Here is a 143,831-nt window from a genome sequence, read left to right on the forward strand (position 1 = left end):
TCTGTGGGGGGAGAGCAGGCACTCTGAGGTGAGCCACAGAGAATCATAGAATCAACCAGGTTGGAAGAGACCTCCAAGATCATCCAGCCCAACCTAGCACCCAGCCCTAGCCAGTCAACTAGACCATGGCACTAAGTGCCTCAGCCAGGCTTTGCTTCAACACCTCCAGGGACATCAACTCCACCACCTCCCTGGGCAGCCCATTCCAATGCCAATCACTCTCTCTGCCAACAACTTCCTCCTAACATCCAGCCTAGACTTCCCCCAGCACAACTTGAGACTGTGTCCCCTTGTTCTCTTGCTGGTTGCCTGGGAGAAGAGGCCAACCCCACTTGGCTACAGCCTCCCTTCAGGTAGTTGTAGACAGCAATGAGGTCACCCCTGAGCCTCCTCTTCTCCAGGCTAAACAACCCCAGCTCCCTCAGCCTCTCCTCATAGGGTTTGTATTCCAGGCCCCTCACCAGCTTCATTGCCCTTCTCTGGACACGTTCCAGCACCTCAACATCTCTCTTGAATTGAGGGGCCCAGAACTGGACACAGCACTCAAGGTGTGCCCTGACCAGTGTTGAGTACAGGGCAAGAATAACCTCCCTTGTCCTAGTGGCCACACTGTTCCTGATCCAGGCCAGGATGCCATTAGCTCTCTTGGCCACCTGGGCACACAGAGCGGTTGGGTCTTGGAGTCCCTCGAAAGGCAGTAATGTTCAGATGTAGGAACTTCATTCAGTCTCCAGTGAAGACAGAGCCTTGTTTGCAAATCTGGATTTCAGCAGGGCTCAAAAAGTCCCAAAGTAAAGACATCCTGTGATATAAATAGGGCATGTCTTACTTAAATGTTCATTTGAGAAAGGGTTTAGTTTTTAATCCTTCCTTCTTGAGCTAGAAGGGAAGGATAAGTCCCCTCTGTTTTCCTCCTATTGTACAGCACCCTCTGAAAGATCATTAGACCCTTACTGATGTTTAGATATAACGGTGACGGGCACATCACCAGCTCCTCAGAAAAATACATTTGCTTTGACTGCTGGAAGTTAATTGGGGATTTATTTCCTTTGAAGCATGCAGCCCCACCACTTCATGTCTGGGTTGTTTTGAATAGAACCTGGAGGCCCAATATTCAACCTGAGCTTTGAATAGGATCCCACAAAGCATTTGCTTCGTTCGGACCCCAAATGCAATGGCAAGAGCCCAAAGAGTGAGTCAGTGAGGTTCTGTGAATCTGTTTATCAGACAGCAACAATCATTTGTGGAAATGTCTTTTGTAGCAACAGAAGAGTCTATTTGATGGTAGCACTGACTAATGTAAATGAGGACTAATTAATGTTTTCCTGCAGTGATGTTGGCACTGATAGTGCCTTATTCATGTAATTTAATTTCTATTGACAGGCTGCTAATGGAAATGGATAGCAATGGGTGTCTCTTCCATCAGGCACACTCTGCCACAGAAATAATTCTCTGAACTCGCAGTTGCACTCATTTGTGGCTGAAAACGTGAGGCAGTAAAAGAGGATGAGTCAGAAATGGAAAACAAAGGGACTTACTGTTAATCCGTAGCAGTCGTCTCCCAGGTATTTGAACCAGGATAAATCTGGTCTGGTTTGGGCTCAGCTTCCCCTGAAGTCCAGTTTAAATTCAGCCCTCGTTCATGGATGTGCAGCTTCACAGTGGGAAGGGACATATTTAAAGTCAGCTGGGGGATGTGCAGGCAGTGCCATAACTCAGGGCTTGTGAGTGGAGAGGCTCAGCTCCCAAATTCTGCCTCTTTCAGAGCCCAGTACGGTGACTGAGGCAGGAAGGGAAATTGTGATGGTTTGGGTGTTCCCTGCCCCCCCACACTTTAGAAATCACCCAGACTAGACTCAGCCAGCTCTGGGAATATAAATGAAGCTATTTATTTACAGCTAGCACAATATACAAGCAGATATTTACAGTATATACAGCTATAGACAGAAATAGACAAGGTAAAAGGTAATACAGAAACACAACTCCCCTCCCAGAAACCTGAGTCCCCAGGAGGGGCTCTCAACCACCCCTGCACCTTCTCCCTGCCCCTCTCAACCTTACCCCAGTCCCAAGGAAGAATAGAGGTTCAGCCAAGAGATTAAGAAGCAAAGGTGAGTGGAAGGTGAGGTTAGGGAGTGAGATGTTGCTCAGCCAGCAGCCCAAGGCAGAGTGTGACAAAATGTTGAGAGTGTTATCTAATGTTTTCATTTCTTCTTCAGCAAGACTCTGAGGGGAGTAGACATCACCACTGTTTTCCTTTCACAGCCTATGATCTAGTTCTTCTCACCAAAACATTCTACCCTGCTTCGAACTAGCACAGAGGTGCAGCACAGATGTGCACCAAGTTGCATCCTTCCCTCCCCACAGGGAAATCCCGAAAGCACAAATGCAGAGCAGTCTCTACAGTGAATAAGTCCCCAGGAAAGCCACTGTTGTTCAGGGATGATTTGAGTCCAGCAAAAGACTCAGGTTGGGAGTCCTTTATGAGACGGGTGAAATGGGATAGTTTTCTTCTGGTGTTCAACTCCATACTGTCCAGAGCTGCTCTCAGAGTTTTGAAGTGCTTCTGGAGAATTGCAGTTCCTCAGAAATCATGGAAGTAGGAAAGCAGAAAGAAGTACTCAGATGAAAAAAAAAATCTTTTTTTTTTTAATTTTACCTAGATAATTCATGTAGAAATAAAAATTTGCTGTTTAATGAAATTATTTTTGCACATTGCTTCCTTCTTAAACTAATATACACTTTCTAAGTGTTCTTTTGACAATGGGAACTCGTGGTGAACTTCTAAGGCACCAAAATTTTACCCTGTACCAAGGAAGTACCACATAAGGCTCAGTGAAAGGTCTCCTGGGTTAGCGGTAATCACCACCACACCAGAGCCTTCTCCTTGAAGACAATGGGCAAGAAATGATCTCTCAACATCTCTGTATCTTTAAGCCTACCCAATGTCTGACACTGAAAAAGTTTTGGCTGTTGAAAGTCTTTCATATGATCATCCTGAAATACTAAAGGCTATGTCCCAGGAAATCAGCAACAGAACAAGGGGACACAGTCTCAAGTTGTGCCCGGGGAGGTCTAGGCTGGATGTTGGGAGGAAGTTCTTCACAGAGAGAGTGATTGGCATTGGAATGGGCTGCCCAGGGAGGTGGTGGAGTCACCATCCCTGAAGGTGTTCAAGCAAAGCCTGGCTGAGGCACTTGGTGCCATGGTCTAGTTGCTTGTCTAGGGCTGGGTGCTAGATTGGCCTGGATGATCTTGGAGTTCTCTTTCAACCTGGTTGATTCTCTGATTCTTTGATTCTCTGTTTTGGGTCATACACCTGCTTGTATGACAGCAGGAAAAAAAAGAACTTTGAAATGTGAAATATGACTGATTGTAAGTAGTACAATCAGCAACCTCTCAGCAACCAAAGCAAGAATCCTGTGGCCACGAGCTGCCCCACAATTCTGCTTGTCCCTACACGCAAGAGCCTGCAGATCTCCCTCTAATCTGACCAGCCATTTACATGCTCACCATCAGCATTTGCTTAATCCTCATACCTTCACTGAAGTCCATCCTTCTCCTTTCAAAGGGAGATCAGTAATCTTTCCCCTCTGGGTATGCTGCTTCTGCTGTCCCCATTCTTTAACCCAACTGGATGCTCTAATTTGATGCTTCAGCTGTGCTCTGCCCTGATTGCAGCAGAAACCAGGGGAGCTTACTACCTTGGAAAATGAAATATTCATTATCTAAAGTCATGCACTCAGAACTGGAGGACACTGAAGTCATGAAGTGAATTGCAATGCTACTCCATACCTTATAGCATGGGTTTGAGTGAGATCTGCTGTACTCAGAGCTGTGCCCTAGGTGATGGCAGCAAAACTGTGGTGGCCCAGCCTGCACAAGCCATTCAAGATCGTGGTATCTCGAAGCATTGCTGCAGTAGAATTTATTCTCTGCTGCCTTCTGAAGTATCTCCTTGCTGCTATGAGCAGGCAACGGCCCAGCTGTGAGGACCAGACCCCGTGGTTCCACCATAGGCACATTCATATGAGGAGCCAAGCCCACTGAAAGGGGCTTGGAGCCAAGAGGGCACCTGCTCTTGGCTGGGATTCAGTGGTGTTCTCCATCCCTCCTCTTGCTGATGCAGAAACAAAAATAAGTGAGGCTTTCATTAGCCAAGAGATGAGAAGCGGAAGCAGCTCCAAAGCCTCATGCTCAGGGCACCCCTAAGGAAAGCAGTCTGCATTTAAAATTAAAGAGAGGCTGAAAGAGTTGGGGGAACAAGGACAGAGCCTTCTTCTCCCTGCTATTAAGGAGATATAATACCTCTCATCAGATTAGTTCATGTGGTTAGAGAACAAAATTAGGTTTCCAGGCCTAAGAGCCCTTCTTCAGGTTTGAAAGTGAAGCAGCATTTGCAGTCTAGGGATAAGTGAGCAGAGTTTGCTGAGTTAAATTTTGTTAATTGCTTAATGTAAGTGAAAAGAAGGGTTAGCACCTGCACAGAACTACTAGCAAAGTAATAAGGGGAGGGGAAAAAATAGCAAGGATTCCTGCCTAAGGAAGGGAGGTTACTTCAAGGTAAGACCTAAGGAAAAGTGATAATAAAAGCTTGTGAAGTCTTTGGCTTTTTGTAGTCAGCAGAGCACTGGAGGCTGGTTTCCAGGCTGACTTTTGTCACAGAGGTATTTCTCCCTCTTGCCCTCTCTTCCTACAAGCACCTACCTGCACAAAGTCCTAAGAGTCTCATGTGTGGTTAGAGAGTTATTGTGTTTCCCTAAAAGGTGAGAAGGATGGGACTTGACCATGTCCCTCTTACAGAAATGATCTAATTAGATGATGGTATAGAAAGTGACCCCAGCCCACCTCCCTACCCATCCCAGCCCTAGGGACTTGAGCAGCAGCCTTAGCCCCTTTTTATGGGCATGCCAGAAAGGAGTTATGCAGCATGGCTTCTCTTTCCTTTTTCAGTGTCTTACAGTCATGAGCTTCACCTCCTGTCTGGATTGGGCCTCTCACTGCTGACAACATCCTAAACCTCAGAGAAACACAGGCCACAGGTAGGCAGAGGCAGGCAGAAATTCCCACCCAGTTCATAGGCTTGTAGGTGACACGAGCAAGAGTGGGCAATGCATTCAAGTGCTAGACAGAAACTGCAGCTCTGTGCCACAGGATGTTTGATGCTCAATGTGCAATGCTCCCAGTTTGTGCTCTGGCCATGCCTGCACATGCCCCTACTCCAGGGATCTGGCTATGGAACTTATTAACTGACTCTACAGAGCTGCTCCAAGGCATGAGGCATGCATTGGCAGTTTACACCCAGTGCACTTCGCCCATGGGACACCATGGTTCAAAGAACTTCTGCCAAGGCTGAGCATTGACCTGCTCCTGTCTGAGTAGTGGTGAGGGCCCAGCAGCAGCCCTGTGTCAGACCATTGCCCAGACAGAGGCACTGCAAAGGAGACTGGGCAATTCTAAGTTGGACACAGAATGTTCAACCTTGGGTGATTCTTCCTATTTTTATCACCTCTATCCTTTGCTGAACATAGTTTACAGCAGCCCCGCACCAGGTTGTGGCCCATGGAAGCATGGGTTGCAGAGAGGTAGGCAGATGTGGAACTGAAAGGGTTGCAGAGATGACAGGAGGTGTTTTGTGAAAATCACTTTTGCACTGTTATGGCATTCTGCATTTTGGTCACCGACAAACATCTTACAAACCAATTCCAGATGTTTGATCCCAGAAAGGCTGAGCACAAAGCTTTTATCTGCAAGCTTGCTTATTTTCTGCTGGGCTACCATTGAATCATAGAATCATAGAATCAGTCAGGGTTGGAAGGGACCACAAGAATCATCTAGTTCCAACTCCCTTGACATGGGCACAGACACCCTACCCTAGATCAGGCTGGCCACAGCCTCAGCCAGCCTGGCCTTAAACATCTTCAGGCATGGGGCCCCAACTACCTCCCTGGGCAACCCATTCCAGGCTCTCACCACTCTCATGCTGAACAACTTCCTCCTCACGTCCAGGATGAACCTACCCACCTGCAGCTTAGCTCCATTCCCCCTAGTCCTGTCACTCCCTGAGAGCCTAAAAAGTCCCTCCACAGCTTTTTTTGTAGGCCTCCTTCAGACACTGAAAGGCCACAAGAAGGTCACCAAGAGAGAGAATAGTTTCTCTTTTATTTCCTTCATGCACGTGGTGCTTGCTAAACCTGTGAGCTGACCTCTGTGAATAGTCACTTAGATTGTCTATGAAGGAGATGTGACCAGCACTTTCTGTTGGATCCCTCAAGACAGCCTAGCAGCATCTGATGAGCATGCTTGCTGCTCTTCTGACAATACCATGTCACCCTACATCTTCAACACTCCTACCCCACGGAGCCTTTCTGTATCTGTCTCATTTACAGAACACAGTAATTATCCGTTTTGCACACGAAGATCCTAGAGACAGCCCAGCATTGTTCAGCTCACAGTGTTTCACTGCAGGTTGTAGTCTACTCTCACAGCCTGAGAAGTAAACAAACAGCCTATTTAATAAGTACCAAATTCTGCCAATGCCAGTAGTTGCTATGGTGAGCGTTCCCAGCGTGACGCTGCAGCCCTTGGTCACTCCAGGCAGACAAACGTGGGCGTTTCACATCACAACACTCTGTTTACCAAGGTAGGACTGAAAATGCTTTGGAGGGCAGGGGCAGAGGTTGCTGGAATGGGGAGCCCGCTAAGGAAACTGCCAGAAACAAACACTCCCAGATGGGGAGATTTAGGAGTAATCAGAAAACCAGCTCAGGTCAGCAGCATTCGATTTGGCACTGGCTGAGAGCTGTTCGGTTTCTGTTACATTAGTGTTTTTCAGGGCGACCCAGAGCTTGCAGGGATGCAGAGCACAAAATCCCTCAGCAGAGCAGGCAGCAAAGGCACCAATAAGCAGCTGCAGATGGAGACATATCTGCTCTTTCAGCCCTCAGGGAAAGCTGTGCAGGAGAGATGAGAAGGCTGATAGCACATTGCTTGATCTGTCTGCTGCATCCTTGCCGTGCGAGGAAGACTGCAGGCTCCAGGGCTGTCAAACCGTCAACTTTCACTTGGTTTGACAACAAACTCTCTTGGCATATATGGTTACATTTAAAGAAAATGGGGGGGGGGGAAGAAAGCTGTCGGAGAAAGTAATGTCCACAGATGCTTCCTAGAAGTAGAATGTTATTTTGTGATCTGGCACCAACATTTTAGCAGCCTATAAAAGGTAAAGTTGGTACTACAGCCAGCCATTTCTGCTGTACAAATAAGAGCTGTGAATATATTCTGGAAGTAATGTCAGAGAGGACCAGATGGGAAATGAGCAGCACTCATTCTAATTTAACAAAGACAGCTAACTCAGAATATGCATTAACATGTAGCATTTTCATCTGCCTCCATTCAGAACAGATTCTTGGTATCATTTCCAAGCAAAGGAAATTGAAGGAATACTTACCCCTTGGTGAATTGCTGTTCTCTCATAATTGGAAAAGTTTGGCATCCAAAGCTAGGTGTAATATGTTTTGCCTGGAAATGTATGCAAGGACACAATACACCCACAAAACCCTGCATTTGGGCGTGCAGCCAGCTCTCTGTGTTTTGGTCCACACTGGATGGATCCAGGGTTTCAGAGGCCCTAGGCATGTTGCTGGTCTGCAAAGGGAGATACCATACAGCATGGCAGTGAGGGGAGGCTGTGCCAGCCATTAAGAGGGTCTGACACAGGAGCTGGGGTGTCTCTCTCCAGACAGGGGTCAGTTTGAACAGTAAAGTAACAGCAGGTCTGATTCCCTGTCCCCTTGCATGCACACACAGTGGCTTGTGTGCAACATAATCTTTGGATACACACACACACTTTGAGGGCTAAGCCCAAATTTGGAGGCTACTAAATCCTAGATGCACATTTTCAGAACACAAACTCACATTTGGCTCTTCCAGAACTTCATTGAGTAAAGGGAGCCTGCTTGAGGGGAGAGATCTTAGGGTACAATCAACTGTGAGATTTCTTCACGTGTTTAGTAGAACTTCTGATAGTATTTGTAAACAAAACACCATTTCCATTCCAGCTTTTTTTTTTCTTCTTAGATATTTAGAAGGGATAAACTACGAGGGGGGGAAAAAAGGCACACCCTGATTTTCTTTTTCTCTCAGCAAGAATTCCATCTTTTTATTCAAAATTGTTACTGGAACCTGTTTCAACTTCCAAGCTCCTTCATGTAATATTTCCTTTTTAGAAGTCCAAAGCAGTGGCAGTTCCCCCAAACCCTCCATCTTGCCACATTACAAAGCCAAAGGTTTATAACATTCTGCTCAGCAGAACTCTGCTTTTAAAACATACCATTAATTTACGACAGCAGAGCAACTTTGACACATGATTAACAAGTAGGCATCAGCTCCATTCTAGAGCACTCTTCTCCTTTTTGCTGAAGAAATGCACAGACACAACTTGCGTCAGGTCCTGGAGCAGTTTCTCTGCTGCTCAGCAGGTTTTCTTCACTAACTATTTTGTTAGGCAGCCCCCGGGGCCAAATTCTGTCCGGCAAGTGGCCCTTCTCTCAACCAAACCTGGGGAACTCTGCTGCAGAGCCTCTCTTTTAGAACAGCAAATGGAGTCAAAGCCTGGAAACCGGTTGAGGTCAGACTGGATCACCACCAACTTTCTGTCTGACCTTGAAAATCTGATCAAAATGCACAGCTCTGGCTGTGAGTTGACACTGTACACAAAATGATTTTTATACAACTGGCTTAATGGATCCCAGGCAACCAGCAATAGAACAAGGGGACACAGTCTCAAGTTGTGCCAGGGTAGGTACAGGCTGGATATTAGGAAGAAGTTCTTCACAGAGAGAGTGATTTCCCATTGGAATGGGCTGCCCAGGGAGGTGGTGGAGGCACCGTCCCTGGGGGTCTTCAAGAAAAGACTGGATGAGGCACTTAGTGCCATGGTCTAGTTGATTGGATAGGGCTGGGTGATAGGTTGGACTTGATGATCTTGGAGGTCTCTTCCAACCTGGTTGATTCTATGATTCTATGATTCTTTGGTCCCTTAGCTTTTTCTAGGCAGCACTACATTTGAAGCAGCTTTGCATAGCTCCTGGCCAGTGATCTGTGTCTGCAGGGAACAGTTCCTCTTTTCTCTCTCTCAAGAACATCTCCATTGCACTCGGCTGGCACGTGAAGAAGCCACTTTCAGAAGCAGAGTGGAATCTCTGACTCTCCAGGCAAAGGCTTGCTCTCGATCCCAGGGACAGCTGTGCTGGCCTGGCTCCACAGAGACCTGGCACGCTGGGAGGAGAGCAAAGCGGGCAGCAGTCCCCAGCAGTCTGCAGCCAGTCATAGACCTCTCCAGGCAGACTCCCTCAAGTCCAGCTCTGGGATTCTGCCTCCTAGATGCCCGCTCCGCTTCCTGCGGAGCCACTGCTCCAACGTGTGCTTGCTGCGCAATTCATCACGAGTAAGAGGCGGCGGAGCCTGGCGCAAGCGGCGGCGCTACCTGCTTCATCGCCGCTTGGTGTGCTGAGCAGGTGCCAAGGGGGCTGTCGGTGAGTGAGGAGGAGAGGCACATGCCTTGAGACTGGCCCGTTCGTGGCTTTAGGAGTTTGTAAAGAAATCTTCAACAATGTGAGACTGCTGCTGTCTGAGCTTGCTAGGGATCATCACAGCCAGGAGCAAAAGCAAAGACTGGGGGAAAATCTTAACCTGCAATTATATGCAGTGCAGTGCAGCAAGCCCTCTACACCCCCCAACTTCTTTCTTTGCTGTGCTTTCAGCCTCTGCAAAGTGAAGGTGCAGGTTACATCCTATTCATTAGGGCTGGAGAAACGACTTGCAACAGCTTCTGAAGTGACTACCCTTGCTGGCTAGGGCAAAGCATGAGCATGAATCTTTAGAGGCAAGAAAGACTAATCATCTCCCCACTCTCTCCCTTCCTCTAAAATCTTTCCCCACCCCTCCTCTCCCGGAACAAACACACTTTTAAAAAGGCTTTTAAATAATCTCATGTTCCTTAACAAAATTACAGCAGCAGTTTCCTCCTTTAATAGCACTCTTCTTCTTAGTAATCTTGTTTTAGCTTCAGTTTCTGATGGAGAGTGCTGGTAGATGAATCATCTGCCACCCTTCTTGGTTATTTTGCCTGGCTCCAGGAAGGAGGAATTCTGTTTTGGAGCAACATCTCTTGCTCAGAAGCGGAAGCTCTCGTTTATGTCTGCTTTTAACTAGGAGTGATAAAATTTTCATTTGAATGGGTAATCAGGGCATAAACAGATTAATTGTGAACGTGACTCTGATCCAGCACAATGAATGGTGTGGTCCTGGCTCTGAGTCACTTATCTAAAATGAATTGAGCTACTTTCTGCAAGATATAGAGGCCTGCTCCTGCACACAGATTTTCTGTAGAAAGTGCTGGAAGGCACTGGCTGAATAAAGGGTCAAAGATTGACCAAAATCCAAGTGTTAAGGGAAACAGGGCATGAAAGCATTTTGGTTCAAGAGCTGTCATGTGGTGACATGGATGATCACTTCTCTGACAACCTCAGCTATACAGCAGCCTAGAGCTGTTAGTTTTTAAAGGAATACCATTTTATCAAAATGGGTAGAGATGTCAAAGGGTGATAAAACTGCATGAACATGCACAAGAGACAAAATAATGCATCAGGCAGTGAAAAAGGGAATTGGGGTTGTTTAGCCTGGAGAAGAGGAGGCTCAGGGGTGACCTTATTGCTGTCTACAACTACCTGAAGGGTGGGGGTTGGTCTCTTCTCCCAGGCAACCAGCAACAGAACAAGGGGACACAGTCTCAGGTTGTGCTAGGTGAGGTCTAGGCTGGATGTTAGGAGGAAGTTATTCCCAAAGAGAGAGTGATTGGCATTGGAATGGGCTGCCCAGGGAGGTGGTGGAGTTGCTGTCCCTGGAGATGTTGAAGAAAAGCCTGTCTGAGGCACTTAGTATCATGGTCTAGTTGATTGTGTAGGGCTGGGTGCTAGGTTGGGGTGGATGATCTCTTCCAACCTGGTTGATTCTATGATTCAGTAGCTATTTGATTTTTGTTGCTGTTGTTGTTATTCTTTTTGTTTGGTGTTGGGTTTTTTTGTGTGCGTGGTTTGTTTCTGGGGGGGTAGATCTTGGTATGAGGATTTTTTTTTTGGTTGGTTGGTTGTGTGGGGATTTGGTGTTTGAGTTTTTGTTTGTTTTACATGACATCATTGCATTTCCATAGGTCTGACTGATTTAAGCACATTATATTACAGTGGTCTTTGTGACAGAGGATCCTGACAATAAGCAATTCTTCCCCCTCCTATGTTAGATAGGTTCTTCAAGTGACCAGAATTAGTGAGCAGTATCAGCTGCTGCTGCTGCTGCTGCTGCTGCTGCTGCTGCTGCTGCTGCATGAGCACCTAATGTCAGTGAGAAATGCATAACTCCTACTCCACTAATGATGAATAGCAAATAAAGGATGGAATAACAGCATTAAACACCTCATATTGTTATCTTCTGTCACCTACCATACTATCCAGCTTATATTTAACAATCTGTGAGCTAGTCAAGGCAAACCACGTGGCTGACATTGTGAAAGGAGTGTCAGTATGAAGAGAACTGCACCATTCATGGGGACAGACTTTATAGCAGGGCCTGACTACAGAAAGGTAGATTAAGACTAGGTATAAGGAAGAAATTCTTTACCATGATGGTGGTGAAATGAAACACTGGAATAGGTTGCCCAGAGTGGTGGCAGATGCCTCATCACTCCAAATATTCACAGTCATGTTGGACAGGGCTCTCTGAACAACCTGATCTGTTTAAAGACATCCCTGCTCACTACAGGGGAGTTGGACACAATGACCTTTAAGGGTGCCTTCCAACTCAAACTATTCTATGATTCTATAATTTCATCTGTGTACATGCATCTGATGCCTCTGTCTGTTACACCTTTGAGTTCATTGCATAGATGCGTGTCTCTTTTCCTCTCTACTCACTGAATATCTCCATTCCATAGTTGTGGATATTTTGTTCCATTTTCCTGAACTCTACCACCTCCTTTGGGCAGGACAACAGTGCTTCCTGGTCAATAACAGCTCCTGCTCTGCCAAATGGTCCAAACACGGGAGGCAAATGTCAGGCCTCCATCCTCTGCAGAAGATTATCCAAGATATCAGTGGGTTTTAGCTAAATAAACTTTTGTGCTTTGTATAATGTTGCTATGAATCCCCATGCAACACTACAGGCTGGAGGATGAGTGGCTGGAGAGCAGCCTGGCAGAGAAGGACCTGGGAGTACTTCTTGACAGCCAGTTGAACATGACACAGCAGTGTGCCCAGGTGGCATGGAAGGCCAATGGCATCTTGGCCTGTATCAGGAATGGTGTGGCCAGCAGGACTAGGGATGTAATTCTGCCTCTGTACTCAGCACTGGTGAGGCCTCACTTCGAGTGATGTGTTCTGGGCCACTTACATCAAGAGGGATATTGAGGTGTTGGAGCGGGTCCAAAGGAGAGTAATGTGGCTGGTGAGGGAAGCTGGAAGGAAAGTCATATGAGGAAATGCTGAGGGAGCTGGGGTTGTTCAGCCTAGAAAAGAGAAGATTGAGAGAGGACTTTATCACTCTCTACAACTACCTAAAAGGAAGTGGTAGTCAGGTGAGGGTCAGGCTCTTCTCCCAAGCAACAGGACAAGAGGGCATGGTCTGAATCTGAACCAGGGGAGGTGTAGGTTGGATATTAGGAAGCACCTCCTCACAGAAAGGCAGAAAGGGTGATTAGGCACTGGAACAGACTGCCAGGGAGGTGGCAGAGTCACCATCCCTGGAGGTCTTTAAGAAAAGTATGAATGTGACACTTGGTTTAGCTGACATTGTGGTGTTAGGTCATAGGCTGGACTTGATGACCTCAGAGCTTTTCCAGCCTCAATGATTCTGTGATTCTGAATTTTCCATGGGAATTAGAGATCTGTCATGTTGGCAGTTGGCTGGAAACAACATATGCAGAGAGGGTTTTCTTTGAATTTTTCAGGTAAGTTCATTTATGAACAGAAGAAAGGAAGAAGGGAAAATTCCTTCCATGAGTAATAACACACTAGCTATTTTGTCATGAGCAGCATTGACTACTTACAACTTTTCCTAACTGTATAGGTGATATCACCAAGAAGTTTTTTATTTGCTTGAACCTAGATGAATGTTTCAAGAGAAACAACTGGTGATGAGAGCTAATATTCGACTCTCAAAGCAGAGAGAGCACCTCTGTGCACTGACTTGACAAATTAATGCAACTAGGATCTTCAAGGACTGGTTTTAAAAGTGAATAGGTAAATACAAGCATTAAGTACTTGTGCAGAGGTGTGTGACCTAGGACAAACACCATTACTCAGACAAAAAATCATTGAAAAGATGCTGAAGAGGAGAATGGATCATCTGATGAAATACTGCAAACAGCATAAGGAGTAAATAATAATAGACTTAAACCTTGATACATAATAAAAATGAGAATTGAATTTGACCCTAACCAAAGAGAAGGAACTGCTTATAACATGCAAGAGGAAGGCAGCCTGGGTGAGAATGACCATGAAAAAAACAGGGTTCAGAGGAAGGAAGGAGAGCAGCAAAATAAATACAATGGACTTCCAGAAACCATATTTCAAAAACCTCATAGAACTGATAATCATGAGAAACAAGTCTCAGAAAAGTTGGCAGCACCTTAAAGAAACAATGGTAAGGACACCAATTCAAACAATCCCAGCACAGAAGGGAAAGCAACTGCTGTAGGAGATGGATGATTTGCTTAAATCACCACCACTTCATTGACCTGTAATTAAGAAAGAGTGCATTCAGATGGGAAAGACAGGCACTTGCATATGAATGCAAACACAAAAGCTGAAGATGTAGGAATAAAACCAGAAAAGTCAAGGTATAAAAAAGAAATACAACCAATGGGATCAACAGCAAATACAGAAAACAAAATACATTAGCCAGAACATGAAGGCCATACTGCATGATGGGGAAGGAAAGATAGCAATGCATGATGTGAAGACAGTGGAAGTACTGGCATTTTTCACTTCAGCTTTCAGTAAATAGGCCACTCTTGCCCAAAAAGTCAACACAATTAGTGCCACAGATGACAGAATGATCTCAGTCTAGAGAGAAGAAAGAATAACTAAATATTCAGCTGGATTAAATATTCTGTGTTTAGACTGCTTATTGAAGCAACCTCACGGCTGTTAGCAGCTCTCTGGGATGCCACAGAGAACCAGCAAGGTGTCAGAAGACTAGAGAGTGGAGGTATAATAATGCCATTTGGAAAACAGAGGGGCTGAAGATGAATCATAGAATCACCAGGCTGGAAGAGACATCCAACATCATCCACTCCAATTGTGGTGGAGGGGATTTCTCTATTCCTCCTCTATTAGAAGGAGGTGAGAAATTAATTTGAGGTGGTATTAATTTTTTATAAAATTATTTATTACAATTAATATTTACAAATTTGTACCACCCCCAACCACCATGAAATCACAGTATCACAGTATCATCACGTTCATTATGCAAGTTTATGAAAACAGCTTGGGATATATTTACAGGGATTGATTATTAAATGGGAATATCAAATTATCAACAACTATAGACAGAGAGAAAGATTCCTTTAGGCTTAATGCCTCTTAACAACTCTAGTGTCTGCCCAGCAAGGGCTGAAACTGTGTCTGCTCTTAAGACAGAGGTAACTTATATTACAAAGGAATTAAAGCTTGCTTAGATGTGTTGCTCTTGAGTATTAATCATTAATCACCCTCCCGGGATTGTGTAGCAGTGTGTGCCCAGTATTCGGGTCTTGGTGAAGCTGGAGTCTGTCCCAGCTTGCAGGAGAATGATAGAGGTTCCCAGTCTCTGGGGTAAACAGGATTTCTCTGACCTTCTCTCCTGGTGTGAAGTGTTCTCTGCCTTGGTGCTGCTGCTTCTTCTGGATGCCGGTGTCCAGGGATGATCAGCTGGCAGGATTTTCAGGTGCAGGAGAAGTATTTGTCCATGTAGCTTCTGACACAGTCAGTCTCACAGCTAGCAGGCTGTGTTTGTAGGTTAGCAGACAGTCTGAAGGTCTGCTGGGCCTGGATCTTTCCAGACTTACAGAACAACTGATAAGCAGTATATGCTGGGCAAGCAGGGTCTATGCTGGGCTGCAGGGAGACTTGAGCTCTGTAGATAAATGCAAGGCAGCAAGCCAGTGTGTACAGCTGCTCTAGGCTAAAGCAGGGGGCTCTCAGCTCCCCATATATGTATGGAGTGCAGGCGTGCATGTGCTCTGCTTCTCAAAGGGCTCACAGACAGCTTAACTGCACCTTGAGATCAGTGCAAGAGGTCTGAGCCTCAGTAATGCTTGCAAGTGAGTAAGGCCTGATCCTGTGTCTAGGCCATGCAAGCAGGTCTGTGCTGCTATGTGGATCAGAGCTGAGCTTGATCCTCTGATCGCTCTGAACTTCTGACCACGTGGTGCTGTTATGCACCTCTCTTTATAGACTCTGAGCCGAGATTCGTGGCTCATTTGGACATCTAAAGTGACCAATCAGGCTGGCAGTAAGCCAAACCTTACCTTAATAGGCAGTAGATGTTTGCCTGGACCCTCCCAATAGGGGATTACCTGGGCAGACCCCAGGGGTACCCAGACTGTGTGTGTGTGTTACACAACCTGTTTACTGCCATAGGTCCTTGGCAGAAAAACATGTCCAGGCATGTAGAGGCATAGAGAAGCCTCAGTTTTGGGGCTGCTGCCCCTCCACCACACCAACCTATCACCCAGCCCTAGACAGTCAACTAGACTAAGTGCCTCAGCCAGGCTTTCCTTGAACACCTTTAGGGACAGTGACTCCACCACCTCCCTGGGCAGCCCATTCCAATGCCAATTACTCTCTTTGTCAAGAACTTCCTCCTAACATCCAGCCTGTACCTCTTCTCCCAACACAACTTCAGACTGTCCCCCCTTGTTCTATTGCTGGTTGCCTGGGAGAAGAGACCAACCCCCACCTGGCTATAGCCTCCCTTCAGGTAGTTGTAGACAGCAATGAGGTCACCTCTGCTCCTCCTCTTCTCCAGGCTAAACAACCAGGCAACCCCATTTGAGTTCCAGGAAAGAACTGGAATGAATGAAAAATGTGTTCTATAAACATCTGGAAAACAACAAGAAAGTGAGTAATGGTTAATGCCAATTCATTAAAACACCCAGACATTTTTCCTATCATTAAGGCAGTAGGATGTGCAAAAACTAGTAGACAACACAAAACTATTCTTTATTAAGGGATTTGACACTAGCATCCCATTCTTATAAGAAGAAAACATGGTCTAAAGCTCTAAGGGTAAAAAAGCTGCTCAATGGAGGGAAACCTAGACTTAAGGCAATAACAGTATGCTGGTGCAAGAAAGAAAGAAACAAGGGCAGTGTTTCTTCCACACATCACATCCATATGCATAGTCAATAGTGACTTCTGCTTGATCAGTGATTGATTCCTTCCACTTCATCTAGGAGTGCTAAGATCTCACTGGATCCAGTTTGGGATATTGGACTTTAAGAAAAATGAGGGACAAGGAGAGAGAGACTACAGGAGGACCACAAGAATGATCAAGGCCATAGAAGAGATGTCAGAGGGAGGCATAACTGTAGTCTTCAAATACATCAAGGGTAGCAGCAGAGAGGAAGGGAATATGCTGTTCTCTGCCTTTTTGCTGTTGGAAATAGGACACAAAGTGGGATCAAAGCACATCAACATACTAGAACAGGTTATCACAGCTATGAAATTTCTGTCTGGAGATGTTTTTAGGAGGTCAGATACCCATCTGTTATGCAAGAAGCTGGCACTGTTTGTCCTTCCTTGTGGAATGGGATAAACTAGGTCATCTCTGGATATTCCTTCTGACCTTACTTTCTGTGATTCACATACCAGGAAAGTCATAGGTAGAGGTTTCTTGGAAGAGGACTGCAATGAACCTTAAGCATAAAGGCTACCTATGGAGAGTGGATAGAAGAGGGTTCAGTCAGTTTCGAGAAGGCTTCTGAGATGGGCTGTTTTCTAAAAATCCACCCAGAAGATAAGGCAATAGGAGAGCAAGAACTTCCCTGTGACGGGAGTGGATTGAATCTCAGAAGTCAGATTACCAGAGCTGGTTCTCTACAATTTCTTTTCCCCGAATGAACAGTTAACACCTCTGCCATCACCCCAAGTGTGAACATCTTAGGCAGGGCTTTGAAATGTGGGAGGTGATTAGTTGGGAGGAGCTCTCAAAGCCTGTGTTCAGTAGACCTCCCTCATTTTATTAATATTGTTGGTCTTTAGTACTAAGCTGTACAAACTGAGACCAATTGACTTCTTGGGCCAGACTGAACATATGCTTCTGCTGGCAGCAGACCAGGTCCCAGAAAGCATGCCAGGCAGTGAAGTTGAAACGATAGGAAATCACCTTCTTTCTGCTCTGGGGCCCACAGAGACCAGTGCCAGCTCAGAGCTGGGCAACCACTGAAATAGGAAAAGGTGGTGCCAAGATCTCAGCTCCTTTCTTGGCACAACTTCCATCAAGCACAATTTTACTTCCCTATTAGTAGTTGGGAAGGAAGACAAATAAGCACTACCTTATGCTTTTTCCACTTCATCTTCTCTTGGGCTATACTAACAGCTTGGTCCTAACTAAGAGAAACCACTCCCAGGTCTTATACTGGAAGATAATTTGAAACAACATCTTTGTGGTTCAGGTCCGCTTTGCATCCGTGAAGAGCAAGCACATGCAAGTACACACTTGTTAAAGACATTACATGAGATATACAAATCTAACAGGACTCTTCAGTCAAAGTCAAGGGAGAAGACATATCTTTAACCTGCCAAGTCCACAGGAAAGCTCAAAATGCGTTGCTCCAGCCAAGTTCCAGAAAAAAGAGAGAAGGAAAAATCCTTCTCTGGTTACCCTCTAGCTCTCTTCCTGAGCAGTCTTCTCCGTTCATATTGTTAGCCCTGCCCCACAAGGCATCTCATGGAGGAGGAAGGAGGGAAATTAATTCTTCACAGCTGGTTCTGTCCTGCAATGCCTTGCTCTCAGGACAGGCAGCTGTAGCCTTTCTGGCCAAAAAAGGAGGGTTAACTCCTACTCTGCCAAGTTTCAGATGGACAACATCCAAAGTGATCTTCTTGCCTTTAATTTTCCCAAGCAGACACATTCTGGCCTAAGTGAGATACATGTCCACATCCATATCCATTCACATGCTAACAAACGACATGCCTATCCCTCTGCCATCTCTAAGACAAATGGGTAAACCCTGCCCCTTCCTAACTGCTATGATTCTTCAGGGATATTTGATGCAAATGATTTAATGAGCACACTTGCAAGGGATTTGCATATAGGCATAACTCAGCACTAGCGCACAGGCAGAGAACTGAAGTAAAAATCCTGGCCCAGAGGGCTGGGAACGAGGTGATGTAGGATGCCGGCACTCCACCCTGCCTGAGACTGGCCATGAGCACGTCCCTCCCCTGCCAGGGGGACCAATGTTCTCCAGTTGTGTCCCTTGTGCAAGATGAGTAACTGCTGACTGCAACAGCAAAACCTGGTTATAGTCAAGCATGAGTTTTCTCAGCCCTATTCCTAGCCCTCTTTCATACACAACCCTCAATTTCCACTTGCTACCCTCAGAAAGGCTTTCTGGAGGAAGGAGAAGGGCAGTGGATGGGGGACTTGAGAAAGCAGCAATGAGAGGGTATTTGCATTTCTTTTTTTAATCTCTTGTTTTGGCAGAGAGGGAATGAAAGAAGAGCACCTCAAAGCTTATACTCAGTGTAGGAAAATTGATACCAACTCTGCATGAACAGTAGAGAGGAGCCTGCCTGCACAGGACTGCAAGGGACGTGCGACTCAACATAAAGGCTTAGGGACCTAATGAGAAGATGAGAGGAGTAGGACCATGCAGTTGGGAAGGAAAGGTCCTGGCCTGATGCACTGGAGAAAGGATGGCTGCTGGCATAGTGTGCAGCCAGATGCACGATGGCTGGGAAAGGCAGTGGCTTGGGCAACAGTAGGTTAGGCTGCAGGTGTGGGTGTAAGAGGTGACACTTTACACTTGGCAGCTGGGACCTCGAGCAGGCCTTGGACAGTGCAGATGATTGGGAATGAGTTATGGAGCCAGCATACTTCCTCAGAGCAGGATAAGCCCAGTCCTACAAGTCATTCTGCAGAGTCTGGAAAACAGTAGAGCAATAGGGGCACAAATCCTGCCTCTGCATCCTTGGAGCAGAAGAATTCAGTGGCCTGCTGGAAATGACCTAGGCACCACAAGGACTGTGCAGGACCTTTTGCCTTTCATCTTATCTTACTACATCTCACCCCGAATGCTATCAGGAGGCAGCCCCCATGGGAAAGCAGGAGCTGTGGTAGAGGCTAGACCCTTCAGGCTGCTCCTGCAGGAACACGTCTGATGTAGGTTGTCTGAGATACAAGGAATGGCTTCTCTTGGCCTTGGTCAGTATTCACCTCTAGATCTGGCTTCCAGGCTTTTGTATAAGTTCAAACCTTCTGTGTTAAGAAATATTTCTGCTGTGTTTCCTGAAAACGGTCCCTCTCTGTTCCTAACTAATGAAACAACTTTCTGTACCTGAAGAAGAATAGAATGAAAGTCCAGGGTACTTGAGAAGTAATGACCACAGTGAGAGAACAGAGTTCAGGCTGAAAATGGGGCTGCAACACCAAGAAGAATAAAACGACAATTTCCCTGAGCAGAGCGAATGCCTAGAAATAGCTGCACCTCCCCACTCCGGTCCAGTGAAGTCAGGTTACAGCGAGAGAAGTCATTTTAAAATGGCACCAGAATTCTGGAGTCCTGTAGAATATTTTAAAAGACAAACCCAAAGCACAAAAAGAGCATGCGGTGTGCTCAAGAAAGAAACAAAGAAATTCTGTGATACGGCAGGTAACCGAGCTTGGCTCTGTAGAGACTGAGCATATGCTGCAACTACTGGATCATCTTTCTTCTGTATTACCTATGCTCAGCTTGGTGATAAAAATGTATGTCTTCCTCCACAGGTACATTGACTGCATAATACAGAAGGCAGATTATGAGGTTTTATGTTTGTTTATGATGATACCTGCAAACAAAATACCGGTCTTGCAAAATATTTCGGATGCCATGCACTGCAAAATAATTGTTAGGCAGAAAGCTCATCTAAGGAACTCACTCTCTTCAGCCACTAGAAAGGTAATTAAAAATTAAAGAGCACTTGTCTGTACATTTGGAAGCCAACAAGCAGCACATCTGGGCAAGGGTACAGGCCTAGCGGAGTTTCTGGTTAGTGAAATGCGGCAACTTTGAAACAATACCTCAAGCCAATGTCCTGCCCCCCTTTCAGCTCACTCTGCTTTCACTTTGGTCATGTCTAAAGGTGGTTACACCAGAGGTTATCTTAACCAAAAAAAGAAAAAAAAAAGAGAAAAGAGAAAAAGCTTGAAGGCAGTTATGTTGGGAGGCAACGTTTCAAAGGGAGGACACAAAATAATTAAGAGCAATATTCACTGCTCCACTTCAGAGAGCTCATGTTTGAGCTCAGAAGGGATGAGAGGGAAAGCAGAGGGATGCTTCCTGGAGAGCAACTAAGGTGAACCGGGACAGCAAAGGGGTAGGCTCAGGACAGTGAGTAGATAGGAAACAGGAGCAGACTGTGGCAAGTGGGAGACGTGGGTGGGGAAGGAGAAGCAGGTCTGTAGGTGGTAAAGCAGGAAAGCAAGGGGAGCAGGGCGGACAAGAGGATTTTGGAGAGCGGCTAGCCAGCTGGCACACATATAGCAGCTGCTGCTGTGTCAGCCTAGGAGAGTAGCTGCAGCTGCAGGCTGGCCATGAATAGCAGAGCAGCAGCATGCCGGCTGGCTGCTGGAGGAACGGGAGGCAGCCGAGACGCTGAAAAGGCTGGGGGAGGTTCTCTGAAACGTTTTAAGCACAGGGGAACATGACAGCCCTTTGATTTCCGAGCTGTTTGTTCTCCAATTGTCCACTCTGGTGGATGATCAGCACCAGAGAGTTAAATGGAGGGGGGAGGGGGCGGGAAGGGAAGGGGGAGAAGGAGAGAAACAGAGGGAAAACTTAGGTCCAAAATGCAGATCTAGGCTTTGATAGCATATCCATAGCGTGCAGTTGTCTGGATGTATAGCTTTCATAGTTGTCAGCAGGGATCAGAATCACAGGGTGCTTAAACTAAAGGAGAAATCTCTGCTCAGTTACTCTCATACTTGCTTGAGCCACCATTGGAGAAGGACATGATCCCACCACTTGGCCATCTGCTGTGTGTACCACACTTGCTACTGAGAGCACTCTACAAGCAATCCCGTGTCAAATCCTATGTGACTGTGGGTGTGTGCACCCTTTGTGCTTCTATATGACTGTATGTGCATGCATCCCGTGCACTCACAGCCACGGGTGCACACATCATGTGTGTTCCTCCTTCACAGCTGCGGGTGCATAAAGCCCACACAGCCCTCTGGGGCTGTGGGTGCTCCCACTCTGCAGCCACGGGTGTATCCAACCCATGCAATCCACATCCGTGGGTGCACAGGCGGTGGGGGAGCTACAGATGATCCTACATAGTGTTTTTTCCACAGCTACATTTACACACCCTGTACTCCTTCATGGCAATGGGCACTCTCAACCAGCACAATCCTCCATGACTGTGACTGCATCCTACTCCTCCACAATTCTAAGTGGTCCTACCTTGTACCCACATAAACCCACAGCTGTGGGTTGATGAAGCATGCATATTCCTCCATTGCTACGTTGTTCCTCCCCAGCATCACTTCTTGCCTGCATGTGCTTGCACCACATGTGCTCTTCTATTCCTGTAGGTGCATACAACCTGTGCAGTCTTGTGTGAGTGTGGATGCAGGCATCTCATGTGCCCCACCAAGGCCAGGACTGCACCCACTCCATGCACTTCGCCATAGCCCTGGTGAGCAGTCACTCCTCTGACACCGTGGGTGCATGCGCCCCCATCCACTTACATGCAAAGGGTAGGTGCACACACCTTGAATACCCCTTTGTGGCTGCAGGGAGCGTAGGTACCCCACTCGTGCTCGCCTGCGACTGGTAGACCACCCCTCCCCTTCCCCACCCTCTACCAAAAGGACAAGGCAAAACGAGCAAGGCAAGGCCGGACAAGGGCTGTTGCTGCTGCCCGCCGCCCTTTAAGAGCCGCGGCGGGAGCGGCGCTGGCCCCACCCGCCGGCCGCGGGGCCGGGCCGTCCCACTCATTAATATGAAGGCGGCGGCAGCGGCGGCGAATGGGTAATGAAGCTGTCACTCCGGCACCTACTTGTTGGGTGTCCGCGGAGCCGAGGCGCACAGAGGGCGAGCGGAGCCCGCGGGAGGGGAGCGGCGGTGGAGCGCTCCGGGCGGCCCCGCTGGCAGCCCATGCCTTGCGCCCTCCGGCGCGCTGCGGGCGGCTCCCCCGCCGCCCATGCCGCGAGCAGCCGCTGGTCCGTGGCTGGTGGGCTCGCCGGGCTCCTCTGAGGCGGCCGCGCGGAGCAGCAGCAGGCATGCGGGGCGCCGGGCGGTGGAGCCGGGTCCCCCGCGCCGCCGCGCTCGGCCTGGCGCTGCTCCTCGCCTCCTGCGTGCAGGTAGGGGAGCGCGGGGGACTCTGCTCCCGGCTGCGGGCTACGCGTCTCTCTCTCTCTCTCTCCCTCCCTTCCTCCCCTCCAGTCCCACTATGCGCGTTATCTTCTGCACATATATTTATAATATTTATATATGTGCGTGTGCTGCCGTGGCAGGGTTTAAACCCTCAGCCGGCGAAAGTTGGAGGCGGGGAGGCGGCGAGCGCTCGGCGACAGCCCTGCACTCCCCGCGCTGCCGTCCGCTCGCGGTAGTAACGAAGCTGTCTCCCCTTTGATTTTTATTTTTAGGTGTCCCGGTCCACGGGCTATTTCGAGCTGCAGCTTAACTCGGTGCGGAATGTAAACGGCGAGTTGTTCAATGGGGAATGCTGCGATGGCATGAAAAGCCCCCAGAACCTGGACTGTACCCGGGACGAGTGCGACACTTACGTGAAAGTCTGTCTCAAGGAATACCAGGCCAAGATCACTCCGGTCGGACCCTGCAACTACGGATTCGGATCTACCCCCGTTCTCGGTGGAAATATTTTCTATTTGAACAGCAACAAATACTCCCATCAAGGCAGAACTCCCGAGACGGGCAGGATTGTTATTCCTTTTCAGTTTGCGTGGCCGGTAGGTTGATGATCGTGTTGTTACAGTCCTCTTTTACATTCGTCTTCCCACCCTCGAACCCGCGCTAGTTCTGCAGCGGCTGCCCACTCCCCCGTTAGAAAGCTGGGCGAGCTGCCGGTGCGCTGCCCGGGCGGGGCCCGTCGCCTCCCGAGTCTGCGGGGTACAGCCGACGGAGAAAGGTGTGGGGGGATGTACTCGGATATCCCCCCACGTAGGGCCATGGGAACGCCGACAGCATTGCAAAGGGCTGTCGGCGGCAGGGGCGTGCTGGCGGGGGTCGGGCCGGGAGTGCCGGCGCAGGGAATAGGTTGCAGAACGGTGTCTGGCTGCGGACTAATGGTGTGACGGGTTCCCGGACCAGTTGTAGGTGCGGCTTACGGGCGAAGAAGATTAAAATAATGAAAGTAATTGCGGACATAACGCACACGAAAGACGAAGCCCGACGGCAGCAGCGCAGCCCGGGCTGCCGACTCCGGGCTGCTCCGCGCACCGCGGGGTTGTCCCCAGTAGGGGGCGCTGCCGGGCGGCATGCTGCGCAGGTGGGGGCGCGGCGCGGGGCGCGTGCCGCGGCTCGCGAAGGGCGCGAGCTGCCGCCCCTCCTGGGGCGCGGGCGGGGCCGCTCGGCGGCGGCGGCGCGCGCGGCGGCCGTTGGTGCTGGGGCTGTGGTGGGCGGGAGCTGCCGGCGCCGCAGGCGGGCGTGAGGAGCGGGGCCGCCCGCGTCCCGAAATAAGCCGGCCCTCGTACCTGCGCAGAGCTGAGCGGAGGGGGGCCGGAGTAACTTTGCTATAGGCGCGGGAATCGGTAGAGAGATCACGAAGCGTAGTCGTGCCCTGATCCTGTGGGAAACCGGATCCATGCCTTGGAGGCGGCGGGAGATGTGGGCGTGTGTGCACGAGACCCTGGCACTGCCCCCTTCCCGCCCTGCCCTGCCCTTAGGGTCTCGGGGGTTTTCAGTGGCTCACTCTTTGTAATCTGTCGCCTCCTCTCCCACCTTCCTCATGCGCCGCTTGGCTGAAGAGGTACATCGACAGACGCTGATAGCTAATGGCCGTCTGCGTCCTTGTCGGACGGGGGCACTGACTTGAGCTTTTCGAGTGTGCTAGGTGCGAAGCAGGGCCCTGTGCTGGGGCGGGCTGGGGAATGGTGTGCGGGAGGAGGAAAGGACGGGCTTCCTGCCCAGCTGCAGGCAGGTAGGATCCTGCAGGTAGTTTCACAGCTGTTGCTCTCGGCCCTTCCAACTGGGCCACGGGGTGGGAGCTGGCAAGTTGAGAGGCGCTGAGGAATGAGGATGGTGCAGTGCTCTAGCTCAAGAGGAAAGATGAGTATCGGAAGCCCCAGTACCTGCGTGTTGCTCGGCACCTGGTGACTAACAGCTGAAATGGCCCTTGCCGACCTCTCAACATAGGTAGCTCGCAGGATGTTAACCACAAAACTCGTACCAGGAATGAGCAGGGGAAAAAAGGCTTGGTTTTATTTCATGCTAAAGGAATCGAATCCCTATGAATCTCTTAACTTTCTGTGGTTTCGAGGCCTTTCCAAACTGAAGCTTGTATATCTGAAAGTAAGAACTGGTTTCTGTTTGAAGGTAGGGATTTTACTGGAGTTAGGTAGTTAAAGAAATGGTACAACAAATGAATTTCTTTTTAGGGAGGCATTTACATTCTTGTTTCCAAGTTGTAGTGCTTTGCCTTTTCTTGATCCTGTGGTCTGTTGAATGTAGAAAGGTTCCTCTTAACAGGTAGCCAATACAATCAAATTGAGGGTGTTTGGAATGCTGTTCTTAAGCTACCAGATCAGAGGGAGTATCTAAATTTTTTTTCTCTTTATCCACCATTTAATGCAGGCTTCATGAAATCATAAACTCATCATAGGAGGTTTTAATAATATTAACACCTCAAACTTTATCTGCATGAGGAGGTAAAAGAAGCTTGGCTTCCACTTCTGCCAATTTCCAGTGTTGCTACTTGAAACAAGAGGAGAGTTTTAATAAGCCTTTCAATGCAGGTCTCTAAGACCAGCCTTCTTTGGATTTTCTCTGTTGGAATAAGCACATTCCTACCTTGCAGCTGCCGGATATTGTTCTATGCTCATCAAATCCTAAGAAAGCCCTGTTTGACCTACCTCTTGCAGGTAAATTACTGCAGCGTTTCAATGTCTGCTGCTGTTTCTTGTTTCATTGCCTCTGGCAGTTTAAAGGACTCAGGAGTCTTTGGTCTGTCTTTTCATTGCAGTTTTTGCAGCAAAGCACCCTGTAATATATTTAAACAGCGTCGCTCAGTTCAGTGGGTGGCTGGCTGATTTTTTTGAAAGGTTTACTGAATGCTCTTCCTGCCCACTCTCAATTCTAAAAATAAGTTGTAGAGTAGTTGTGCTTTTAAAAGCAGTCCCTGTATTGCAGTCTGTGATGCACTTATGGAAAAGAAGTCCCTCTTGTATCTTGTAGCTGCATCTTGATCTGTGAATGGCCAGTCCAGAATGCATAGCATCTTTGTCACAACTGTACATGAGCTGTACTAACTCTGCAAGGAGAGATTTATTTGTAATGCCTGTTTAACATGAGAGGTTTTTGAAGTAGATGGAGTCCCTGGCTTAGGTTTCAAAATTTTTATTGAATAGTATTCTCTCTACTCAAGTTTACAAACAAGACCCAACAATGTAGGAGATCGTCTTCATGTGACATTTGTTTTTTTTCCCAAGCAACAGCGATGAAATTAGCATTCCTTTACTGAATAAATGACTAAAGAGAAGCAGAAATTTTGTCCTTGCTTAGGAAACAAATTTGTCTTGGTACTGGCAGTGAGTAAAGGACTTATTTCAGTTGTTCTAGATTGCGGTTTTAAAAATGAGAAATCCAGCCCTAGTGAAAGCCAGTACTGCTATATTTTGAGTTCTTAGTGAACCTTCTTTGAATGACAGCTTATTCACTTAATGAGACTGTGTAAATTGCTCAAGGGAGTTTTTTTGATGTCTGATATTGCAGTGTCCTTAGCTAGCAGTAGCTCTAAGGCAAATAGTCTCTTGAAAAGCATTTTTTGGTCTTGATTTTATTGTAATGATTTGTTTTTTATTTGTTTTACATGGTCAAGTTTCACTCTAAAATTTGAACACGTGGTTCTGCTGTACAGTTGCAGTACTAGAGTTCAGTGGCTTCCACTGTTTGATGCAGTGTCAGTTACCCAGCTTATTCCTATTTCCTGTCTTTTTAAATATCATTGGTCTGATCTCTGATTTGCAAGAGGAGCTTGGGATAGTGCCAAAAAGTTCTTAAAATTGCTACCTTGGGATACATCATCCATAGAAATTTGGCAGTGGGAGAGGCTGAGGAACAGCTAGAACAATACAGCTGTCTCCTTCACCCACCTACCTTACATTTTTTTTCTTTGACTCCTGATGTGAAACTTGAAGTTTAATACTCATTTGAGATTAACAAACAACTGATACAAATAAAATTGCAAAGAAGATGGAAGAATTAAAGTAGCTTTGAAGAATCAATTCTGATGGTTTAGACAATTTTGGTTTATTAGTCTTGAGTGTTTTCCTTGCACAAGCCTGTCTATTTAGACATTGGAAATTCTAGAAATACCTTGCAGTGTAGTATTTATCAATATGAATTACGTTATTGGCAGAATTGTAGATTCAGATTTAGATTAGATTTAGATTAACTGAATGCTGCTTCTGAATATGATGTTTGAAAGTTACAAGCATCCTTCTGGATGAGTTATATGGAACTATTTTTCATACTTCTTTGCAAGGTGACATGAAATGGAGTTATGCCTTTGTGGTTTTTCTTTACACCCTGTTCCTTCCCTCAGGGAATTCACAACTTTTCCTGCACCGTAAATATTGATATGTCATCCATTATTTCAGTTTAATTAGTCATACAGAGGAATTGTTCTGACTAGTTGTGAATGTTGAAATAATGTACTAGAGGATGCATTGTTCTCTTCCCTTTGCTCCTCTGCTTTTTGAGACTGCAGTGTGACTGACAGTGTGGTGTATGCATAAGTGTAGTGTACTTGGAGCTCCACAGATGAACTTCAGTGTTCAGGCCCGTGGTGATAAGTATCAGAAACAAGCAATTTCACTGCTCTTTTGTCTTGGTATTTATCTCGGCTCTGTATACCTATCTGAATAAAGGGTATTGAACGTTCAGACAGCCCTCACAATTTGCATAGGTAAAGAGTACTTCCTTTACTAGAATGTGGGGAACTATTTTTGTAAGCACTGATCTTTTCCTATTTGAAGTGTGATTGTAGCACCTCTCTAGACTTGTGAAGCAGTGTTAACGTTCAGGTAAAGTGTGAAAGTATATCAGTTTAATATTCAGGCTCTGTGTTGAGTTTCGTCTATGTGCAGTCTGCATGTGAGCCTTGTCCAGATGCCTGTAAGGATTCAGTCTAAAACATACACAGGAGCATGAACCATCAAATACATAAAGCTGTTGAGAGTGTAGCTTGGCTGCAGCAATGCATGATGAATTTCTTAGAAAGCAGCCTCTCTTCTCTGAAAACTTGAGCGGAAATGCTCAGCCTTACAGCTTTACTTACTGAACGGGTACAGTGTTTTAGCGCTGTCATCTTCAGTATAGAATTCGACATCAAACTCTCTCAATCCTTCTAACTTGAAAAACAAAGGTGATTGGGCTGTGGAAGGCCTTGGGGTGTGTTATCTGGGATCCTTGGTACCTGTAGGGAACTAGATAGCTTGACTGTAGGAAATCTTCTTGCCTATTCTCATTTAGCCCATAGTCTACAGTTGGTTTGCCTTCTGTCTTAACACAGCTATCCCTACTCTGTGGTCATGATCTTGAGGATTTATAAGGAAAACATCCTGGATAAGATTATGCTGTGCTCTCTGATAGAGTAAGCATGCAACCTGTCAGCTTGAAGGACAGCCCATCATGATGGATATGCTTAAATTAAGAAAGCTAAAGTTAGGCCATTTAGCAGTAGGAAAAGTGCTTGTTCGCAGTCATACTTGAGGAACAGTATGTACATTTTTTTCATGAAAAAGATCAGAATTTCACAAATGAACCATCCTCAAGTAATACAAAGCAACCTTTATCTGTAAGTTCTCTGCTTCTCTAAATCTCTCTTTAAAAGAAGTATGTGCAATAGCTGAGGACAGGGAATAAGAAGTGAGAGCAAGACCTTATGGCAAAATGTAAAACTAATCTGGTGTAGTAGAGACTTATAATTCACATCTGTCACACCTCCTTATCAGATGAAGGCAGCATTGAAAAAACAACGTGGTTGGTAGCCATACATTGTTTAACTACATAAATGCTTAAGTCTCATTTGCCAGCAGCCTAACTCTTTTTGCCCAGGTAGAAGGTTCTGCTGATAGAATAAATCTTTCTTTTTAATTCTTGCCTACTTTCCCCCTTCTATCCTCTGCTGCTGTGGAAACCAGCAACAAATCTGCATCTTAGTTTGACAAAATGCCTGTAGTCCTTGTGCTTGTAAAGCCTTCCCCCGTCTGTTGCAATTCATGGACAGATGCATTGTGGATCAGAACATGGGTCCATATTTCCTCAGTCTTAGGAAGTAGATCAGGAGATTACATGCTTTCACCTGATGACTACTGTATTTGCCTTCAAGGTTTTTTTTTATACGAAAGGTTGAAGGACTGATATGTTATATAAATGATACCCCTTCAGTTTCAAGTTACACAAATGCGAGAAGGAGCTTGCAGGTTTTGTTACACGCTTTTCTAAAAGAAGGTGATGTTTTAGAGATTGCCTAGCAGTGCTGGATAGTGACAACTCCAGCTGATTTCAATAGCAGCTGCAGGTGTCACCTCTAAAAAAGAATCAAGGCCTTAATGGGGAGCACTTCGGAACCACTATTTGAAAAAAGGATTTATTATTGGTATGCAGTGTGTGCCAGCAACTATTTGCAGCTTGCCCAGAATAGAAAGCCTAAAGACTTAAGTTTCATGTAACTATAGAAAATCTGTCTTCTAATTTTAAGCAGAAATCTTCTTTGCATTCTTAATCTTTCACAGATTGTCACTAAATCTAGAATTTAATTTCTTTGAAATAAGTATGCCTTAGAGGACAATATTCTGTAACTATTTAAGCTCATAGACCTTAAAGTTCTGGGGGAAGTCTGAATGATCAGATAATAAAGGACATCTCTATTCATATTCCTTGAAAGATTCCTTAAATGCATGCTTATTTAGTCAAAACACTCAGACTGAACTCAAAACTTAAAAATGACCTTCCCAGGCAATCGTGCAATTAGACACTACTTGTCAACTTCTGAATCTTTATTCTGCAAGGTGCTCCAGCTAGCCTGTTGGGTGAAAAGCTGCACTCTGAGCCAGGCAGCTGGTGTGGGCATTAATATCTACTCCATTTTCAGTCAAAGCTTTAAAGTAGTCAGGATTACTCTTACACAATAGGATGTGAGCTGAAGAAGAGGTCAAGGTAGGAACAAAGCACATTCAATACACCACAGTGTGATGAAGTCTTTGTAGCAGTGTCTTTGGGCTCTTTGAAGATGCTTTAAATGCTGTTTTGTCAAAAAAAAAAATCTGCATATGAAAGATAAGCTACTTATAGCTTTAATCTAAACAATATGATTTATCTTTTACATAGGTGGTTGGGGTAAAACCATAATTGAATGTGTTTATATTAAACTTGATGTTTGGCTTGATTGGGCTGTGTTCCCACTGCATTGCTGAGTTTGAGCAATCTTGTGAAGTTCAAGGAAGTCTGCTGATGTAGATGTTGAGAAGCTTTGTGTTTGATGCTACTGCTTGTAACTTGCTTGTGCAAGTTCAGTTTGCTTTAAGTTACTGTTAGAGTTCATTGTTTGTCAGCAGAAAAGCTGCAAATAATTCTGTGAAACAATAAATGCGAACCAGTTACATTTTCTGGATGTCAGAAATGATTTAGTGCTGTTTAAATTTGTTTGTCGTAAATCAGTTGCCATAAAGTTTATCTTGTATGAGAAGAATTGTACTTGAGACAGATGTGTGAGGTAAATGATGATGGTTACTTTCTTTTTATTATTTTCAATTGTGCTGTCCCTATGGGCTGGTGGCTGTTAGGCTCCGCTTTCAAGTGATATACCATCCAGTCATTACATGTAGGTCAGAATTGAGTAGAATTCATCCTTTCTGTGTAGTCTGGCTCAACTTATTTTTTCTATAGGTGTTGCTTTGGCTGAGTGTTGGCTCTGAAATACATGATATGAACATACCTTAGAAGTTATGAACTTCATAAGGCATCCGCGATCGTATCATATACTTAGTTTCTGCAGATGGCTTACTGTGTGCCTGAAAGTTTCCCTCCCTCCTCTTCTGAAAACAAGGCCAATGTTTTGTCAACTCTATAGCCTTGCCTGCTCTGGTTAGAGCTGTATAGCTTCCTGGAGAGACTAAAAAGGTAGGATTGCTTTTCCTGATAGCTCATCAACTTGCTTTCCCTTGATGCTCCCCAATTTTAGATGCTAGTAGTCCTCTGATCTGGAAGAAGCCTGGGAGTATTAATGTGGAAGGTGAGGGTCTACCTCAAGGAGTGAGGAATAAGGGTATACTGGCATTCCTTTGGATCCTCCATGCCTAGCCCGATGCCTATGCAAAGGATCGTTGTCATTGATCCTTGGCAGTAACTTTCTCATTCTCTTTATCACTCTGATAGGCCTTGGATGGGCTTCTTGCCAAAAAAAAAAAAACCAAAACACTCTGACTTCTGGTTAGTGGCTGTAGAAAATTGATTGCTCTTTGGCTAGAGGTGACCCGTCTACAGTATGGTTTGTGGCTTTTGAGATGCATCTTCAGCTATCATGTGAGACAGGAGGTATAGGTTTAGCTTGATCACTTCCCCATATCTCCAGGGTTGGGGAATGAACCACTATAGAACCTCAGAGCTCCTGCCTTCCTGTTGGGAGGAAGACAGCTGAAGGGATCTGTGTGATATCTCTTGTGTAGGTCTTCTTGACTTGGCAAGGACTGTCCCTCCCTGATTGAACCATAGACTTTTGGTGCTTTTCCTTTCTGCATAAGGAAAAATACTGTATATAGGACATCATTCTTAAAGATTAAGTGAAGAGTGTCATGTATCTCTTGATAACATAGTTGAGCAATGAAGCTGGACTAGGGCTGAAGAGATTATTTTTCAATTACACAGGTTCCTTTGGAATCTTTTCCTGATCTGATAGCCAGACTTTTGCTGAAAGATACTTGATTTTAGAAGTTCAGTGTGTGCAACATAAATTTTCAGAATCACCAGAGATTTGAATATTATCCAGCTCTCAGATAAGTGTTTTGCTGAAATGTCCACTGCTACTTTTGATATTGTTTTTTCTTGCAATTACATTTGGAGAGTGTTTGAGTCCTATAAAATATTGTTGTTTAAGAGTTGGGCTATAGGTTTATCTTCATTAACCTTTATTACTAGCTTCATTTTTTTAGAGTTGTACTTTAATTTTGATTAAAAAGGAGGACATTAAAAAAAATTCTTATATTAATTGCTGTTTCAGATACTACATAAATTGTAAAAAGCATATTTGACATGAAGATCTTCTGACAGCAAGTGCTAAGAGGAGCTCTCAGTTGAAATACATAGTAAGCACAGCTTTTTAACTGACTTTGAAATGACCGTTTGTTCCTCAGTAGCAGTTACAATGCTGTATTAAATGTAAGGGGCAAGGCATTTCAAGGCTAAATGACAATCCTAGTCTTACTTGATTAGAGCTTGCAGAGGTTGCTAAGAAACAGCCTAATAGTCCTTGAGTAACCAATTATATGTCCCTTGGACAGATGCACAGGTGCTCATTCTCTGAAATTGTTAACTTTTTTTTAATCTGAGATAAGACTGGAGTATTAGAACATAAACTGCAATCTGTTTACCTCCTGCTTTGGGCTTGAAAGACCTGACCACATATATATCTTCTTTTCTAGCAGGATGTATTCTGGTGGGGTTTGTTCAGTACATTACTATTTATTACACTTAAATTGTTCTTGCAATGCCTCTTCTATTTCCAGATAGCCTGCTAGATCTCTTATCACTCCTATACTTTCTAGTGCTCTGAACATACCAGCTTAAGTAACTATAAGTGCCCATCATATGAATGCTAAGCTTTACATTTCTGGACTCCAGGAAGAAGGCAATATTAATGTTGCTGCAGGATCCTGCAGTTGGATACAAATGCTTCTTTTAGGTAGAGCATCTTTCCTCGCCTCTTCTGAAGCAGTTTGTATGTACAGATTGGAGTTACATACTTTATGATAGGATTCTTTCAGTCTCTTTTTGTCCCTTGAATGTATAATTCTGTTTATAATTCATGTAAAGTTGAAATATCTACCTTAAAGCATAGTCAGTGCTTCTGATGTGGAAGGTCTGCGATTCCAGCTGGAGAACTTAAATTCTAACAATGGATCTTGTTCATACTTAGAAGGCTTGACTGGCATGTCCTTCTAAGCAGTAAGTCAAGAAACATGTAAATGTCTTAATTAATGATCTGCTTGAATCAAGACTTTTTTGATTCTGTTTAATGTTCTCCCTATTAATGGAGAACAGTTTTATTAGTGCTCCTTTGGTAGTCTCTGCTGATGCTTAATATATTTTAGAAACCCTTCTTTTCATAACACACCATGTAAAACAATTGTTTTGGGGTGCTTTTGATAGTTCTAATCCTCTATTGTGTTACAATAACATGATTTTCCTTATTTTTACTGTAACTGTCCACATATAATCAGCAAAGTCTAAAAGTGAACAATTAAGAGCAAGTATAAACTGTGGTGTTCCTCTTTAGTGACTGTTTTTTGTACACATCAGTAAGATACCACCACCTCCTGTGCTGGTCAGAAACTGTTCTTTAAACTACATGTTTATGTATAGACCCAAAATGTTGTAGTGTTGTCTGTTGGAGAAGTTTGTAAAACAGTATTGTTTCCGTGATTCATTCACACAAATGTTGCCCTGCTTCCTTCCCTTCCTCCCTTTCTGATAGAAGGAAACTGAAGTGTTTAGACTATGTTCTTCAAATGCTGGTTGCCAAATACTTAGTGCTGCTGCAGTGCCTTCTTAACATTTGCTGTTAAGCTGTGGTAACTTAAGGGCTGTGTGATTTATAGCTTATATTCACTTCTGTTGGTGGCAGTTTTTCAGAGGGTCATTTCCAAAATTCCTATCTCTGTTCCTAGGACTGCGTGTCCTGGACTTAACCTGTGGACTATCAGAATGTAGTTGTTTTAGGGCTTAGATTGAGGAGCAAACTGTTTCCCATCAACAGATCTTCTAAAGCTGTTCATATTTACTCCCAGATCAGGGAAATTGTGTGGTAAATAAAATAAGCTTTAGCTAGCAAGGAAAAGATAGTCTTTACTTGTGGCATCTTAGTGATAATGTGTTTGTCCCTAAGCCCTTAGGAAGCATTTGTGAGAGTTGTTACTCTGTGAAACTTGAACTTGACAAGGACTTTGGGGAAGACAGAAGAGTCAATGGCAAATGGAGTACTAAAGAAGCTGGAAAATTATTCATTACTACGTGTTAGTGAGTTATGAGTCAAGCTTTGGACTAGAAAAAAATGTTAACGTTGGCTTGCTTTAGGTAGCTTCTTTCTGTTCTCTATTGATACTCATGAGGAAAGCTGTAATGTTGGTACCCACCAAAGAAATAAGCAAGGGTCAACAATGAAATGAAGTTGAAGACTTGATTTGATAATTAATCTCACTTTAACTTCCAGATCCATGTTGGTGGGAGAATGATTAAAAATAGGGAGGCACTCTGAATTCACTTGCTTAGAGCAAATTTGCAGGGCATGTGCCTGCTTTCAAAGGTTGTTCCATGTACTTTGCAACACTTGTTAAAAGTCTTTCCTTCCAAAGGTGTGACAGATTGTGGATTTTGTTTAATTTGTGATAATACAGAGGGAGATCCTCTCCAGTTTGCAGTAATCTGAATAATATGATGAGGCTGATCAAATCTTAGTTGTCATGTATTTAGATAGCTTGCAATTGTACATTCCATTCACTGTTGTATGCTGTTCATTTCCACCTGTAAGCAGTTGATTTTTAATAGTAATTAAATACAGCATAATGGTTGCTGCTGCAAACAGAGTTTTACTTTAGCCACAAAACACTGAGAATATTCAATTCTGTTGCTGGAATATGAGACAAGCATTTGTTACAACAGTGCATATTTATAAACTTTTTTTCACAACAGTATGCATGCCTCCATGTATATTTAACTAAATGTATGTATCTGTGTGCAGAATCGCTGTTCAATCCTTTTAATCAAGTTTCTTGCATGTGTTGATCCACATGGAAGAGCTTGTACTATATATTACAGTGGTGACTCTTGTCCAGTCTTTCCCCTGTAAATTTATGGAGGACAGCAGGATACAGATACAGCTTTGGTTTTGTCTGCAGTGTTGTGATACAGACAGCTGAAGAGGTTGTAAGTAAAGATGAGCAACTCTCATCTTTACTTACATCTCATTTCTCTTTCTCTGCCACCCTCTGGCACATGCAGTAATTCAAAACTGAGTTGATGTTAAGTTTGGGGCTGAAATAAAGGACAGCTTAAATGTGTTATGCCCTTTTTGTGGACTGATGATGCTTTTGATACTGTGAAGAAACATAACAATCTTGTGCCAATGTGAAGTTAAAATTGACTGAAACCATAGTGCAACTTGCATAGGAGTAGAACCTAGACATTTGTATTCTTTATGGCCTATGATGATACCTGTGCTCAGAGCAAACACCACTGGGGAGAAATGGTGCATCTTGTTTGGAACTATAAAAGTGCTTGCTCAGACAGCTGTTGCCATCATTGTGGACCAGCAAAGACTTTGTTTTCTGTGTTCTCTTTAAAATGCGACTGATGCTGTCCAGATAGCTCTAGAGTTGATGTGGTTGAGTAGGACTGACAGGGAAAGTTGAAGAGGACTTAGAAAAACAGCACCCTAATGTCTGTGCTCCCTTAGGAACAGAAGTTGAGTATGTGCCTCTTCTCTTCCTAGGGCAAGGCATCTAGTCTCATTAGCTTGAATTGGTTTTGTGGGCATTTGCTTATTTAAAAACTAGGGGAAAGACTGCAGTGTTATCAACAGCAAACATAAATTAAAATGGTTAAAACTAAAACACTGTTCTCTATTCCTGGGAACTTTGCATGCATAGAAATTAGGGTTATATCTACTTTTTTCCTAGTTTTGCCTGCCTTAGTATGCATATTTCCAATACAAAGTAGAGTGCGTGCAGGTGTTCTGTGTTTGGAACAATAATTAAAGTATGTTATTACATAGTTTGTTTAACTCCCTCTTGACTTCAAGTTGAAATTATAATGATGCATGGCTTGAGGTGCCCTGAGGACACTAATATTCATGCTGCATGGAGGGGAGGAGGAGTACAGTATTAATTACGAGTTAATCTTTGAATTCTAAATATTATCATAAACCAAGTCTTGCACTAACCATTAATGGGTCTCATTGTTGTTACATACACTTCAAAAGAGAAAAATCTAGCTACACTTTCATTAATGCAACAAGAAAGTGTATGTATAATGAACTTAATTTATCTTGGACTTCTTCCAAAACTTTAGGAAAAGAGTAGGACGTGGTTACTTGGTTAGCATCAGGTTTGTCTGAAATGGTTTGAAGATGGTAGCAAGGCTGAAAGCTTCCACTAAAATCTAATAAAACAATGTTAAGATGGCATGCATGGCATTGTACTTATTCATGTCTCCTTCTAAAAGGCTTTTCCCTCTCATTTCATCAATATGTTGTTCTGTTCTTTGCTGTTGCATTAACTCAGTGGATTTCTAGAAACCACTAGGGATAGCTTCAGCTTTGGTGGAGAGAACTGTATGTTAAATAGCTGTAAAGTCATGTAGGTATCTTAATATGTAAATAGTTTGTTTCTTTTTGTGTAATGATCAGGCAAAATGTCTGTTGAACCTTAATCTTGTGACTGTTCATCTAAAATGGGAAATTTTTGTCTTCTGTTTGGTTTTTTGTCCGCTAAATTTGATACTAGCAGAGAAATATATGCTGGAATTGCTAGAGTTTTCTTTTGTTTATAGCTTCTGGTTTAATCTCATTTTCTAATCTCAATTAAAAATAAACACCTTGTACTCTCCCTGAAGAGAATGGAGGGGAGGTCTACTATCTGAGGTTCATTCAGGTCTGCAGGGTTGGCACATGTAGGGCTAATTTCGTTTTCCTTGCTTCTGCTCTGTCAAAAAGAGAAATGAAACCTGGGGAGGATATGCTAGGCTCTCCTGTTTGAGTGAGATGGGCACAATACAAACTGTAGCACTTATTTGGCTACTCTTACATAAAAACTAGGAAGACTTTATTCTTCTTGTATGGTTGTCATATAGCATACCAGGTAGCGTTGGTTTGGTAGCTCTTGTATTTTAAAATACTTCTGTTGTGGGAGCTGGTTGGCTTTTTCTTTACTATCTAATTTCTTCTACATTGCAGAAAGAACAGCTTGCTGATACTGTGCTCTATTCCAGTTTACTTTCCAGAAAACCTCCCTGAAACAGGTGTTAACACCTATATCAAAGGACATTTAAAGATCAGTTAATCACTCTTAGATAAATTATAGCAGAGGGGAGCTGTGCTATTAGTAAGCATGACTGATGCTTCTTTGGGAACAGGTATTTGCTGGTTGCATTGGTTCTTCTATGTTCTGTGGTCATCATTAGCTCTGATCAGCTATTTGAAATAAAGCTAAGTGATGAATAACATGGTTTAAGAGCTATTTTGAAGTGGATTTTACTTTGTATATCATCCTTCTTTATAGTGTTGTTTCTTCTTCCATAGTAGTTGTATTGCAATGCTTTGTTCAGACTTGGGCAATTATGGAAGAGATGGCATTTGGGAGAACCTGTCCTTTTGAGGCTCATTTTCTAAATGCCCAAACTTTTTTATGGGATGCTTGGCCTCTATCGAGCAAATAGAAGGATCATTGGAGATGCCTCCAAGATGGAGACAGACTCTGATACACTGTCTGAGGCACGTCAGAATGTGTGTGGTGGGAAGGGATTGCTTTATGGAGTTTACAGAGTTACTGAATGACTTGTTAGAGACCTGAAGAGAGGTCTTCTAACTGGTGGTACTGACCAAAAAGTTTACAGATTTTTTTCACTATTGAACAGTGTGGAAAAAGTTCAAATAAACCCTAACATAGGTTTACCTCTATAGGTATGGCTCCAGAAGGCCTGTGGTGCCTTCATTCTTGCCTCCCCACCCTTTTCCTTTTGGGCTAAAATGTGTTTCCTGGCATCACTAAAGGATTCTGTTTTTTGACTGAAGCTCTGAATCTATCCTGGGCTGAGCCTGTAGCTGCAGGGACAGATCCAGTGGGCTAAGCAGATACATCTACTGTTTCCCTTTATCAGGAGCACTCTAGGTCTCCATATACAATTTCTAGGAGCATCTTTTAGAAATCTAGACAATTTATCTACCTTATTCTGAAAAGAGTAGATCTACTTCCAGTAGTTTTTGTCTGTGACCTTGAGTAATGACAAGGATTCCTTAAAATATTTTGAAGATGGGTTTATGGTTAGCAGTGCTGCATTTGACATGGTTCAGTTGAGTTAGGGAAACTAATGCATTGTCTATGTTTTTTTTCCTGATTTCTTTTTTAACTCTTCCAGATTTAAAGTTCTAACACTACTTGTTCCTTGTTGCTTAGTACTTCCAAACTGTCACAGATGCTCTTGCCTTCACAGCTTTTGTGCCTGTCATACTAACCTAACCATCCCCCTTCTGTTCCTCTGCTAATTCCCCCAGGAGAATATAGGTGATGTTTTGAAAGCTGCTTTATTCCTTCTTAGAGAGACTGGTTCCCAAGTAACTGAGTGGTCTAGGTTTTAATGGAGGAGGCATTTCTTGCTTGCTTTTCAGTCTAGGGTAGTGGAACTATGATATGTGGCTTAGAGATGTATACAGACTGCAGAATCACTTTCATAGTGGAGTAAGAGTAAATAAGAATAGCACCAGCCTTCATGTATATAACATAGAAGCCATCAGGGACTGGTTTTTGATGATTGTAAATAGAATAGCTGAAGTATGGAGATTAACTGCCTAATTATTTTGATTACATTTCTGTTGTACATTCCAGCATAGTCTTTCCCAAGTCAAAGACTAGTTTTCTTACAGTTGACCAGGATTTTATTGTAAATGTGCTGACAAATTTGTGTGAAAAATTACTATAAAATAGTAAGCTAAGTATTTCACTTGACACATGTCAATCTTGAGATAGTTAATAAATGCTAAATGCTTTCTATATTAGTGCATTTCTCTTATCTTCCCTTGAATGACAATATGTTCTGCTTTGTGTCACCTGACTTAATCACTCTTAAAAGACTGTCTAGGTTGCCTTTTCCTCAGGGGAAGTCTCATAAGCCTACAGCCCTCTAAGCCTTTATTCCAAATAGTAAGCTCTCGGAGTTAATAGCACTGGCTCAGTTTGCCTTTTTTCTGAATAGCATTTGTCAGATCTACTGCTATTGTGGTGTGATTTGGTAATTTTTTTCCAGTATTGAAGAAAGGAGAGTCTTGATGAGATTTTTTCATTTATGACTACTTTTTTCACAGATTTAAATAAGTTCTGAAGTAGAACTATAACTAATTTAGAACTGTGGTTTTGTTTCTCTGGGTTTTCCTGTTTTTTCCTTCAAACATTTCTTGGTCATAATTTTGATTACCCTGGTGTAGATACTAATGGCTGAGGCAGATGTGAAGGATTCTACAGTGTAATTTATTTCTCCCCGCTCACCTCCAATGCTCTTAGTGCCAGCCATAAGGAAAGTCGTAATATTTGCTGAAAACTGAGTTCAGGGAACATAAGCAAATGTTTGTGGAAGGCTAAGAGCAAAAATACAGAAAACTTCACTCTCCCAAACTTTGTTTTCAACCTGGGGACTTCCTGAATTAGTTATGTGGCTTCTGACTATGGCCCTTTAGCCCTTGTCAAGAAGAGAACTGCGGAGCTATTCCTGACCAATACCAGGGCCCTTTGTGTGTCGCAGACTTCCATCCCTTTCTCACCTTGTGTCTGAGGAATTCTGACCAACTCTTTTATTTTTCTTGTGGAAATAATTTTATTCTTTGTTTTATTTTGCTGTTTTTTTCCTCTGGGCCTTTGATTTCTAACATTACCCTTTTGGGAGGATGCTGTTCATTCTGTCTCTTGGGAGAGCAGGAACAGGAGAAGCACACTCCTTCATTCTAAATTCAGTTACAGAATCACAGTGCTGTACACAGAGCGTCCTTTTCCACAGTTGTTTTTTTGCCTCAGTTTTCTAGCCACTCTTTCTAGTCAGAGTGCACTTTCTTACTGACTTCTGAGTATTGAGTAGTCAAGAGGTGGGATGCAAGTGGGAAACAGACCTCTTGATCAAAGAAATTGTGTTGAGCTTCCTTAGCTAGAAACAAGCTGCCTTTGGATTGAAGAGAGTCTCTGGTTATGGAATTGAGACATCACTAGGTGTACATTGTGTGAAACCTTCCTTATCAGTACAAATTTACACTAAGCAACAAAATCACAGTTGTATGTAACTTAGAGTTATATGAGTGTCTCTGAAAACTGGTTTAAAGATGTCCTAAAATGTAACTATTCTGGTCATTAGAATAAAATTAAAATAAAACTTAAGTTTAAATTGATTATTTTTTTCCATGCCCATTATGTTTGCTCAGAAGGTTGGCAAAAACAATAAAACTGTCACTTCTGATGTATTTATAAATCAATTTCTGTTGAGAAATTAACTTGTGGAATGCAAAAGGTGCCTAGAGGTGGCATAGGAAGAAGACTTTTACGTTAGTTTGGAAGTATTTTTACAAAGTTGGTAAATATGGAAGCTGAGTGATGTTTTTCTTTCTTTTTTTCCTGGAAAATCTCAGGAAAGGCAAGTTATCACAGAAAGCCCTTGTACCTATGTAACTAATTTTTTTCACTGGTGTGTTTTTTTGTTGTCTATTTCTGTAAGGAAAATAAATTATTTGAAAGGCAGTCCTATGGTGTTGGTTCAAATTTAAGTGACAGTGGTTGAAAACTTGGACTTCAGAGATGGAACTTAATCTCCTGAGTAGAGCAGAGATGTGTATATGCTGGAATTGGGGTGGGGATGGGTGTGTGGAGTAGGGTGAGGACGAATAGCAGATAGCTATAAAAAGCAGAGTCAGGAATTACTTCTGTTCCATTAGACTAGTATTGCTGCTATCCATGTAATGGTGAAGAGCAGTGCTTTGAAATAGGGGTGAGCTTTTCTAGAACCTTTAACATCTTGTGATCTGAAAGTAGCTAGATCTACTTTTTTCAGATCAAGTTCTGACATGACTACTGATTGGTTACATCTCCTGCAGATTTTCTAAATAAGAAGCTAGGACTTGCTTCTGACACTCTGAAAATTGTTACTGAGTTATTTTCTTCCCATTTAATTAAGGACGATGCTGCACTGTCTACAGCAGTTGTCTGGTAGAGGCCACTGTCAACAGTCAGGGCCAGTACCTGAGGTATTGTGAACAAATACTCTTGGCTCAAAAACATCATTTTTGACAAGATTGAATTGAGGTTTGCTTTGAGTTGTTTCTAGGGTGATAAGAGAACCCTGTGGGGTTTGTCTTCTGCCAATTTAGCTTCTCCTGCACAGATGGAGCCCCAGGGAGCTTTTTCTTTTTTCTGTGTGTGGTCTGAGGTGACTGCATTACTGTCCTCTCTGCTTGAGGAGCTCTAGTCAGAGACATGATATTTTGCAAGCTACCTGAAAATGGGCCACTGACTACAGGCATTAGCTAAAGCTAATATGGGATTTCAGATGTTTTTTAGAACTTCACAGCTTAAATGCTTGCTGTACCATTGTATATATCAAGGTCCCCTCATATCAGGAAACTCCTGTTGCTTTTTGACATTACAGCAGAATCAGGGTATGTTCAAATCTTAATATGAAGGTCTTCCTACAGATACGTTATCTGGTAAGATATGTTATGATCCAGTAGTTTTATCACCTTGGACAGAATGCCACACTTCTGTTTCTTAGAACACTGGGCACTTCTAAATAGATGTAGTACCCCTTTGAGTTCCTCCTTGATGCTTCTGTGTTTAGATGTTTGCAGATGATTGTTGGTAGGTTTGTTCCACCTAGTTGCTGGGTAATTTTCCTTCACTGGAGGTGAGTCTCTACCTGGGTGTTAGATTTAATAGGTTAACTCCAAGACTGACTCTTAACTTCTTACTCACCTGTTGTTTTTATTTGTGTTCCTTTTGCAATGAAATGAGTCTTAATAGTCTAGACATCTAGATTTCTCCCTGCCACCCCCATATACATACACACCCCTCCAGTTTTGACTTTGCTTAGTTTGAAAGAGGAGTGGTCTTAAGTACTCAAACTCATGTAGGTGGAGATAACAGCCTGTTGTCTGTTAACCACGGAAAAAATACCCCCTTCTCCCCCACTGGTTTTGCAGACTTCCTAAGGACTGTCAGGTGGGGCTGATTCTTTCCCCTCAACAGTTAGGGCTCCAGTTTGTAAACATCATCCTGCTGTTGTGGCTGGGCCAAATGGAGTATAACTGCAGTAATTGCTTTCAAATAGAAGGCTTCAACTTGCTCATCTGCTTTTTGCTGCTGATGTTTGCAGTACAGTAAGCTGGCCTTCCACAGCACTCCTAGCAAGTTGTATTGTTTGCCTCTTGTTTCCAGAGGGAAGGCTTTTGTTTAGGACTTGCTATGCTACTGTGTTTGCTTCTCAGATGAAAAATGAGGGGTTATGTTTTTATGGGTTTTGTATGATGGAATGGCCTCTGCATTCAGCACACAAGTTCTTGCATGTGAGTGTGACTGAAAAGCCCTTCAATTTAAAAAGCCCTCTTTCTCTTCCCTCCATATCCTCCCCTCCAAAATGGGAAACTTTTTCCTTCAGTAAAGGTCTCCATTATGGCTTTGTAATATCTGCTTCTAAAATATCAGCCTGCAGACTTGTTCTGTCTCCTGTGCCCTTAAAACTGCGTTGAAGATGAGTTCTGGATCTTCTCAAAATCTGTCATCTTTTTTCTTATGAGCTTCTGGGTTATTCATGAGGGACTTGTAACAACTTGCTGCAGAGCTCCTGGGTAAGGAAATGGAATATGCTTGCCTTGAAGTCAGCTTTTTTTCCGTGACAAGCAGCCTGCTTGGAGGGGGAGAGGTGCTGCAAAAGGAAAGAGAAGGAAGGAGAGGCTGAGACCCGCGGGCCTGTGCTTGCGTCACTTGTGTAGAAGCTTAAAGTTAAGTATGGAGAGTTAACTGTGCTGATTAAGGCAGTGAATTTAGATGCAATAAATACTGCTGATGTCTTGTTACAAAAAATAGGTTAGTAATAGGAGCAGTTGTATGCCACAGTTGTTAGAACTACTTTTTACAGCTAAAATAGAATCATAGAGTTCAAATACAACTGTAGTCTATCCTTGATTGAGGTTTGAATGGAATTAGTACCTACTGATTATGAAACCTGGCATTTACTGTGTTTGTGGAAGAGGATGATAAGGTGGCCTCTAGTTTTGTTCAGGAGTCACACTTCACTTCTACTTTATAGCCAAATCTTTATTTTCTTGCAAGGTTTTTCCTTGCAGAATTGCCAGTCAGTCATGAAACTAATAATGCTTTGTCTGTTAGGATAAAAGTTATTTTAATACACAATAGCATGTTACTGATGCAGAAAATATCACATTAATTTCACCCGAGTCTTCAGTTCCTTTCTTTTTAAGAATTTGAGCTGGAGAATAGGAATTCTATACCTGACTGAAAGTGCTGTCAGCAGATTTATCATGCTTCTTGGGAAGAAGAGTTTGACATGTCTGGCTTGCAAAAAAAAAAAAAGCCACCCAACCTTTTTAATGTAGATTTGCCAATATCAAGGTAATAGTTCATGAAAAAACAATGCCAAACCAATGTTACAAGTCTTATTCCCCCCCCCCCCCCAGAAAGGAGGTCGTGGGGATTGCATGAGGAGTGTTTTGTTTAGTGTAAACAGTGGAATAATGCTTTGAAGTTGCTTTTGTCAACACCAGTCCTGAGGAAAAAAAACAAAACACAACTGAAGCAGCATCACCAGGATAAGCAGGTTTAATTTGTATCTTTCCAAACTACTTGGTACATACATATATTTAACTCCTACAAAATGGTTCTTTCATAGAGCCATACCCTTCTACAGTGTGCTGATGCTCTCCTGCTGATTTGTAACCTTTACCATCTGTTTTTTGATTTGATAAGTACAAATGCTGTCTTATGCTTCATTCTCTCAAAGACAGTAGAATCATACTTACTTTCAGTGCTGTATGTTTACCTTCATCCCCTCCATGTCCAATCAGTGCTGTGGACACTTAGAAAATATTTTTTAAACATTGTGCTAGTATAAGCTGAAACACACAAAAGTTATAATTTCACACAGAGCAAACTGAAATGTGCATGTCATACCTTTGTGGGATGCTTTCCTATGGCCAGGCTTCTGTGCAACTTGGTAAAGAGGCATGTGTGGGGGAGTGTGTGTATTATGCATAAGACTTGTCAATTTGCTATATTCATAGAATCAACCAGGTTGGAAGAGGCCTTCAAGATCATCCAGTCCAACCTATCACTAAGCCCTAGCCAGTCAACTAGACCATGGCACTAAGTGCCTCAGACAGGCTTTTCTTCAACACCTCCAGGGATGGTGACTCCATCACCTCCCTGGGCAGCCCATTCCAATGCCAGTCACTCTCTCTGGGAAAAATTTTCTCCTAACATCCAGCCTATACCTCCCCTGGCACAGCTTGAGATATTCTTAAGATACTTGTTTAAAAAATGTAGACTTTTTTAGCTTTTAAACTACTCTTATTAAAGATACATCAAAGAGCCAGTACAGAACTGGGTGGTGTGAGGGGTTTTAAGGATTTGTGGTGTGGGTAGATCATAGATTCTGGACAAGAGTTAAATTAATGCAAGGTGTTAGATTGTGCTTATGAAACACAATTAAAGAAAGACATTGTCTGGTGTGTCTGTGTTACAGAAGAGATACTTGCAGCTGGTGCTAGCAGGTGGTGTGCTGGGGAGTCTGTGTTGGACTTTGTCTTGAAGAGTGAAGACATGACTAATGTAAGAAGACACTAGTAGAATATGTCCATTATGTCAGCTAAAAATATTCTTTTAAAATTGTGTCTGTTAGTGTTATTCAGACTATAGCTCTCCTCTGGTTACTGGGCAGTATGGCTGGGTATATAGATATTGACATTTTCATATTTCTGATATTCAGATGTTTCTGATAGTTGAGCAATAACTGGAAAGCTCTCAGTGTAGCATAACATGAACATGTTTAGCAACATGGGTGCTTTAAAACAACAGCTGGAAACTTGAAGTGCAAAATCCAAAGGAATTATAGTAGTACTAGCAGAAAACTTGATATTTGTGGTGGAGATGGGGTTTTTTGAATCAGTAGATTGAGGATCTGATTCCTGGTTTGAGACATAGTATTTCCAACTCCTTTACACTACTGCAGAGAGGAATTCCTCCTTAAGGTTATTGATTAACTGGAGGTGAGGAAAGGATGAAAAGTAAGGTTGGTAATCTTAACCGTCACTTCTCTAGAGGTAGAACAATCACAAAAATCAGTTTCTCTTCTGGTTATTCTCATAGTGTCTGTTAAGGGGTTTTGGAGGGTGACGTGTTAACTGTCAGCAGAAAGCAGGAGGTTGTGCAACTGAGAGCTGTTCTAGCTGAAACTGATCTTCCTGTAAATATGCATTTGTCTGTCAGTACTGTTTACTGCTATTTGAATAACATCTCTAATCTCTTGCAAACGTGACTGCAAGCCTTCCTAAACTGTTACACTTGGTGTGCTCCTTCATGTGTAAATGGCCAAATTCTAGCCTGTTAGCCCATAAGTAGATGATAGGGAAACTGGGTCTATGGAATGCCAGTAAGTGAAAAGATTTTGTAGTATGGATCTTGTATTTGTTGTGTGTGCCCTTTTTATGGAAGGGCTTACAGTACTTTTATGGTCACCAGTGGGAGTTCAGTGAAAGCAAATGCTTGAGGCTAGGCATGTGGGGTCTAGAGTTCGCAGAGTCACAACCTTGTTCTGCGTGCCACCAGGAGGCAAGATGAGCTATGTGGACTGCAGGGGTCAGTTATTGGCCAGAAATTCAGTTCTTCCACCCCTTGGAAGAACTATACACCAGTCATACTTGCTTGTAATGTGCTATTAAATTTCTGTAAGGCAGTAAAGGAATATTTTCAAGTTCAGTCTGTGCCACCAGCCCTATGGAACCCTATTTTAAGCTTCTCAAAATTGGTACAATGCTGCATTAATCCTCAACCTTTCAGCATAAGCATGCTGGAGCAGTGTGTTGTGTGGAACTCTCTTTACCCACAAAAATTCCTCAACATTCTAGGCAAAGATGCAAATCTGCTTTTGGTTGGAATGTTGGGCAGATAGCATTTGACCGATCTGTTTCCTAAGACAGCAAGCCCAGCTTAAATTTTTCTGTTCTATAGCCTGTGTGGTCAGTCTGATGCAGCAGCCAATTTGCAGTAGGAAAGACCTACACATACAAGCTGAATAAGTGGACATCTGGAAGCACTCGAATACTGCTTTGTACTTCTAATAGAACACAGGAAAACTAAGAGATGTGTTAGATCAGTTGTTAAAGGCAAGACAGGTGGATACCCTCCTCCACTGAGTATAAGTATTTATCACTAAGCTTTTATCTGTTTCAGTGACAGAAAATCATCTTCCATAGTATATGTCTAAAGGTGAAAGTGTGGAAGAAATGCATTTTTCAAAGGCATACTTTGTGGCTTATGTGTTACTGTAACTAAGCAATATAAAAAATGGGCAATGAAGTGCATTTCTGAATAGACTGATCCCTTGCGGTAATTAGGAAGGACCTCAGGCAAAGAGCCCATCTGTGTAGGGTGCTGCATGGTCTTGTAGTTCCTTCTGCTGCTGTTCTAAAGTGGGGAGATTTCAGTGTTAAGATCAATTCTCTCTGGTGTGAGGTGAGCAGAATACAAAGCACTTCAGAGCTATCTCAAATTGGAAAAACTGATGTTTCTTGTTGTAGCAGTAAAATAGCACTAAGCACCCCATGAAAGATAGCCAGATTCTTACATTATCCTCTTTCTAAGATGATGCTGTTAATATCTTGGCTGAGTGTCTCCCAGTCCATATGAATTTGTAGTTCATTAACCTGTGAATTTTGTGCACAGTAAAGCTTGGTTCTGTTGTATTTAATGAGCTTCAGATTTTGATGTGACTTAACTTCTAAACACAAAGATTTATACATGAGGATTTTAAGATAGTGGATGTTTTTTCCTTGGTTTTAAATGTTTATGAGAGTTTCAGTGGTACCTTGGACAAGTTAGAAATTATCAAAGCTGAAGAATTTGACTTGCTGAACTTGAGAACAAGCAAACATATGTATGTATAAGGTGACCATTTCTTGAATAAGTTCAGATTGGAATATTAACATCTATCCAATATAACAGGTCACAAACCCAAGAAAAATGCCTGAAGCTTTGCTTTAGTGGAGTAAAACCTTCCTGATTTTTCCAAATAATTTTAAGACTGTCTGAAATAATGTGCTGCTTATTTCCTCAGGGCCAAGTGTGCTGCTAAGTGTGCTTCCCTTAACAGCTACGTTTCTGCTGTGTCTCTTGCAGGTCCATTTTTTATGATACCACTTCCATGAGAAAGAAGTGCTGGGTGAATTTTTCTGTGTTTCTTTAGATAAGTTTCTCTAGAAAATGGCAAACAGATCTATTACATAGACTGATCTTTCATGAGCTTCCTAAAGAGTGACTCCTTTTTTTCTTTGGTCTTAAGTTGCTTAAGACTTAAATGTCTTAGCTGTTTCCCAGTGTTCAGAATGCCTTACTTCATTCCAGCTTCTTAGGGCTGCTTGTGAAAAGGATTTCTGTGGCTAAGAATTAGGTGCAGTGGGAGCAGAATATTATAATAATAATTCAGTCCTTGGTGCCTGTAGGGAGGGGATTGTTTTTGTTTTGCTGTTAGCCTGCTCTCCCCCACAATTTCTAATGCTATTATATTTCATGCTTTTGAGAAGATGCCTTTGAGGGCTTTCACATAACAGTAGAGAAGTTTTTTAACTAATTTCAGTTGGCTTTTTTAATAGAAGCAATATTTGCTTATTCAAAATCACTGTTTGGTGTGTAAAAGTAGTTTCTTATTGTTGTCTAACTTGTGTCTTGTTTCTTTTCAGAGATCATTCACGTTAATAATAGAAGCATGGGATTGGGATAATGATACAAAAGCTGGTGAGTATTTATGTAAAATTTGCAGTTTCCACTTACCTGTGCTGTATGTACACAGCCTAGGGAGGGAAGAAATGGTGTGCTGCTGACATTAGCCATCCCACCAAATCCGTCTGAATGCAAGAAAACCTGCTATGGAAGCAAAGGACGTGTATAAATCCATCAATTAGAGCAGTCAGGAACTGTGAAAAATTACTACTGATGGGAAAAAGAATACAGTAGTAAGGGAAGGTTGCAATATTTGAGTCCTAATTAGTCTTAAACCAGATTCAAAAATCATGGTGGGCCTGTCTTTGAAAAATAACTAACCAAACTCTGCTGTAGAGTTGCACTTGAAATTCTCTTCAGTTTACTGATAACCATGGTCTTCAATACTTGTCATGCTTGGGTAAACAAATAATGGTTCTGGTTCCCCATAAAGAAACCATGCTTGATGTTTTTGATTTGTGTTCTCAGTCATGGTATGATTCCTTTTCCATTTGTTTCTTCTCTGGTACTGAAAAGCTAACTTGTGTTTCTGGACTGTAAATGCTAATGCTTACTATCAGAACAGGGCAGTTGATCTGAATGGAAAGGAGATTACTGTGTAAATACTTCAGTATTATATGTAGGTGCTTGTTGCTGTATAGTTGCTAATGTAGAACTCTTTGGTAATGGTTTACAAACATGGTAATTGATGCTTTTGGCTACAAGTGTTAAGTGAACTTCAAACTTTCTTTGTAGTTAATGAGATATTTAATCTTGTCTGGAATCAATATAGAGGTTAGTTGTTTGGACATTAAGATAGAAAACATTTAGTCTCAAATCATCATTGCTTTCCAATTATAGGTTCTGTTTTCTGCTGCCTTGCTGGCCATCCTTATAGAGATGTGTCAAGCAAAAAAGTTGACAAAACTCAATTGATTAGTTTCAAGGTCCTTAAAGGTTGAGGTCAGTCCCACTTGTATTTCCCTGACAAACTTTTTTGTCTTACATTTTTCCTAAGGTATTCCATCTCCAATGATAGACAAAGTAATGATGAGTGTATTCCTGAGTCCTCCCTCTGTTAGAATTGATCTTCTTTTGTGTTATTGTTTAACAACTCCAACCTTTTCTAATAGGTATGTTTTCTTTAGATCTCTGGTAATTCATGTTGCTGCAACTCTTCAGTTGGTCCACAGCCTTCTTGAATGACATTTCCCAAATCTGGACATGGTATTCAAAATGAGATCTTGTGTGCTGAGCAGAGTAAGCCTCAATCTTGAATAAGTTTAGATATCCTACATAGCAAGAGGTTGGAGGTGTCCTTGAAAGTTTTATTCAAAAAGTAGTATGTGAAATTAATTCCTTTAAGTAGTTTCCAGTTTGGGAATAATTTGCCTAAGAACAGCTAGTATAGCAGATACTCAAATATTCATGCCCTAGTTCTAGATAGCAGAGCAACTCATGAGATGGTGTAGATGAGGATGGACAGTAAGAGCCTGTCTTGCAAAGAAGATCTGTATGCATTTAAGTGATTAATTTTTGCTTTTTAACAAGCTACTTAATTGTCTTATAACTTCCTCTGTTTGTTTCAGAATCTGCAGAATCCTCTTGCAAACCTGTAGCTTTAAAGCCCAGGTTTCTTTTTCAAATGTGCTTGGTAAAGAGGCAGTCACCTTTGGCTTATGTTAAGTCTTCCTATTGCTTTTTAGTTTTTTTTACCATGCTGTAACAAATCTGTTCATTTGCATTTGTGTCCTCTTCTGTTGTTTTTTTCAATACTGAGATTCAGGCAAGCAGGCTATATAGTGTCTTTTGGAGGTTCACTGAGCCATCTCCTTAAATTAACAATTTCCATGAGCTACAGGAGTCTGTCAGTATTAGATTACAGCTTAACTCTCACGAGAAACTGTTACGGAAGGTGAACTTACATTTAATGTAGGCTGCCAGAGAGGTGCTGGTAAGGTGTATTCTATCTGAAAGCTGGGTTCGTCATGTGAAGTTAGGAAGGCTTTGTTGGCCTATAATTTGGCAGAAGACTGTCTTGGCAGGCAGTCCTCCAGCATGTTTTTTGCCTGTCAAGATGCAAAGGCACATCCCTTGTATTTCTGCAAGGGCTACTAAACTGCCAAACAGAGACAATTCATATGTAAGAGAATAGGAAAACAAATATGCCAACTTCTCTAGAAAAAAGTGAAGCAATATTTGTGTCCTAGAGGAGTGAATAGAATATCTGTGGAAAGCTGAGCTCCCTGTCACATCCTGAACACTGAGCTGATCTCTGGATCAGGTTACATGCATCTTCTGTTGCCACTACTGTAAGAAAGATTAATCAAAGTAATTGCCAGTCTGTCTATAAGCTGATTAATTAGATCCAAAGTCAGGGTTTGCTTTCTTTTAATGGAAATGAGTAAGACTGAAAGCTGAATGCAGGTCCTGTGTTCCAGCTTGGACTATTAAGTGTGTATTTTAAAAAATAAAAAAGCCCATGAAAATTCAAAAAGCCTTCACAACAATGGCAAAAAAGAAGGCTTACCAAAACTGTTGAAGGACTAAAAGACTCCAAATAAAACAAGAAACAAAGCCCTGAAAACCTTGGAAGGAGAGGCTTCCAGCAAGCAGCTTAAAAATTTTATCACAGTTGTCATTCTTTCCTCCCTGTATGTCCTAGTGTACTCTATTCCTTGCACTCATCAAAAGAAAGGCCGTGCTCAGAGAAGATCTGTGAAGTACCTTCTCAAGAGCAAGTATGCCAGAGCAAATTCATCCCCATTACTTGCATCAAACTCCAAACTCTAAGAGGGACTTTCAAACCCTGATTCCTGAGCTACTGTGGCTCTTGTCTCCTCTGTGTGGCAGGGCTGGCTAGGAGGGAAACATGGCAGTGTAGTGTTAACCACTTGTTTGCTTTGGGAGGGTGGAGGAGAGGGAGAGGAAACTGCCTTAGATACAGAGTCACTGTGAAGGGCCTGTTCTGTCTCATCTGTCACACGAGTTTATGCTACTTTGCAGGTAAGTCATTTGACTGGGCAAACTTACTGTATAGCAGCTGACTTAGAATCAACCAGGTTGGGAGAAACCTCCAAGATCATCCAGTCCAACCTAGCACCCAGCCCTGACCAATCAACTGGACCATGACATTAAGTGCCTCATCTGTTCTTTTCTTGAACACTCCAGGAATGGTGACTCCATCTGACTTGGTGCTGCCATTGGGAAGCAAACTGGCAGCTTCATGTGTAAAGTAACTTTCTCTGTGACTGTCTCCTGCAGGAATGCAGTGGTTGCCACCTTTTTTCATGTTAGTTCATAGGAGACTAATCTATCCATGTGACTTTTTGAAATATTGCTTGAAATAGACTGAAGAGAATATGCTTCCTGAGATGGATATCTCCTGTTCCTTTGGCATGAAGTTCATGTGCTGCTGTGTATGTCTCCTTGCGTAACAGGTGCCAACATCACCTTTTTGTATTGTTCTGTGCGTTGATTCTTGTTTGTCTGCTGCTAAAAGTTACCAATGATGAGCAGTGTACTAAGTAAGCATAGTCATAGCTTCTGTTTGCAGTTACATTTAGCTACTCTTCAGATAGAGCTTCCCTTTCCAAAAACTAGATGCTTTGGGTACAGTAAAGCAAACGCTTTTAGCTGCCATCTCCTCTTATACCTCTTACATCTGTGCCATTATCTGCTTTTCTAAAGAAGCTTGTAGAGAATTTGAAAGAGCCAAGAGGAAAAAACCCTTATTGCTTCTGAGGGATGTGTGGACGTTCAAGTAGTTAATATGCTTTTTTGACCAATAACCAAACAAATTCAGTTATGCATCTCATTGTTTTTACTGAGGGCAAAAAGCAGCCTGTAAGTTCTAAGGTGAATTTTAATGCTAAACCAGCTGCAGGGAGAAAACATGTCTCATCGAAACAGTTAAATGCAAGAGTCTGACTATCTTCAGAAGCACATTTGCATTGTGGGGGAGGAAGGAGTAGCCTTGATAAATACTTTCCTCCCTCTGATTATGGATCCCTTTGGAAAATGCACTTTCTATTTGGAATGATTTTTATATTGGAGCTGGCTTCCTGATGCCTTTTTGTGGTTCAGGGCACATTATTTCCCTGCCTTTAGGCTGTTGAGCCTTACTTTCAGTGATTATAAGCTACAGACAAATCTCTGAATTCAATCCATTCTTTTTCAGAGAAGCTTGTGAACATAATTTGAGTATCTAAGAAAAGGGAGGGGGCAAAGCACTGTCAGGTTATTTCCTTTGGTTTTGATTCCAAGTATTGAGAGGATTGTTGTGCATAGATTTATTTGCAATAGCTGTAATGCTTGTTCCAATTGGTTATCTGGATTTGGTGAATCTGCATTAGCTTTGAAGCTGCTTGATAGAATTTTTATCATATTAGCCACTCCTTTAATGTCTGGACCTGTTCTTCAGTCTATCTGATGCACTTTGAGGAAACACCTTTATAGCTGTGACTATTGCAGCTGTTTTTAATAAGCTTGTTTGTTTCAGCTAGAAAACAGCTCTACAATACATATTTGGTGTTTGTTTAAGTTCCAGTGATTCAGCTTTTTTCCCTTATAGTTTTTTGGATCAATAGTCATTAGAGATGAATAAGATTATAAAGGGATATTGAATCTAATCATGAAGCTTTTAATGGTGTCTGGTGAAATTATAGATACTCTGTTGAGTCAGGCAGCCTTTTCTAGCTTACAGGTTTCTTGTCCACTCTGCTATTGACCGTGTGCTGATGGATTACAGAGCAGTTCATGTATGTGAATTAGAAAGTTAACAAACAATGGTAGACTTCAGTGTGTCTTGTCTAGCTGTAAAATGTTTGGTTTATGCAGACTAGTCCAGGTAAGCCTAAATGTAGTCTTTACATGGCAATACCACTTTTAATGGTAAAGCAGGGAGATATTTTGTGCTCTTATTAATTGGAGAACCTTGCATTGCTTAATTAAAGCAGAGCTTTGTTTAATAAACTCAGTAGTCTCTAATATTAAGAGGAAAGATTTTTATGGTAGAAGCAACCTTAAAAAAAGCTGTTAGAATAACAAAATACATTGCAGAGCCCATTACTTCTCTATCTTTCCTTTCCCTTTAATACTGGAGCAACTGATGATTGTTGCTGGAGTCCTTTTATATGCTGAGGGGGCAGTGCAGCTTTGGTAACAGATGCACAGGATACTTCTATGCTGTCGGTAACTTCCTAGCTGACAAACAGTCACTCCTTTTGTTTATTTGGTTCTGGACAGATGAGGTTAATGAGTTCTAGAAAGTAAGTAGGCGAAATGCGTTTGCTGAAAATGATAGTTGAGTATTGCTTCCTACAAGCTTGGTGTGTGTTGTATTCCAGTAATCTGAGATTTAGACTTTTTCTCCCTATCGTTACAGTTTCTTTCCATGTGCAAGTTTTTGGTGGTTCCTGTTTCTTTTCTGCAGTAGGATGTTACAAGATTTGAATAGTGAAGACATTTGAAAACTCTTATCGCTGTCAACCCCTAGCCTTATTGTGCTTTGATAATTCTTAACATTTACTGAAGCAATTCTATCATTTCATTGTGCTGACAGTAAATAAATCTCACCTCTTAGTACTAAAGGACACCAAGAAAAAATGGATAAAAATACAAAATACATATTGATGAAAATACTTCATTTTGGTAGTTCCAGAATCTTGCATCCTAGAATCTTCTTGCCTCATGTGGTACATAAGTGGTGCACATTTGTGTTAAACCTGGCAGTTCCAGTGCTGGTGTTTGTGAGGGCAAGGCAGGGTGCTTACAGAATGTATTGCAGCAGTGATGGTAGTTATTGGTAGTTACAATGAGAGTAAAGATAAGCAGGATACAGAGGTGAGAATGGCTTTTTATGATCCTGGATTCACTTCTATATTTCAAAATGTTAAATACCAAATACACAGAAAATACTTGTGAAATACCTGTTAAGGATCTTTTGCCTTAAATGTTAAGAGAATGATAAAATGGAAACATGGTAGTTTATGTACACAGTGTAAGCATACCAGAGCATTTTGTAGCAAATTGAGTTACTATATGTTTTGATTTGTTTGTAAAATTAAGCTTACACCAAAAAGCTTTAATATCTCAGCTTCTAGTTTATGCAGATGTTGCAATTTTATAATAAATAAAGGAGGCAAAAAGAGCCTCAGATCAAGATAAAGCTGCTAGTTGTCAGCTTGTGGGTGTGGTATGTTGAGCTGCCTTGAAAAATAAGCTATTTCCTATGGATTATGTTCCAGGGTTTTTTAATACTTCCTTTGGGATACTTTTTTAAATTGGCCTTCCTGTAATGAACTTTGCAAGGCAAAGAAAAATGCAGTTATACAGTAGATCTTTATCATCTTAACATTTTCTTTACTAGATTTTCCCTTAACCAGTTGAGTACTTTTGAGTTTACATTCTCCTCTGTGCTGTCAAACTTATTGCCTGTTGAATTTACCTCTTTCTTTAAAAGGTGAAGACTTGTTAATAGAGCGAGTGGCACATGCTGGCATGATCAATCCAGAAGACCGATGGAAGACACTACAATTTAATGGTCCTGTTGCCCATTTTGAAGTACAAATAAGAGTCAAGTGCGATGAAAATTACTACAGTTCCTTGTGCAATAAGTTTTGTGGCCCTCGAGATGACTTTGTGGGTCATTACACGTGTGATCAAAATGGAAACAAAGCCTGCATGGAAGGTTGGATGGGAGAAGAATGTAAACAAGGTAGTATTGTTTACTTCATTTTAGATTAGCTCTAGAGCTTATATAACAGGTACAAACTGCAGGAGATATTTCTATAGTGTCTGTGCTGTAGCATACTAATTTTAACACAGGATGCAAATCTTCGTGGAAAAAAAAAAACAACATTTTCTGTGAACAGCACAGGATAAAATTTTGCTTACAGTCTTTGCTGTGGGAGTTACACAACAAGTAGAGGATTTGAAATAGTGACACATCTTTTTACTTGTTTATTAAATAGTGGTGCTACTTTAATTACATCTGTTAATGCAATATTTTATTGAATGATGCTCTCAGTAATGTACTAGATCTTAATCCTGTAAAAATGTTCTCATCTTGCAGATGAAAAAGTTTTAAGTGTAATGCATGCAAAACTGAAACAGTTTTGATAGCTCTTAATTTGAACAAATTCAAGGGCAGCCATTTTTTTCATCTCTTTGTGTTTTGTCTTCAGTCTCAGTGAGTAATTAGTGCTAAAATTACTTGACACACTCCTTTTTCTGTTTGGGGATTCCTGGTTTTGTTGTTTTTTTACTCCTTTTCAGTAAAAAAAAAAATCTAATGACAGAGGTGACCATGTTTAAGGCTTATTCAAAGTTATGTTTGTCCATTGAAGCTTGAGATCTCCAGCATAACAGTATTCTAATGCTGAGTTTGAAAAATGACTGATAAATGTTTCAGTGATGACACTTTGGCTGCAAACCTTCAGTAGCAACTTTAAATGATTAACCTCAGGTTATTTTTTCCCCTGTAATTGCTCTGATGGAGTTGTGTTTTGTGAAATAGCTGGCTGGAAGCAACAGCTATTGGAACGTGGCTAAAAGACATTCTGCTTTGCACAAACAACAGATAAGCTGACTGACAGAAGTCCTAGCTAAACAGTTCCAGATTCTGCTGTACCAGTGGGTACCTAACTGCCCAGGCTGATGTCTGAATCTTTCTGTTTACAGCTGTGTGTAAACAAGGATGTAATTTGCTCCATGGGGGTTGCAGTGTGCCTGGGGAATGCAAGTAAGTCTGCATGCTTGAATATAATTTTTGAGTACTGATCTTCCCAGCATTTTTCATGTATATTACTACTTTCTAAAAATCTCCTTTAAAATGGGAAAAAAAATCTATACAGGAACATGGATGGAAATAGAGCTGAAGTAGATTTCACACATATAAGAACTACGTATACTTGTACTGTTTTGAAATCCTATTTTTGGTATATATATGACTGAACTGATTTCTGTCATGTAATCTTAAACAGTGGCTTTATCAAATGAGAATAATCTTGGGTTTGTTTCTTCCCCTCTTTACCAAAATCCTTAGGAGCTTTGATCTCTGTATTATTTGTATTATAAAAAAGGGAAACTTGCTCTTTGGACTATCACAGCTGGGGAATGGTCACAGTCCTGGAGCACTCAATGTACACATACATTTGATTACAAAAATGAGTAAACCTAACTTTTCCACAAAAAAGCAGGGTGGGGATGGTAGTGATGGTGATACAGTAGCAACTCCAATCTAAGATTTCTGCCCCAGAGGAAAAGTTTTGGTCTCTATATATGAGAGAACATGGTGTGGTGATGAAGCCAAAGGAGACTGTGATAGCAAGAGTTGTTTCATTGTAAAAGTTCAGGTATCTATCGCAGTAGGTCAAGAGGAAATGGTTGCTATTTTTACACTGCTTGTGGAAGAAATGGGAAAGGTCTACTTGCAAGACTGGGATCCTGTGTAAACTCTTAAGTTTATTTCTGGTCAGAGTTGTATGCATAATTGAAACAGTAGATTTGTGCAGTTGTTCCTTTGTGAACTATTGAATCTTCTTGCTTGGAATGATATGAAACTGAATTGGCTGTTGGAGCCCCTGAGATTTGGCAAATACCATTTGTGGCAAGCTTTGTCCTACTACTGGCAATTGCTACAGCCATCATAGAAGTGGGAGAGATAGTATGTAGGTCACTTAACTTTGTACTTAGAGCTGAGCTGGGGTTCAAGTGTCAGTTCTTGAACTGTTGTAGCTGATGTACAAGCAAGTCCCATCCTGCCGGATAGCTTGAAGTGTCTGACAGTGGTGTATGGTAGATATAATAAAGTCAATCATTACACCACAGAATGGTTTCTTACTGCTTTGAAATGTCCATCAGATGCTGCTGACTTGTAGATGATTTAATGTGTTGTATCACTCAAATCTAACTGCAGCACTTCAGTGCATGTGCATTTTGCATTTTCACATCTGAAGAGCTATAAAGTCTCCTGTAAAAATGTTTGATGGCTTTTTTTTTGAGAGGCAATACTTCTAGTTAATGTTATTTGTCATCTTTTCTCATCATTAAATATTTTCAATGGGATTTCAAGTATTGTGGACCCTACTGTTGGTGATTATTCTTTATTTTAGATTACAAGTAGAGATTGTGGTTGAAATTTGGGTCAGTATTACTTCTGCCTGTACAAGTAGTCCTTCCCTTGAGCTTTCCAAGAACAAAATTTCCCCTTGAGAACCTACTGTAGTGAATTTTGATCCACGTAAGAGTTTCTGGACATCCTGTGGTTTTCTGAGTCCTGTAGACATCAAAGGATTGTCTTAGGAGCCTGTGAATGTTTGCTTTGGGAATGGAAGGAGCCTTCAAGATGAAAAAGCAGTATGTTCAAGCAACAATGTTAAAACCAGTACCCTTTTGGTGGGGAGTGAAAGGGGATGGTGTAGTTTCCTCCTTAGATTTCACTTCTTTGTGATGCCAGCTGTGTCTAGGAAAGCAGAAGTTGGAGAGGAAGATTTAAGGAAGTGAATACAAAACCTTGAATAATGGAAGGCTGAGTACCTTTTCAAGGTGTCTGCCAGTAGTGAAGCTTTTCCTGTCTCCTGTGGAGTGGCATGCTTGTAAGTGGTTAGTGTTGTAAACCTTCGTGTCCCCTTCTGACCTGCCCAGCTAAGCAAAGCTCACAAAAATAACATTGAATCTGTTGAAGGGCTGACCAGAAATCTCACTATTTTGTTGGATGGATTCTCTCATACAGAAGGAAGTACTGAGGGAAGGAATAAGAGGCTTAAAATTTCAGATGGGTTGTGTGCCATCTGCCTTATTCCTTTACCCCTGTCTGTGAAATGATAGATCTGTGATCAGCAGGTTGGAGGAAAACAATGGCCTTTTTGTGTATGGCCACTCTATCTGCAGTGTTGCAGAAGGTTCTTGCCTACCTCTTTGGATGTGACTTGGTAGCTTGAGCTTGTTCACACAGCTATCTGTAGCTTATATTCTGTAATAGTTATTAAGCTATATTAGAAATGTTGCTTCTATCCCAAATGGATAATACTTTCTGTAGAAAAATGATACTGAACTAAAAATAAGGCTCACAGACATGACCTCTTCAGCAGTACAAAGGAAGCTGTTATTTAAAAGCAACTCTGTTTGGTCCTATTGAATTGTAATCTAGATTCCTTCATCCTGGTTTTTGGATAGTTGCCACTGTCATTTAGCAGGTAAAGACAATGTCCTGTTTTAATTCAGAAAGAAAATGAAAATGTGAGAAAATCATGGGCATGAGATGTATGGGAATCTACAGGTGTCAATAGCCACTTACTTGCCAGATCTGCAGTGACATTTATAAATAGAAAAGTTGAAAAACAGTTTTCATCCCCACTTCCTTGAATGTGCAGGTAACTTAAGCCATGGCTCTGAGGTGTCAGCTAAACTTGCATTGGAAGAATCTGCCCTCAATGCTTTGATGTTCCTATGTAATTTGGAACTGGCTTTGGATGAAGTGTTGTACCAAAATAAGATCTTAAAAGGAGCTAAATGGCTGCAGACTTAGTGAGGTGTATACCATTGGCTGTAACTGTTAGGCAAGTTCACGTACCCACTGTTTTGAGGAACTTAGTGACTAATGAACAAAAACTACATACTTGATGAAAGCAAAAGCAACATAGCTGAATCATGGAAAAAAAAAGTAATTGCTGTCTCATACAAGTAAAAATACCAAACCAATAAAACCAAACCTTTATCTGTATCTGGACTCAAAATGGCCATGGTAATTTTCTCGTTTGTTTTTCTGCCTACAGTGGCAGACCATATGATCTTGTTGACTTCAACATCCCAACGTGTTGTAGGAAGGATTGTTGTGGAAATAAACCATGATGTTTGGTGGTGCTTATGTTTTTTTCATCATTTGAAGTACTTTGTTATATTCCATTAAACTGTCTAGGGAAGAATGAAGTTGGATCTAATGGCTTAAATGGCTCAGGATCAATTGTCTTGTGAAACGAACAAAGTTGAATATAGAGAAACACAAATGACAGGCTCCTTTGATTAAAACTACTGACTTGAGCATATTTGGTACCACTCATAAGCTTACTGACATTTTAACAGCTTCATCTTTTACTTCCTTGTGATCCAGAGTGGGGTGGGATTGAGTTGGCAGAAGTCCAGATGTGTCTCATCTGGCCTACATTGCCACCCCTGCCAGGATGATAGTGTTTTTAAAAGTCTTCTACTTTTCCTGTTGGCTTTTGAATGTTTAAATTCCTCTTCCAAAGGAAAACAAAAAGGGTCAAGTTCCTAACACTGCTCAGCTTGTGTCCAGCTTCTGGAACTATGGTAGAACCTATCTTACATCCTTGAAAATGAAAATCTTTCTTAATACAGCTGTAGCAGAAAATCTTTTCAGAATGTGTAGCCTAACTGAAATGAAGTGGAAATGGGATTGTTAATAGTGCAGAAATGTCAATTTGTGCAAGGTGAGCAGAGCAAGTACAGTCATTATAACTTCTGAAGTGAATAAGTTGTTTCATCTGTGTGCTTTGACCTGTCGTACTGTGACAGAATTTTGGGTTTTACCACGTTGGTGTTTTTTATTTTGGTTTTATGTAATTACATATATTTTATTTTGCCCTCTTGAAGGCGATTTCTCACACTTCCTGTCCAGTGCCATGTATCTTTTAGTCTTTATGTTGCACTTCAGCCCCGTTTGAAAGGCTGATTTCTTGTGTCCAGCTGTGTCTGCAAACGCTGTAGAACTCTCTCAAGTGGTTAATTATCCTGTCTCAGTCTGTCACTATACCTGCCTTCAATGCTTTATTTACAGAGATGCAGGAACAAAAGCTCAAGTTGCAAAATGAGCTACAGCTACCTGGAGATTTGGGTGTGCAGTAGTGTTCTAGAAATCCTTTGTTAAATGCTGTGATTCTTGAGATTCTTCCTAACTTTTTCAGTAGGAGGCCTACCAATATCAATAGTTTTGCTTTTATTTTCATGATACTTGGCTGGTTAATGTTGTTAACATAGGCTTTGAGAAGCTCTGCCTGAACGTAAGGTAGTTGGACTCTTGTCAACTCATTCTTGGGTACAAGGTCTGACTGAGGTGGCTATTTAAGAGCTACAGAGGACTGAAAGGAGGAAATAAAGTGCCTATTTCTTAAAGTGAGGAGAAAGCAAGAGATGGGGAAACTTCCATACTAACTAATTAGACAGATCAGCCAGATCTAAATAATACACCTTCCTTCTACGATTGTTCCAGAATGCGGTTGCAGGAAATCTCAAAGCTACTCTAAACAGTAAACTAGAAAAGTCTTGTTTGAGCAGAGACTGGCTATGGTCCTTGAAGAGCTGTTGTTTGGCCCTGCAGGAATGCGGTTGGTACCTGTCCTGAAGTCCTGTATACCCCTAAATTCCTCTCCCTCTGTGGTTTTAATGAGAGAGGAAAAGGCGCTAAAAGACCTGACTCGGCTGGGTTAATTTCCTGCCTCCACAACAGTACCAGGACATCTCCTGTCTGTTCTTTGATGCAAGATACTGTGTCACAACTGCAAGTTGCAAAGAACTCAGAAAAGTATTGTAATTGCTATGTTTCATCATTTAAATCTCCCTGCTTGTTACTATGAACACTAGTGTCTGTATTATTGGTTTTTTATGTCCTAATGGTAAGCCTTCTGGGACTGTTGGCAAATATTTCACAAGTAGATGTATTTAAGTTAGACAATTCCCTGGTGTGTTTTTATTGGTCAAGGAGCTGAGACACTTTGCACTCACATCCAGTTCTGGAGCCTCTGTTACAAGAGAGATGTGGAGATGCTGGAGTGTGTCCAGAGAACGGCCACAAGGATGATCAGAGGATTGGAGCACCTCTCCTATGAGGACAGACTTGAAGGAATTGGGGCTATTCAGTCTGGAGAAGAGGAAGCTCCCAGATGACGACCTTGTGGCCTTTCAATATCTGAAGGGGGCCTCCAAAAAAGCTGGGGAGGGACTTCTTAGGCTATTGGGGAGTGACAGGACTAGGGGGAATAGAGTGAAGCTGGAAGTGAGATTCAGGCTTGACGTGAGGAGGAAGTTGTTCATCATGAGAGTGGTGAGAGCTTGGAATGTGTTGCCCAGGGAGGTGGTTGAGGCCAGGCTGGCTGAGGCTGTGGCCAGCCTGATCTAGGGTACGGTGTCCTTGGCCATGGCAGGGGACTTGGAACTAGGTGATCCTTGTGGTCCCTTCGAAACCTGACTGATTCTGTGATCCTTGGATGATTAGTGGGTAGGAAAGCATAGAGTGAATCCTAAAGGTGGGTTCTGCTTCTGGGAGTATGTGAGTGGATGTACAGGAAGAGAAAACATGTATTACTCTAAGTTATGCCTACAGTAGTAGGCTCTGCAGACAAATTAGAATAATAGATGAAAGCAGCATTGAGAGCCCAATATCCATACTAAAATCAGTACTGCTTTTTTTTAAATACAAAATTTAGCTCTAGTCTGTTCTTGTGGACTGGTTGCCTGCTTGCAGTTGGAATACATTGTGCACTCCCGACATACATTATTTTACATTACCTTAGTTTAACCTAGAAGGAATCCAATTCCTTGATTCCAAAGCAGGTCTCATATGAAACAACACAGCATCAACAGGAATGATCAGGCAGTTAACTTAGAGTGTGCTCCCTGTGTGAACTAGTGCAAACATAGACACACCCGTAGAGCCACTTAATGCAAGTTAACTGAAGGATGTTTCTTCGTGTTCCAGCTAAACAATTTTGAACCATCCCCTCTAACAGCTCCTTCACAAAACTCAAAGTGCAAGAGTGAGAATGCTCATTTTTCCTTTATTGGAGGAGCAAAAAAAATTGGAGAGAAAGGTATGGTCTAATAAGAATGCTGGGATTGAGAGGAAAAGATCATAAGCTTTCAGGTAATCAAAATATTTGAGTTAATCTTTCTTTCCCTACTTTCAAAGCTATCATGCCTATTTCAAAGGTAGGAAAGTAACAAAACAATTGTGACATATCTTTGTGAGTACCATGCTAGCTCTAATGTTGAATCTGGATGCTTAGAATTGTAGGATTTAACAGCTAGACTGTATTGCTGCCTGCTATGCAACAATCAATCTCTTAAAAGATTAAGCAGACTTTTTTACAGTTATTTTAAGTAAATAACTAATATAAAGCTATTGTTCTGGCCTATGCAACACCATCCTGTTCACGTCATTAGAAAATTTAGTGGTTTTCCATTTAAGAGGGTTATTTCTCCCCCACCCCTGAGTGATGCATTTTGCTTCTGCTCTTAATGTCACTGTTTTGCTTCGTTTTCCTGTGTTGAGTGTTTTGGCCACAGCTTCTACTTGAAATATGAGTGGGAGAAACTCCCTCCAAAAAAGCCTATTTAAAAAATGATGTGTAAAATTGTTGCAATAATCTTCACTTTAACTTTTCTGGGCTGTGAATAATACCAATAATATGTAACCTGTGGTAAAGTCTTCATACCACACTGCCTGCATCCTCCCTAGGATTTTAAAATTTATTTTAGGCTTCAGATTCTGACCTAAGCTTTAAAAGTAGTTTAGCTTTGATTTCCTTCACATTGGTAGTTTATGTGTATTTCAGCATGAAGCTCCGACAGATTTCTGTAGCTGGATGTAAAACAGAATTTATTTGGGTATCTTCACATTCTTGAATATTAGAAGTCTTGTCTTAAGGTTAACCAGAATAGTTTAGTGATTGAATGAGACCTGCAATATGAATTTTCTCAGATAACTATAAGGAATTCAACCAGAAGAAGCAAAGCAAAGACTAGTATCAGCTTGTTTATTAGAACTACTTCAGAGGAACACAGGGAAGACAGTTTGGCAGAAGAATCTCTGTTCTATTGCACTTGACCAGATTAGCTTTTTTTAATAGCCCCAGGAAAAGCAAAATCCCAAAATCTTCTGTTTCACCTTTCCTTGCTTTCCCTTGCTCCTGCTGCTGACTGTGTATCTTTGAACTGTGTATAGAGATGGGTGCTTCTGCAGGATTGCTTGAATCTAAATTTGCAACTTAAAACACATTGAGATTTACCATAGAAAGTATTTTTCCTTACCCTGGAGTTGAACTGTTTGAAGCTCCACTGTCCTATTGTAACCAAGTATACACCATGAGGTGAATTGTGAATTTATCTACTTGTCAATGACAACAGTATTTTTCCTGCACAGTTGCAGTTTCTCTAATCTCAAGACTCTGAAATGTTATCTAGAAGCTTTACTAATACTAACTCCTGCCACCTCCCCTTCCTCCAACCTTGTATTTAAACTGTCATTTTCTGTTGCCACCAGACTCTCATCTAAGGAAAGTGGAAGCTGTGAACATGATGGTAGGACTATGAAGATATTTTCTGCAAGGTTTTAGTTTCAGGATAGCTAGCAATTGTTGTTCAGTTACTATTGCGCTGTCCCTATGTAAATGCTGACCTGAAGGCACACTTGGTCTGGGAGCATATGCCTGTACTTCAACCTTCCATCAGGAAGTTACCAAACTGTAACAATCTATTTATGGTAGCTTCTTTTGTACTTTTAATAACCCAGCAGGGGCTAAGATTAAGCAATCTCTGATTTTGTTTTGCGTGTGTTTGATTGTAAAGACAAGTTAGAGCCGATGAAGTCAGCAGAGGGGAAGGACAAAGGAAGCAGAATCTTGATTCCAATAAGAATTTTCTTTGTTGACCAAACAATGGGAATCCTTATGAATTCTGTAAATTTGGCTTTCTTATTTAGTCAGATGTGAAAACTTCAGGATTGCAGAGACTGCAAAAAAGTTATTCTCAGCTGGAGAGTAGCAGAGATGAAGTAACTTTTAGTCCACCATTTAAAAACTACACTCTATTTTTGTGTAGAAGATGTTGCTTTTTTATCTCTACCTTTTGGGCTTTTCATAGTGGATTGCTAACCTTTTTAAACCCTTGTGCCTTGGCTTTATATCTTTCTCATAAATGACCATATACCTGTTTCTGAATCAGTTTCATTTTATTGATGACATCTTGCTCTAGGGTTGATCTGAGATCCATGTAAACATCTTTTTAGAAGGAAGTGGGATTAAAGCTGCTCTAGCACCTGCTAATGTAGGATGCGACCAGACTTCCTGTTGAAGAGGAAATCCTAATTTACTCTTCCTTGTAAACTGAAGGCTGATCAGCTTACCACATAGTAACCTTTTGACTTGTAAACACTGTGTTCCTTCTCACTGGCTGCATTTAGCCTCTAGAAATTACTACCCTCAGGCTCAGCGGTAGCTTTAAGAGTAAACTTCTACTGTGTTTAATATTGTGAATAAGTGGCAATTCTTTACTGTTGAACTAGTTTTAATGTAGTCAAGCATACCTACTAACTGAAGCAGATGCTTAAGATGCCTTAAAGTTCATAGAAGGTGACTGTAATTTTCTTTGCCCTCTTAATCACCAGTGCAGCATTAAATGAACTTGTTAGCCATTTGGTATGGGAACCAAATTTAGTTACTGTGGTTATTTGCTTTGTGATGCAGACTTTCAGCCCTTGAAAATGCTTGTTGTGTATGGGTGGGATGTTTGATCTGGCTTGGCTAGTTATGGTAAATCACTGGCAGTAGTGCCATGTTTGGTGTGAATGAAGATTGGAGTTAGGACCAGTAAAGTGAGTTACAGTGCTGCTTTTTATATTGTTTATTAGCAGCCCCTGGAAAGATACTTTTTTTTTTTTTGTCCTTGAGGAGGAAGGAAGAGATGAAATACAGCAGGAGCAGTATTTATTTCCTCTTACTGCTAATAGAGCAAAAGAAAGCTTTTGAAATATCTGTGTTCTCCAGGCTTCTGACAGCACTGCTTGGATGGTCTAGGCACACACAGCTGAAGCTCTCCTTAGGGATTCTGCAACCGTGAGATTTCAATAAGGAGCAAATAGTGGCACTAAAAATTCAATGTAGTTCTAGAACTTTATGTAAAAAAAATATTTGCATCTAGATTGCTCCTGCTGTGTAATTAGCAGAAATTTGGATAATATACTGCCAGCATAACTGGTTCTATTCTTCTGGGGATTGATACAGCTTGCTGTAATAGTGGAAGTAGTTTGATTCACAAGGAACCAAGAATCCTCCTTTACACTTCCTTCTCTGCTCTCACGATTCTCCAAAGAATTAACAATGTGTTGTTTCTTCTTTTATGGTATTCAGGGCATGTGGATAACAGAATGGTGGTGTTAAATCTAGAAAAGTACAATTTTAATGTGGTTTTTCTTTCCCCTGAGGTATTAGGGGTCCACTGGCATGCATGTGCCCAACTCCATTCAGTGTGGTTTTGTGCATCTTCTTGTTCCTAGTACAGCTCTTAAAGTGTTTTTTTTTTTAGGAAATATTTGTTATTTCAAAAATAGAACATTTTCTTGACCTAAAAGAGCAGGCTTACTTTTTTTTTGGAGTGTGTGAAATATACATCAACAAAAAATTGCATTTGCCTGTGTCCTTTATTAAAGTTCATACTTTAACCATTTTCCTGTGGCATGCACAGTTGTGCTTTTGTTAGCAGAATTCTTTTATAGGTAATGTAAAAATATTGATCTCTGAAGAGATCTCCTGACAATATTTCAACTCTTTTTAAAACAAATGAATTATTAATAGCTGCTTTTTATGTTCTCTCTCCTCTTGTCTCCAAAGAGTATTTTTTTCACTAGAGAACACTGAGGGTAGAGTAAGTCTGTTAAAAAAGGTTCTCTTGAGAAAATGGGCAATATTACTGCCTATCTGGCTGCCCTTTTATTTCAAGACTGTAGCATTCCAGAACAAATTAGCTAATATCTTGAAATCTATTTTCATAGGAAAAAAGCTGTGGTGCTTGATGGAGTGAGCCAGTAGTCTCATTTTGAAGAGTAATTTCAACTCTTTTTATACCAATCAGGTTTTCCCTGTATGAGTTGGAAGAGAATAGAATAGAATCAACCAGATTGGAAGAGACCTCCAAGATCATCCAGTCCAACCTATCACCCAGCCCTATCCTGTCAATTAGACCATGGCACTAAGTGCCTCAACCAGGCTTTCCTTGAACACCTCCAGGGATGGTGACTCCACCATCTCCCTGGGCAGCCCATTCCAATGCCAATCACTCTCTCTGGCAACAACTTCCTCCTAACATCTAACCTAGACCTCCTCCCCCAGCACAACTTGAGCCTCTGTCCCCTTGTTCTGTTGCTGGTTGCCTGGCAGAAGAGACCAACCCCAGCCTGCCTACAGCCTCCCTTCAGGTAGTTGTAGACAGCAATGAGTGGATTGTGAAGATGAGATTTCTTGTGAAAGAAAACTTATTCTTGTAACACAGGGCTTGGTGTTGTCCTTTTGAGCAAGATTAGTTCTAGTTAAGGTGTTCAGCAGGACTGATATGTCCCTCCTAAACAGAAAAAAATAGTATTATCTGTTGCACAGTGAACAATTGACCATGTTTATTGAGAATGGTAAGTGTAACATTGTAAATACCTGTAATGCTGATAATTTAGCATCATGTTGCTAACTTTTAACCTGTCAACTTTATATCTTAGGTGTCATTATGGTTGGCAAGGACAGTTCTGTGATGAGTGTGTCCGCTACCCAGGCTGTGCTCATGGGAGCTGTAACGAACCATGGCAGTGTAATTGTGAAACCAACTGGGGTGGCCTGCTCTGTAACAAAGGTACTTAACATTAATGTACAGGAAAAATAAGTTAAGTTCCATGGTTAACTTACAGCTCTTTAACCATTTGTATTCTACTGGTTTGCAACTACTTGAGTGTTTCTGTGCTAATTCTTCTATCACAGTTGCTACTTTAACATTGTAAATACAGGAATTTTTAAGCCAAAAGGCTTGGACTGTCCATGACTGTAATTCATGCAGTTTTGTCTTTGCTCATCCTTTCCTGTTCTGTTCTGTCAATAGTTACCAGATGACAGGCTAGCTCATGGAATGTAAGGATGGTGTAGATAAACGATGTTCAAGCCAGAAAGACATCTGTGTGGCTGACTTGGAACACATTTCACCATTTTCATCCCATGTTGATTTGACACTTTTTTCTGTCCAGATCTGAATTACTGTGGAAATCACCACCCCTGCCTGAATGGTGGAACATGTATGAACACTGAACCAGATGAATACCGCTGTGCTTGCCCAGATGGCTACTCTGGAAAGAACTGTGAAATAGGTACTTCTGTACTCCTTATCTTCAGAAATGGTTTTAAGTTTATAGAACTGTCTTCCAGTTGGCCAGGTGCTATATGCTCATTGATACTTTATATTTCAATTATTGTAGAGCATCTGTTTTCTCCTTTGCTAGTTTAGATTCTGAAAGATGAAGTGTGAAAAATGATGGCATGTAGCTTTTCAGTTTGTTGCTTTTTTTCTGGTAGTGAGGATGTGTAAGCTCCAACCCTCCTGTCTAGTGCCTTATGCTGGCTGTTCTGGTGCAGGGTGCCCTCTTGCCTGGTCTTAACAGATCTGTATCCAACATGAAAAACTGCTTCCTGTTAACAACCACAGTGTATTGCTTTTTTCCCCTTATCCATGTATGTCTTACACAAAGACCAAAATTTCCATGCACTAGAGACTATTTTAGTATTTGGACACTCTTCCTGAGTATTCTGTCTGGAGATAAGGGGCAAATGCATAACTTCTGGGTTTTTCCTGTTTTTCTTTAAAGACTCAATATTTGGAGGAAAATTAATGCTTTTTCATGTGTAGTGTTCAGCTGAGTGTTCTGCAGTGACTTCACCATAATAGATTTGGAATATCACTTTTTTAACAGTCTTCTCACATTGAATCTTGCTTTTTTTCTTTATCACCTTAATTGCTTGGCCTGAAGTTCACTAAACTACTATCAGCAGAAGGATTTCACATTTACCACAATGTAGATCTTCTTTGAACTTCTACAAAGTACTACTTGTTATTAAATGAATGAAATCTTGTCTTAGCTTGCCCCAAAAACTGTAGGGAAGCACCTTGGCTCTTCAGACAAGGAAGCAGGGTAAAGGGAGTTGTACATGTAAGGAGTTCTATACCAATTATTAACAGTAGATTGGTCTATGTGCTGCTTCAGATACTGGAGCCTAACATCATAGACACTATAAATCTCTGAAAAATAGCATCTCTGAAATGGAGATTCCAAAATGTAAATGCTAGAAACAATTAGTCTTACCTAGTAGAGGGATTTTCTTCTTTCCAAAAACTTCCTTGACTTCAGAGAAGGAGAATATCAAAAGCAAAGGCATGCAACTTGTCCCTCTTCAACTTGACTGATGGCATAGTACAGCTTCTGCTGATGTTGCAGCCCTATATGGAGTGATAACAAGCAAATACTACCCATGATTGCAAATAGCTCTATTGTTTGCTATTTCCAAGGAACGGTATTAAAACAAAGCTGAACAGATCATTGATACTTAAACTGTTCAAACCTCTGTGTACAATATGTGTTTTGTCTTACTAAAGAAAAAGGGGGCTGGAGTACTCCAGAGGTGGAAGTGTATGAAAACAGTAGGTTAATGGGGTACTGCTGTAGCTCCGGGGACACTGAGATTGTGACCTGTCTACATTTAGACCTTTTATTCAGTTGATATGAAGGGTGATGCCACTTCGCTAAAAACCTGCTTCAGTCTCTGACTTGAAATCTTACTTTCTACAGTTTCACAACTGTAGAGGGAGGCTTCAAACTTTGGTACAGATACATTTCCACTGCTCATGCTCTTGATCACTTTTAATCAGAATGCAGTTTCTAACAGTGTGAAGTTCTCTTTAATTGATACTAGAAAAGTACTTAGCAAGAATTAACTTTCCTTCTTTCTTCCCAGCGGAGCATGCTTGTGTATCTAATCCCTGTGCTAATGGTGGCATTTGTCATGAAATTTCATCAGGCTTCAAGTGTCACTGCCCATCAGGGTGGAGTGGACCAACATGTGCTATTGGTGAGTATGCCCTTACTGATGAGTGATCTGCTACTTGTATCAACTCTTTCAACTTGATGATAACATTCTCTGTAGGTTTGGTATTGGTGGCACATTACCTGACTTTGAACAACTATATGCTGTGAAACTGTGAAAAGATTAATGATACTGTGCAGCCAGCAGTATCTAGTTGGGTTATCAAAAGCATAGCTGGGCAATATCCAGAGAAATGCCCTGTTGCCGAAGGTTGTTGGACAGTTTCTGACTCTTTAGCCTATATAGCAAAATATAGAATGGATTAATTTTGAGGAATATAAATGTAGTGGAGGAGTGGATTACTTGCTTAAATGTTGAAATACCTGATTTGGAAGACAGGGAAGTAGTGAAATGTATTATGGAACTGTGTAATTGTGTTCCATGTTTGCCTCTGATGTGGAACACAGGTGTTTCTAATACATTTTTCAGCAGCAGTTATCTCCCTCCAAAAACAAGTAAAAGGGTAATCTTGTCTCAGTCTAGGATGATAACTTTTAACAAATGTGTTCATTGCTGACAGATTAACTGAATTTTCTTGATGTTTGCAAATAGAAAATTTCAGAGTTCCTTTCCTCTTCATCAGAAATGTGAAAACCTATGCAAAAGTTAGACAAAGCCAACCTGTTCCTAAGCTTATTTGTACAGTCCTGCCCTTCACCTCAAAATCACTCAAACCCAAACAAGTTAAGCCAAGTTTTAAATTTCACTTTCCAGACATTGATGAGTGCGCATCAAACCCTTGTGCACAAGGAGGGACCTGTATTGATGGTATTAATGCATTTGAGTGCATATGCCCACAACAGTGGATTGGAGCAACCTGTCAGCTTGGTAAGTAATTACCTTCAAGTTTTGAAAACTGTTGGATACTATTCTTAAATTACAAGTAATTGTGTAAGTGCCTTTCTAATGTGGTTTTTATTGAAGCAAATTTTGAAGATTTGTGTTGCAATTGATATCTTAGCTCTTCTTTAGTGGGTCTCAAAGCCAGAAATTTGAAGTGAACCTGTGACTATATAAGCCTCAACTTAATTTTACTTACAGTAGTTCTTCTAAAATGCCAGATACTAGTTCTGTTTCAAAATACAGCATTGGTGATGGTAGCTCCTTCGTGGTGGCACAACAGTGCTTATAAACTAACAGAGGCAAGGAAGGGATTTGCCCAGACTAACATATCTTTTTGAGTTGTAGTAAAGGAAAGAATAACATGCATGTGCTACTACAGACAAGTGTGCATTAAAATCCTGTGGTATTTAAATGGGTTTTGTGCCCTAGCAATGTACAGTAAGAGCTTCTGATGCTTGGATTGCATGGAAACTTTGCTGGGTGCTGTGGTAATCTGTTTCTGGGTTTGTTCTTTATTCTCTTCTTTCTTTCTCTTCTTTCACAGATGCTAATGAGTGTGAGGGGAAACCCTGTGTTAATGCTTACTCTTGCAAAAATCTCATTGGTGGATATTACTGTGACTGCATTCCGGGATGGACAGGAGTTAATTGTCATATCAGTTAGTATTTCTTTAGTATCTATGTTGACCATAGGATGCTTCTTTCTTAAAAAAAGATGTTTGTGGTGAATGATAGTACACATACTTGTAAGAGTAAAAATACCTGTTATCAGGGTTTCTCAGAGTTTTAGCAATGTGAGCTGAAAATATGGCTTGGAAATCTATTTGAAGGTGTAACTGGTATTAAAATGAGCTTAGGTATAAACTTGCATAACTCTAAATTTCATTCTTGATTCTGAATGGTATTATGTACTGATTCAATTTAAAGTACTTCTTAGCAAAAATACTAGATAATAGCTGATAGCATTTGATTTAATTTCTATTGCACTGTAATAGTAATATGTAAAATGTAATTTTTATAGCATTATTGAAAATAAGAAGCTCTTAAGACATTAAACATTGATGCATTCTTTTGAAACATCTAGAAGAATCCTTTCTGGAAAGAATTTGTCCTTTATTGTATTGCAAACCTGTACTTTACAGCTCAGTCTTCCAGTGTAAATTCTAATGCCTTGGGTATTTTATCCATAGATATTAATGACTGTCATGGACAATGCCAGCATGGAGGAACTTGTAAGGTAACTACTGTTTGTTACATACAGTGTTGAACATTCATCTTTCTCTGGCTAGGTATGCATTCTGTAGTTTGCAATTGCAGGTTGGTTAAATGAGTTTCAATGATAAACTGTAGTGCTGCACAGTTTCACAAACAATTTTATGTTCATAAATCCAGACTATAGAAATAAGCTGAATTCCTGTGTACAAGCTTTATCAATAAAGTCTCTCTACTCTTGCTTTTCCCCTGCCACTGAAGGATGAAGTGAATGGCTACCATTGCTTATGCCCTCACGGTTTCACAGGAAAAAACTGTGAGACAGAAACAAATGAGTGTGAAAGCAATCCATGCCAAAATGGAGGCCGTTGCAAAGACCTGGTGAATGGATTCAGTTGCCTGTGTTCACAGGGCTTCTCGGGAGTCTTCTGTGAGGTGAGGGCAGTGGTGAAATTGCAACAATACTTTTCATGGGTCAAATTCTTGAAAGAAACATATGTCTGGGTTTAAATGGGAGTAACCCAAGGCTAAGGCATTGCTGACTGACATAGCTGTTACTTGATCCTCTGAATAAGCAAATTCGTTGTGCAGTGCTGTCGTAGTAGCTGTAACACTTGAATTTGCAGCCTGATTAAACTTCAAGTTGCTGCAGATAGGTATTGCCTCTCTTAAATGTTATAAGGCTGCAAGTATTTCTTGAGCTTGAAATGTTTTTCTTTTGCAATTTTCAGGTCATGTGTCCTTCTGATACAATAGAATGTTTTAGATGTTCATCCTAATATCTTTCAGATATGTGCTTCAGAGCTAATTCAGTTAATTCTATTGCTGTTGGTAGTGTCCTGGAGAGGATCCAGTGGAGGGCTACAAGGATGATTAGGGGACTAGAGGGCATGGCTTATGAGGAGAGGCTGAGGGACCTGGAACTTTTTAGTCTGGAGAAGATAAGACTAAGGGGGAATTTAATGTTTATAAACACCTGAGGACTGGTCAGGAAGCAGGGGACTGGCCCTTCTCACTTGCTCCCTGTGATAGGACAAGGAGCAGTGGGTCTAAGTTGCAGCACAAGAGATTCCACCTCAACACAAAGGGGAAAGTCTTCACTGTAAGGGTCACAGAGCACTGGTACAGGCTCGCCAGAGAGGTTGTGGAGTCTCCTTCTCTGGAGACTTTCAAGGCCTGTCTGGATGTGTTCCTCTGTGATCTGCTCTAGATTGTGTGGCCCTGCTCTGGCAGGGGGAGTTGGACTTGATCTCCTTGGGTCCCTTCGAAACCCTAACATCCTGTGATCCTGTGAAGTATCCCCATAATTAAAGGCAAGCAAGTATATGCTCTCAGAACTTTCTGCTTGAGATAATTTTAGGAACATGTTCTAGTGCTTAAGAACTCAGATCTGAAATGCTGCTAATAGTTCATAAAGTGCTTCATGCTAATTAAGATCTTTCTAGAGAGGACATCAGACTTTCCAATATAATTAAATACATTTTGCCTTTCACTGGTAACACTTACATGAATTTGGCTATGGTTAGCAGCATCATCTGAAGGCATTGGATAGAATTTTGTTGGATTTGCAGCAGAATTTTTCATGGAGGACATTAGAGTGATCTCTCTTAAATGAAGAAGTAGTTTTATTCTATACTATTTATGTTGTTAGAGAAACAATGCCCTCCTTTGATTCAGAGTTTTTAAAAGTTGTAGATGCTGACCAGTTCAGTAAAACTGGTGCAGCCTAATAGCTTATGTGCCATTTCTACATTAGGATCATAGCTTGAGTACTTTGCTCTTGGCTGATTCATACCATATTCTGTAATTAGTTTCAGCAAATCTGTTTGAATAATAGGGGGGAGTTGGCTGCTTGCCTTGTCTGTTGCAGGAAATATCTACCATTGATTCCAGATGCTGAAGTACCAGCAACTGAACTTGCATTGGGAAGGGGAAATTTACACTAATGGAAGGAAACAAATGGAGACATCTGATAGAGGAGATCTGAGAATCTTTCTCAAACCTTAGCTGTCTTTTGTAGTTTGCTCTGTTCCATTTGAGAGCATGAAATAGCTTGTTGAAAATCCTGTTCTGTAGCTGGAATTGTACCTGCTTCTCTGAATTAAATACTTAAGACCATTTGTGTTCCATTTGGTTAGCTTTGAATTTTTCTTCTGTCTACCTAGAGAACCACTAAAAATAGTGACCAAATCCACTGTCAGCATAATTTTACATCTAAGGTTGAGAAAGCTATGTGAGATGGAGGGAAAATTCACTTGAGAGAAGGAAAGCAATACTTAAAAATTGCAACTTGAAGGAAAGTAACAATATTCAGTGTTCCCTATAGTAGTATTCCTTTTGAGGTGAATTTAGGGCATCTCCAATTGGTGGTGGTCTTTCATGTCAAATTTGCAGAAGCAGAACTGGTCTGGTACAGCAGTTCATCTGTGTTAAGGGATATATTATGAAAGCTAGGTTTAAATTTTGCTTTTTGAAACAGATGGTAAGAAAAGTTCAAAATGTGCCTACTGTTCTTTGTGTTAATTGGCATGGTGATAATATTTGCACAAACAAGGTCCTGAGCAGCTTGGTTTAGCTTGACCTACTTTGAGCAGGAGGTGGGGAATAGCTGACCTCTAGAGGTCCCTTCCAGGCTATGTGGTTCTTTAATAAATCCCATGTGTTAATTGAGATGGTAAGAGAAGTTGCTGGAGTTCTATGTTGTCTTGCAGACAAAGCTGACAAGTGCACTAGTATTTAACTTGCATTACAGCACGGGTGTGAAGGACAGAGAAATGTCTTGTCATGATCCAGAATAGTCACAGTGTGATAACCTACTAATGGCTTGATCTTTGCTAAGTTATTGCAACTGTGCTTATTCAGCCTCTTGCAAAGGAGTATCTTTTTGGCAGTATCAGAAATGCTTTACATTAGGATTGACTGAAGTAACCTGAAGTTTGTGTCGCAGGATAGGATGCAATATGTATACTATTTACAAACTTTAAAACTTGAGGTTCCTTGTATGCTAGCTTCATCTGTGTCATTGGCACCACAAATGATGCTGTTTACTTGTGGGAGATAAAGCAGCTGCTGCTAATAATGGTCTTTCTTACAGATGGATATTGATTTCTGTGAACCTAACCCTTGCCAGAATGGGGCTAAATGCTATGATCTAGGAGGAGATTATTACTGTGCCTGCCCCGATGACTATGATGGAAAGAATTGCTCTCATCTCAAGGACCACTGCAAGAACAATTCTTGTAAAGGTACTTGCTCTTGTCCAGAAATTTGTCTTAATGTATTGGTGGTACATTAGAAAAGTATATTTCTAGAGTGGCTCAATGCAGTAACATTTTTATTTCACAAACTTGGACTTTGAACTAGGGAGGTATTGAGTAAAAAGTGCTTGTAACAGTCCTGATTTATAAAGAGGTAGAGGATAACTTACATTAAACACAACTTCAAAACTGTGATTAATTTTAATTTTGGCTCTACTTTTTCAAAAACTAAAAAATGATTGGTGATGCAAATTCAGTTTGATGATACATTTCTCGTTCTTAGTAATAGACAGCTGTACAATAGAAGTCTTCACTAATGCAACACAAGAAGGAATCCGTTTCATTTCATCTAATGTGTGTGGACCTCATGGACGGTGTATTAGTCAGCCAGGAGGAAATTTTACTTGTGCCTGTGAAAGAGGTTTTACTGGAACTTACTGTCATGAAAGTAAGTAGGAGCTGCTTCTAAATGATTTTGTTGCTCTGAAACCAAGTATTTGTTGTGAGACTACATTAAGATTGTACTAAAGTCACACAAAGCATTGGTTGAGATGTACTGCTTGAAATGCAGCTTCTTCTGGCAAGTTCTTTGTAGTGATTCACTCTTCCTCTGTGAAAGAAAACTGGTTTTAGTCCAACTTTACTGTAAATGTCTGTATCCACTGTTTATGTATAATCTTACAAGAAGACATAGATTTCTCCAGCATGTGAGTGATAAGGTAAAGACACGTTGACCGCACAACTTGGGGTATGTGTTGCTGTTGCAGGCATTTATTGAACATCTGAGCATTTTTGCAAGATAAACTTGATGTTCTGGTTTGACTTGCTTCACGAGAGAATACATCTAGAAACCTTACCAGGCTTGAAAGTACAGATGTTTAAACTGTTCTTGTGTATGAATAAATGTAGTATAACCTTGTGATGGCTTTCCTGGAGGCACAAGTGTAGATCATTCCAAGTAAAAACAGCCTTGGACAATGATTGTTGACTTTGTCATAGATATCAACGATTGCCTTGGGAAACCTTGCAAGAATGGTGGCACATGCATCGACGACGTTGATTCCTTTAGATGTTTCTGCTCAAGTGGTTGGGAAGGAGAACTGTGTGACACAAGTGAGTGCTACTAAGTGTTGCAGGATCAAATAATACAGTTAGTGATGATTGGTACACGGGGTAGTCTCGCTCTTCTACAATTACAGTCTACACCATGGTGTTTGCAGAAGTGTTTTAATAAGATTTTTGGGTTGCAGGCGAGACACTGGAACAGGTTGCCCAGCGAGGTTGTAGATGCCTCTTTCCTGGAGGTGTCCAAGGCCAGGTTGGATGAGGCCTTCTAGTAGAATTTGTCCCTGCCATGGCAAGGGGGATTTGAGCTAGACAATCTTCAAAGGCCCTTCCAACCTAAACCATTCTATGAATCCACGAACATGTGAATATATGGACTCACTGAGACTTACTACAGGATATGCACCACCTGAAACATGAAATAGAGAAGCTTTTGGCAGCTATTGTTGTCAACAAAGCTTTCTGTGTGGTCTAGATGAAATTCAGTCTGGAATAATTATGTTCTACCTATTAAAACATTTGTCTCAAGTGAAAAGAACTTTCTCTGATATTCAAATGTGTATGTGTATATACATGCATTAGTGTATGTATAACTGTATTTTGAGGCATAAAGCAGAGGAGGGAACATTAAGCATCTCATGTGTATGTCTTAACTTGAGGCTCCTTTTCAGGCCATTGTAGTGCCTATTAGAAAGTTCTCCCTGAAAAATGAAACTAGTTGGTACTTCACTTAAAAGGTATACTGAATTATACTTCTAAACTGTCAGAAGACCTTTTTTAATTCGTATTGTTCTGTATTAAAGCAGATCTTTATCCTTGCCTTATATAAAGATAACCCCAAAATAACTGGGAATGCTGTCTTCCTAAATAGTATGTAGTTTCCTCTATAAAGTATTCTATTTTTTCTCATGACCTTGGCTAAGCTATGTATTCTAATCTAACTCTTTCTAGATTTCAATGACTGTTCTCCTAACCCCTGTCACAATGGTGGCCGATGCATTGATTTGGTAAACGACTTCTATTGTGAGTGTAAGAATGACTGGAAAGGCAAAACTTGCCATTCACGTAAGTACTCTTTGCTTTGGTCTTTTGGTTTACCCAAAGACTTATTTTCTTTCTTCTCATGACACTAGAGTTCCTGAAATATAATGTAAAACAATCACACTGAAATAATAAATGTACTTCCATTTTCCATTTTCACAGGAGCAAAATGAAACATTTAAACATGTATTCCTTCATGTAGTGAAATGGTCTTGTAAGAGATGGCCTTGGATTCCACTCTCCTGGTTGTTTAATACACCAAGTGCAACTATGCATTTCTAGTACTCTTGCATTTAAATATGTAGTCTCTTTAAAAGTAATTTTGTAATTTAAAAGTGCCTAGTCTTAAAGCTCAGTAAGACTAATGGAAGTTAAACCTGTTTTATTATGATGTATAGGTGAATACCAATGTGATGCAAATACTTGTAGCAATGGTGGAACATGCTATGATGATGGAGATACATTTCGCTGTTCGTGTCCTCCAGAATGGATAGGAAGCACTTGTAACACTGGTAAGCTTTTAAAATCATCTACAAGTAAGGCCAGAAAAAATAGAGATGTGTTTAAATAGTACCTGACTCATAAACAGGTACTGTGGCTTTTTAAATCTGACTAGATCACAACTGTTTCCAATTGGTGGGTAACTGAAGTTTAGAGCAATTTCTTCTGCTCTCTTGACATGATACTGCTATTTTTTAGGAAGCTGTTCTCAGTAGGTTACTTAGCCTTCTACATAGCTTCTCCATGTGGACTTGTGCCTTGAGGTCTCTATTAGCCTTTCAAGGCCCTGCGAATGAGTTGTGATAGAGGCATATGAGCAGACATGAATGAAATTAAATTATTCTAGTTTAGGGGATTTTCAGAGTTCTACATGCTGTGAGGAACAATTCTTGGTTGTTTAAGAGTCTGAACATAGTCATTCATAGTCATAAACATGGTACATGTTTATAAATGTGAAACTTGCACTAGGAGCAAGAAATTATATGAAGGTAATTTAGTGCAGCTTTTCTACTTTTTAGATACAATTGTGGCATTTAGTGAATCTGAATTTCAAATACTACTGTTTTATTGTGAAGCACACCTCATGACCTGCATAACTCGCTACCAAAGTAGGAATTTAGCTGTATTTGAAAGGTGCTTACACAGATGGGATAAAAAAATATTCTTTTTAAATAAAACTTCACTATTTGATCACACAGCTGAATTGGGATGGTGAAGGCAGGTGAGAGAATGTCATGTGATGTGACAGTCTTGCAGATATTGTACTGGTCATTCAAATGTTCATCAGGATTGTGTTGTTGATGTATCCAGAATACAGCTACATTTTGTCTTCTGTGTTAATAGATGCCTTTTCTGTTTTCAAAGCTAAAAACAGCAGCTGTATTCCAAACCCTTGCATGAATGGTGGAACATGTGTTGGCAGTGGAGATTCCTTTTCTTGCATCTGCAAAGAAGGATGGGAAGGGCGTACATGCACTCAGAGTAAGGCTTCTCTTCTTTCTTCCCCTGCATTCCCCCAGGATAATATTAGGAGTGTCTGGCACAGAGCTGCTAACTGAAACAAAGCAAGTTTATAGAGTTCATATGCCAAAATATCTGAATCATTCAGAGTGGGAGGTAGGTAAAGATGATGATGCTAGAGTAATGAATGAAGAATGTCATGCTTCTTTCCGCACCTAGTTTCTGCCACAATAAGACTTTCAGACTTCTATAGAAATAACGTTTTGGGGAACATGAGCAAAGCAAAAGCTATTCTCATTAAATTAATGTTTTGGTAATTAAAAGAATGTGCAAAGGCAGACAGTATTGTATGTTCTGTAATTTTCCCTAAGAATGGCATTTATCTGCTTTGACATACCAATATAGTGAATTGGTTAACTGAAGTAAAGCTTGCAACATTGATTCTTTTTTCCCAAGATGTAACATAAAGGAAGAAAAAAAATTGAGCTGTTATTAGTCTAAATCTGCTGTGAAATTTCTATTGTATTGAGACATGCCCTAGTTTGCCATTTTAAAGCTGACAGTGCAAGTATAAATATTAACAGATAGTTTAGAGCCATTTATAAAGGAATTGTTTTAATAAGTCTGAGGAGCTGCTAATATAGTGGAGTGCCAAAGCAGTAGTAAACCTTTAGAAAGCTTTTACAGCCTGGTTAAATCATCCACTACCAATATCCTGGTTTATTTCTGTGATTTTGTGTATTGGTATCAAAATAGAACAAAGCTGCTAAATTTTGCATTCCTCAGTCTATTCATAAAATTTAAAGTATTGTTCATTGGTCTGTTAGGTCTGACTGAACTTTGTAAGTCTGGAAGAAGACTTTCAGTTCTGTATTTCTTTGTTTTCCTTATCAAATGCAGCTTATTGAGGATTAGATATTAGAAAATAAAGAATGTTTAGATTATATAGACATCAGGAAATAGGCTACTAGTTACACCAGTCTGTCTTCTGTTTTTTATAGACACCAACGACTGCAACCCTCATCCATGGTAAGTGTGTGAACTCCAGTTCTGTACCTGTGGTTCATAATAGAAATGTTTATTCCAGATTAGATCTAATTTTACCCTAAAATAATTGAAGCCAGCCTTCTGTAAACATTTTAAACCAAATTTTTGCCATGCCTTATTTGTTCCTTAGCAGTAACAAAGACCACAAAACAATCTTGAGTTGAATCCCATCTGAACAGATAAAAGCATTCTAGTATATTCATGCCAAAACTGACTAGTAAATTACTGTGATGCAAAATGAATCAGACTTGATAACATTTCAAGCATCTACAATTGATTTCTAGAATAAAAATGAGAAATCAAAACCTGTTAGCTTACAATAAATATATTGAGATAATATAAGAGTGTCCGGTTAGATCAAATAATATGTGTAAATGTGTTTTAAAAACATAACTACTTTTGCAAGGGATAAAATGGGAAAACTTTGAATATAGAGATTGATATTTCTGGTTCAAGTGGAAAAACATTGGTATGTGGGTAAAGTAAATCATCCTCCTCTGTCCAAATAAGCCCAACAAAACCCCCTAAGAAAACAAACAACAAACACTTGCAGGAGGTCAGTCTTCTTTGGTATTCACACTGCAGTGCTGTTTTACCTCACTGAATTGTGTTGATATACTTGCCCATGCATGCAGGCACTGATGTAGGATGTTGCTGCTTTAACAGGTGATTTACTAAGCAGTATTGTTTATCTAACATGCTTTCTCCGTTGATGAAAACAGATCATCCACTGCAACAGCAGCAGAAAGTTTAACAAAGCTTTTAACTAGAGACCAATGAAACAATGTAGATGTCTTATTAAGGAGTAATATGAACGTTTTAATTCTGCATTGTAGAATAACGAGAGAGTACTATGAATAGGGACGGCAGAAATTTGCATTAAAAAGTGACACGTGAAGCATATTGGCTCTGCTCACCTTTAGACTCAGGAATCTACCCTGAGAACCTTTGGTGTAACAATAGGTTTACTATTTTCACAGTTACAACGGAGGCATCTGTGTTGATGGTGTGAATTGGTTTCGATGTGAATGTGCGCCAGGGTTTGCTGGTCCTGACTGCAGAATTAGTAAGTACCAGTATGGGTAATGATGCAGAAATCAGAAAGAACACCCTGTGACCCATTAGGTTAGATGAATTCCAAATAAGTAATCAGAAGCTACCTGTCCTGACATGAGTTGGCTTAAATGATACTCAAAGCCTTGGCTTCTGGATTTCATCAGACACTTCCAAAGTTCTCTGGAGTGCTGGTATCACAGAAGCTTATTAAGCAGCTTGTCATTGAAGATGCCATATATCACTAGTTCTTCCAGGTAACATTAGAAACCAAAATCCATTGAAACATTGCAGATCAAAGTGGAAACATCAGGAGCATAGTGCTGGCACATGAATAACAGAAGTGTAATGAAAGTCTTTCAAAGTTACAAACCAAAACTGTTAAACTGTACTTATTAATAGAAAGTGAAACAAATGAGGAACAAAAGATCTTAAAGCTGCAATGGAGCACTATGGAAAAGTCTTTGTTTGAAAAATGAAATCTTGACACTTTGACTTGCATGTGAAAGATATTTTTTCTACTTCATTTTATTTCTATCTCTTTGGAAGATCAGTCTTTGGTAGCCTTGAGGTTGGCTGGCTTGGTCCTTCCACTTCTTCATTATGGTGCTGTGCTTTTGAGTTGAGAATTGATCCTCATTCTGGCAGATGGTAAAGGAGCCCCACCTCTAGTCAGAGTGTCACTGTAGTGCTTGGGGTAGCATCAACTTAGTGATTTCTCGATACAGAGCCAATGATGGCAGATAATTATATATTTTGGTCTAGATGCACAGTGTGAGATACTGATTTTTTTCCAGACAAGAAATGTGGAGAGGACTATTTGTAGTCAAAGGCAAACACACTTTCTTTAGACTATTATAGGCAAAATGAGCAGCTCTGGCAAACATGCCTTTTGTAGCTGATAACAGAAACAGAGTTAGCAGTCACTTTTTCCAGTGTACAGAGGCTTAAACCAACATTTTTTTGAAGAGGAAAGAGTAGTTAAACATTGTAGTAGTTTGGATGTTTCTGTACTTGCTATTGCATTTCGGAAAGAAGCTAACACAGAATCAAAAGACCTTCCACGTTAATTTGATATTTTCCATTGCCTGCATGGCTAACAGCCTCATCCACTACCATTTATCACATTCTGTTTCAAAGTCCAGTCCTTGAAATGTAGAAGGTGAGCTGATGCTGTGCATCAATCAAGAACTGGTGTTTAAATGGATTTTTTTGGGGATTGGAGTGAACATCCATTTTCAGTAGAAGGAAATAATATGTGCTTTCCTCATAAAGCAGTGCTCCAGTCCCTTAATCATCCTTGTGGCCCTCCATTGGATTCTCTCAAATAGATCCTTGTCCCTCTTGCACTGGGGAGCCCAGAGATGGATGCAGTATTCTAGGTGGGGCCTCACTAGGACAGAGTAGAGGGGCAGGAGAACCTTCCTCGATCTGCTGGAGACACTTCTTAATGCACCTTGAGATACTAATGGCACATTGATTCTGTGATTCTAAAAAAAGCAGGTACCATTGTCAGATTACATCTCAGTAAATGTTTAATTACAGTGTTCCATGTTCTTGTCATTGATTTTCACCAATTTTCTGTCTAGATATTGATGAATGCCAATCTTCCCCTTGCGGATATGGTGCCACCTGTATAGATGAAATCAATGGATATCGATGTACTTGTCCCCCTGGAAGAATTGGTCCTAGATGCCAAGAAGGTATGCCTGCATTTGCCATTAGCCTTTACCTAAAACCCAGTAGGATATAAGGTGGCTGATACAGAGCTCATGTGCAGTATTCTGATGTGTAGGGAACAGAAGCTAATATTATTATTAGTGGTTGTGGGTTTTTTTTTTCCATTTACATTTGTATAACTTCAGTAACTGAGAGGTGAAGTGTTTGAGTGTGCTTTTCTGTTTTCTGCTTAGTGATTGGAATTGGGAAGCCATGCTGGCTTAAAGGAATGACCTTTCCTCACGGCAGCCGCTGGGATCAAGAATGCAACAACTGCCACTGTTTGGATGGCCGTATTGACTGCACCAAGGTAGCTGTTTTGACCTATCCTCTTAATTAATTTTCACCTGAAACTTAGCATTTGTCCATCTAGACTCTTCTGCTCCCCTAGTAACTTCCTGTAAAATTCCTCACAGGATTGTTTCTGTTACCAATAAGCTGCTATCCTGGTCTCTGCTTGCTAACACAAACACTAAAAGCAGAAAATGCACTTTTTGCAGAAAAGGAAATATGAACTGGAATGGAGCAATGATCCTTGAAAGGATAAATCACTCTAAAGCTTTGCAGACACAGTTTTAAAGCCTCTAATGTGAAACTTTAAAGAACACGTAGTAAGAAATCTTTTCAAGTGGGTAATAATTGCATTTTTGTATTGTCAGTTAATAGACTTAGCGAAGGACAAATTGCAAACTTTATATGATTACTAATAGGCTGGAGATGAGCCAGCAGTGTGCTCAGGTAGCCAAGAGACCCAGTGGCATCCTGGCCTGTATCAGGAACAGCGTGGCCAGTAAGACAAGGGAGGTTATTCTTCCCTTGTAATCAGCACTGGTCCGGCCACACCTTGAGTACTGTGTCCAGTTCTGGGCTCCTCAATTCACAAGAGATGTTGAGATACTGGAACATGTTCAGAGAAAGGTGACAAAGCTGGTGAGGAGCCTGGAACACAGTCCTGTGAGCTGGGGGTGTGCAGCCTGGAGAAGAGGAGGCTCAGTGATGTCCTCATTGCTGTCTACAACTACCTGAAGGGAGGCTGTGGCCAGGTGAAAGTCAGTCTCCTCTCCCAGGCTACCAGCAACAGAACAAGGGGACACAGTCTCAAGTTGTGCCAGGGGAGGTTTAGGCTGGACGTTAGGAGAAAGTTGTTGGCAGAGAGAGTGATTGGCATTGGAATGGGCTGCCCAGGGAGGTGGTGGAGTTGCCATCCCTGGAGGTGTTGAAGCAAAGCCTGGCTGAGGCACTTAGTGCCATGGTCTTGTTGATTGTCTAGGGCTGGGTGCTAGGTTGGCCTGGATGATCTTGAAGGTCTCTTGCAACCTGGTTGATTCTATGATTATGGACTATAGCCTCAGGTTTGTGACTTCAGAAAAATAAGACTAACTTAAGTGAAGATTGAGCATGTCAGTATGTGTGCACCAAGCCATCCTGAGGTAGTAGTTCATTTGTGGTACCTGTGCAACTGGAGAGGTAAAAGATCAATACCATTTACAGACTGTAGGTCTAGGTGGGTGGCTCCACTAAGAGCACTTGAAACATTGCCTCATAGCAAGCTCCTATGTTTCACTTCAAGCACCAGTTCAAAACCCTCTAGGACTTATTAATCTATCCAGCCTTGAACCTACTTTAGGTCTTGTAGGTAAAGATATAATTAAATCATGCATTTAGTCATTTAGAAATACCATTTTAGACCCATTATGGTGTTGTGAGTTGAACTTTGAGATGTCAACACGAGATAAAGTACCTGAAGGTAACTAGAATCTCAGAAATAGTGATGCACTGAATGTAACTTGCATCTATATATGGTGTTTGGTTCTCTCATGCTTTCTCTCTAACAAGTATCCTTTAAGTGAGGTCCTAAGATAATAGTTGTATATCGTTATATAGACTATAAGGTTGCATTATGAGATGGAGCTGTGTTTGTAAGCTTTTTGCACCTCAGTAATCTGGGGCTATCAACATGCTATTTTCTTCTAGGGGAGAGTGGGTGAAGTGACAGTGCTTATCAGTGACCTGCATCAACTCTCATGTCTTCAGCATTCTGTGGGAAGAATCTCAGTATAAATATTGAAGAGAAACTGATCCTTGCAAAGATGTTTCTCTTTCTAGATTATAAAAGCCTCTATGGCTACTTTAAAATAAATCTTTGAACTTCTATAACTCAGTTGTGGGACAAATCTCTAAGCCTCTAAGGAGATATGCACAGTCAATGGAGTCTTGAATAATGTTTTCACTTTCTACTCTTACGTCTTTATTTTGTTGGAAAAACTGACTCTATGTAACTAACTCTGGGGTTGGAGCATTAATGAAATCCAAATACTTCTTTTTTCATTACCATCTTATGTGAGCTGCTTATTTCGATTTGTTACAGTTAATTGCTTTTATGCATCAGTACTTTGTTCTTTTTAATTTCTAGGTGTGGTGTGGGAAAAAACCTTGTTTGTTACACAAACACTGGGATAATTCAAATAACCAGTGTCCCATGGGTCAAGAGTGCCAGGAGAAATACATGAAATGTTTCCAGCCACCATGCATAGACTGGGGAGAATGCAGTGCCTCTGAACCTCTACCTGCCAATATCAAGTGTTTGCCTAATTCTGGATACTTGGACAATGATTGTGCTAGAATTACTTTAATTTTTAATGGAGACAAAGTCCCCCAGGTGAGACAAGAATTATTAATGAAGTATGGTAATATGTCTAGGGATGTATTCCATTATTCTATGTCAGAGCACAGAAGATTAATGTTTATAATAGGATTTCTTGCTCTCATGAACTTGCAAAGTTGATCAGATTCCTCTGTTGTTTTTAATTGTGTTTTTTTCTGAAGGGAGAGGCAAAATGAGTATTTATTCTGAATATTTGCTTTTTTAAAATCCCACAGAACTGCTTTCTTACATTCCAAGACAGGCTCAGACTTTACAAGAATAGTAATGCAAGCTTAGTTTCTCACTTTTCAATCCAGAAGCAGTGTTCTCCTTTCTAGCCTTTCTTTCTACCTTATTTGCTGCTTTCATTAGGTCTTAGAATCTATGATAAATCCAAATATGGGGGTTTTGTGTACTATTTTTCACTTGAACTAAAGTCATGCAATCTCCCTTGCTTCTAACAGGGCACTACAACTGAAAATATCTGTTCAGAGATCCGGTATTTACCAGCTACAAGGACTGTTTCCAGGGAAAGAACTCTGATAATACTATGTGATCTGTCTTACTCCACAGAGAATGCAGTGGAAGTTGCTATTGTAAGTGTGAGACTTACAGGAAAATGTTTGCTTACTTCTTTGAGCTGAAGAAGAGATTGTTTAAGCTTGTTTCACTTCAATGCATTCTATAGTTTAGTCTGACTGAAAAGCAGTTGACAAATGTCATTTGTAACATCCTATAAAGCTGAAATTTCAGGTTTCATTAATGACATAAGATTACCACAACCTCCTGATTAGACTTATTCAGCCCAAATTACTGAACAGATACCTACCTGTTCTGTCAGAAATCTTGGGCTATGGACCTTATTGGTATCTATCAGATACTGATACGTACTTATCAGTACCTATCAGATCTTTGCAAGATCCAATCCAGCCAGTTGCAACTTAGTTTATGCTATGCATTTAGAGTAGAGCTGCTTGAGGGTGTTCGATAAATACATAGATGGGAGGTGGGAGAATGTGTAGGTTGAGTAGGTGAAAGTGTTGCCCTACAGAGCTAAAGGCTTCTTTAAGAGGTATTTTCAGCCCAACCACTCAATTCTTATGTATTGCTTAGTTTCCAAGTAAGAGTTAATTTTCATAGTAAAGTGTTTACCAAAGCAGAAGCTGAACTGCCTGTCTGTACCAGCACTGTAAAGAACATGCTGAGCCATGGTGCAATAAGCAAAGTGTATGGTATAAATAGAGCAGACTGTTCTTAGTCCAAGCTTCTATCTAGATAATCCACATGTCTTGAAGTGCTCCAAACTATGACTAAGTTTAGCTCAGCAGTTTAAGTATCATGGAAGTCAGCTGGCTTTTATTTGGGGTATACTAGATTAGCAAGTAGGCGTGTTACCCACCAAGTCTGACACTGCATCTGCAGTTTGGGTAGAGCCAGCCCTGATGCTGCTAGAGTAAACTTCTAGAGTTGCTTTTAACTACTGTCTGATAAATTCAACCTAGTGCACTCAATTAAGATGCAGCTGGATTTAAAAAGTAGATTTCCATGGGCAACTGATTGCAATAACTCTGTTCTCCTCTCATCATGCTTTAGTCGTTTGTCCCACATCGAGATGAACAGGATAACAGTCTCATACAGAACGCTGCTAACACGATAGTAAATGCAATCACCAAGCGGCAGAACAGCACGGTTATGTTGGCAGTAACTGAAGTCAAAGTAGAGACCATCGTTGTTGGGAGTTCTTCATCAGGTAAGGTTCCTGTCCTCTCTGTATGTAAGCATTTTCTGTCCTCCTGCTGTCAGTCTTTGCTATCTTTGTGTCGGGGAAAAAGATAGGTTGAGTTGTTTCTTTAATTGATACTACAAACTGAAGAGAAAGCTGTTGAAAAAACAAGGTTTTGTGCTTATGGGCTAGTTTAGACTTAACCTTATCCCTTGCATAATAATCCCCACCTGCCTTTGCCACTGTTTTGGTTTTGACTCTCAGTACTGTCCTCCACTCTATACTTTTCACACAAGATCTGCTCTTCTCATGTGCTGCTCAAATCCTTTCTGATTCTCCTACATTAACCTTAGCCCAACCTTAGTCCAACATCAGCCCTTGATGCTGCAGCACTACAGAAACTGAGGCTGTGAGATAATAAAAAATATGGGGAGGGGTCAGATGCATAGTGTGATGCCAAATCTCTTCTGAAGTACTTGAGTATTATTTACCTTAAGAAGTGCTAAAGATGTTTAGTATCTTCCATTACTTTGCCATGATAATGTGAAACTTTGGTTTCTTTCAGTGTGATTGTTGCTAGTGCAGAGCTGTCTAAAATGTAGTGCTTGTTCTTCTTAAGGGTATGCTGTGAATGAAGAGGCCTTTATGTCTGAATGTTGACTCTCCAAGAGCTATGTCAAGATAGTTGAAGATTTTGCATGCATGTGTTCCTGCCTGGGGGAGGCAGGAGACTATCTTATGGAGGCCCCTGGTAGACTCCAGCTCTGGTTCAACTAAGCCTCAGAATGTAAATCTTAAAATAGTAGGAGACTCAACTTTTTTCTCCTAGACTTCAGCATAATCTTCTGGAAGATCTTCCCCCCATTGTCCAAGCAATTAGTAAATTACCTAGTTCCACTTCCCTTGCATTTCTCTTCTAGGCAGTGCCTTTCATCCATTAAAGCCTTGGCAAATACAGTATTTCCTCCGCCCCCTGAAGAAGCATACCAGCTTTATTCTTGTCATGAACAGAAATTGTGTAGACAAAGAACTGAGATGAGATTCTGACATACCTCAACCTCTTTCTTCTGACAAAAGGGGTGGGGATAACTTTGGCTCCCATCTTAATAAGATGCAGAGGGTCTCCTAAGAAAGTGGATAGGCTTGGATTTGTTTTGCATGTAGTGCTTGAGTGGTTTCCAGACACTTCATTTTTAATATAGGTGACTCAGGCCAGGTTCTTCAAATGGAGTTGTCATGAAGTACACTAACCTGTACTCCCCTGGTCTTTGATTTGGTTTCTTTTATTGTAACCCCTTAATTGGGTGAGCTATAGGGAAACCTGTAAGTGTGCTGTAAAGCCCCTTTTCTCTGTTGAGAATCTCCTGTCTGTGAAAGGCTCAAGTGTATTGATGAGATGATCATTTAGTTATTTATTAATAAATATACTCTGAGAAAAAGTATTTTGAACTTGGAATCTGTATATAGACAATTCTCTGTGTAATAAACTTTTATGAAGTGACAGGACAAGGGGTAATGAGTTTAAACTTGAAGAGGGGAGATTTAAACTACATGTTAGGAAGAAGTTCTTTACAGTGAGGGTGGTGACACTGGCACAGGTTGCCCAGGGAGGTTGTGGATGCTCCCTTCCTGGAGGTGTTCAAGGTCAGGTTTGATGAGGCCTTGAGCAATCTGCTCTAGTGGGAGGTGTTCTTGCCTATGGCAGGGGGTTGGAAGTGGATGATGGTTGAGGTCCCTTCCAACCTAAACTACTCTTTGTTGGGATGAATGACAGTGAGGAGTTGAGTGTTTTTGTTACAGCCAGTGAGAGGTTAGAGTGGTAGGTTGACAGCATTTGTCTGTAGAGCTTTTGCACAATCCTCTGTCTGCAAAAAACTAAGCACCTCCTGTTTTGTCTCTTACCATGTGTGAATTCTTGCTTATCAAACTGTGATGGTTTGGGGGTTACCCTGCTCCCCCACACTTTGTATTTGCCCCAGCTAACTCAGACGGACCCTGGGAATATAGATGAAGCAATTTATTTACAGCTAGCAGAATTTACAAGCAGCTATTTTCAATATATACGGTTATATACAATTATATACAGAAATATACAAAGGATAAACAATACAAAAGCACAACTCCCCTCCCAGAAACCTGAGTCCCCAGGAGGGGCTCTCAAACCACCCCAACACCTCCCCCCGGTCCCTCTCAACCTTACCCCAGTTCTCAGGAAGAAGAGAGGTGCAGCCAAGAGGTTAGGGAGCAAGGTTAGTAGGAGCAGGGTTAATGAGATGTGACCAGGTCTAAGGCAAAAGCAAGAGAGAGAAACAAAATGGAGAAAGTTTTCTTCTTCCCAGAGTTCTCAGCGTAACTGTGAGAGAAGTTGACATCAATTGTTTTCATTTCACTGCCCGTTATCTAGTTCTTTTACCAAAACATCCCAGCTTGCTTCAAACTAGCACACAAACAGAGCAGAAAAATGTTGTTATTCAATGCCAGCAGTAAAGCCCTTGGGGAAGTGGGGGGAAATGTCCAAAAGTACATAAACTTCCAGAAAAGGTTTCCTAAAGCAATCTGTCTGTGTGGCTGGGAGAGCACTAGTGGGTTTATTGGGAATCTGGAGAAAAGCAGTTGCTGTAACATCTTTTTATTCACTGAGCAGTGAAGACTCTTCTCTAATGACCATATTCTGGTGTTTTACTCTGAAGTAAAACTGGGACATCCTAAAGAATGCAGAACTGATTTGTTTGCATAGCTCTAACCTGAATGTTTTAGAGATAGCTGGTAGGTAAATGTCTGTGGAATTGATGGTAAAGGATTCCCCTTACTTGACAGCAAGCGCAGAACATTTCTGAGGCGAGTGCTAGTGCTACTTCTAGAGCAACTTAGAGGCAGAGTAGTCTATAGCCTGCCTCATTCAAGGATAGAAGCTTTTTTAGAGTTATCATTGAGGTTTATTGGGCCAACTTAGCTTAGGTATTTGAGAATGAAATGCTGCGTATCTAGCCAATTTGTTGGAGGGGGACAAACAAATGTAGTGTTTCCCCTCATCATTAAGAAAAGTTCTGACTTCATTTAAACCAGCAAAGAGCATTTCTAGATGGACTAGTGTGTTCTGACTGTTACCATTGTGTGGCTGCAGCATCCTGTTTCCTGTCCCTTAAGAATTCTTTCTGGGGCAAACCTGTAGTTATGTATGGAGACTTCTCTTGCAGATGGCCAGTGCTGTACATCTGTTAACTCAAGACTTCATTTTTCCTTTACCCTCTAGATTATTTGGTTCCAATTCTGTGTGCAGTTTTTAGCATTGTGTGGCTGACTTGTATAATCATCTGCGTGTGGTGGACTCGGAAGAGAAGAAAAGAGAGAGAGAGAAGTCGTCCTCCCAGAGAAGAGGGTGCCAACAACCAGTGGGCACCTTTAAATCCCATAAGAAATCCTATAGACAGATCTTACAGTAACAAAGACATTCGTTATGAATGCAAGAACTTCATATCTCCTCAGAAAAGAACTTGTGATGCAGTAGAGGAGTATGTTGAGTATGAGGAAGAGGAGGATGAAGAGGAGGAAAGAGATGAGGAAATGGACAAATTCCTCTCTCACAAACTTGCGAAGCCTTTGCCAACAAAGGCATCTGACACATCAGAGAGCAGTCCAGTAAAGAAATCCCATCAAATAGGCAAAATGGACAACAGATCTGTAAAAAATGTGAATGCATCAAACTTTGAAGGCAGTAGAGACTAACCTGTATTCGGAACGTAGGCGGACTGGGCCTGCGCTTACTGGGGAGGGGAAAAAATTGGCATCTCCGCTTTGCATCAAGGACTAAAAATACCTTATCTGGGAGTCAAATGTTCATAGTTTCTTTATTTTGCGTAAAAAAAGAAAAGAAATAAAAAGAATAAATAAAATTTATTTTGTTTCTTTAGCCTTGTATAAATTATTCAATGACTGTCAGATGAAAAAAAAAAAAAAAGAAAGCAGAAAAAAAAAATGAGTAATCTTTGATAGTTGCTATTTTTGTAAAGTTTACTTATAATCCACTCGCTGTGTGGCAGAGGAGAGGTTGTATTTTCAATATGTGTAAAGTTTATTACAAAAGACTGTACACTGTTTACAGAATGTATTTCTTTTTATTACTTGCTCTAATTTAATGGTGGCTTTAAAACCTCCTGGTTGAGGAAATTGTGTGAACTTTAAACTGCTTTCTTGACTTTGAATCTCTATTCGTGGCAGCTCACTGCACTTGTTACGTTAGTAGCTTCTGTAAGATTTATTCCAAATTTGCCTTACACACTTTGTAATAGGAACAAAAAAAAGAAAAAGTTATAGAGATCTTTCAACTGTGGTTTAAAAGTGGCCTTTTTATTTCTGTTTAATTCCTTTAGAATTGCAGTATTGAAGCATGTGACAAGTGCCTTGAGATGAAACTTTTTCTATAGCAACTGTCAAAGACTGCCATATCAATACAGTAAATTGTGAGAGAACTGTAGGTTCCCCAACTGACACAGTTTATTTTCTAATAGTGAAAGTGCTTTTTTTTGTGTATATATGTACATATTAAATGAATCACTCTGTATATTTGATTTAATAACTTAAATATTTTGGTCTTTTTTTTTTTTTTTTTTTACATGTCATTCCTTTTAATTTATGTTGCAGGAAAGGAGGTTTTATGGCAGTTTATAAAACTTTTGGTATTATGGCCAGGTTAGAATATGATGTTAATACAATCAATGTTAGGAATCTGTTGGTCATTTGTATTTACATAGGAACATAACCACTTTACGTGTAAATAGCTCCAGCAATGTTTGCTCATCCCCATGTTCAGCCCATCTCAAGAACACTAACGGGTGAATCTACTGTACAGTACCAACACAGCGAGGCATTGTTTGTTTTTTTTCTGTTGTGAATATGTTCATTACATGTGGTATTACCTTTTCTTTTTGGCGTTTAAATACAGGCCTAATGAAGGGAACAATATTTTCCTCAATCTCGTTTCTCTTGTGCTTTGTTCATCTTTTCGCTTTAAAAGACAAAAGGCTGGTGAGCTCAGAAGGTGAGAGTACCTCATTAGAAATGGTTCTTTGTCATGAAAGGCTTAATGCTTCTTTTTTTCTTTGGTTTTATTATTGCTATTAACTGGGCAAACTAAGCTTATTTTAATTACTGAAGAATCATAACACTACATACAGCTAGTTACCCTAATGGTGAGAGGAGAGGATGTTTGAGAGTATAAACTCTGGCCCATGAACAATGTAAACCTGAATGTTTTGAAACCAGTTATTTTATACAGGAATGCAGGATTTGCTTTGCAGGATCTTCTGTTTTATGACTCTTTTTTTTCCTGACATGTTCTTAAAAAAGAAAAAAAAAACCTTTCAGAAAAGAACCTATTTATTAAAGCATTTTATAATGATGTTTGTTGTAACTTTTTTACTTGTGCTAAATATTCAAAACTTATTTTGATAACCTGGTTAGGATTTAGTTTAGAAAAGGGTACAATCCTTCTCATGTTCCCCAGTATAATCCTGAGTATTTAAACCAAAAACACTTTTTTTCTGCTACTCTTGTAACTTTTTGTACTGTAATGCTGCTGTCTTCCATAATCTAATAAAATGATTCCCTCATTGTGTGTAAGATACTTAAGAGTGTGTTTGCTTTCTAAGTGTTTGGAGTTCTGCTGTGATGAGGCTTAAGGAAGGAGTGAAAAAACCCTGATTTAATGCCCACTACTTGTAAGCAGAGCTCAAAGTCTGCACTTGAGTGTTGACACTTCCTCAGCTGGCTTGGCAGCAGTATTGTCCTCTGCCCACTGCTGCACCGCTAACAGTGTGTGTGGGAGATGGTATCTCCCATGTGGTTTAGAGACATGGACACTTTGAGTCCTTACACTGGGACTCTGCCTCTACTACCTCTTTGAAAAATAGAAAGGCTGGGTTTAACATAGAAAGGCAGGGTTTAACTGACATTTACTGACTCTGCATATGATGAACCTTTTCTGGCATGACCCTGCCCAGCTGCTGAGGTGGGGCTCCTCCAGGCAGTTTTATTTTGCTTCCTTGGCTGTTGAGCACGCAGGGGCTTAAGATAGTGTTGCCAAATTGAGATTGATTTTTTGTTAAGTAATAGCTTTCTCTTCTGTTATGCAGCTATTCAGACATTCTACTTGTCATGTTCCAATTTCAGCAGGTCTATGCCTGTTTCTCACAAGGACTTGAATGACTTGCATAGAATATTTTCTGTAGTAAAAGGTGAACTCCTCCATAAGATAATATGGAATATAAAAGTTGAGTTTTTTCTTTGTAGCTGTAATCCTCCAGAGCAGAATTCTAGATCCTAACAGTTTATATTCCACTTATCACACAGCTGGTTTGTTATTGTCCTTGTTTCAAGAGCTGTTCCTTAGAATCATAGAATCATTAAAGTTAGAAAAGAGCTTTAAGATTAAGTGTAAATGTAATCCAGCTACGATGACTACTAAACTACATCCTGAGCTGCCATACTTACAGGCTTCTAAGGCAGATCTCAAAATCAACATGATTTTCATATTTCAAGTAACATTTCCTGCTCTTGAAGAAAGGCTTAGGACAGTGGTGGAGGAGGAACTGCCATTATTTTCAGTTATGAGTTCTAAAACTTGGTGGCTGTCATTAACTCCTCAAAATTGTGGGAGCAATTCTGCAAGCACTCAGGGCAATGCACTTCTGTAATATGTTTGGAGACTTGCAGTGTTAGAGTACTTGCTGCAGGGAGCGATTCCTGATATGCAGAACACAAAACACCTGAGAGAACACACCTTGTTGCAGATGATACATGAATACAAATTGCCATGATGGGTGTTGCTGCTCTGGGCAAAAGAAATAATGGATGTTGACATACATATGGAGTAAAACTGTTCCTGCTCTGTTGTGCAGTAGTGAGTTGACTCACTGCTTCTATAGGCACTGGGTTCTACTAGGAAGATCTTCAAAGAGAGAGTGATTTGCCATTGGAATGGGCTGCCCAAGGAAGTGGAGTCACCATCCCTGGAGGTGTTGAAGAAAAGGCTGGATGAGGCACTTACTGCCATGGTCTAGTTGATTGGATAGGACTGGGTGCTAGTTTGGACTTGATGATCTTGGAGGTCTCTTCCAACCTGGTTGATTCTATAATTCATGTTATGGAAATAATGAGGTCACAGCAGTGGTCATTGCCCATTGTTCTAAAAAAGGGGCAGATCATTTCTCCTATGGTCAATCAATACCACACTCAGGCCTTGCTCAACTGATAGTGCTGTTTGCCTGTTAAATCCAACAATTACTTTATGCCACCTCTGTGTGATGACCAAAGGTGAGTTACGTAGGCTGAGATGCGTGAAAACATGACAAATAAAACAGTGATTAACCTTGATCTTTCTTACATATATTTTATTTCTGTGCTGCTCAAAAACTGTTCGTGTTGCATGTCTTGTCCACATCAAAATATCTCAATTTCTCACTGGTAGGTGTGCTGAGCAGTATGCTGCTACCAGCATTGTATCTGTTAATTGTCTAATGAGTAGAGCTAGTAAATGGGCTCTTATTTGAGATTCATTTTTCTGAAGCCAATATTTCTCCTCTGCTGCTCTTTTCAAGATCTGATGCTAACTTGAAATGCTGAGTAAACTCAGATCTTTTTTGCTGTTTGCTGTTGGTTTGCTCTCCAGCAGGCCATGGGATTAGTGTTCTAGAAGTCAAACTATGCTTGGATGGGAATCAGTTCATGTAGCAAAATAACTTGCTGCTGCCACATACTTATTCATAGAATTAAGTGATTCTGTGGTAAGTGGGACATGTGGTTCTGTCTCGCAGCTCTTGAGTCCTGATGGGACTATCAGTAGTCCTTTGAATACAACAGAGGAAGGATGGGGCTGAAGAAGAGCCCAAGTAGGTAGCGATCTGTCCCAGGCAGTTACAACCCATTCTGTTAGCAGTCTAGCTGAGACACTTGAGGGAGTTATTGTGAGAAGAGGCTGGCAACACTTTCTCTCCATTCTCAACAGTAAAGTAGGTGTTTGAGTCACTCTTGGTGTGATGGTTTGGGTGTTACCTGCCCCCAACACACTTTAGAAACTACCCAGACTGGACTTAGTCAGCTCTGGAAATTCATTGAAGCTTTATATTTACAGCTTAGCATAATATACAAGTAGATATTTACAGTATGTACAGTTATAGACAGAAATAGACAAGGTAAAAGGTAATACAGAAACACAACAGCCCTCTCAGAAACCTGAGTCCCCAGGAGGGGCTCCCAACTGCCCTTCCACCTTCTCCCACCCCTCTCTATGCTAGATGTTGCCTTGTGCCCAAGGAAGAATGGAGGGTCTGCCAGGGGGGTTAGGAAACAAAGTGGATTAATCAGAGCGACGGCAGGTGAGGTTAAAGAGATGCAGCCCAGAGCCCGAACAGAGAGCAAATGTTTTACCTATGTTATACCCTTGTTCTTCTACATCTCAGCAAGCCTATGAGTGAAGTAGACATCATTACTAGCCTGTAATCTAGTTCTTCTCACCAAAACATTCTAGCTAGCTTCAAACTAGCACATTTAGCAATCTTCTTCTTGCTTTGGAAAAACTGTGTGACTCCCAGACTTGTATTCCATTCTTCAGAGCAGTCCCTAACTAGCCCCTTGTCCTAATCTCATTGCAGACAGTGAAATAAAGAATGGGCTCATAAAACAGTAGAAGAAAAAAGGTGCCCCTGAGAATGAGACACATCTAAATCCTCCCCATGTTCATCCTCATGCCTATACAAGTATGTGGAACTCTCTGCTGTTGTTCTGTATACAAGTGACATCTTGCAGTGCAAGAAACTAAGTGCAAAAATCTCTCTTCAAACACTTGATTATAAACATCTGCTTGCAATCAAAGGCTTATAAATGGATGTCATAGGTAATATTCTCTAATTGGATCTTGAGATTTTTTTTTTTGAAGCATCTCTAAGGTCCATGGTTCATTGGGTCACCTCTTCTCTTGCTAAATCCAGTAGAGTCTGTGTACTCAGCACTGGCCAGGCTACACTTTGAGACCTGTGTCCAGTTCTAGGCTCCTCAATTCAAGAGAGATGTTGAGATACTGAAGCATGTCCAGAGAAGGGTGATGAAGCTGGTGAGAGGCCTAAAACACAGCCCTGTGAGGAGAGGCTGAGGAAGCTGGGGGTGTTTAGCCTGGAGAAGAGGAGGCTCAGGGGGGACCTCATTGCTGTCTACAGCTACCTGAAGGGAGGCTGTAGCCAGGTGGGGGTTGGTCTCTTCTGCCAGGCAACCAGCAACAGAACAAGGGTTCACAGTCTCAAGTTGTGCTGAGGGAGGTCTAGGCTGGATGTTAGAAGAAAGTTGATGGCAGAGAGAGTGATTGGCATTGGAATGGGCTGCCCAGGGAGGTGGTGGAGTCGCCATCCCTGGAGGTGTTGAAGCAAAGCCTGGCTGAGGCACTTAGTGCCATGGTCTAATTGATTGTCTAGAGCTGGGTGCTAGGTTGGAGTGGATGATCTTGGAGGTCTCTTCTAACCTCGTTGATTCTATAAATCTCCTTTTTTTCATGCTGTATCCTTGTGCAGAATTGTACAGAGCAGCATCTATGCATAGCACCAAGTCAGGCTGAGTGGTTACTTCCCAGGGCTGCCCAGAGAGGTGATGGAGTTGCTGCCCCTGAAGGTGTTGAAGAAAAGCCTGCATGAGGCACTTAGTGCCATAGTCTAGGTGACTGGATAGGGCTGGGTGCTAGGTTGGACTGGATGATGTAGTTGCTGTCTACAACTACCTGAAGGGTGGCCATGGCCAGAGGGAGGTTGCTCTCTTCTCTCAGGTGGCCAGCACCAGAACAAGAGGACACAGCTTCAAGCTATGCCAGGGGAAATTTAGGCTTGTAGTGAGGAGAAAGTTCTTCACTGAGAGAGTCATTGGACACTGGAATGGGCTGCCCGGGGAGGTGGTGGAGTCGCCGTCCCTGGAGCTGTTCAAGGCAGGATTGGACGTGGCACTTGGTGCCATGGTCTGGCCTTGAGCTCTGTGGTAAAGGGTTGGACTTGATGATCTGTGAGGTCTCTTCCAACCTTGGTGATACTGTGATCTTGGAGGTCTCTTCCAACCTGGTTGATTCTGTGATTCTAAATGAGGTGGATCAGCACCCAGCTCTTCTTCTGCCTCAGAATGAATAACCCAGGTTATTGGCACAAGGCATGTCATTTCCCCAAGAGGAGACAACACTTTCTTGATTCATGTAGTCAATAACCAAGTCCCATAGTTCATGGAGCACATTCTTCTCAGAGAGCACTTTGTGTGATGCCTTCTTGAAAGGAATATGTAACTCAACTAGCTTGAGAGAATCTTCAGGAACTTAGAAGGAGAATTCAGTTAGTTTCTGTCCCTGGCAACAAAGCTGCTTCCAGTTTTTCTAGGTGGGGGGGGGGATAATGAAAACCTTAGACAGGCAGTGGTTAGGAGCTGTGATGCTTTTGTTCATTTAATGATAGTTCATCCAGGTTACTCTTTGTAACCAAAGGAACACAAAGGATGTGTGCTGTTCTGAAAACCAAAATAGGAGTGCTTTTTTAAAAGATCTGTTTTGTCTTTCTCTCTAATGGTGGGTAAGGCAGAAGGATCACTTTGCAGCTGTACATGTGACAAACTGGTAAGGATGCAAGCCTGCAAATGGGGTGACACTTTGTTTTCTGGCCTATGGGTTCCCAAAGGAGGTTATTGTTTTCAAATGTTCTGTTAAAAACCCAGCACCCCCCCTAAAAAAGAACCCCAATGCAACAAACACCCAAATGCACAATCCTTCAGCCCTGTTTTGTATAGGAAGACTTGTTACCTTGTTGATCTTTCTCAGCTGCTGTCCTATCTCTTCTCCCACCCATCTGAAGGTGGCTTGGGTTGGAGGGGACTTCTCCCTGTGGCAGATTTGCTGTGCTGATAGGCTAGATATGAAAGAAGCTTGAGCAGGGAGCTGTGGAGCAGGTTTGGAAGTTGCTGTGGCAGCAGCATACATAAGGCCCTTTGAAGGTTTGCCCCTCTGGAGGCACAACCCTAGGCATAACCCCACCTATTAACAGAGCCCTGCCTGTGGGTGGAAGCTGATCCAGCCAACAGCCATACTGGTGCAGATCAAAGGTCTGTCTAGTCTGGTGTCCTGTAGCTCCCGGTGGAAGATACATAAAGTGCAAGGAAGCAGTGAACTGCTGCCAGCCCTCTCCCAGTTTCTGTCATTCTGTGGTTTGGGGACTTCCTGAGCCAGACATACGTGCCAGATAGGCACCTCTTCTCTGTGGTCTTAGATCATCTCTTTCATGCTTCAGGCCTTCACAACATCCTGTGGCAATAAGGTCCACAAATCTACCATGAATTGAGTGCAGAAGTGCTTCTTCTTGGTTGTTGTGACTCTGTACCGTGATAAGGTGACCTAGATACAGCAAGCAGTCATTCCCTCTGCAGCATCTCCACAACATGTGGGATTTACAGTGCAGACACTCTTCTCTTCCTTGGGTTCAGAGTCCTGGTGTCTTTCATCTCCATTAGTAGAGGTGCTGTTCCTCGTTACCAGCTGATTTTACTGTGTGAGCTCCATACCCTTCCAATTTATTTTCTGCCACTTTTCAGTTGGCCCAACCAAACTGATCAGCATCTGATACGTGAGCTTTCAGCATGGTTCAGTGCTGTTCCCCACTTAGAATCGTAGAATCAGTCAGTTGGAAGGGACCACAAGGATCAGCCAGTTCCAACCCCCCTGCCATGGCCACAGACACCCTACCCTAGATCAGGCTGCCCACAGCCTCAGCCAGCCTGGCCTCAGCCACCTCCAGGCATGGGGCCTCAAGCACCTCCCTAGGAAACCCATTCCAGGCTCTCACCACTCTCATGCTCAACAACTTCCTCCCCACATCCAGTCTGAATCTCCCCACTTCCAGCTTAGCTCCATTCCCCTTAGTCCTGTCACTCCCTGAGAGCCTAAAAAGTCTCTCCCCAGCTTTTTTGTAGGTCCTCTTCAGATCCTGGAAGGCCACAAGAAGGTCACCTGGGAGCCTTTTCTTCTCCAGAGCCTCCTCTCTGTGAGTTAAAAATTCAGAGACAGTTTGTGTCTGTTTCTTCTTTTGCCGTACAGCTTATCTGGTTCTTCCCTCTTTGATGGTCCCTTCACTGTTGCATGTCTACATGACTGGGCAACAGTCCAAAATCCTCCATGAGAGGGGCATGAGAAAGGGCTGTTCAGTGCTAAAACTCCAAGTCAGCCTGCACGGGCAATGTGCATGCCAGCTCTTGCTCCAGCCAAGGTGACATCCCTGACCCCAGCTGCTTGCTGTGCAACTGAAACTCCCTGGGGTAGGGCTGGCCCCTCCGCAGGGCACTGAAAGTTCAACTCCTGCCACATTTTCTAAGCTGAGCTTCCAAAAGCAAATGGAAGTGGTGAGTACAGCAGCTTCTCAACAGGAGGCAAAATAAGGTGTTGCTGGAGCTGAACATTTTGGCAGGTGAGTGTGGATCAGCAGATTCCCCTTTTTTTTTGTTCCCTCTCCCCCTTTTTTTTTTTGTTTATGGAAATGACAGGCTGGGGGGGAGGAAATTGGTAGCAAAGAGCTTTGCCTTCCTTGAGCGTGCACTGGGAGGTGCTGCCTTGGCTCCCTGGCCCCCAGTGTGCTGCTAGAGGCTGCCTGGCTGCAAACCTCAGCCTGATGAGGGTCCCTGGCTTGGCGGTAAGTAGCCAAGCCCTGCGCATGGCCCCAGAACACCTCGGATGCTGCGAGCCAGCAGAGAGGTGTTCCAGCAGCCCACTGACACCACTTGCAGTACAGATAACCCAGTGAGGTTATCTCAAGTGCAGCACTACCCTCTCCAAATGTGAGGAGGAGAACCTACTTTGCACTGTGTCACCATGGATCAAAAACCTGCTAATGAGCAGCTGTGGCGTGGATGAGACCCAGCACCTTCTATGGGTGTCGCACAGCAGCAGGCTGGGTGCAGAGGACCCGCAGCAAAACGAAGCAGGGGGACTACATGGCCAACATTTTCCAGCCTGGGTGTTTAAATTTTGCTCTATATTTAGTGCCCTAAATGAGTGCTTTGATTTCAGAGTTTCCAAGCACCTGCTGCTTCCATTGACTCTGGTGGTCTATATGGGTCCCAGCAATCCTCAGGGTTAAGCTGCTGTATCTACATGCCTAAATTTGGGTACTTGGGTTGGGAGCTGTGGGTGCTATATTCTGCTTGGGTTTGTGTTTCTCCTGCTCTGGTATATGGCACTAGACTGGGGGTTAAAGTGTTTCCAAAACAAGGGTGGCTTTGATTTGCCAGTTTCTGGTTCAGCTCATCAGAGTGATTAATCATTTATTGGAGCAGAGAGAGATTCAGACTTCTGGAAATTTTCACCCTCTGCACCACTCTCATGAGACCCCACCTGGAGTATTGTGTCCAGTTCTGGGACCCCTATTACAAGAAAAATATGGACATACTGGAATGTGTCCAGGGAAAGGGCCACAAGGATGATCAGAGAGCTGGAGCACCTCTCCTATGAAGACAGGCTGAGAGTGCTGGGGTTGTTCAGTCTGGAGAAGAGAAAACTTCCAAGACCTTATTGTGGCCTTCCAATATCTGAAGGGGGCCTCCAGGAAAGCTGGTGAGGCACTTTTTAGGGTGTCAGGTCGTGATAGGACTAGGGGGAATGGGTCCAAGCTAAAGGAGAGTAGATTTAGATTAGATGTTAGGAGGAAGTTCTTCACCATAAGGGTGTCAAGACACTGGAACAGGTTGCCCAGGGAGGTGGTGGAAGCCCCATCCCTGGAAGGCCCTTTAAGGCCAGGATAGATGTGGCTCTGGGCAACCTGATCTAGTGGAAAGTGTCCCTGCCCATGGAAGGAGGGCTGGAACTAGACGGTTCTTGAGGTCCCTTCCACCTCTGACAATTCTGTGATTCTGTGCAATAAAAACTGAATTAAGGCAGACTGCTTTTTCCTAGCAGCAGAGGCCTGATTAGTGCACAGCTCAGCCTCCTGGGTGCATTTCTCCTGCAGCAGGAGTGTTTTTGATGGCCTGTCCCCTGCAGCCCTGGTGGAAACACTGAGCTCTAGCCCTAAGCATATCCATCTCGCTGTCAAGACCTGCAGCTGGCTGTGACAACTCAGCAGGGCACTTACCTTTTAGGGAGTCCTGGTCTGGAACTGGGCATAAACACCTTTCCTTTTCATGCTCCTTTCCAGGGCAGACCCACTGGCAACCACGTCCATGTTTCTGTCCCCTGATATCCTGTTGTTGCTTTCCAGAGAAAAATACCAGCAGATATTCAAGGTTACTTCCTTGGTATGCTCTGTGTGTTTTCAGCCTGATCATATCTGCACTGCTTAGATAGACGTTTCCTGACCTGCTGCATCTCCCCTGCTTTTGCATCACAGGATGAGCATTAACTTTGCATGCTCTGCTGCAACAGACTTTTCTTTCCTGGCTGCAGCACCAACTATCTTTCAGAGGCTTGCTCCCAGCCATATTCCCTCCTTTCTGCTACTCCCACTTTCCCAGATTGCTCCTCAGATACTTCACAGTGCTTGAGGGACGTCAGATGTGGAGGCAGGTCGTCACCCAGAGAAGCAGATGTAACAGGAATCAGATGCCCATATGAACACAGGCACTGGCAAGGGCCCTCAGCTCTCTTACTTTGAGACAAGTGACATCTCTCAAAGGTGGTTTTAAAAAGTGACTCCCATGGCAGGCTGACTGCTCTAAATCTCCCTGAGAAGCTTGAGTCTAGATTTGCTGCTGCTTTTCCCTGCTCCAGTGGCCTGCCTTGGAATTCATTAAGGAGATGGGATCCCCTACCTGTCTCCACTCCCAGGGCTGGGCTTTGCAGCGTGGTCCAGCCCCCATCATAGAACCAGTATTGTGCTTGATGCAGCAGATGAAAGCTCTTGGTTGTTTACAAGCTTTCCTCAGAACATATTTGCTGCTTGCACACTGTATTTACAAGCCCATGTTTAAATCAGCACTGGTGATTTAGGAGTGCCTGTTGTGTTTTCTTTCTTAGATACATATGATAATTCCTCCACCTGTTAAAAAGCTGTTGCTAATACCTCCTGTCAGGTTTCTTTTGTTTTATTCTCCTCCCCTGCCAGGATAGCCACAGGGCTGTAAAATGTTTGTTTAACTGGAGTTGTTTATTCTCCTAAATTTCCTTCTCTGCACATCCATTTAGGATCAGGCAGATCGAGCCCCCAGATTTGATCAAAATAGAAAGTTTCAGTTTGGGCATTTTGTCAGCCTAGGATCTGCTTGATGAGACTTTCTGACAGACCTTCAGAAAGTATGGAGGGGATAAAGCCAGAGCCACTTTGTGGACTGGTGTCCTGACTGGTGTCAAGGGTCTTGGGTGGTGGGGCAGCAGCAGGAGTTCTGCCCTATGGAGTGTCATAGAATCACAGAATCAGTCAGGGTTGGAAGGCACCACAAGGATCATCTAGTTCCAACCACCCTGCCATGGGCACAGACACCCTACCCTACAGCAGGCTTGCCACAGCCTCAGCCAGCCTGGCCTTAAACACCTCCCTGGGCAACCCATTCCAGCCTCTCACCACTCTCATGCTCAACAACTTCCACCTCACGTCCAGGCTGAACCTACCCACCTCCAGCTTTGCTCCATTCCCCCTAGTCCTGTCACTGCCTGATATCCTGAAAAGTCCCTCCTCAGATTTTTTGGAGGCCCCCTTCAGATATTAAAACTGTGTCCCTGAGCCCTGCCCCAGCTTTCAGGGATGGTTCCAGCCAGACAATTAATTAGCCTTAATTGTTGTGAGTCAGCTAAGTGGGGAAATATTGGATTGGATTTTTGGGGGTTTGATTTGAGGGTTTTAGGGTTTTTTTGTTTTGTTTCTGCAAGTTTACTATTCCCTGTTATTATTCCTTAAGGTTATTATTCCCTTTCCTCAAGGTTATTATTCCCTTTCCTCAAGGTTATTATTCCCAGGGTTGCAACTTCCCTATCATTTTCTTTTTATTCCATTTGTTTCTTTGTTACAACTTTTTGTTACTTCATTACAATCTTATCACCTAGTGTCTGTGTAGACATTTTTCAGCTAATCAAATCACTCAGATCAGATTTACCTGCAGGAGGACAACTTTAGCCTGTCCAGGAATGTTCTGCTGAGATGGCAAAGCCCTTACTATCAAAACTGACCTGTGCTTGTGTGCACTTCTTTCACCTCACCATGAATGAAACTTCATCACAGAATCATAGAATCAACCAGGTTGGAAGAGACCTCCAAGATCATCCAGTCCAACCTAGCACCCAGCCCTATCCAATCAACAAGACCATGGCACTAAGTGCCTCATCCAGACTTTGCTTCAACACCTGCAGGGATGGTGACTCCACCACCTCCCTGGGCAGCCCATTCCAATGCCAATCAATCCCTCTGGGAAGAACTTCCTTCTAACATCCAGCCTGTACCTCCTCCAGCACAACTTCAGACTGTGTCCCCTTGTTCTGTTGCTGGTTGCCTGGCAGAAGAGACCAACCCCCACCTGGCTACAGCCTCCCTTCAGGCAGTTGTAGACAGCAATGAGGTCCCCCCTGAGCCTCCTCTTCTCCAGGCTAAACACCCCCAGCTCCCTCAGCCTCTCCTCATAGGGTTTGTGTTCCAGGCCCCTCACCAGCTTTGTTGCCCTTCTCTGGACATGTTCCAGCACCTCAACATCTCTCTTGAATTGAGGAGCCCAGAAATGGACACAGCACTCAAGGTGTGCCCTGACCAGTGCTGAGTACAGGGGAATAATAACCTCCCTTGTCCTACTGGCCACACTGGTGCAGAGACCAGGATGAGTTTTCCAATGGGCTGTGACCTGGGATGCTGACAGAACTGTTTCCACATAGGTAGTGCCTGGGACACTGCATTTATTTCTTCCCTGCCTGTGCACCTTCCACATGCTTAATGCTTTAGCCAAGGACTAAGTACCAACTCCCATGTCCCATTTCCATGCTGTGGAAGGCAGTAGGATAATTCTGGATTTTCCACAATGTGCATGAATTTATTTTTTTTTCTGGTCCTGTCATAATTTTTAGTACAACTCAAAGGACTTTGGGGATGCAGTCAGGAAATATAATCTTGAGTGAGATAGAAACAAGAAAGTGAAGCCCTTGTTTTATCTTCCATGTTATTTCCATCTTCAATGTATTTCCTCTCTCAAATTGCTTCTCTCCAGAGTCACACTCTGCCAGAGATAACTAGGTGGCAGTGAGTGAAGAAAGGAACAGTGTTGTCTACAGCTTTGAACCATGAATAGCCCTTGGAAAAACAGCAGCAGAGATACAAGTTCATATTGATAAAGCAGGTTGCCAAGTGACAGAAGACTTGATCTTGTTTCACTGAAGCTGGCAGTGAGCTCCCATGGATGTCACTTTGTCACTGCTCCCAGCCCATCTTGGGTACCACACAGCACCAGCCTGGGCAGCCCACGGGCAGAGCATGGCTGCGGGAATGTCTGTGAGGTTAGGCCTGGCTTTGCTCATTAGGCACCTTTCTGCTGCAGCTGCTGGGATCAGAGCAATGTGCACTTGTGAGAAGCAGGATGGATTAATTCAGCTCCAGCATCACGCTGATGCTGTGTAGTGCTCTGGCCTTGTGTTGTTGGAGGAGTGAGCCCACATGCATACACATATATACATCACATTGGTGTATATCAGGGTCTTGAAGAGAGGATGTAGCCAGGTGGGGGTTGGTCTCTTCTGCCAGGCAACCAACAAGAGAACAAGGGGACACAGTCTCAAGTTGTGCCAGGGGAGATATAGGCTGAATGTTAGGAGGAAGTGGTTCCCAGAGGGCATGATTGGCATTGGAATGGGCTGCCCAGGGAGGTGGTGGAGTCACTGTCCCTGGAGGTGTTGAAGCAAAGCCTGGATGAGGCACTTAGTGCCATGGTCTAGTTGATTGGCTAGGGCTGGGTGCTAGGTTGGACTGGATGATCTCTTGGAGGTCTCTTCCAACCTGATTGATTCCATGATTCTACTAGACACCAATTTGTAAGCAAAAGCCTCAGCAGGCAGCATCTGCTGCCATTGACTGGCCCCTAGGGAGGAAGACTGAGCGCCTCAGTGTCTATTTCTCTGCTGGTATCACAACTCACTTTTAGTTCTGACTCCATGTGCTGGTTTGAAGCTAGCTGGAAGATTTTGGTGAGAAGAATTAGATGATAGGCTGTGAAAAGGAAACAATGGTGATGTTTACTGCACTCACAGGCTTGCTGAGATGTATAAAAACAAGAACATAAATATAGATAACAGAGTGGCTCTCTGGCTCTGGCTGCCTGCATTTTTCTCCCTAACCTGCTGTCTAACTAATCCTTCTGCTTCCTAACTCCCCTGGCTCATTCTCCAAACTCACCTTGCACGTAAGGCAAAGTCTGGGATAAGGTAGAGAGGTGGAAAGGAGGTGGAAGGATGGTTGAGAGCCCCTCCTGGGGACTCTGGTTTCTGGGAGGACTGTTGTGTTTCTGTATTACTTTTCTAACTTGTCTATTTCTGTCTCTAGCTGTATATATTGTAAATACCTGCTTGTATATTGTGCTAAGCTGTAAATACAGAGGTCCATTCTAATTTCCAGCTCAGCTGAGTCTAGTCTGGGTGATATCTTAATTTGGGGGGGGGGGGGGGGGGGGGAGGTAACACCCAAACCATCACACTCCAGCAGCAAAAGCCACCATTGACTCCACTGACTGTGTTGATCCAAACTCTTGTATGGTCCTCAGATAGTACACTGGGCCACTGGCATACAAAGAATTCACCTCTGAGGCTCTCCACTGGACCCATCACTGTGCCTTCACCAGGTATCATAGAATCATAGAATCAACCAGGTTGGAAGAGACCTCCAACATCATCCAGTCCAACCTATCACCCAGCCCTAGCCAGTCAACTAGACCATGGCACTAAATGCCTCATACAGGCTTATCTTGAAGACCTCAAGGGACAGTGCCTCCACCACCTCCCTGGGCAGCCCATTCCAATGCCAATCACTCTCTCTGCCAACAACTTCCTCCTAACATCCAGCCTAGACCTCCCCTGGCACAACTTGAGACTGTGTCCCCTTGTTCTGTTGCTGGTTGCCTGGGAGAAGAGACCAACCCCCACCTGGCTACAGCCTCCCTTCAGGGAGTTGTAGGCAGCAATGAGGTCACTTCTGAGCCTCCTCTTCTCTAGGCTATGGAAGAGGATCAAGCAATTGAAGGCCATTTGATGACTGCCTCCTCCCCTGCTGCCCTCTTCTGCCCACTCGGTGCTCACGCTGCAGGGCACTGGGCAGCCCTGCAAAGGGTCACTTTCTGCTGTCACCAAGGCTGTTTGTCAAAGCCCTGTGCAACCTCAGACAGCGAGGGGAAACTGCTTTATTTCAGTGCCTCCAAGGGGGCTAGATGAATAGCTGAACTGCAGCAGCCTAATGGATTTTGGAGGAGGGGGGGAAGCAGGATGGGACGCAGCAACAATTTGCTGGGAGGCGTATGGGGAAATGCTGTAGCAGCAATGAGGAGAGGGAGATGAAGTAACAATGGCTCCGGTTTACATTGTGCTGCGGTGCTGCTCTGATCTGCTGCCAAGATCAACCCTGGAGAGAGGAACTTGAAAATAACACGAATAGTGTGGCAAGAGAGATACCCTACAGCATATCCTGCTCCCTCAGACTTTGCCTTTGAGGCAGGAGTGAAATATTGGAGCTATTGTGGTGAATTGAGGCATAAAAATAGAAGGAAAAAAAAATCCTGGTTGAGGATTTGTTGTTGTTGTTGTTGTTGTTGCTTTTTTGGTTTCGTTGTTTGGGGTTTTTTTTTCCTTCTTCTGTAATGGACATGAATTGTTTTTAGGTTGTGCTACTTCTAGTCTGAGTCAAGAAGGAAAACACTTCAAGGCATTGAAAGCACCAGAAAACATGTCACTCATCAGCTGCCCTATGAGGGCTGCCCCTTATCTCTATTGCCATAGCGATGCTGCTGCTCAGGTTACTCTCCCCATGGGTTTCACACTACTCTCTATGTTACTCTCCATGCTTGAGATCCTTTCATAAGCTTTGAAGAAACTAGCACCCAGGCTCAGCTTTGGGCTTGGGGTAGGGTTTCTGGTTGCCCATGTATGTGTCCTGTGGGGAAGAGGACGTCTGGTGCCAGGGGTGGCTGCACAAGTGGTGAAGCCAACTTCAGGCTGTGATGATTTGGGAGTTACCCACCCCCCCATACTCCCCCACTTAGGAAAAATCACCCAGACTAAACTCAGCTGACCTGAAAATTAAAGAAATTAAGCTCTATATTTACAGCTTAGCACAACATACAATCAGATATTTACAATAGATACAGCTATAGACAGAAATAGACAAGTTAAAAAGTAATACAGAAACACAACAGCCCTCCCAGAAACATCTAATGTTTGTTGCTTTTTACACAGACAGGAGACCAAGCAGCCTTCCCAAGGATCAGTGCAGGGCCCAGTCCTGTTCAATATCTTTATCAATGATCTGGACCAGGGCATTGAGTCCAGAATCAGTAAGTCTGCAGATAACACCAAGCTAGGAGCAGCTGTGGATCTGTTGGAAAGTAGGAGAGCCCTGCAGACAGACCTTGCCAGGCTGGATGGGTGGGCAGAGGCCAATGGGACGAGATTTAACAAGGCCAAGTGCAAGGTTCTACACTTTGGCCACAACAACCCCAAGCAGTGCTACAGGCTGGGGACAGAGTGGCTGGAGAGCAGCCAGGCAGAGAGGGACTTGGGGGTACTGGTAGATAGGAGCTGAAGATGAGCCAGCAGTGTGCCCAGGTGGCCAGGAGAGCCAATGGCATCCTGGCCTGCATCAGGAACAGTGTGGCCAGTAGGATGAGGGTGGTTCTTCTTCCCCTGTACTCAGCACTGGTCAGGACACACCTTGAGTGCTGTGTCCAGTTCTGGGCTCCTCAATTCAAGAAAGATGTTGAGATACTGGAACATGCTCAGAGAAGGGTGATGAAGCTGGTGAGGGGCCTGGAACACAAACCCCATGAGGAGAGGCTGAGGGAGCTGGGGGTGTTTAGCCTGGAGAAGAGGAGGCTCAGAGGTGACCTCATTGCTGTCTACAACTATCTGAAGGGAGGCTGTAGCCAGGTGGGGGTTGGTCTCTTCTCCCAGGCAACCAGCAACAGAACAAGGGGACACAGTCTCAAGTTGTGGCAGGGGAGGTCTAGGCTGGATGTTAGTAGGAAGTTCTTCCCAGAGAGAGTGATTGGCATTGGAATGGGCTGCCCAGGGAGGTGGTAGAGTCACCATCTCTGGAGGTGTTGAATAAAATCCTGGCTGAGGCACTTAGTGCCATGGTCTAGTTGACTGGCTAGGGCTGGGTGCTAGGTTGGAGTGGATGATCTTGGAGGTCTCTTCCAACCTGGTTGATTCTATTATTCTAGTTTTGGCAAAGTATGACTTGATATAAACATTCAGGACTGCCTAGGAAACTAAAGGTATTGCATTATTCTTGCTGTTATTAATTGCTATACCCCAGCACAATTACTGATCACTGAATTGTCCTTCCTGCTACAGGAAGTCTTTGTGTAGATTTTTCTTACTCACTTCATCAGGGAACAGAAACAAATGCCACAGCCTGCACTTCCCATCAGAATGTACCTGAAATTCCAACAAGAAGTAAAAATCCCCTAACAAAACTCCCTACTCACAACTGGCCAATAAAAGCCCAAGCTCAAGGTAATTCCAAGGAACTCCTGCACACCAAGAGAATTCCTTGCTGGGATTTACCAGCTTGTTTGCAAGTAAGCATTGTGTACCTAGTACTGCACAGCTGACTGGCTCCAGAGATGGATAATTCACCATTGCACCCTCTGATCTATGCAATAATGTTACTAAAATGGGTCGTGGCATGGGGGCTGTTTGGTTGTCAAATCATTTCTCCTCTAAAATACAGAGTCTTTGCACACCAGTGCTCACACCTTTCTACTGTTCTGCTGCAAATCACTCAAGCTTCAAAATAACATCTAATGTTTGTTGCTTTTTACATGGACAGGAGGGCAAGCAGCCTTCCCATGGATCAGTGCAGGGCCCAGTCCAGTTCCATATCTTTATCGATGATCTGGACCAGGGCATTGAGTCCAGAATCAGTAAGTTTGCAGATGACACCAAGCTAGGAGCAGCTGTGGATCTGTTGGAGGGTAGGAGAGCCCTGCAGAGGGACCTTGCCAAGCTGGATGGGTGGGCAGAGGCCAATGGGATGAGATTTAACAAGGCCAAGTGCAGGGTTCTACACTTTGGCCACAACAACCCCAAGCAGTGCTACAGGCTGGGGACTGAGTGGCTGGAGAGCAGCCAGGCAGAGAGGGACCTGGGGGTACTGGTAGATAGGAGCTGAACATGAGCCAGCAGTGTGCCCAGGTGGCCAGGAGAGCCAATGGCATCCTGGCCTGTATCAGGAACAGTGTGGCCAGTAGGACAAGGGAGGTTATTCTGCCCCTGTACTCAGCACTGGTCAGGGCACACCTTGAGTGCTGTGTCCAGTTCTGGGCTCCTCAATTCAAGAGAGATGTTGAGGTGCTGGAAGGTGTCCAGAGAAGGGCAATGAAGCTGGTGAGGGGCCTGGAACACAAACCCTGTGAGGGGAGGCTGAGGGAGCTGGGGGTGTTTAGCCTGGAGAAGAGGAGGCTCAGGGCTGACCTCATTGCTGTCTACAACTGCCTGAAGGGAGGCTGTAGCCAGGTGGGGTTGGTCTCTTCTGCCAGGCAATCAGCAATAGAACAAGGGGACACAGTCTCAAGTTGTGGCAGGGGAGGTCTAGGCTGGATGTTAGGAGGAAGTTCTTCACAGAGAGAGTGATTGGCATTGGAATGGGCTGCCCAGGGAGGTGGTGGAGTCACCATCCCTGGAGATGTTGAAGCAAAGCCTGGCTGAGGCACTTAGTGCCATGGTCTAGTTGACTGGATAGGGTGGGTGCTAGGTTGTAGTGGATGATCCTGGAGGTCTCTTCCAAACTGTTTGGTTCTATGATTCTCTTGAAAAGCTAACTGAATGCCACAGAGCCACCTATGGCTTGCAAACACAAGAAATTTGCCTTCCTTATGACTAAAAACCCAGTAGGAACAACAAAAAAGAACTCTCTGAAGCAGTGGAATGCAGTGACTCAGAATGCTCCATCAGTGGCCTAGATGGCATTAATCAGCTCTCACATCAGCAAAGTGTGCGTAGTTGTCTCACAAACCCAGTTCACAGCAGCAGCTTCTCCACAGTTCTGAGTCAGCTACTATTTTGGAACTTTGAGGTGCTAAATTTCCCTGGTGACCTCAAGGTGCTTTCCCTAATGGGGAGTCAAGTGTGAATGGCTTGGAGCTCACACATCTGCAACGGCACTGGGACATCATCCAGCTGTAAATGGCCAGTTGAGGAAGCCTGCCAAAGGTCTCTTTGCACAAGACCTCAACCAAAAGGAGTGGAAAATGTACAAAAATCCGACTGCATGAGGCCAATTTTTAGTGCAGCTTCTTTCTTCTGCTTTTGCCCCATGCATCCAGAAGCTGAGTTACCTGGTGGAGCGTCAATGAGACCTTCTAAGAGCACCTGCTTGCTTTCTGCCTGCAGACAGACACACACCCAGGCTTGCTCCTTATGGCTAGGCTCCTTTTTGAGCCTGGAGCCAGCCATGAGGGAGGGGTATCCAGCCTGCTTTTGACTGCAGAGCATGCCCAGCAGCCCAGCTCAGTGCTGCTAGTGTGGGACCAGCCCCTGGTATGGGCCACGGCTGTGCAGCATCACTTTCCACAAACACTGTGGTGTGCAGCTGCCAAATACACAGAAGCCCTCAAATTTTGGTGGTGCAGGTGAGAGAACCTGTTTGCCCAGTGCTCCACAGCCCAGGAATTTGGGTCTCCTCTAATCTGATCTTCACTACATGCCTGCACTGATCCAGTGGCTGTTATCCCTTCTGCAGAGATTCTCTCTCCTTGCAACCTTGTCACTGTGCTCTGCAGCCTGCAGAGAGTTTCCCAATGTCCCTCTGACATATCTGGGAGTGGAGTCACACCAAGAGCAGCAGCAGAAAAGCACCTCTGAATATTCTTCTTTTCAGCACTTTCCCCTTCCCCCACTGCAGTGTGTCATGAAGCTGGAGGTCCATTTCCAGCTGTCTCCTGTTTCCATTTCTGTCTGCACCTCTCCAGGGTCTAGAGACAGGTCATCTGCTTTCAAAGTAGGGTTAAATGCAGTCAAAAACCTGCAGTACAGCTCTCCCAAGCCAGAGCCTGTTCCACAAACAGCTTGGACATTATTTGGACCAAACTCAGAAAACGTCTTTCCTGTGCTGTCTCTACCTGCTTAGAATCATAGTCAGGGTCAGAAGGGACCACAAGGATCATCTAGTTCAAACTTCCTCTGCCGTGGGCAGTGACACCCTACCCTAGATCAGGCTAGCCACAGCCTCATCCAGCCTGGCCCTAAACACCTCCAGGGATGGGGCCTCAACCACCTCCCTGGGCAACCCCTCCCAGGATCTCAGCACTCTCATGGTGAAGAACTTCCTCCTCACATCCAGTCTGAAGCTACTCATCTCCAGCTTTGCTCCATTCCTCCTAGTCCCTTCCTGACCCGGGGATGCTAACAGGATGCTAACCCCACTGCCTTTCATGCTTCTCACAGGTGTTCCCCAAGAGATTTTGCCTGCAATTGTTTTGGTGCTAACTCAAGTGGACACCTGTACACAAGCACCAGGGTCAAGATGCCTCCTGCCTGTGTTTGCACACCATGCAGCTTTTTGATTGAAGAACATCCACGTATGGAGGCAGTTGATGTAATCTTCTTTTTCTCCCAGGCTCTCCCATTCCCCACAGCCTGGAGGTGGCTTTCTGCCAGCTCTGCAGCTCCTACACCTTTCTTCCAGGCAGCAGCAGCACTGATGATGACACATTTTGCAGGTCTGCAGAGGAAATGAGTAAAGGTACAGAGGAGAAGAACTTCCCTTGCAGATTGAATTTATGTGATTCTTTTTTTAACTTATCTGAGTTTGAAATAGTGATTACAAACAAAACATTTGCTTTTTAGCCTCTTGCAGAAATACAAATGGGACTTCAGATGTCAGAAGAATGTTTTCCATCAATACAATCAATGCTCCTTATTCCAGACTCAGTCTTTTCTGCACTGCTCTGCTCTGCTGTTTGTAATAGAATAGGCATTAAAAATTAATGCAGAGTTGTTTCAAAAAGGAAAGAAATAAAGAAGTGCTTGGAAAATTGCAGAATATATTGACCTTGGCAGGAAAATATCAGTGTAACCTATGGGAAAGCTGTTTTTTGTTGAAAGCTCCATGTTCCAATGAGTACTTGCACATTTTTAAGAAATAATTCCCTTCTCTCCCCTTTCTTCCCCTTCCCTTCCTCTTCCTCCTCCCCTTTCCCTTTCCCTTTCCCTTTCCCTTTCCCTTTCCCTTTCCCCTTCCCCCTTCCCTTCCCTTCCCTTCCCTTCCCTTCCCTTCCCTTCCCTTCCCTTCCCTGCCCTTCCCTGCCCTTCCCTGCCCTTCCCTGCCCTTCCCTTCCTTTCACTTTCCTTCCCCTCCCTTTCCCTTTCCCTTTCCCTTTCCCTTTCCCTTTCCCTTTCCCTTTCCCTTTCCCTTTCCCTTTCCCTTTCCCTTTCCCTTTCTCTTTCCCTTTCCCTTTCCCTTTCTCTTTTCCTTTCCCCTTCCCTTCCTTTCCTTTCCCTTCTCTTCCTGTTCCCTTCTCTTCCCTTTCCCTTCCCCTTCCCCTTCCCCTTCCCCTCCCCTTCCCCTTCCCCTTCCCCTCCCCCTTCCCCTTCCCCTCCCCCTTCCCCTCCCTCTCCCTTCCCTTCCCTTCCCTTCCCTTCCCTTCCCTTCCCTTCCCTTCCCTTCCCTTCCCTTCCCTTCCCTTCCCTTTTCCCTTTTCCTTTTCCCTTCCCTTCCTTTCCTTTCCCTTCTCTTCCCTTTCCTTTCTCCTTCCCCTTCCCCTTCCCCTTCCCCTTCCCCTTCCCCTTCCCCTTCCCCTTCCCCTTCCCCTTCCCCTTCCCTTCCCTTCCCTTCCCTTCCCTTCCCTTCCCTTCCCTTCCCTTCCCTTCCCTTCCCTTCCCTTCCCTTCCCTCCCTTTCCCCTTTCCCTTCCCCTTCCCCTTCCCCACTATCTGCAGGCAGCTGTCTAAACAAGCTATGTCGAAAATGCCTTCTTGTGACACTGAAGAATGAGCAGAAGTATTTTTGGTCACTGAAGTGGATGTACTTAATATCCCAACTCTTCCCTCTGTGCTTTTCCCTCTGTACTCCCAAAGCTGCAGGGCAGCACATGTCTCTGTTGGGGATTTTCATCCTGGGGGTTTTGTTCCCCATCCTGGTCCCATTTGAACCTCCTGCTGCCCTTTCATGCGTTTTGCCCCTGCTGGCCCGAGATGAGCCAGTTGCTTCTCCTCTCTTCTTTGGCAACTGATAACCTCTTCAGGCATCACAGCCACTTGTTCACAAAGTGTCTATTGGTGCCCACAGGCAAAATGGAAGTCCTTAAGGCCTTTCTTAGGTGCCTCAGTTGTACATTGAATCTCATTCGACAGTCTCTTAAGCAATGGACCCTCCACAACCGGCCAGAGGGTGAGCACATCCCTTCTATCCCACTGCACTTTGCTCTCCAGGATGAATAAGAGCATCCCAGCTTGCAGATGGTTATTGGTTAACACTTGGAGAGATCTGCCTGGAACAGTGGAATTGGTGACCTTCCCAGGATCTGCACATTTCTGTGTATCAGGTATAAGTAAATGGGAGGCAGTTGTCCAGAGAAGCTGCTGGCTGCGTGTGTGACAGCTCATAAATGCAGGGAAGGCCCAGATGGATCAAGCTGGGAGAGAGCCTGTGTGCCATAAATGGCCTTTTCCAGTGGACAAAGAGGAGGATGATGGTGAGGAAGATGAGTGAGGGAAGTCAGTGCAACCACAGTGGCCTTTTTTCTCCTGTAAAGCAGAAAGTCAAACACCATTCTCAAAGGGAGCTGTGAGCACGAGGGAATCCTTCATTCAATCCCTAAGATATGGACTGTCTGGTGCCTGAAAGACCCCAGCCCTGCAGTTTGCTCCCCATCCCTGTGCAAACCTGAGCAAACAGCTCCTCCCTTACCCACCAGGTCTCCCTGTGGCTTCGCCACCGTTGCAGGACTCTGCAGTGGCTTTCCCTGCCTACAGAGCTTGTGTTTGCACACAATATGACAAAGGAACCTTGTAAAACTGAGACATGAGCAGTGTTTGGCTCTCCAACCCCTGACCCTCCAACAATTTAGTTAATGATTCTGGTTATCAGATATACTGGCTCAGCAGTGCATCCATCACCGGGCTGACAGGGATTCAATCCTGCAGGGGGGCAGGGAATGTTCAAACACATTCAACTCCGGCCTGGCCAACCCCCAGCATGCCTCTCCCTCTCAATTGGAGAACAAACAGAAAGTTTCCATCAGAGGAAGATCTGCTGTGATGTGTTGTAAATTAATGCATAGATGCTGGCAGTGCCTCAGATGCAGCACAGACCCATGAGATGCTGCTTAGCTGCTAATGTTCCTTGCAGATTATTGGAAGGCACACAAAAAAATGACAGTGCTTTACTTTCCATGACAATCTTTGCCTATTCACCTGTGATAGTTCATAGAATCACAGAATCAACCAGGTTGGAAGAGACCTCCAAGATCATCCAGTCCAACCTAGCACCCAGCCCTGTCTAATCAACTAGACCATGGTACTAAGTGCCTCATCCAGTCTTTTCTTCAACACCTCCAGGGACAGCAACTCCACCACCTCCCTGGACAGCCCATTCCAGTGGCAAATCACTCTCTCTGTGAAGAACTTCCTCCTAACGTAACCATACCATTTGCTAGTTGGCAAGTAAAAGGACAACTATTCAATTATATTGTGAATGGATATGAAGCAAAGTCATGGCTACAATTCCATTTATGAAATGCAAAGAAAACCTCACTGTAAAGTGCAGTTCAGTTCAAAGAAATAAAATCTGAGGAAACTGAATTACATGCAAGAGGAGTTGCAAACACCACGTTAAAGTTTACGTCATGTTTTGGACCTCTCAAGCTTCACTAAACCTTGGCTTAGCTTTCTCAAAGCTCACTCCCAAGCATGTAACACAAGCACAGGAAATCCAGCCATAGCAGGAGCAAGGCAGCACAAGCCCCTCTTGACTGATGGGTGCTCTACAGATAGAGTGCCAAATGCCAAGGCACTCTTTCTGGAAGACCTGGTGGTTCTTGTACAGGCTCATGGGTAGCAGAAACACCCTTCAGTGGGGTTCACAAGGCAGCCAGGTGGAGCATCTCTACACACCTGGGAGAGGTCGACCCCAGCCTCTGAACAAAGGCCAGCTAGGGAAGACCTGGTGGTTCTTGTACAGGCTCATGGGTAGCAGAAACACCCTTCAGTGGGGTTCACAAGGCAGTCAGGTGGAGCATCTCTACACACCTGGGAGAGGTCGACCCCAGCCTCTGAACAATGGCCAGCTAGGGAAGCCCTGGTGGTTCCAGTACAGGCTCATGGGTAGCAGAAACACCCTTCAGTGGGGTTCACAAGGCAGCCAGGTGGAGCATCTCTACACACCCAAGAGAATTCGACCCCAGGCTCTGAACGATGGCCAGCTAGGGGAAAGCTCCAACCAATGGCCAGGTTTCAGGCACTCTTTCCTTTCCCTCCATGCTTTTATGGAATCCAAAGGAAACTGAATGTGGCTGTCAGTGCAGGAGGATAGCCTCAGTGCTTTTCAGGTAGTGGTGCTGTGCTGGGATCTCTGGTCCCAGGCTGGCAGCCTTCACAGTGGCTGGGTCTCAGAGGGACTGCCATGCTAAGGAAGCCGCCCTGCAGCACTGCGTGATAAGGGCAGATAAGGGAGTTCCTGTGGTGATTGCAGCATGACCAAACAAGTTTCCTGATCCCGTACCTACGCCTGCCGCTCCTTGAGACAATACTGTTCTCCTGCTGGGAATGCGCAGGCAAGCAGGAGCAAAGCAGAGCTGCAAGCCCCGCTGCCCTGCAGCAAATACACCGCTCTGCCCTTGTCCTGCGCAGGAGCCTGCCTCAGGGGCTGAAGGCAGGAGGTTTCCTAAGGAAACGTCCTGGCAGGGCAAAGCATTCTCTCTGCATCGGCTTGGAAGAGACAAAGAGGAGCTCGGAGGTACACTGGAAAGAGAAACAGGATGTGAGCCAATGCTGAAAATACGACAATAAAGCAGCTAGGAGTGCAGAGAAATTCTCTTTGGCTGGCTGTGATTGGCAGTTGGATTCTAGAGGGAACCTGAGGCTCACAACAGTGGAGATTTTCTTCGCTCCACCAGCTCCGTTGGCATCACCAAAGCACCTTCTCTGCTTGTGAGCACAAGAGATTGTCTCTGACTCGTGGATCCTTTGCGTTTCCCCAGAGCAGTACTCATGTAAATGAACAGTCCCACAAGAAAACCACTGCTGGCTCCTCAGCATTGCTTGTTCAAGGCTCGAGCCAGCCTGCCAGCCAGTCTCTTCTCTTCCAAGGCAGCAAAGCCCAGACCACACATTGAAACCTGCGGTGAGCTTCTCAGTACACATTTCTGCTGGACAAGGAGGCCAGACCCTGGAAGTTTGGGGCTAGCCTGGTGTGGTGGTTTGGCTGTAACCTGCCCCACACACACTTTAGAAAAAAAAAAACAAACAGCTAACTCAGATGGACTCTGGGAATATAAATCACAGAATCATAGAATCAACCAGGTTGAAAGAGACCTCCAAGATCATCCAGTCCAACCTAGCACCCAGCCCTATCCAATCAACTAGACCATGGCACTAAGTGCCTCAGCCAGGCTTTTCTTGAAGACCCCCCAGGGACGGTGCCTCCACCACCTCCCTGGGCAGCCCATTCCAATGGGAAATCACTCTCTCTGTGAAGAACTTCTTCCTAACATCCAGCCTATACCTACCCTGGCACAACTTGAGCTATTTATTTACAGCAGCACAATATACAAGCAGCTATTTACAATATATACAGTTATAGACAGAAATATACAAAGGATAAACAATACAGAAACACAACTCCCCTCCCAGAAACCTGAGTCCCCAGGAGGGGTTCTCAACCACCCCTGCACCTTCCCCCTGCCCCTCTCAACCTTACCCCAATCTTGAGAAAGAATAGAGGTGCAGCCAAGAGGTTAAGGAGCAAGGTTAGAGGCAGTGAGGTTAAGGAGATGTGGCTCGGTCTGAAGGCAAAAGCAGAGTGAGAACAAAATGGAGAATGTTATCTAATGTTTACTTCTTGTTCCCACAGTTCTCAGTGGGACTGTGAGAGAAGGAGACACACAATTGTTTTCATTTCACAGCCTATTATCTACTTTCTCTCACCAAAACATTCTAGCCTGCTTCAAACTAGCACACCTGGTGTGTGCTGGAACACTGAGTGGAATAATCCAGCACTGAGTTGGGGAAATGCTCATACTCAACAACAGGCATATCATTGCCATTGATATTTTAGTGTAGACCATGTGTTGATCCACAGGTGGAGAGTTTGCTGAACTGGAACCTCACCCCTGGGGTTTTGCCTTTCTGCCAGTCTGTTTTCCCTAGCCATGGAGAGACTGTCACTCCCTTTTTAAGTGAGCTAAGGGCTTTCTGGAGCCTTATAGTTTGCTTAGCTGCTGTCCCAGCCACAGACCAAAGCAGAGAGCTACAGACTCACCTAGGTCTGTGCCCCTCAGATCTCTTCTGCTTAAAGGAAACATGCCTGATTTTAGAAGCAGGCATATTGCACCAGTATTGTATATGCAAGTCCTAGTTCTAAAGGTAAAGACACCTACCATGTGATTCTTACCCTTTGTACAGGCCAGTGAAGTCACATCAGGGCTACACTATATAGCCCATTACAGGCTGGATGTCAGGAGGAAGTTCTAGGCAGAGAGAGTGATTGGGCTGCCCAGGGAGGTGGTGGAGTTGCCATCCCTGGAGGTGTTGAAGCAAAGCCTGACTGAGGAACTTAGTGCCATGGTCTAGGTGAATGGATAGGGCTGGGTGCTAGGTTGGACTGGATGATCTTGGAGGTCTCTTCCAACCTGATTGATTCTATGATTCTATTACAAATAAGACAAAAGTTAACTAGTGGCTCCTGCCTGAAACAAGGCTACCCTCCATGCAAAGGGCTGCAATGCAAAGCAGACCTGGCACTTGCCTTTGCTCCTGATCAAAGACTGGGCAGGCAGCACTACCTGGGCTTCAGAGGAGTTGCAAATACCACGTTAAAGTTTATGTCATGTTTTGGACCCCTCAAGCTTCACTAAACCTTGGCTTAACTTTCTCAAAGCTCACTCTCAAGCATGTAACACAAGCACAGGAAATCCAGCCATAGCAGGAGCAAGGCAGCACAAGCCCCTCTTGACTGATGGGTGCTCTCCAGATAGAGTGCCAAATGCCAAGGCACTCTTTCTGGAAGACCTGGTGGTTCCAGTACAGGCTCATGGGTAGCAGAAACACCCTTCAGTGGGGTTCACAAGGCAGCCAGGTGGAGCATCTCTACACACCTGGGAGAGGTCGACCCCAGCCTCTGAACAATGGCCAGCTAGGGAAGCCCTGGTGGTTCCAGTACAGGCTCATGGGTAGCAGAAACACCCTTCAGTGGGGTTCACAAGGCAGCCAGGTGGAGCATCTCTACACACCTGGGAGAGGTCGGCCCCAGCCTCTGAACAATGGCCAGCTAGGGAAGCCCTGGTGGTTCCAGTACAGGCTCATGGGTAGCAGAAACACCCTTCAGTGGGGTTCACAAGGCAGCCAGGTGGAGCATCTCTACACACCTGGGAGAGGTCGACCCCAGCCTCTGAACAATGGCCAGCTAGGGAAGCCCTGGTGGTTCCAGTACAGGCTCATGGGTAGCAGAAACACCCTTCAGTGGGGTTCACAAGGCAGCCAGGTGGAGCATCTCTACACACCTGGGAGAGGTCGGCCCCAACTTTTGAACAATGGCCAGCTAGGGGAGACCTGGTGGTTCCTGTACAGGCTCATGGGTAGTAGAAACCCTTCAGTGGGGTTCACAAGGCAGCCAGGTGGAGCATCTCTACACACCTGGGAGAGGTCGACCCCAGCCTCTGAACAAAGGCCAGCTAGGGCAAAACCAGGGCAAACTCAGCCCAAGCAAGGCCCATAGCTGGGTGACCTGGTGTACAGCTGAAATTGTTTTCTGAGCCTCTTGTTTTTGCAAGCTCAGTTTGTCTGCACTCATTTAATTTCAGTGCCCAACCTGCAGTCTGGACAAGCAACCTAACATATTGTCAGGGTGTGCATGCAGCGCCTGCAGTCAGCACGAAGGAGCAAAGAATGGCCTGTTAGACCACAGTATTTAGCAAAAGCCCACAAGAAAGAGTTTTCCAGTTATCTCAGAGGGCTCATTTGCATCAAGAGAGCCAGTTTGCTTCTCTGAACACTTCCTGGCCTGCCTGAACAGTGCCACCCCAACGGCTCCCAAGAAACTTTTTAATAGGTACCACTGGATAAAGCTTTGTAGCTGCAAATCAGAAAGGTGACCAGAAAAAAAAATGCTTTGAAGTTCTTTTGTTTTGGTTTTGTTTTCCCCGTTAAGAGGCAATTTGCATAAATACAGAGGGATCTCCAGGAGCTGTTCTTCAAGCTATTTTCTGCTTGATCCATGTGGCAGAGCTGAGCTCCTCCCCACACCAGCAGAGAAAGAGCTCTGGCAAATACCACTGCAGCTGAACTGGGGTGCAGTGGTTGAACATAGGCTTTTTTGTGGAGCTCCACTCACTCCTGTTAAGACCTGCTGGGTGAGCTACCTCATTTCTTCAAGACAGCTGAGTCAATGGTCAGGGTAGACTATAGAATCAGAATCATAGAATCATGGAATCATAGAATCAGTCAGGGTTGGAAGAGACCACAAGGATCATCTAGTTCCAAACCCCTGCCATAGGCAGAGACACCCTACCCTACATCAGGCTGGACACAGCCTCATCTAGCTTGGCCTTAAACACCTCCAGCCATGGGGCCTCAACCACCTCCCTGGGAAACCCATTCCAGCCTCTCACCACTCTCATGCTCAACAACTTCCTCCTCACATCCAGGATGAATCTCCCAAACTCCAGCCTTGCTCCATTCCCCCTAGTCCTGTCACTCCCTGAGAGCCTAAAAAAGTCCCTCCCCAGCTTTTTTGTAGGCCCTCTTCAAATATTGGACGGCCACAAGAAGGTCACCTGGGAGCCTCCTCCTCTCCAGACTGAACAGCCCCAACTCTTTCAGTCTGTCCTCATAGCAGAGCTGCTCCAGCCCTCTGAGCATTCTCCTGGCCCTGCTCTGGACACACTCCAACATCTCCACATCCTTCTTGTAATGGAGGCTCCAGAGCTGGATGCAGTACTCCAGGTGAGGTCTCACTAGAGCAAAGTAGAGGGGGAGAATCACCTCCCTTGCCCTGCTGGACCCACTTCTCCTGATGCAGCCCAGGATCTGGTTAGCCCTCTGGGCTGCAAGTGCACACTGCTGGTTGATGTTGAGCTTCTCATCCACCAGCACCCCCAAGTCACTCTCCTCAGGGCTGCTCTCCAGCCACTCACTGCCCAGCCTGGATTTGTGCTTGGCATTGCTCTGACCCAAATGCAGGACACTGCACTTGATCTTGTTGAACCTCATGAGTTTGGCTTGTACCCACCTCTCCAGCCTGTCCAGGTCACTCTGGATGGATCCCTTCCCTCCAGCCTGTCTGCTGCACCACACAGCTTGGTGTCATCAGCAAACTTGCTGAGGCTGCACTCAATGCCTCTGTCCATGGCACCCACAAAGATGTTGAACAAGACTGGTCCTAGGGCTGATCCCTGAGGGACTCTGCTTGTCACTGGCTTCCACTTGGACATGGACACATTGACAGCCATCAAGCCAGTTCTTTTTCCATCTAGTGGTCCAACCCTCAAACCCATGTGTCACTAGCTTGGAGGTCAGGATGTGGTGCAGGACAGTTCGAAAGGCCTTGCTCAGGTCCAGCTAAATGACATCAGTTGCTTGTTCCACATCTATGAGTGTTGTGGTTAGTATCACAGAATCACAGAATTTCCTAGATTGGAAAAGGCCCTCAGGATCATCCAGTCCAATCATCAGTCTCACATTGACAAGTCCTTGACTAAACCAAATCCCTCAGCACAACATCTAATCACTATGAATCGCTATGGTTGGAAAGGATCACCTGGATCCAGCACACCCTCCCACCCCAGGTGTGACCACTTTACCCTCCCTCTCCACTCCCCTTTATAATCAGCCCTAGGAAAGGCAAGCCCTAAGCTTGCCCAGCTGGGCAGAGGGATCCTCCTCCCATCATCACTGGTGAGTCCCCTTGGTGCACACTGGGTGAATGGTGAAAGGGATCTAAAGGCCGGGGGGCCTGGTGGCCCCCCGGTTAGGTAGGACAGAAGCTTGATGGTCACTGTAACATCACCCACGGGTGCTGGCAGAGCCTCCTTACTTAGGTCTGAGCTCCTCTGTGTGGTATGTAATGGATGAGTCCCAAGGGGATGGAGCCAGGCTCTCCTTGGTGATGCCCAATGACAGGACAAGGGGCAATGGTGGGAGTTGAGGCACAGGAAGTTTTGTTTAAACATGAGGAAGAATTTTTTCCCTGTGAGGGTGACAGAACGCTGGAACAGGCTGTCCAAGGCAGGCTGTGGAGTCTCCCTCTCTGGAGACATTCAAAACCCATGTTCATAGAAGACCACCAGGTTTGTCAGGCAGGATTTGCCCTTGGGGAAGCCAAGCTGATTGTAGCCTATCACCTCTTTGCTACTCTCCTGTCTCAGTAGTGCCCCCAGGAGGATCTGCTCCATGATCTTACCAGGCACAGAGGTGAGATGACTGGCCTGGAGTTCCTCAGCTCCCCCTTCCTGCCCCTTTTGAAAATGGTAGTTGTGTTTCCCCTTTTCCAGTCAGTGGGGGCTTCACCAGAATGCCATGACTTGGAGAGCAGAGGAGAGGAGAGAGGAGAGAGGAGAGGACCTGTGGGTGTATCCCATTGGATCCAATGGGTTTGAACAATTTCAGGTAATTCAGATGATCATGAACCTGATCTTCACTTATGATTCACCATCCCCTGGTGTTTTGCCTTTTGGGAACTGGGGGTTGGTCTCTTCTGCCAGGCAACCAGGATCAGAACAAGGGGACACAGCCTCAAGTTGTGCCAGGGGAAGTATAGGCTGGATGTTAGGAGGAAGTTGTTGGCAGAGAGAGTGATTGGCATTGGAATGGGCTGCCCAGGGAGGTGGTGGAGTCACTGTCCCTGGAGGTGTTCAAGCAAAGCCTGGCTGAGGCACTTAGTGCCATGGTCTAGTTGATTGTCTAGGGCTGGGTGCTAGGTTGGACTGGATGATGTTGGAGGTCTCTTCCAACCTCTGTGATTCTGTGATTCTGTGATTCTGTGATTCTGTGATTCTGTGATTCTGTGATTCTGTGATTCTGTGATTCTGTGATTCTGTGATTCTGTGATTCTGTGATTCTGTGATTCTGTGATTCTGTGATTCTGTGATTCTGTGAACTGCTTCTCAATAACTGGCTAAGAAGTAAAAAAAAAAAATCCCCATGTGTGTTGTTTGGTCAGTTCAGACCCAGGAGACGAGAAGGTATGTGGAAATAAAACATGTTAATGATACACTCAGATGGTAGTAATGATTTCTGCTTTACTAAGGAGCCACTGCTCAGCAGCTTGGCAACTCTAGTGTCAGAAAAACAGCAAAGATAATTCATCCTGATTAGAGGTGTGATAGGTCTCTCTAGATGTAATTAGTACTCTCTGAAAGGAAGACACTGTAGCTAAGCCTCGCAGGCATGTTTACTTGACCATGGAGGGCCCCCATCAGAACACCCAGTGCTAATATATCATCTCTAATGATGACAACCAACAGTTTCTCCTGTGCATGAAGAATTCTTCTCCACATGAGGGCTGCGTATTCTCAGTTGGCTGGAGAGTCAAATTTTTCACAGGGGAAAAATACTTTGCTCATACAAGATAAGAAATACCATCAATACAAGATAAGAAATAGTAGCAGTGCTTAAGGTTGATCTTTGCTATATTTTTTTTCTGGGGGGGACGTGGGGGGTTGAATCTATTTTCCTCTGCTAATTTGTTTCAAATTATTTCCAACCTAATTAGACTGGTATGAATGATCAGCCACCACTTCAAATGCTCCACACTTTTACAGTTAGCCCCAAGGCACTGTTTGATCTCCTAAACCAGCCATTACAAGAGGGTTTGCCAATCTTTGTTTCACCACCAGACACTTTTTCAGTATGGCATTTGGCATAGGAGCTGCGTGTTCCTTTCACCTCAAGCTCACCTTTTCAAGTGTTCCTTCTGAAACAAGGGTACTTTAGAATCATAGAATCAACCAGGTTGGAAGAGACCTCCATGATCATCCACTCCAACCTAGCACCCAGCCCTAGCCAGTCAATGACACCATGGCACTAAGTGCCTCATCCAGGCTTTTTTTGAACACCTCCAGGGATGGTGACTCCACCACCTCCCTGGGCAGCCCATTCCAATGCCAATCACTCTCTCTGGGAAGTACTTCCTCCTAACATCCAGCCTACACTGTGTCCCCTTGTTCTGTTGCTGGTTGTCTGGTAGAAGAGACCAACATCCACCTGGCCAGGTTGATTGCCATTGCCTTGATGTCCTATGCTACATCTACAGTTGATTGGATAGGGCTGGGGGATAGGTTGGACTGGATGATCTTGGAGGTCTCTTCCAACCTGGTTGATTCTATGATTCTACACTTAACCAGTTGCTCCCTAAAGACTACACAGAGCTGAAGCAACTTTGGAGGAATTCTGCCCATCTCAATGTAGTCAAGTAGTATGGAGGTTGCTATAACCCATATATAGTAGTGATACTGTAATGGAGCCTCCAAAGGCATCAGCTCTTTTATAGCTGTAGATGAAATGTGTTAAGAGGCACTAGTGTGAAGGGAGCCACACACACATGACATGACCAGAAATGGAGGGACTAAGAATGCCTGAAACTCTGAAGGAAGAAATCATGGCTTTCTCAGCAGCCTCTGAGAGGCAACGCTGTAGTCCTGAGCTTCTGAGGCTTGTGGGGTGGTAGAGGGCTGAGTGATAGGTTGGCCTGTATCAGACATGGTGTGACCAGCAGGAGTAGGGAGGTGATCATGCCCCTGTACTCAGCACTTGTGAGACCACACCTACCACACCTCGAGTACTGTGTCCAGTTTTGGTCACCACAGTACAGGAGGGACATTGAGGTGCTGTAGCAGGTGCAGAGAATGGCAACGAGGCTGGGGAGAGGTCTGGCAAACATGACCTATGAGGAGTGGCTGAGGGAACTGGGGGTGTTTAGTCTGGAGAAGAGGAGGCTCAGAGGGAACCTTTATTGCCCTCTACAATGACCTAAAAGGAGGTTGTAGTGAGGCTGGAGCTGGTCTCTTCTCCCAAATTATGAATGATAGGACAAGTGGAAATGGCTTCAAGTTGCATCAGGTAAGGTTTAGGTTCTTTACTGAGGAAGTGGAAGTTCTTTACTGAGCAGATGGTCAGGCACTGGAACAGGCTACCCAGGGAGGTGGTGGAGTCACCATCCCTGGAGGTGTTTAAAAGGAGAATGGATGTGGCACTTGAGGCTATGGTCTAGTAATGAGGGAGGCTGGGATGAAGGTTGGACAGGATGATCCTGGTGGTCCTTTCCAACCATAGCAATTCATAGTGATGAGATGTTGTGCTGATGAATTTGGTTTAGTCAAGGACTTGTCAGTGTGAAACTAATGATTGGACTTGATGATCCTGAGGGTCTTTTCCACTCTAGGAAATTCTGTGATTCTCTGTGACTGGATATCTTGGAGGTCTCTTCCAACCTGGCTGATTGTATCATCTGGGTTGAAACTGCTTCCACAGCTCTAAGCAAGCTTAGTCCCTCTGTGAATCTTATCCCAAGGCATAGAGAGCAGAGTTTAGTGGTGTCCACTGCTACTTTCCTTCTTTTTCTGGCTGGACTGCTCCTGCATGAGAACAGAGAATTTCATCGATAACCAGCATGGCAGTCATCACCTTGTCCAGCCTCACTGTACCTGCTCTCCAGGTTCCCTCTCAACAAGATTTGTCTCCCTGTATCTGCAAGACAGTCTCCAAGTAGAGCAGGCTGCCCTGGGGCACTGCTCTGTGACTCATTCAACCCTTGGGGAGTCTCTCTCCCTGTTGCAACGTTGTCTTCTGCTGTGATGCAGAGCCTGCATCTCAGGTTTACTCTCAGAACGAAGTTTGCTCTTAGGCTGCATGGATGCTAATTCTAGGCCTCGCCTAAGTCAAGCTCCTCTTTCATTTCTCTCTTCCCACCATCCCCAAATTGTTACTTGGCCAAAAAGCTGCAAAACTAAAATAAATTAAAAAAAAAAATCTTCCAGTGAGCTCAGAAAACACATTTCATTGAACTGCCCTGGCTAAGGACAGCTCTCCAGGCCCCAAGGTGCTAAGCACAGGGGTCAGGAGGTGTTAGCAGCAGCCAAGACACTTGGCAGTGGGGTCTGAGAGCTTGTTCTGCTCCTTGTGCAACATACTGGTTCTGCCCACAGTGCCCAGTAATTATCTTCGGACAGCCTCATCTCCATGGTGCAGGAGACTGCTTTCAGTTGTTGTGTCTTGTTGGTCTCAGGGATTGTGTGTCAGGACTGCACACGTATCTTCATTATGCAATCCCACAGCAGGTTGCTGCCTGCACTGAGGCAAGGGGCTGTGTCCAGCAGTTTCAGGTGTCTGTCCCACAAAAGAACTGGAAGAGAGCTAGCACTGGACTCATGGCTTCTTTTTACCTCACATTATCTACTCTGATGTATTCACATACTCTCCTTTGATGCATTTCATAGAGCTCAGATTGAGCTCTGAAAGAAGATTGAGGTTTCTGAACCCTAAATGCCCATCTACTGCTCCAGCTGCAGCACAGTGCTACCCCTCTCTGATGCATCCTGCTAAGTACTTGCCTTTCTAACACTTTTTTTGATTAACAAACCTCTGCAGCTGCTGCCTACTGTCATGTAGGGTCCCTTTGCACCACAGAAACCTGCTGGCAGCTTGTCAGTGATTGCAGCTGAGCAGCTGGGTCTGGCCCTCAGAAATCAGGGCGCTGCAATCAGTAGGCTTTATTACCGATAAAACAGAGCTGAATACCATCCATACTTTTCTTGCAGCCTTCATTTGGCATGAAGGTCCTGCTTCAGCCTGCCACAGAACCTGTCCTGCATAGCAAACCCCTCCTTCCCACCTGGATGGATTGCAGCGCTCTGGCATCTCATTCATGCATCTGCTGTTGCACCACTGCTGCCAATCCAGCCCGGGCTTTAGGAGAAGAGAACATGATCGTTTCGTTGGGTGCTGGTGGAGTCACCACACAAGCACAGAAGACCCATCTAATCCTTGCATTCCTGCAGGAAAGAAAGCCAGCAGTCAGCTAAACATACACGGCCACCGGCATGTGTTATTTTTAAGTTCAAAATCCTGAAGGCAAGGTTTAAAGGCAAGTCGAATGGCATTTTCTCCGTGAGCTGCCTTAAGTCCCCTTGTCTCTTGCTGGGATTGCGTCAGCCAGCAGTGACATATTTTGGTGCAGGAGCTGTCTCCGTCCCTGTTCTCAAGGCGCTTTTAAGCCTCCGTAAGCGGCTGCAGTGAGCAAATTGAGACACGAAGCAAATGCTGGCTCCCATCTACATATCTTGTCACTCGGGATTGACAGAGACCACAGAGCGGCCTCACGAAGGGATAAAGTCAAACGATACGCCTGCCTGATGTTCCGTGCCGTAGCCTGCTCCTCCTCCCCGGAGCCAAGGGCAGGCTCGCCGTGCCCCGCGGCGGTGTCCCTGCCCGCCAGCTGTCTGCCACCGGCCGATGCCGAGAGGCCCCGGGCGGCCCCGCTCTGCCACACCACCTCCTCCCTGCCCGGGCGTGTGAAAGCCCGGCACCTATCCCCCTTCCCCTCCCTCTTCTGCTGGCCACACGAAGCCGAGGCTGCACCAGCCCTCACGACTACCTGGGAGCATCACGACTCCCTCTCCCACGCACTCTGCTCCCACTACCACCCAAGCACCATGCGTGACAGAAATCAATGACTTCACTCTAGGGATATGTCTCTTTAAGTCCCATGTTTAGTCACTTTGCCTCACGCTGTGACAGTGTTAGGAGATGAAGTGAGGGTTGCAAATGCAGAAGAGGATATCATATGCCTCCTGAGAGCCCTGGATACCAGCTTAGGGATACACCTGGAGTGCCCAGGCACAGCAATCAGCTCTGCTGTAACAGCATCCCAAGTACATTTATCAATGGGGTTAGAATCGTTGAGCTGGTTTGGTTGGCAAAGATCTTTAAGATCAGTGAGTCCAGCAGTCATCTAACTTTACCAAGTCTGGTGCTAAGCTGTGCCCCTTAGCATCACATCTATGCATCTTCTAAGCACCTCCAGGGATGATGATTCAAACCTGGGGAGCCTATTCCAGTGTTTGAGAGCCCTTTCAGTCAGGAAGTTTCTTCTAATAGCTAAACCTCATCTGGTGCAACGAGGCCATTTTCCTCTGGTCCTATCACTTGTTGCTAGGGAGAAGAGACCATCGCTCACCTAGATACCACCTCCTTTCAGGTAGTTGAAGGAGAAGAGTTTCCCTCAGCTTCCTTTTCTTTAGACTAAACAAACTCAGTTCCCCCAGTTGCTCTTCACAAGACTTGTTCTGCAGACTCCTTACCTCCTTTGTTGCCCTTCTCTGGACACATTCCAGTACCTCAAAGTCTTTCTTGTTGTTAGGGCCCCAAAACTGAACCCACTGCTCAAGGTATGTCCTCACCAGTGCCAAGTACAGAGGGGATAACCACTTTGCTGGTCACACTATTCCTGATGCAGGCCAGGATGCTGTTGGCCATCTTGGCCACCTGGGCACATGTTGGCTCATATTCGGTTGTCTGCCAACCAACATTCCAAGGTCTTTTTCTGCTGGGCAGCTTTGCAGCCACTCTGCCTCAAAGCTGGAGCATTCATGCAGTTGTTGTGAAGCAAGCACAGGACCCAGTGCTTGGCCTTGTTGAATCTCATGCAGTATGTCTCAGCCCAGGTCCCCTTGTAGAGCCTTCCTACCCTCAAGAAGAACAGTGCCCTCTGCTTAGTGTTATCTGCATCTGATGATGCACTCAATTTCCTGATCCAGAGAGTTGATAAAGCTGTTAAAGAGAACTGGACCCACTACTGAGCACTGTGGAACACCACCAGTAACTGGCTACCAACTGGATTTAACTCCATTCTCCACCACTTTTTGGGCTTGGACATCCAGCCATTTATTTTAACAGTGAAGTGTCCACCCATTCAAGCCACGAGCTTCTCTAAGAGGATGCTGTGGGAATTAGTGCCAAAGGCTTTACTACAAGTATTCAACATCCACAACCTTTCCTTTATCCATTAAGTGGGTCACCTTGTCGTAAAAGCAGATCACGTTTGCAAGCGGGACCTGCCCTTTGTGAACCCGTGTTGAGCGGCTGTGATCACCTGGTTGTTCTGCACATGCAGCATAATGGCACTCAAGACGATCTGCTTGATGACATTCCTCACCACTGAGATCAGCTGCCAGGTCTGTAGTTCCCCAGATCCTCCTTTTGGCCCTTCTTGTTGACGGGCATCACATTTGCCAATCTCCAGTCACCAGTTTTTCCATCGGAAGCAACTGTAGGGGCAGATGGGATAGTCCCTAGAACTCCACAGTGATGTTTTCATATTCCAGCAATCATCTCTGCCAGCAACACCAGTTTTGTAAGCCTGCTCCAGCCAGATCTGCCATAACTGCAACATAGAATAGAATCATAGAATCAACCAGGTTGGAAGAGACCTCAAGATCATCCAGTCCAACCTAGCACCCAGCCCTAGCCAGTCAACTAGACCATGGCACTAAGTGCCCCATCCAGTCTTTTCTTGAAGACCTCCAGGGACGGTGCCTCCACCACCTCCCCATTCCAATACCAATCACTCTCTCTGCCAACAACTTTCTCCTAACATCCAGCCTAGACCTACCCCAGCGCAACTTGAGACTGTGTCCTCTTGTTCTGTTGCTGGTTGCCTGGCAGAAGAGACCAACCCCCACCTGGCTACAATGTGCCTTCAGGTAGTTGCAGACAGTAATAAGATCACCCCTGAGCCTCCTCTTCTCCAGGCTAAACACCCCCAGCTCCCTCAGCCTCTCCTCATAGGATTTGTGCTCCAGGCCCCTCACCAGCTTTGTTGCCCTTCTCTGGACATGTTCCAGCACCTCAACATCTTTCTTGAATTGAGGGGCCCAGAACTGGACACAGCACTCAAGGTGTGGCCTGACCAGTGCTGAGTACAGAGGAAGAATAACCTCCCTTGTCCTAGTGGCCACACTGTTCCTGAGCCAGGCCAGGATGCCATTGGCTCTTTTGGCCACCTGGGCACACTGCTGGCTCATCTTCAGCTTACTGTCTATCAGTACCCCCAGGTCCCTTTCCTCCTGGCTGCTCTCCAGCCACTCAGTCCCCAGCCTATAGCACTGCTTGGGGTTGTTGTGGCCAAAGTGCAGAACCCTGCACTTGGCCTTGTTAAATCTCATCCCATTGGCCTCTGCCCACCCATCCAGCCTGGCCAGGTCCCTCTGCAGGGCTCTCCTACCTTCCAACAGATCAACACCTGCTCCCAGCTTGGTGTCATCTGCAAACTTACTGATGCTGGACTCAATGCCCTCGTCCAGGTCATCGATAAAGATATGGAACAGGACTGGGCCCAGCACTGATCCTTGGGGAACACCACTAGTGACAGCTGCCAACTGGATGTGGCACCATTCACCACCACTCTCTGGGCTCTGCATATAACCAGCTTTGACTTTTTCAGCCTTTCATATTCTAAAATTACAATGAATACTTTTGTTGCAGCACAGATAGCTCCTCTGAAAGAAGCCATTCAACCTAGGATGAAATCTGGAAGGTATATGTGTGGGGGTATTGGAAAGAAAGATGGAGACAAAGAAGTCCAAGTCCTTCCCTCTATACAAAGGATTGAGGCCAAAGAGAAAAACCATCATGCCACAATATGGACAAATGTGAGAGGTGGTAGGAGGCAGCCTCAGGGCTGAAGGCTGAATGTTGCTTTCAGCCCATATTTACAGATGGCCTAACCTGTATATATTCCTATACAGGGTGACATTGATGCTGAAATGTGTGGCCAGCAGGTCGAGGGATGTGGCCTTTCAGTATCTGAAGGAGGCCTACAAAATAAAGCTGGGGAAGGACCTTTCAGGATACCAGGGAGTGACAGGACTAGGGGGAATGGAGTGAAATTGGAGATTGGTAGGTTCAGGCTGGACATGAGGAGGAAGTTGTTGAGCATGAGAGTGGTGAGAGGCTGGGATGGGTTGCCCAGGGAGGTGGTTGATGCTCCATGGCTGGAGGTGTTTAAGGCCAGGCTGGCTGAGGCTGTGGCCAGCCTGCTCTAGGGTAGGGTGTCTGTGCCCATGGCAGGGGAGTTGGAACTAGATGATCTTTGTGGTCCCTTCCAACCCTGACTGATTCTATGAAATCCCAACAGCTCTGATCTATGCACCTTTCTGCTCCCATCCATGCTCCTCAGTGCGAAGAAGATACAGAGAGCTATGACACAAACCTACCACTTGTGCTTTGTTCTGTTTTCAAATTATGTGTCCTTTTTTGGTCTTTTTTAAGCTTTGGCTGTGACACCTTCTTGGTTGCTCCTCCTTTGGGTGACCACGCATGCACTTTTGGTCTTCCTAATTCAGAGTTTTTTGTCCCACCTTCTGTCAGCTGCAGACCCACAGACAACAGAGATAACAGAAACAAGACACATATCCCTCCACCCATGAGACCAGTTTCCAAAATTCCTTTGGTACAAGGCTGGCATCTATGGAGCACCTTGCACAAATGGGACACATATAAAAACAAAGTCATAGAATCAATCATAGAATCAACCAGGTTGGAAGAGACTTCCAAGATCATCCACTCCAACCTAGCACCCAGCCCTATCCAATCAACTAGACCAGGGCACTAAGTGCCTCATCCAGGCTTTGCTTCAACATCTCCAGGGACAGTGCCTCCACCACCTCTCTAGGCAGCCCATTCCAATGCCAATCACTCTCTCTGGGCAGAACTTCCTCCTAACATCCAGCTTTGACCTCCCCCAGCACAACTTGAGACTGTGTCCCCTTGTTCTGTTGCTGGTTGCCTGGCAGAAGAGACCAACCTCACCTGGCTACAGCCTCCCTTCAGGTAGTTGTAGACAGCAATGAGGTCACCCCTGAGCCTCCTCTTATCCAGGCTAAACAACCTACACCCTACACAAGAAGGAAAAAACCCTAATCCCAGGAGCCATTCCTCGCATCTCTAGAAGCAGATACCTGGAAGAAGCAGGGGATCAAGGATGGTAGCACAATGTTCATGTAGAAGCACCAGGGCTTGTAACAACAGATTCATCCCTCCTGGATGAGGAAGTCTGAGCAGACTGGAGTGTCTGGGCATCCTTTTCAGAGTTCCTTGGAACTAAGGATTTCTCCTGACTCTGTGCAGAGAAAACAAATGAGAGGAAATACTATCATCAGCCTGAGGTTGGAGGGGGCTTTTAAAATTAATTTTTTTAATTAGTTGGGTCATGACAGTGAAAAAAAAGATCAGTTAATGAAGTTAAACTGATTTTTATAAGCAATATGATTATGAATGCCCTGCCTGCCCAGGCAGAGGGAAGACTCATCCTCAACAGTTTCATTAATATGACTACTCTCCCTTCTTCCTCTCCTCAGCCCTTACTACAGGTCCTCCTTTTCCCATGCTGCTGGCTGTTCTGGGATATGCCCTGATAATCTTCTCCTGTCCTGGGAGGCAGGAGGGCCATGGAAAGAATCCCAGCATTTCCATCTGTCGAATTCCCAAGTGGCAGAAACCTGACCCTGCACAGTGCGGGTTTGTGCTGCATTATTGCCGCTGTGGCAGAGCAAGCAGCCTGTGCTCCTTGTCATGCATTATTAACTGAGCTCGGAGAGGGAAAGGCACCAAGGAGAGGGTGAGAGAACCTGAAAAATGTGAAAGTCACATCTATCTCCTTAACAAAACCCAGAACATTAAAAACAAATCCAGCCCTGAGCAGCCTCAGTAGCCGATGCGGCAGCTGCTTTCATGGGCAGAGCTGACCAGATATGCAGCAGAGACATGACAGCCATGCAGATGGGCTGCTGCAATGCCATGATTTTAGCAGCTTCCTAGAAAGGGAAGGAGCCTGAGCAAATGTTAAAGACTGCAACATACTTGTTTCTGTCCTAAGTAGCTGAAGGCTGAGGAAGCGCCAAATCCCACAGAAGTGGTGCAGTCCCATAAGTGATGTATGGGCTGCAGGCCTGGCCAAGTGCCTCTGGAGTGGTATTGCTGGCACCTGAGCTTGGGGGACACCATGGGGGGTAGAAATCTGCTCAGCTTTGGATTGCCAGGCAGCACGTCCCCTTGGTCCTGAATGACATCTGGGAGCAGTGGCAGGACTCCCCACTCCATGCTGACCCCTGCCTTGGGCACAGCTCTCTCAAGCCATAAGCTGAGACTTCCCTGTGATCCACATTGATCTGTGCAGGTGCATCCCTCCAGCTGTGCTCCCAGCAAAACAGCTGCACCACGAAACCATATGACATGAAATACAGAAGAGCATGGGTTTGTCCTCTGGGACTCCATCACCCATAGAGGTGGATGAGTTTTGATGTGGAGAGGGAAGGACAACCCCAGAAATCACCTGCCTCTGCCCAGGTGATTACCATCACAGCAACAGCAGGCAGTTTCCAGCAAACAACATTAACTCACAAAGACATAAACTTGACCAGGTATGCAGTCCCTTCACAGTCTTTCCCCAAGCTTGTTTAGAGATGCTTCCAGGGATGCTTTTGCAAATTTTCCATCCCAGTGGCAGCTACTCCTTATGAGGAAGAACAAGAGCCTAGAGGAACTTAATGTGTTTCTAGCTGATTTCAATGAAATTAAATAACTTTGAGAAGTAGGATTAGCCCAACTCATTCTTCATGAACCCCAACCCCATAACCTGAAAGCTTGTCTCAATCAGAGCAAAAATGGCCACTCCTGTTATTTGCAGAAGAGGCAAAATCACAAAGGGCCAAGTATTGCAAAACCCCAGGCTCTGCAGAAAGTGATTTATAGTTATCTGAAAAGATGTGACTAAGGAGCTCAGGAATCCCAAACTGAACAACAGTGCATTGATAAGCCCCAAGACACTGCAGGCCAAACTCTTGGCTACCCTGTAGCTGACCTCTGGCAGTGTCCTGGGCTTGTCTGAAAGGTGAATGTGCGCAGGTGAGAGGCAGCTGGAGGCACAGCAGGGCAATGCTGTGGGCCAGAGGCTTTGCACACCGGGGCTGGCTTTCTTATGTTAACAGAGGATGGATCAAATCCATTGCTGGAGGCAAGCAGCTTCATGGCTGTCAAGGAGCTGAGGGTCAGACCTCTGCCAACAGTTGCTGTTGTTTTTTTTTTCAGGGCTGTTCTCTTTCCACTTGTGCTCCTGGAAATGCAGAGGTACAGAAATAGAAAAGGACAAATCAATAAGCATTTATGAGCCTTGCTAAAAGCGTTCCTCTTGCTCAGGTAAAATCTTATTTGTTCTCTTTATGCGGCTGGGATGATTCATAATGCTGCCCTCTCCCCGAGAGGCAAGCAGAAGTAAACAGGAATAGCTTCCAAATTCAGAAGCAACACTCTCCCTCATGCCCTTTTATCCCCAGTGTGAGTATAATTTTCTCCAGGCAGCTCAAATCATCTCTGTGAACGCATATAAGCTCCTGCTAATACTTGGCTTGCAGCAGCACCACATACAGTTGACTGGTGCCCCTGGCCATGGGTACCTCCCTGATCGACAGCTCGTTTGCCTATGTGCCCAACCTCTCCTTCAGTCTCCTGAGCTCTGCTTTTGCAGTCGCTGGAGTTGGAGGCAAAACCTCTGCCGGTTCCTGTAGGAGCAGGAGCCTGTTTCATCCGACAGCTCGTTTGCCTATGTGCCCAACCTCTGCCTCAGTCTCCTGAGCTCTGCTTTTGCAGTCGCTGGAGTTGGAGGCAAAACCTCTGCCGGTTCCTGTAGGAGCAGGAGCCTGTTTCATCCGACAGCTCGTTTGCCTATGTGCCCAACCTCTCCTTTAGTCTCCTGAGCTCTGCTTTTGCAGTCGCTGGAGTTGGAGGCAAAACCTCTGCCGGTTCCTGTAGGAGCAGGAGCCTGTTTCATCCGACAACTCATTTGCCTATGTGCCCAACCTCTGCCTCAGTCTCCTGAGCTCTGCTTTTGCAGTCGCTGGAGTTGGAGGCAAAACCTCTGCCGGTTCCTGTAGGAGCAGGAGCCTGTTTCATCCGACAACTCATTTGCCTATGTGCCCAACCTCTGCCTCAGTCTCCTGAGCTCTGCTTTTGCAGTCGCTGGAGTTGGAGGCAAAACCTCTGCCGGCTCCTGTAGGCGCAGGAGCCTCTTTCATCCGACAACTCATTTGCCTATGTGCCCAACCTCTCCTTCAGTCTCCCGAGCTCTGCTTTTGCAGCCGCTGGAGTTGGAGGCAAAACCTCTGCCGGCTCCCGCCGAAGCAGGAGGCTGTTTCATGCAGCAGCTCCAAGAGTCTCGCCATATGTTGCTTTCTCTCCCTGTTCTGTTTTCCTTTCGGCCCTATCTGCCTCATCAAAGCAGGGGAGGCGATGGCCGCGGCCGCGCAGGGTGTTTGCACAAAGGCGGTAATTCAAGCCCCGGCGGGAGCTGTGCTGGCAGCGTAGCCGAGGCACCGCTTCTTGTTCCAGCTGACCCCCCCGGCACGCCTGCCCTGGCCTCCTGGCTGCGTGCAGGTGGCTCTCACGACAGCCTCCCTTCGAACCGTTTTCTCATGACTCGCCTGGGGCCGAAGCGGCTCACGGCCTGCCTAGCAGCGCACCTGAGGGCACTCCCACCCAGCAGTTTTCGCCCCGCGTTGTCCCTGCTGCGCAGAAGCAGCGAGCTGCTGGCAGCCCTGCGTGGGTGCTGCCACTGCGAGTCCGTGCTTGGGCAGGAGAGCCACAGCCTGCTCTGAGTCCTGCTGCACATAAGCGTGCACCCACCACACACACGGGACCCAGCTGCTAGAGTCATAGAATCAGTCAGGGTTGGATGGGACCACAAGGATCGTCTAGTTCCAACCCCCCTGACATGGGCAGGGACACCCTACCCTAGAGCAGGCTGGCCACAGCCTCATCCAGCCTGGCCTTAGACACCTCCCTGGGCAACTCATTCCAGGCTCTCACCACTCTCCTGCTGAAGAACCATCCACTATCTCACACTGAGGCCAGGCATTGCAGTTCAAAGGAGATCATGACTACTTTTTCTTCTATGTAGGGCAATCCTTGGACAAAGGGAGCACTCAAGCCCTTCTGTCCAGCCTTTGCAATGGCCAGTGCTCTCTGGGCCTTCCTTTGAAGAGATTGGGCATTGTGACTGCTGTAATCTTGCTGGGCTGAGTGTATCCTTATGTATCTTATACTGAGAGTGATGATCTCTTCTTACAGGTAGTTAATGATAGAATAAGAGGGAATGGCTTCAAGCTGTGACTGGGTAGGTTTAAACTGGATATTAGGAAAACTTTTTTATGACTGAGAGAGTGGCTAGGCATTGGAAAGGGCTGCCCAGGGAAGTGGTTGAGTCACCAGCCCTGGATGTGTTTAAAAGTTGTTTGGATATGGGTCTTGGGGTTTAGGATAAATCTTGTAGAGTAGGGATATAGGTTGGACTTGGTGATCCTGAGGGTCTTTTCCAACCTGAATGCTTATGTGATTCGGACACGTTGTTCCAAACTTGTTTCCACCATCCAAAGCTTTTGAGGTGAATTTGCTGCTGACTCTGATGGGTTTGGAGAAAGCAGAGGGCAAAATTTCCTTTCGCTGCACTCCTCAGTTTGGTTTCTCCCCGCTGAAAAGAAATTCCAGGATGGAGAAGAGTCAGATCAAAGAGAGACAATCCCAGCTGAAACATGCACAATTTGCATATTCCATTAAGGAAAAAAAAATCAAGAAAAAAAAAATCAAAGGGGAGGGTGTGTAAAATATTTGCACCCTGGAGCATGTACAATGTATGCCCCAACAAGATGCTCCTTATTTACACTGATGCCTAATAACTAGAAAGAGAGAGAGAAAGAAGGAAAGAAGGAAAGAAGGAAAGAAGGAAAGAAGGAAAGAAGGAAAGAAGGAAAGGCAGAAGGAGAGGAGAGGAGGGGAGGGGAGGGAGGGGAGGGGAGGGAGGGGAGGGGAGAAAGGAGAGGAGAGGAGAGGAGAGGAGAGGAGAGGAGAGGAGAGGAGAGGAGAGGAGAGGAGAGGAGAGGAGAGGAGAGGAGAGGAGAGGAGAGGAGAGGAGAGGAGAGGAGAGGAGAGGAGAGGAGAGGAGAGGAGAGGAGAGGAGAGGAGAGGAGAGGAGAGGAGAGGAGAGGAGAGGAGAGGGGAGGAAAGGAAAGGAAAGGAAAGGAAAGGAAAGGAAAGGAAAGGAAAGGAAAGGAAAGGAAAGGAAAGGAAAGGAAAGGAAAGGAAAGGAAAGGAAAGGAAAGGAAAGGGGAAAGGAGAGGAAAGGAGAAAGGGGAGGAAAGGAAAGGAGAGGAAAGGAGTCTGTTATAGTTTTCACATCCCAAAGAATTCTGGCTCATCTGATACACAGGCCATCTCCTTGAAAGAAGCACAGATACACTTAAAAAAGCTTGGTCTGACTTTTGGCAAATTGCTTACTTTTGAAGGTCAAACTAAATACATTCCTTGTTCAGTGGGAGGTCCCCCATTGATAGAAATCTTTATTGCTCTGCTCCTGCCATTTCATTTAACATTCGATAGACCTCAGATAGAGGGGAGGTGAGTGGAGGATACCTGCTCCTTTCTCTGCCAGATTCTAGAATGGCACTGTGGAAAGTCAAAATGACCAAGCTGAGTTTGGTTTTGGCTGGGAAAATCGCGGGTTGTGAATTTAGTTCTGCCGCTGACTCTGCCACCAGCCAGCTGGATGACAGTGACAAGGTCACAGCTCTGTGCCACTGTTTCCCCAGCTACAAAAAAAAAAAAAAGTTATTGATTCCCTTTTGTGGTATTTTGAGATTGCCTGAACTGTACACTGTTACCGTTGGCGTCAATATTCTGGTTGCTTTTCATCACTGCTGTGATTTCTATTAGCACATGGCACCACCCTGGTGACTGAGCACAAGCCCACCAATTTGCCAGATCAGAGTGGTACTCTGCACAGGGAGATGTGACTTGTGCTGCCTATCATGGATGTCATCACTGTGTTCTTTATACCTACTGTTTCTTCCAGCTTCAAAGCCTGCAGTGATCTGCTTTGCCTTCCAGCGGGAGGCAAAAACCCCCAACAAACCACCAGGTGGTCTGTGCTCCCTCTGGAGTGGTGGGTCACAGGGCTGCTCTGCTGACCCCCATTTCCAAAGCTCTTCTAGTGACAGGTCCAGTTCACACATCAGCAGGCCTCAAGAGATGCAGAGAAAGCTTCAGTACAGCACGTGGAGAGGAGAGGGAGGGGGAGATGCTGGGCACACACCCAGATAAGAAACCACCGGCAGAAAGAGCAGAGCATCTCCTCCTGCCCACAGCTGTCCCAGCCCTTCCCTGGGCAGGGACACAGCCCTTGGGTGTCCCTTGCAGAGCTACGAGCTGGAGGAAACACTTTGCTTCTCTTCCCTGCAGACACTTCCTCATGGAAAGCCCTGTGCCAACACCTCACACTCACCTGAAAACCTGAGCTGTTGTGTGCCTCTTCCCACAGTCCCATAACCACCATGCCTCACTCCACTCACCCTCCCCCTCAAAGGGGCCAAGTGCAGGAGCTGTGCATGGTAGTGCCCTAAGAGAGAGGCTGGCTTCCTCCTGCCGACTTTGGCACACCACAGCAGCGCTGTATTGATTTGCTTAAAGCCGATGATGGAGTCCCTCATAATTTATTGAAGACCAGCCGGGTGGGTTTTGCTGCCTCCCACGCCTTTTGTGGCTCACAGCAATAGTGATCGGGTGCCAGCAACAAGTCATTTTTGAGAATATAATCCCTCTCACAGAGCATCTTCCAAGAAAAAAAAGTAATACACAGGAAGAATGCACCTTGAGACATCAAGTGCTTTAGTGTTGGTTTGTTTGCTTTTTCCCAACAGCTTGCCTTTAAGGTACATAATTTCTGGCATCGGGTTTCCTCACGTAGAGACCATTTAAGTACTTAAGGTGCTCTCTCTGTACTCAGCCAAATGTTTTGCCAAGAAACCTAGAATTTCTTTGCTTTAAAGGCATAAAGTCTTCCATCTGAGTCTTAATTATAGGGTTCAATACACAATGAAACTGCAGCTAAGCCCCTACATGTATGGAATGTAACACCACTTCGCTGAGCCTCACCTGAAAGACGACTTGTAAAAAAGCCACAGATGAGTAATAAACTGGAAGGACAGTAATAAGAAAAGAGAAAAGATTTCAAACACCAAATCCCTCCAGTAAATAATTAGCTTTTTTTTTTTTTTTTTCCCTGATTATGCTGCTCCTGATAAAAGACTATGAGCTGTGTCAGGAAGTGACTCCATCTGAGAACCTGCTTCCAGAAAATGTGGTTTTAGTGGTCTAGACCATCTGCTTATGGCCAGGGGAAGGGTGGGTCTCAACCCATCTGCACTTCAACTGCTCTGACGTGGTTGCCAAAGCTGCTGCCCTAGGTATCCCAGGGGAGGCAGCAGGAGTGCTGGAGTCCCAGGTTTTCCCTGGGAGAAGGAAGCACAAAAAACACTGCTGCTGAGGCATGTGCTTGCTGCTATTAAAGATTTGCAGTGCTGGAGTAAGTGGGTAATTTGCACAGGCTTCTGTGGGCTGAAGGTCGAGCCCATCTCTGAGGGTCATTTTGCACCTGGGCAGGGGGCAAGGTTCCTCTGGGAGTGTGGAAGACCCAAATGCTTCTTTGGGACTGCTTTGAGGCTCTCCAGAGCTCAGTAAAGCTGCAGGCAGTGGTCTCGTACACTTGCCTGGGCCAGCCTAGACCCCAGCAGCACCTTGTCCACCTGATTCTTGCTCCCTACCTCACCATTTCTGCTGCCGAGGATGTGCCATGTGGTTTCATTGAAATAAACCAGTGTGGATAAAGGAACTGCCCAGCTTCAGTGAAGAGGAAAAGGTGTGCAGGCTTTCCTTACAGCGCAGGAAAGGGAACAGGCTGAGCTAGGGTGGTCCATGGGGTGGAAAGCACTGAAGAGGTCAGGCTTTCTGCAACCAGCTTTGCCTTTCCCCTTCTTGTGAATACAATGGTACAATGAGCTGAATGGCAGAGTGAAAGTCCCTAGATGAAATTCCTGGCATTGCCAGGTCATCTGCTCAGAGACAGAGGCAGGAGGATCACATAGTAGTTCCATTGCTTCAACAGAAACATGCACTAGATTTCTCAGCAGGGGAAGAAGCCTCATCAAAGCATACCTGAAAGGAGGGAGCATGCTTCACCCAGAGTGCATAATCTTCATTTGTAACCTGTAATTTTTTTTTCCCCATTGGAAGATTGAATTAGATACTTTAGTTCCATCCCTAATTAAATGTTTTTTTTTTCTTTTTGCCTTGTTTTTTTTTTCCTTCCCCCAAATGGCAAATTCCTGCGAATTCAAACAAGTTATATCACCTGGCAGAATTCATTTTTAGTCAGGACATGCCTGTCATTCCAAACAAATTAGACATCTGAAGGGGTGGGTTGAGCTGCATTTCTCTGCACTAACCAAACCAAAGCGTTGTGATCCACACGGGGCCAAAACTGATGTTCTTCAGGTGACAGCAACCCCTATGCATACCAGCACCTTGCTGGATCAAAGAGTAAACACCCATTGTACCCAGGCATATGCCGTGGTGGGTCTCTGAGCTGGTGTTTAATGACCTTGTCAGGGAATGTGTGTGCTGTACTCTCACATTTTTAAGAAAGCATAATGGTGCTTTTGTCTTCTGTTTTTTCCTGTGTGGCAAGTTGCAGCTAGTCTTCACTTATTACTTCTGAACAGTTCTCTTGCCAGTTCTATGCTTTTAATTTTGTCGTTTCCACTCTTCACCCCCTCCCCTCAGCCCTTGCCCTGGTTGCCTCAGCAGATACCAAGCTTTCTTTTTCAGTGCTGTAATGGATAGTTTGCAAACCAGTTGTGTGCCTGTGCATGTGTGTATCTGCAGACTCACAGTCTCCAGTGCGTTGAACAGCCATACAGCAAGAGGATAACTCTTGCTCAAAGACCTAAAATAAACACTAATGCTCTGTTCAAAGGGCCCTGGTGTTTAGTGTCTCCTTATAGAGGAGGGAAGTTCACTAGGTGGCTGCCTCTAGGCATGTGCCAAAGTCCCCCTAAATTAGAGGCTCTGCAAGCTTTTATGGACACTGAAATCAGTGAAAGTTCAGGATTCACAACCAAAGTGAAACTTCCTCTCCTCCCCACCCAGAGGCTTTCAGAAGAACTTAGGGCTCTTTTTGACTGTGTTTGGCTTGGTGTGGGCACAAAGCATGTGTGTGGCTCATCAGCCTGCCCTACATTCACAGCTACAGGGCTGCAAACCTCCTTTCTCCAGCATTTAAACCTACATAAAAGATAACAAATTGTGCACATACACACAGAAAGCTGACACAAAAGCTTCATATAAATTTCTTAGAGCCTGTCATTGGGATTGGAAGGTTCAAGAGGTTGTTTGGGATTAGGAGGCCACAGGAACTATTGATCTGAAGCAATTAGGAAAAAGTCTGGGCTTTTGATGACTTTGTCAGTGGAGCAGATTAGGAAGAAGTTAGAAGACACTTGCAGTGTGCACTTGATCCTGGGCTGCATCAGGAGAAGCGTGGCCAGCAGAGCAAGGGAGGTGATTCTACTGCTCTACTCTGCTCTGCTGAGACCCCACTGAAGTACTGGAGTACTGAATCCAGTTCTGGAGTCCCCATTACAAGAGGCATGTGGAGATGCTGGAGTGTGTCCAGAGAAGGGCCATGAGGATGCTCAGAAGGCTGGAGCAGCTCTGCTGTGAGGAGAGACTGAAAGAGTTGGGGCTGTGCAGTCTGGAGAAGAGGAGGCTTCCAGGTGACCTTCTTGTGGCCTGCCAGTATCTGAAGGAGGCCTACAAAAAAGCTGGGGAGGGACTTTTTAGGCCATCAGGGAGTGACAGGACTAGGGGGAATGGAGCAAAGCTGGAGATGGGTAGGTTCAGCCTGGACATGAGGAGGAAGTTGTTGAGCATGAGAGTGGTGAGAGGCTGGAATGGGTTGCCCAGGGAGGTGGTTGAGGCCTCATGGCTGGAGGTGTTTAAGGCCAGGATGGATGAGGCTGTGGCCAGCCTGATCATGGGATAAGGTGTCCCTGCCCATGGCTACCTGAAGAGAGGCTGTAGCCAGGTGGGGGCTGGTCTCTTCTGTCAGGCACCCAGCAACAGAACAAGGAAGTTTTTGGCAGAGAGAGTGATTGGCAATGGATTGGGCTGCCCAGGGAGGTGGTGGAGTCACTGTCCCTGGAGGTGTTCAAGCAAAGCCTGTCTGAGGCACTTAGTGCCATGGTCTAGTTGATTGTCTAGGACTGGGTGCTAGGTTGGAGTGGATGATCTTGGAGGTCTCTTCCAACCTGACTGACTCTATGATTCTGTGATTCTAATTCCTCTCATAGAGCTAGCATCCTTCTGGAGGACAGCTGACACAGGGCATCACAGATCTCTTCGTTTCAGCCATGGCTCTACCAAAACCGCCTGAGAGCACCCTCAAGCATGTTGAACCAAGAGGAGAAATCTTAAAGACTGTGAGATTTTGTACAATGAAGTCTCAAAAAGCCAAATTCGGATGATATATCAGAAGACAGACTCACTTGCTTTTGCTCCCATTGTCTGAAGGACAATTGTGCAGGAGGCAGTGAGGAACCTGAAAGGTGGCCTGAGGGGCCCATTTATCTCCTCATTACTCCACTACATGCCACAAACTTGGATGTAAAATACAAGCAGCTCTGCAGAGTGGACACTGGAAGGAGATGTGATGAAGGATGACACAAATTGGAGGGTGGGAGCAAGGCTGTAAGAGGGTGATTTGCCCTATAATATGTTGGGAAGGAGACTAATTTTCATGACTCATGCCTCAGATGAGTGATTCACTCTCAAAGACCATACTTTTCATTCTGGGTCAGGAGTTGCTAACTCCATACATAGTATCCTATTACCCCTATTACAAGGGGGACGTGGAGGTGTTGGAGCATGTCCGAAGAAGGGCCATGAGGATGCTCAGAGGGCTGGAGCAGCTCTGCTATGAGGACAGACTGGAAGAGTTTGGGCTGTTCAGTCTGCAGAAGAGGAAGGTCTGAGGTGACCTTCTTGTGGCCTTTCAGTATCTGAAGGGGGCCTACATAACAGCTGGGGAGGGACTTTTTAGGCTCTCAGGGAGTGCCAGGACTAGGGGGAATGGAGCAAAGCTGGAGGTGGGTATGTTCAGACTGGATGTGAGGAGGAAGTTGTTGAGCATGAGAGTGGTGAGAGCCTGTAGTGGATTGCCCAGGGAGGTGTTTGAGGGCCCATGCCTGAAGGTGCTTAAGGCCAGGATGGATGAGGCTGTGGCCAGCCTGATCTTGGGATAAGGTGTCCCTGCCCATGGCAGGGGGGTTGGAACTAGCTGATCCTTGTGGTCCCTTCCAACCCTGACTGATTCTATGATTCTATGCCTGTGCTGCTCCATACTGCAAGCCTCAAAAGAGCTTTCCCAGGAGTACCATATCATGGTCAAGGGATGAACACACAGCTGCGGCCTGAGAAAGGCAGAAGTTACTGTGGACAGGATGTGACTTTTCCTTCAGCTGGGTGGTGAGTGGTTCAGCTGCCCTTGCATCATAGAATCAATCAATCAATCAGGTTGGAGGAGACCTCCAAGATCATCCACTCCAACCTATCACTCAACTGTCCAATCAACTAGACCATAGAATCATAGAATCATAGAATCATAGAATCAACCAGGTTGGAAGAGGGCTCCAAGATCATCCAGTCCAACCTAGCACCCAGCCCTAGACAAGCAACTAGACCATGGCACTAAGTGCCTCAGCCAGGCTTTGCTTCAACACCTCCAGGGATGGTGACTCCACCACCTCCCTGGGCAGCCCATTCCAATGCCAATCACTCTCTCTGGCAACAACTTCCTCCTAACATCCAGCCTCGACCTCCCCCAGCACAACTTGAGACAGTGTCCCCTTGTTCTGTTGCTGGTTGCCTGGCAGAAGAGACCAACCCCCACCTGGCTACAGCCTCCCTTCAGGTAGTTGTAGACAACAATGAAGTCACCCCTGAGCCTCCTCTTCTGCAGGCTGCACACCCCCAGCTCCCCCTGCCTCTCCTCATAGGGCTGTGTTCCAGGCCTCTCACCAGCCTGGAATGCATAATGCCAGAGTGCTAAGGCCAGCAAGCTCAGACCCTGACCAAGGGGCCCTGCTGAAGATAATGCATCTTACAATGGAAATGTAAGAGCAGGGGTAACAGGTGGACACAGACAGACAGACTGGAGGGAAGAGCATGGCAAAAAAGGAAACCAAGAAGTGCATGCAGTGTTGATGAAGCTGCATGTCCCTTCTGTTGACATTGGGTTTGCTCACTTCTTGCAAAGTATTGCATCAGAAATTTCACTTGTTCCAGTCTGGCTTGTAGAGATAATGCTAGAGACAGAAATTCATCAGTCATAACCGTGTGCTCTAGTATAGGCAAACACTGGAAACTCATAAGGACTCCTGCACAGGAGATCCCAAATTAGCTATTTTTGTTTAAATGACACTTCTGCCCTTACAGCCTTCCTCACCAGCTGTCCTGTGGAGGGCTATGTTCTATATCTGTTTGTTTACCTACTCTGCTGTAGGAACCGTTCCTATGACAGCTCCTGCTAGAGAGAACACCTGCAAGGCAGAAACTCATGGTTCAGAATGCAATTGTTCATCTTGATGTGTTGAAGCCTGAATCGTTTAGGAAAGGGGACAAGTGAGATTTTCCAAAGAGCAGTTAGAGCTGCATATGGGGAGCTGCATCTAGAAGGTGGCAGCTTCAAATGATTTCCAAAATTCCCCTCTGCCAGTACTTTATGAAATGGATTTGAAGTGAAAGCCTGCAGTTACCTTCCTTTGCTAACTACCTGTCTGAATGATGTCTCCAGGACTGCTGGGCTTGGTGTAGCAGACACTGTGCAAACATATTGAAAGGATAAAGCCCAGAGTTTACAGTAACATCACAGGATGTGCTTTTGTCCTGGAAGGCTAGCAGGCCTATTAGATGTCCTGGCTTGCCCCATTCTTCTGCTGATGGAGGAAGCAAGTGTGGCAGGAAAACAAAGGCTTGGGCCATTGTGACCCCTCCCAAAGTGGTATCTCCCAACACAAGTACCCACAGGTGTTTAGGTACTTGTTGATGTCTTGCCCAAATAAGGGTAAGCAAGCCTTGGTTTCACCTCATATGGTCAGTTTTGCAAATGCCATTGTGACTGGTGAATCTCTGTGGCCAAAGAAGCCATTATACTTGGGCAAGTAATACACATTGAGCTGAGTTGCAAGCAGTTGTGCTGCTCCTGCCCTGCTGCCTCTGCCTCACAGAGCTGACTCTGCCTCACTGCTCTTGGACAACGTGTTCTGCTCTGCCTCATGCTTCAGACCAGCTTAGCCTTGATGTTTTGGGATTGAACTACCTGGAAACTTAGGTGCCTCAAGTTTCCCAGGAGAAGGCGTTTAGGTGCCTCACGATGTGGCAAGAAGTGCCACTGACATGGTGCTCTCTGCACATCTGCAAGAGATCCTGCCTGCATCTCTGCAAACCTCTGTGCCAAGAGAAACCAGGATCAGGTCAGAGATCCTCTGCCTCTTTCCCAGCACCCTGGGAATCATAGAATCATAGAATCAACCAGGTTGGAAGAAACCTTGAATATCCTCCAGTCCAACATATGCCCCAGCCCTATCCAGTCAACTAGACCATGGCACTAAGTGCCTCATCCTGGCTTTTCTTGAATGCCTCAAGGGACGGTGCCTCCACCACCTCCCTGGGCAGCCCATTCCAATGCCAATCACTCTCTCTGTGAAGAAGAAGAAGAATCTAGAAGCCTCACAACGGATGAGCAGTCCCAACACTGCCACAAAGGGGCTACCTTGAAATTTCTACTCCACTGCAGTGAGTAGCACAGACTTTCCCTAGGGCTCCAGGCTGCCTATTTTAAGTGAGGCAATGCCATTTTGTGGTTAAATTTTTCCAATTATCTGATTCTCCTAAATGAATAAGTTGCCCATAAGCATCCTTGTGAAGATTTCCCTGACTGAATTGGAACTCAAATTTAACTAATTTGCATATAGTTGTGGGCAGGGCTTTCCAGAATTCCTGCTTTGTTAATTGCCACAGCCAAATCAGCTTCCTATTCCATTCCACTCCAGTCTATTCTATGCTTTATTCTTTTTTTTTCTTAATTTTGCTCATAAGTAAGAAGTGGGAAAAAAATTACTTCTA

General features: G+C 44.0%; 1 protein-coding gene and 1 long non-coding RNA gene across 4 annotated transcripts; both read left to right on the top strand.

Moving 5' to 3' along the window:
• The first annotated feature begins 22,266 nt into the window (after positions 1 to 22,266).
• JAG2 (jagged canonical Notch ligand 2) lies at positions 22,267 to 91,017 on the top strand. Its single transcript, XM_064160642.1, has 26 exons — positions 22,267 to 22,602; positions 22,888 to 23,211; positions 47,409 to 47,463; positions 53,891 to 54,145; positions 55,111 to 55,171; positions 65,927 to 66,057; positions 66,443 to 66,562; positions 68,202 to 68,315; positions 69,045 to 69,158; positions 69,718 to 69,831; positions 70,363 to 70,409; positions 70,646 to 70,819; positions 73,479 to 73,629; positions 73,925 to 74,089; positions 74,641 to 74,754; positions 75,658 to 75,771; positions 76,146 to 76,259; positions 77,113 to 77,229; positions 78,210 to 78,237; positions 79,236 to 79,321; positions 80,898 to 81,011; positions 81,222 to 81,337; positions 83,441 to 83,686; positions 84,136 to 84,267; positions 85,265 to 85,421; positions 88,648 to 91,017. Exons 1-26 carry the CDS (start codon positions 22,267 to 22,269, stop codon positions 89,118 to 89,120), a joined length of 3,972 nt encoding a protein of 1,323 aa, XP_064016712.1. The 3' UTR covers positions 89,121 to 91,017.
• Positions 91,018 to 119,631: 28,614 nt separating this feature from the next.
• Positions 119,632 to 130,210, top strand: LOC135180448 (uncharacterized). 3 transcript variants are annotated; one of them, XR_010304439.1, is made up of 4 exons: positions 119,633 to 119,669; positions 126,801 to 126,943; positions 128,253 to 128,304; positions 130,127 to 130,210. It is a non-coding gene; the product is annotated as an uncharacterized LOC135180448 (long non-coding RNA). The 3 variants fall into 3 exon arrangements; XR_010304437.1 differs by lacking the exon at positions 126,801 to 126,943 and having other exon boundaries at positions 119,634 to 119,669; XR_010304438.1 differs by lacking the exons at positions 126,801 to 126,943; positions 128,253 to 128,304; positions 130,127 to 130,210 and adding an exon at positions 124,529 to 125,725 and having other exon boundaries at positions 119,632 to 119,669.
• Positions 130,211 to 143,831: the final 13,621 nt, after the last annotated feature.

Source organism: Pogoniulus pusillus, chromosome 1 (assembly GCF_015220805.1).
Source record: "Pogoniulus pusillus isolate bPogPus1 chromosome 1, bPogPus1.pri, whole genome shotgun sequence".
In the NCBI taxonomy this organism is placed as follows: Eukaryota; Metazoa; Chordata; class Aves; order Piciformes; family Lybiidae; genus Pogoniulus; species Pogoniulus pusillus.

What these genes read in the sequence shown, in the direction of transcription:
- JAG2 (XM_064160642.1), top strand. Translation starts at nt 22,267, where the DNA reads ATGGGTAATGAAGCTGTCACTCCGGCACCTACTTGTTGGGTGTCCGCG. An exon ending in CAAGAACAATTCTTGTAAAG is followed by an intron (nt 73,630 to 73,924) that starts GTACTTGCTCTT and finishes TCTCGTTCTTAG; the next exon opens with TAATAGACAGCTGTACAATA. An exon ending in TGGTCCTGACTGCAGAATTA is followed by an intron (nt 79,322 to 80,897) that starts GTAAGTACCAGT and finishes TTTTCTGTCTAG; the next exon opens with ATATTGATGAATGCCAATCT.